The 144,179-nt window shown below is 36.2% G+C and overlaps 2 protein-coding genes across 4 annotated transcripts; one reads left to right on the forward strand and one right to left on the reverse strand.

The window, feature by feature from the left end:
* Window positions 1-12,181: 12,181 nt before the first annotated feature.
* EndoB (SH3 domain containing GRB2 like, endophilin-B) lies at window positions 12,182-80,409 on the reverse strand. 3 transcript variants are annotated; one of them, XM_081743425.1, is made up of 9 exons: window positions 80,235-80,409; window positions 65,381-65,522; window positions 61,478-61,606; window positions 59,612-59,774; window positions 54,113-54,176; window positions 44,679-44,714; window positions 43,763-43,953; window positions 35,610-35,766; window positions 12,182-19,545 (listed from the first exon to the last, which is right to left on the reverse strand). In XM_081743425.1, the coding sequence occupies exons 1-9, from the start codon at window positions 80,295-80,297 to the stop codon at window positions 19,438-19,440; spliced, it is 1,053 nt and encodes a 350-aa protein (XP_081599551.1). In that variant the 5' UTR covers window positions 80,298-80,409; the 3' UTR covers window positions 12,182-19,437. The 3 variants fall into 3 exon arrangements, with proteins under 3 accessions (XP_081599551.1, XP_081599552.1, XP_081599553.1); XM_081743426.1 differs by lacking the exon at window positions 44,679-44,714; XM_081743427.1 differs by lacking the exons at window positions 12,182-19,545; window positions 35,610-35,766 and adding an exon at window positions 35,773-36,460.
* Window positions 80,410-80,452: 43 nt separating this feature from the next.
* LOC145673659 (uncharacterized) lies at window positions 80,453-119,045 on the forward strand. The gene is made up of 3 exons (XM_081743424.1): window positions 80,453-80,594; window positions 105,811-106,012; window positions 117,329-119,045. Exons 1-3 carry the CDS (start codon window positions 80,571-80,573, stop codon window positions 118,171-118,173), a joined length of 1,071 nt encoding a protein of 356 aa, XP_081599550.1. The 5' UTR covers window positions 80,453-80,570; the 3' UTR covers window positions 118,174-119,045.
* The last annotated feature ends 25,134 nt before the right edge of the window (window positions 119,046-144,179 follow it).

Genomic DNA, 144,179 nt, shown 5'->3' on the forward strand with positions numbered 1-144,179 from the left:
CATAAGTATATTATTTAAATTAAATATTTCTTGTTGGAAACAGACTTCATGATGATGGTAGTTACATTTACTAAGATGACCTTCTATTTGAATACTACATTCATAAATTATGTTTAGGTTGCATTAGTTTAAGGCAACATGGACAATGCTAAAGCAAATGGTCGAATAAATCCGAGCACAAATTGCTTGATTGTTGCCAAATGCAAGAATTCAATTCTCGAATAGTAGTGAATATCTGTTTCATTTAGTAAGTTTAGTAAGTTTTGATATGACAACTAGTCTTGTTTTTGTCAGAAACAAGTTCCTTATCATTGAAGATAGAAACAAGTTTTTTTAAAAAAATGTTAAGAGATACAGAAGATAAATCAAGAAATAAAGATAAAAGAGCTAGTTACACTGGAATTGCAAACTGATACATTGAGATTGAAGCTCGATAGTGAATTCTATAAAAGGATTACCATCTTTCTTCTGCAGGTGTGTTTGTTTTATCTTTCACTAACATAATAGATTAATATTTAAAACAAAAAACAAAAAAAGACACAACGGGATTGTATTTTTAGTAAGTATTTAAGCTTTTCTGAGTGCAACTGGACTTTCCCTCCCCTTCGTTGTTCATGCTGGAGTAGCATGCTTAAAATCATGACTTTTAAGATTTGTTCTTTCTGGAGAAAGGGGGAGGCGGCAAATTATGCCATTGCAGGGCGACAAATTGCCTAGGGCCGGCCCTGTATATACAAGACATGAATATAGGATTACACAATTTGAAGTAATGCAGGGTGTTTCAAAATTAATATTAGGGTTTTGAAACTTCGTAGTATCTATTACAATTAACTTACAATTAGAAATATTATATCAAATGAAAGAGCAACTCAAACAGTTTTGTACACTCGCATGTACATGCATTGTTTCTTCTGTCTGCCGTTAGAAAGAGCAAGCAGCAAAGATGTAGACTAGAGACCAGAAAGTTTTCTGTGTTTTAATAAAGACTGAATCTGTATAGTGCAACGGTCTGTGTGAAGAATATTAAGGAGACGCTTGCAACTACGTCCTTATCGTTTGCAGTTGCTACAGGTCTAAAGCCTACAGACTACGGTTTACGTGTCAATTTCGCAAGTGAAATATTGCTGCATAACAATGAAGATTTCCTGGATCGTGTCGTCTTCAGTGATAAATCGACATTTCACCTAAGAGCTAATGTGAACACTCATAATGTTTGTATCTGGTTGTCAGCAAATTCTCAAGAAATGGTACACTTGAAACAAGACTGCCCTAAATTGAATGTGTTTTGTGCCATATGGCGGAAAGTTTATGGGCCTTTCTCGCCTATCGACTAGATGTGTGCCGTGTGACGAATGAATCTCACATGGAACACTTGTAGCAAAGACTGTTTGAGGTGCTCTTTTACTTGATGCATTGCTTATACGTAAAATGTAATAAGTACGTAAAATGTAATAAGTATTACGAAGACTTAAAACCTCAAAATTCATTTTGAAACACCCTGCATTTCTCACCAACAGTGTTGGAACGAAGATATAAAAAGGAGAGAAAATTTTCCTTATAAAGTTATTGTTTACAACAACGATATTATTATTAGTCGAGACTATAACTACAACAACACGAGTTAGTAAACAAAAAATGTTATCAAATGTATACTCGGTGGCCCAGGTGGCCAAAGTGGCCCACACGGGTGTGTCATTTGTTTAATCCGCTCCTGTGTGGACACTAATTAAGATATCGGGATATTATTCTTGCAAAATATGGTTGGACTATAGTTTATCATATTAATTTTTTTTCTTCTGGTGTCGAATTTCCTTCTCAAATTTTACTCCAGTCAAAAATTCGAAAAGCTTCTAATTTCGAATTTCCTTTACTTCTTTTTTCCCTGTAGCTTCCTTCGTTGTAGAAAGACCTCCTTAAGACTTGCCAGGTAGATACCTCGGATGGATACCTAACACTTGACATCAATTGGACGGGCCTGCGCGCAGTGTTGCCAATTAGAGAAATTAAAATTTTCCTAAATTTGGGAAAAAATTAGATTTTTTAAAATATAAATCCGTACCTATACGTCCGAGTGCAAGTCAACTTACGCCAATCGAAGATTTGTCCTTACTTAACAAACGCAAGTACAAATCGTTACAATGAGGTAATTAGGGAACGCACGCAAAATTCGTATTTAGGTTCTAACCCTTGATTTTTCTTGTTTTTCCCTACTTTTCTGTTTACCGTAATATATTTTTGGTAATTAGAAGTTTTGTTCCTTAAATATCGTCATAATACTTGTAGGATATATTAGTGGTGTACTAATGTTTAATTTAAGATAGTTTGCGTCTGTCTGGTAGCAGTGTTACTAGCTACAGAAAATTTTAATTCCAGATTTTAGGGGAAAATTTGGAAAAAAATATATGTTTTGTCTCTTATTATTTCCCTCATGTTGGCTATATCGGACCAAACGTACCAGTATCTGGAAGTCTCGTTTTTGCTCTACACAACGCACTATAGAAAGTTTCAATAGGATAATTAGGGGAAGTACAGTTGAGGTTTACAGTAGATCTTGTTCTCTTATCGGGAAGATAACTGATTTTTTTAAAGGTAGAATGAGATATTTTTTATTGACATGCTTACTTTATTAGATATCGTCACAATACTTGTGGGGTATATTAGAGGGGTACAAAAGCTTATTTTAAGATAGTTTGTGTGTGTTTGATAGTAGTGTTGCCAGCTACAGAAAATTTTAATTCCAAATTTTAGTGGCAAATTTTGGAAAAAAAATCCCTTTTTTATTTCTATTATTTCCTTCTTGCTGGCTACATTCGAACAAACGTACCAGTGTCTAACAGCTTCATCCTTAGCCTACACAGCGCACCATAAAAAGTTTCACTAGGATAATTAGGGAAAGTACAGTTGAGGTTTATAATAAACCACGTTCTGGAAATGGTAAGAAAATAGTGAATTTCTGAGGTTGAATGAGATTTTTTTTTTAAATTTCATGCTTACTTTGTTATATATCGCCATGATACTTATAGGATATATTCTTAGAGTACTAAGGTTTATTTTCAGATAGTTTTCGTTTGTCTGATGGCAGTGTTTCCAACCAAAACAATTAATTCCCGCTTTTAGGTGAAAAATTCGGAAAATTTCCCTTTTCCACTCTATTATTACCCTCTTATTGGCTACATTGAAACAAAAGTACCACTACCTGAAAGCTTCCTCTTTGCCCTACAGAACGTACCATAAAAAGTTTCAATAGGATAATTAGAGAATCTATAGCGCCGACATATTTGATTTTTGCTTCTGAGGCGTAAAAAGTGTTAAAATTTCATGTATATGACAGAATTTTTTCTTTCCCTCTTTGAATGGAAGCCAGCGACTTCAGGATTTCACTGTACCTTGTGAACACAGCAAAGATTTTTTTAGGTGACGTGAACCCATATAGCAGCAGTGGTACTAGATACAAAAAAAATGAAGTTCGGTTAGGGATTTTTTTTTGTAAATTTTCATCCCTACATTTCCCTCAATAATTTCCCACCCATTGGCAACACTGCAATGCAACTTACACAAAAAAAAAATAGCCACATCCATTTTCTAAAAAACAAGGCCTTAATCATATCAATCGAATGAATGGTTTTTGAGCAATAAGTCACTAACTGGAAATGTAGGAAAACGCCAAAAAGACCTGGGGCCGAAAGGAATAATCACACAATTTTGCTAGTATATAGGTACAAAGGAGCAAAAGATTTGTAAGTTACGAGGGCTTCGACTCAAGGTCCGTTGATTATCTCAATAATCTTCAACGTAAATCAATAAATAATAGTTGCCAGAAAGAAAACAGACATTTGAAAAAAAAAACATGAAAAAGAACGATGTTTTTTATTGAAAAAAAACTTCACAGAAAAAACCGTTTTTTTACAACACTAATCACACCACCGACCTTTAAGAGTATAGTAAAATAAAGTTTATCATTAACAAATGCAACCGGTTTAATTGCTGATATTACAAGAATCGAAATTAAAATGCTATTTGTGTGGTCATATACAGAATAAAATTACAGAAGTTTACAATTATTACAGCACGTAGTTTCTTATGTATTGAAATTTCATTTCTTATCGATAGTATAAAAATATTACAAATAGTTGTACTGTAAATTTCCATAACTGATCTCCAAGTGGATCTGTATGCCAACCAAAGTTTTGTCAAGTTTAACAAAAAAAAGTCCAAAATACGCGTTTTGAAGACAGCTGTTATTTTTTTAAAAAAAAAATCGGTTTTGGCTGTTGCAATGATCTGTCCAAGCAGATTGATAAAAAAAAATCAACATAGTATAACAAAAGCTGCTTCTCTTATAAGCAAAAAAAAAAAAAAAAAAAAAAAAAAACAGGTAAAGCTTGATGTGGTGAGTGTAGGGGGTTGCGCCGAATTCTACTTCGCCCCGGACGCTGAAATCTCTAGCTGCGGCTCTGAATACATGACTCTAAAAGAGTAAAGTTCTAGAACACTCCTCGCGTCTTCCAAGAGTCTAAATAATTAAAGTGCTGTTCTTAAAAGTTACTTCAAAAGATCCAAATAGGAGGATCCCGAACTAACATGGAAGTATATGAAGCTTTTCTCATACGTAGGAAGTATAACAGAGGCCGCAAATTAAAAGGGAAAACAGTTATCATCTTCGGTATGGATTGTAAGGAAACCAAACGCGCCTTTATTACAAAGTGACCAATAAACCTAAATAGTATTATGGCTAAAAAATACATAAAACGAGGAACAAATCAATCATTTCCGAGTTCGCGTGTAAACAGTACGTTATAATAAAATATTAAAATATAAGTTATCAGGATTCGCCCATCTAGAGTCATTTGTTTCCCGGTATAGTTCGAATTATGAATTTTCCACACAAAGTTCATGGCGTTATGCAATGCAACGTCACAGAATATATGTTCAACATAATCGTTTTAGAGTCCAACACACAGTAAGTAACGTGAGACGTAGGTAAAGTCTTACTGACACTTTTGAAAATGTATATTTGTATTTGATAAATAGTGCTGAATTGGGCAGAATTGTACCAACTTTTTCACAAAAGGGGCTGAAAATGCCAGCGTGGTACCAACGGGCCGATGAATGAGAAAAAGGGCTGAATTTGGTACAATTGTACCAAGTGTGGCAACAGTGAAGTAAGGACTTCAGCTTCCTCAGAGGAAGGTCATTGTGTGAAATGTCTTCGGAGGACCTGAAAAAATGGTGCGTGGATCTCGCTTTGAAATATCAAGACAATTTAAATGCTGTAGAATTATGTGTAGAAACTGCGAGTCTTAATGACCAGGCTGTTGTATTCTAGCCGGACCTCAGAGGTCCACCCCAAGGAACATACTCAACATGATTACCGAAAGTGGCCTTCAAAGTGTCTGTCCAAACGTCTCAGTGGCTCTTAGAATTTTTCTTATCTTTCATGCAGAGTGGCAACATGTGAAAGAAGTTTCAGCAAACTAAAACTCATTAAAACATACTTCTGTACATCCATGGGACAGGAAGGGCTCTTAGATTTGACATTAGTTATAGAAGCAAGGTAGCTCAATCAACATCTTATGAAAAAAATATTGAGGACTTGGCATAAAAGAAAGCCAGAAAACTATTTTTCTTACAAAACGAGAAGGGAATTATATAGAATACCGTTATTAATAGATACTATAAATAAAAGTACTTGTTCTCTATATTTATTGTTACATATAAATGGATGTGAAACGTGTGTAACTATCTAGCCTACCTTAAACTTACAGGAAAATGCAATACAGACACGCGAAAAGCCAAGATAGATATGAGAAAAGCAGGGGTAAAAGTGGATCTGAAAAGGTAGGGGGACGCTTGACGTCACACCCCCTTGTCTATCTTTACTCATCGTCCCCCTCACTTTTACTCCTGGAGAAAAGCCAAAATATACATGGGAAACTCCAATATTGCATGAGAAAAGCCAATATCACTTGCCGAAAGTGAATATACATAATTATCTACATACAGGTGAAAGGCCTGCACATAAAGTGAAGCCAAGCATACAACTGAAAAACCAATATACACAGGAGGAATCATCGTAAGTCAATGAAGAATTTCCTGAGCCAACAGAAGAGGAAGCTACAGGTTATCAAGTTAAGAGTCCATGTTTATGTAAAAATGTTTCTAAATATAAAGGTAACCAAGGAAGTTCTGTCGCTTTTTCACCAACCACTTTCGAACATCGATATGTCACCTAAGACGTACCTGGAAGATTAAAAATAGTCCCCATCAGCATCGATGACCTTCTGCCAACGTTCTGGAAGGTCATAGCTTCCATCGCGGTAGAACTTGGTGAGCCGTAAAGCGAAAAAGGTATCAAGTGTATTTTGCACCTCTACTAGGGATTTCAACTGGCGTCCTCTAAGGTGATTGTCCAAGGAATTGAACAGGTGATAATTAGACGGGCAATGTCCGGGGACGTAGTGTTTCCATCCAAGGCGTAGAATGGTGTCCCGAGCCATCCTAACCACGGGGGGCTTAGCGTTGTCCTGTAACAGAAGAATCCCCTTGCAATTCAGAAGTGCTAGCTCCAGAGTTTTGAGTTTTTCTTGAACATGGCTCAGCTGCTGACAGTACAAGTTGTACTGATGCTCTGACCAGTTGGTAGCAGTTCCCGATGCACGATACTGTGTGCAGTCCAAATACACAGCAGGACTTTCTTCTGGTGCAGTACTGGTTTCAGCTGTTTTGGAACCGGTTCATGAGATGCTAACCAATGATAACGGCCCCGTAGAGCTTCGTACAGGACCCACTACTCATCACATGTCAACACTCTGTCCCGAAATGACTTCTTCTTCAGATGATACAGCAAAGAAACACAGATGTTGCTCGTGTTGCCTTCTGGCCCGGAGTCAAATCATGTGGAACTCATCGACCCAACTTGTATTGCTTCCCAAGTTGATGGAGGTGCTGCCGAATGGTTTCTCCACTCACACTGAATTGTAGTCTCAGTTCCTCACATGTCTGGTCACTTAACCTCAATTGTTGCCTGAAGATCTTAATTTTGTACATGTGTTGCTCTTCAGGCAGGTGATGCGTCTTCGAGTGTTTCGTCACCGTCCTTAAACTTGTTGAACCATCGCTGCAATGTCCGCGTGGTCACGACACCCTCACCAAAGGCCTGACATATCTTCGCCCCGCTGCAGCGAGGTTCTACCCCAATTTGAACTCGTAAAGTATACACGCCCTTATGACACTATGTGGTAGAGACCTGCACGGGCCGAATTTTTCGGCCCGAGCCCAATCCAGCCCGAACGTACCTAGGCCCGGGCCCGAAAAGTTTTGGAGATTTTCGGCCCGGCCCGATAAGTTTTTCAAAATTCTTGGCCCAAGCCCGATAAATTTTAAAAGTTTTTGGCCCGACCCGAGCCCGATAATTTTTTTAAAAAATTAGCTCGAGCCCCAATCTTTCTCAAAATTTAGTACTAAATTTGACCTAACCCTCAGAAACATTTTCTCAACTTTGGTTCACAACCTGACGCTTGCCTCCCGAATGGTACCATTGCCTCCTAGAACTTTGCCTGTCATCGAGAGAACAAAAACTCCATTCCCTGTAACAAAAATCTAACTTCATTGATTTTTAGCATAAAGTGAAGATGGCAATATTGTTTAGCGACAGGCCAAACATTCCCACCCAATCTTTTTATATTTTGAGTTCAGTGAAGGTCAAGGTCAGAGCTCAATTTACCGCATAATGCCTGCAATCCTCTATAGTGAAAGTGGAGCAGCTAAGCAACACAAACTGTAAATAGCTATTGCATTCTTTGTAACATTTTCACGGACACACTTCTTCAACGTTTGGCTTTATTCCAATTATCGTTTAACGAAAGTCAATAATTATTAAAGAATTGCAATTGATCGGCCCCAGTCCGGCCCGACCTGAAGAGAAATCAGTGTCGGCCCGCCCAAGCCCGGCCCGGCCCAAAGAAATGACAGAGTCGGCCCGCCCAAGCAGGCCTCTACTATGTGGAGGTCCCATGTTCACTCTGTCCTTACGCAAGTTCACGGTGTAACTGAACTGTCACAGCCATGTAGTATGTTGGATATACTCACACCAACAACTGACCTTCCTCTTTTCTCCATTCGCATTCAACTCACAGTGTGAGGACCAATGGAACATAGACCTCCACAAAAAAGCAACAGAACTTGGTTACCTTTACAGCGTGTTTGAATTGTTATGTATTTTTTTTTTTATTACAACACTAATATTACTTTGGGTTAAAACAGGGATGCAAATAACCACTAGCCCACTCGCCCGAGGCGAGTGGTTCATCGGTGCGGACGAGTATCATATCGACGGTAAGTAAATGAATTTTATTGTAAGATGTGGGCTAGTAGCTTTTTTCATGGGCGAGTAAAATTTTATTTTTTATTTGCATCCCTAGGTTAAAATCTGAAGGACATTTCACAATAGGTCACAATACCTGTATATACCAAAGGTGCATCTTCTACAATTATGTATTTCTTACGAGGAAAATCTTGAGAATTTTGTTTCCAGTATAACAGAGTATTTTATTTTCGAAATAAATTAGCTTCAACAGAAGAACCAGTTTCAGAATTTAAGTTTTAAAAATATCATAAATATTTAATATAAATGAAACGTAAATATTGCATAATGTATCGGTTTGTGTTTCGATTAAACGATAAAATGACTTTTAATACTTCTCACTTTGTACCTTTTGGATACGCTTCGTAATTGGTTTCAAGCTCGTATGTGTACACAAATTTCAGTAAAAGTTATAAAAGGGGGAAAGATGACAAATAGTTTAAACTTTTTAAAATACATACTTTAACCTAAGATTTGTTCCAATTCCTAACATAAAGTACCGTACTTCGACTTGGTGGAAGGGGGCGCCAGAAAGAAATTCTTTGCCCCGGGCGCAATATTCCGTAGATCCGGCCCTGCCCATAACTATTGTTACATTTTGAGGCAATGATAGTTGTAAGTATTAATTTGAGAATATACAATAATATCGGGTGTAGATTGACTTTCCTTGCTTTATTAATCTGGGATAATTAAAAAAATAATTGCGTACAGATTGATATTATGCTCGCAAACTGAAGCACCCTGAAAATTATTACATGTTATCCTATTATAAAATATGCAATTATTTCACACGTAGTATTTCAAGAGTTATTTCTTACGGCAAGGGTTGTTTTCATGCGTGCAGGTTAATTTTACGAGGACTATCCCGTAAGATACAAATGTGCATCCAAACATATACGAAAGTACCCCACTAAAATCGAGAATGCTGTTTAACAGTGTCAGGGCAGGAACGTAGCGGGAAAGCGCGAGAGTACATCCGTCGGGAGCAGGCGCGTCATCGACGGAGGCTATAATGCAAGAAACATAAGAATAGTGCGACAAACCCTTGACGTATTCACTATGATTTGAACTCAACTATAGCCCTTGTAATGATTTGATACTGGTAACATTAAAACTTCTAAATATAATTGTTTCGACGTATGACAAGATGATCAGTGCTCAGTTGGCATACAGTGGTAAATCAGGTGGACCCATAAACAATGCATCCGAGGCAACAATACAGTCGTAGAGGGACAATGCAATCAGCACCTTTTAAGAAATATGGAACAACAGTTTCAGAAGATTGAGCGCTCGTAATCAGCGATTTTAGCTCTCGTAGATGAACTGTCCAAGGCAGACAGTGATCAAACTGAAAGCAAAGAAATAGGATGTAGACAACAAATAAACGCGTATGCCCTAGATAAAGATCTGGATGATATGCGTAGTTGCGTAAGGAACAAAAGTAAACAGTCCTGTGGATGAAGAAAGTAAGTCCAATGGTCGTCGACCAGCGTAAAAGCCTGCTCAGAGTGTAGTAATTGTCTAGCAACAATATGATCAGAAGACAACAATAAATAGCCAAGTCATCCACATACAACATTCTATGAACGGGAGCCAGTATGTCATAGCACCGTTGACCGCCACAGCAAAGAAAGACACTGGATATATTGCCTTTAGAATGAAGTTTTTGCCGAAGTACAGAAAACGTTATGTATCTGTCTCTCGTGGTTTGTACGCAATCCCCTCTTCAGCTACTATTTTCGCGTTCCTCAAGATCTCTTAATTTCTCATTCAGCATATTTGTACTTATATCGTTATTCCTCTCACTGAATACGAAGAGCTTTGACCTCAATTTTGCGAGGATCCTTAATATGTGTAAGACAAGCAACAATGAGTCTTGGAGAGTTGTGTTAATAACCTCTAAACGCTACTTAGTTTTCAATTAAACAACACATGGCGCCCGCGATGATGTGAAACCGAATTAATTCCATACTGTTATCATATTCTGCATGCATCTGTTTTGTAATTTTCATTGGTTCTTTTAGTTTCCGATGCTTGGCTACGTCGGTACCAGATTTCTATTGCCACATATTTCGAATAAGATGGTCATAATAGCATCAAGCTTCTACGAAGTAACCAAATCAAGCTTCTACGATTGATATTTTATCTCCCTCTTCTCGTAAATACCTGCAGTTGTTAAATGGCCGAGGTATCAAAACAACTGTGCTAAAATAACAAAATAATTTCCTACTCGTTTATTTCTTATATGACACACCTAGCTAACAATGCTGGGGATAAAAACATGAGATTAGCAGAAAAAAGTAAACTTTGTCAAAAGAAAGAGTAAATCATTCACTTGTACAGTCCGCAGAAAAAAATGCAACATGAGCATGTAACTTTATTGTGAAACTACGCTTAAGAGCGCAGGAAATCAACGTAACGTCTGCGTGGCAAGAATTACGCCAGAAAAAAATCGGCGTCCTCCCCTACACATTTACTTTGGAGCAAAAGACTTCGTCGTTTCACAATAAACTTACATGCTCATGTTGCAGGTTTTTTGCTGCGGACTGTACAATAAAACACATTTCTTTATTTCGAGGAGTTAAAAAAATATGTTACAATGAAAAGAAAGTACAAACACGCACTTAATTTTCAGCGTACATCCGCGTACTTCGTAAGTGTAAGGTGAAGGAATATACGATGAAGTATAAAAATGAGGTAGGTATACAGTGTGTATTCTCGTATACCCAACATTAGATCCCTGTATAAGAATTTCACAATTGCTGATGAGTCGACGGCTCTGCACAGCTACTTTTCAGTGGCTTGAGGACATGATAGTTACAAGCAAGTCGAAACTGTACGGTAGACGATTGACAAAGCGCTACAACACATATTGACATGCTTCACCAACTGAATCTGTACTGAGTGACAGCCACTCATTCACATACACATCCATCGATCATACAACGGTAGATTTCGGTTTCTGCTATCACAAATTAAGCAACTACGCGTCAGAGGCATTTGGATGAATCATTTATAAGACCTTACTTTTCCAATTTGCTTCGCCGCGTGCAAATAGCCATCAGAAGCTATCAGAAACTTCCTAATACATATAATCATTTGGCACGAACACAAAGCCTCGACATTTCAATGCAAGTCTCACCTTTATTTGGACCACCTTTATACATACAATGCTTATGCAAGTCCTGAAAATGCGCTTCCATCACTAAGGATCTTAAACTTTTGCTACCACTGTACGAAAGTATACATTAAAGTTGGAAATGAATACATTAACAAATTCAAAAACAAAATTTTAGTATTCAGCAGTAACTGTTATATGGTCTATGGAATAACTATTAATTAAACACGAGAGAATGGCCAGCTCTGTCAGAGGTGTGAAAGTATATGATGGGAACCACCCTATACTGTGAGGGTTAATTTTGCACGATGCTGTATGCATCCGCAATCTGCGCTGGATGAAGACCCGGTCATGGTTCAGAGCACACAGTAATCATGAATCCTGTCTTTTATAACCTCAGTGTTGTACAATGACTCAAGATATAAGATATATATATATATATATATATATATATATATATATATATATATATATATATATATACAAAAAAAAGAAAAAAAACTCATTCCTTATATTTCAATTATTATAGGCCTACACTTGTCCCGTTTCGTCGCCAAAAGATTTTTTTTTTTAAATCTGTGAAACGCTCACTGAGTAAAAAAATTGTTGGAAACTATTCTTCAAACACGAACAGTACAAACCATTACAACGGATCAAAAGATTGACAAGGATGCTAAGGAAACACACAAAAAAAAAAAAAATTGTGTACTACAGTGTGTATTGCCATTTGTTTTAATAGTGCAAAAACGTTGTTCACTAACACTTTATAAGACAATACATCATTAATCCAACAATAAAAACAACTTTATTACAGGAAATCATTCCGAAAGATAACATCATTGAGCGCAGGAAATAAATTTCTCCGATCTGCCTCAAGAGGACAATCATACATACATATTTATTTAAAAAAAAAAAGCCTAATTTAACTTTATCTTTCAAATTTATAACAACATAGCTCTTTTATTTTATATATGCACAGTCTTTTCTAAAGAACACCATTATGCACTTCCTTCCTTTCTCTCTCCTAAAAGTTTCACGTTATGCCTATAATTATAAAAATAATAATAAAAAAAACTAGGCAGTGTGAATGTATGAATTTGAAAGTTAGTAATAGGATTTTCTAGATAAGACTGTGCGTGCACTGAAAACTTGCATTTACATATACATGGAAAAAAAAAAAAAAAAAAAAATTTCTTTACTGAAATTCTTAACGAACACACACACACACACACACTCATGATGGAAAAAAAAACTTCAATTATGCAATATTTCAGAAATCCATTACCCAGAGTCAAACTATCATCATTAAAAAATAATAATAATAATAGTTGTTTAAAAAAGAAAGAGAAAAAAGTCCAATTATACACTTCTCCAAATACTGAAAATGCATGGAAATAAAAAGCACATATAACTTTTATTAAATCACAGTTCCTAAATTAACTTTATTCTAGCTTGTAAAGAAGCACGACTTGCAAATGACCTTTGTTAAATGGAAGTGTTGGGTAAACAGTTTGGACTCCATCACTCTTATGCCTTTTCAAACTCGAATTCATTATTTTATATATAACCAATGGCGTATTTACAATTTTTCTCGGGGGGAAGGGATTTGCTAACTTTATTCCTGGAAATGAGAAAATTCTACAAGATATTTAATTCACTTAAAATAGTAAATAAAATTTCGAGCCCCCCACCTTAAATACACCACTGTATATAACCTATATCGCATGTCAATATTCGGAAATTCAGAATGTTAGAAAACAAGGATTGTCCAATGGAAGTTGTGTTGAGGAAAATGAAACTATCCAAATCATTATTCTTTTACTGATTTTTAAAAAGCTTTATAATATCACGACATTGACTGTTTTCATCCAAATTAAAAATTCCATTAAGAAATACCAAGAATAAATTATTTCATGGTATAATCTCCTCAACCTTCTTAAATTTATGTCATTCCTTGTTTTCCCCCTACATTCTACAAATATTACATACTGAAATTGAACCAAAGGCTACTGCAATTCACGTGATTCACGGATTGAATTGTAGGTCACTGATTTCATATGTCTTCTTTTTAAACACTGCTTGAGCTGTTACTTTGAATATAATGATAACGGATGAGAACATGTAAAACAAATGCTCAAGATTTCTTTTGTTTAGAAATTCTCACATAACTGAAGATAGCAATATTCAAAAGTAGTTCGACACAAACATTGACATGCACTTTCCATTTACTTGGTAATATAACTGCTTGAGTTGTTATTGTGAATATAATTGATATCCTTCAGATTCTTGATTTTACTGAACTTGTAAACGAAAAATTCGAAAACTTAAAAAATTTCTTTACATGAAAAAGCTACATTGCACGAAAGTGGAACTTTCCTTGTGATAAACATATTTAAATAGATTTTATTGACCTATCCCGGAATAATGGCTTAATTTCTGTTCTATGTTCAAGAACAACTTATATTACTTAAGAATTATTAGAAAAAAAAAAAGTTTAGGTTTCTCCTTTAACCTTTGTTAATGCTGAAACTCCTACATTACTGATCTAGTGTTTCTCGTATTTAGACTCGTGGAATTTGAGTGCACGGTAACAAGTCCTGTCCTCTCGTTTCTCACTGAAACCTATCATACTCATTCTTCAACAGGTGACCATAGTGTGCAGAGTTCGAACTTGGTTATTTTAATTTATTCCTGCATTTATTTAGATATGGAATATTAGGATTCTTTATTTTTTAATACTGGCAAGCAATAAGGTCAAGTGGAACACAAACAAGCTGATAAGATAAGTCTACAGAATGAGTGATTATTTTTAAAATGATGCCGAGTAGAAAACTCCCAATCTCCAGCATTTCAAAATTGAACTGTGGATGCCTGTGATGTAAGTTTATGAACAACGGGAAAATTTGGGAGCAGGTTCCTCGTCAACCTCTTCTCCTCGACTCGGCCCTGATTACATATATCTTTTTTAAAAACATACGATATAAATACAATCAATTACGAACACACAATATATAAATTTGGAGCTCTTCCCACTGGTATAGTGGCTAGTGAGTGCGACTTTGATGCACGGGGTCTCGGGTTATTCCCGGTGCGAAAGCATTGGGAAATTTGAATGCATTACGGTGGTTGGGATTCTCTAATTTAAACTGTATACACATATCTCATATTGCCTCAGTACTGGAAAGGAACGCTGAACTTAAACGAATAAACATGAAGTTGAAAGAAGTATCTGCATTTTTATTTCATTTTCATATTATTGCAATAATTGAAAATAAGATTAAAACTACACTACTATGTTTTAAGTGCCTTGAGGACTTGAACCCCATTGTCCTCATGAATGCTGCGGTGTTCTGACATATAAGTCTATACACATGAAAGAAACTGCATTTCAGTTATGCAAATTCATATACAATACATAATGAAGAAGTAGATATGCAACAATGTACTTGAACTGTTCATTATAGACACCATTATCATATTTTTTTTTATAACTTTTTTGATTGAACACTCCAAATCTAACTAAGAATAATCACATAATTTATTTTTTTCTTTTCTCTTAGCTGAGATATGGACCTGATGCAGCTTCTATAATGTACTCAAAAACACCTTTAAAAAAAACACATGAAGTGAAGGCAGATAACAGCGATTTGTTCTTTGTTGCTTTGATATTACTATTTATAAATCTACAAGCTGAAGCTTTCTCATGCCGCAGCCTCTCATGTGGCAATATTGGTTCAAGTTCTCTCCGGTTAGCTGCACAGTGCTAGCAGATAATCTGCCATCCAGGGTGCTCCCAAATCTAAGTGTTAGAATATCTCTGTCATATTCCACGCGATTATTTCATCATCCTTGCAATAAACGGAAAAAAGCTGATATAGGAAGCACGAACCCAAAATTTAACTCCCACAGGCAAATTGTGGTAAAATAAGTTCACTCGTTGTAAAAGAAAATGTATTCCATTTTCTGATTTTTAAATGTTTCTGCATAAGGCAACGGGCTACATAAATATTTAGTATTAAAGAACATTTCTCGCACTTAACAAGAGTTAGGTTCTATAAACATTACTCTAAGCTTTTGTCTTTAGTGTGTATAGTTGTTACATTATGTTACATTTGGTAAACATATTTCATTTATCCGTACCTGAACTAAACAACTGGTGTTACCACACACCTTACTTTGCTCGTATTCTATAAATTTTATTTGAGACGTCTAGTGGGCTTTAAGCCTGCTTTGCATACACTTTGATTAAAATTTTCTTACGTGTATTCTAATCCCGTTAGGTGATTGTATTAGTTTCGGATCAGCTTCGGTTACGTAAAAATACAAATTCAAAAATTTATTTGTTACGAAATCAATAACTAGTAAATTTAGAAGCTTGCACATTATAAGAAATGTTTAATTTAAATGTAATTTAATATTGTAACCAAACTAAATTTACCTAAAGTAGAACGCAATAAATTCATATGAACGTCTATTAAACTGGCTGTTACTCCAAGGTATCGGACAAATTTGACTTGCAGTTTTTTTTTTTTTTTTTTAATTTGCGATGTGTTTTTTGTATTTTTTAGATTGTTTAGTGTGTTTTGCGATTTTATTCACGTACATTCTCAAATATGTCTCACTCTCTATACCCGGAACATTAAATTTGCAAGGTACAACTAATCGCATCTCTGATGACATAAATAACCTGGGCTTTAATATTACAGTATTAACATAATAATCATCGCAAGAAGTATGAACACATTTGTGTAATCTGGACAGTACTGAGAAGTATAAGAATAGATGAGATAAAGTAAACCAACAAGTATCCATATACAGACTACAGTCAAATTTGGACACTCGAACTTAAAATTAAATATGGAAAACAGGTTACGCCTGGTTGGTTAATTTGTAATTTATTGTCCCATTCAGCACACACACACACACACATGGATTCACAGCTTAACTTGGAATCCCAATCAATTAGCTCCCACTTGAAATCGAATCTGGGTTTAAAGCGCCAAAGGCATATTTCGAATTTGTCGGTGAGAAGAATGATTATTAACACAACACACGGTCACTCTATGAATATTGTGAACGGCTGAAGAAATGCTATTGTAAATAGTTTTTAACAATTTTCACAGTTGTTTTAACTTTTTCTTTATTATATGGTCTTTACAAGTTCATGAGTATACCTATTACTTTTAGCCACATATTTTAAAGCTATACAACATTCAAAATTCTTAATTCAGTTATTTATTTTGCGCATCCCATGAACATGGCGTACAGCAGGAGTAAATAGTCTTGAACAATTTTCTTAGCTTGCCTTCTTTATTATGCGGTTTTTACAATTTTACGCGTATCGTACCTTTTATTTTCCTTCACCGCATTTCTACTACTGCATAAACACACAGAGTGTTACTAAAATAAATACCAATAACCTCACTGCTAACAACAGATGTTAATTACTTAGAATGTACATTATTATGTCACATTAGAAAGACATGTAGATTGAAACCAGTAACTATGTTATTTTTCGTGCATGTTGTGGTACATTGTTAACAACAAAATTTTACAATCCAACAAAAACATTACCTCTGCATTCATATTTTAGTGGATTCATTAAGTTAAACAGTATGTATGGACTGATCACAAGATTGCTATATTATGATTTCTCTGAACATCAGTAACAATTTATGTCTGTAACACATTCCTGTAATACAGGAATACTTCTATAACATAGAAGATGTATATGCTTTGTACTCGACTCTTTTTCAATTACACACGCATACACAAACAATATTTATGTAAAAAGTTTCAATCACATAATAATATATTAATCATGCACAAAAAAGGAATATGTATATATACAATTCAATAATACGCCGCCTTGTGTGTTTCATAATTATAACTTCATTCCGCAAACTGATAATGATCTTTCATTATAAAATTGTAACAAATGCAATTCGTTGCTTACATATCTTGAGGCTTCACGAACTGCAAAATAACGAAACTTATTCAGTATTTCGATAATAATGAATACATATTTAATGGGTCTTTCAATAAATCGGCCCATTGACTCGTCTCTGCGTGAATTTATGGTACTTTTATATATACTGTATTTTCATTCAATATCTTACATATAACGAGTAATTTTAATTGCAATATTTGAACATATACACAATACACAGCACTCACAGTTACCTTTCTTTTTTTATACTCACTTTTAGTATGAACTCACTACGTTTTGAATTTTTGAATAAATTTTTGTAATATTGAATACATCGAAGTAATAAGTTAACATTTTCACACATGATTTTAAAAGTGTCTGTGGACAATATTTTAACCAATACATACAATTTCTTTCAACGTTTTCTCTCTCTCTACTGGCAATTCAGGATAAGGCCACCCATATATTTTACAGCTAAACAACAAATTCAAAAATCTCATTTCAATTATATATATATTCATGTATATGTATATAACAATAAATATATATTTCTTATCACATTATTCAGGGTTCCCACAGCAGTCGTGAATATTTGAACACAAGAGTTTCCAATAAATTTCATACTCTAAATCACTTTATTGATATCTCGACAAATTGTAATATATATATATGGAGAGTGATCAAAAAGTCATGCAACCCATGGCGCAAATATTATTTATTTATTTTTTCCAGGTAACAAGTGATAACCGAGGCAAGACATTTGTAGTACAATACTACACATTAGTACAGTGCATTACAGACTTTTTCTTATGCGGATACCAAAAATCAGCAGCTTACACAACTCATCCATGTACTTTGGAATGAATGCAACCCAACATTCAACGAACTAGGGACAATATTCCACGTGCAACGCTCCAGAGCGTGTTGCAGGGAAGATGATCTGCAGGGTGTGCATATGTGAAGCAATAAATGGTTGCCATTTTCTACATCTTTTGTAGTACCTCCATAAGGTGCGTCTTTTTGATCACTGCATATATCAACCTACTTCCATATACAGGAAACATAATGTAGAGTGCAACGAATGTACATTGAAAGGTAATGTACAGTGAACATTTCTCGCTTTAGATTCTTATTTCGTATATATATATTGCACACACACACACACACACACACACACACATATATATGAACATGGAATGAGGAAGGTCACAATTAATAGGGGTCAAAATAATATTTTCAGTTGTCGTTGTCTTTCTGATTTTAAAATTGTTCCAAAAGACAAGATAGAATAGTTATGCAAATGACACACTTTTTCAAAATTCTACTGTGAATTTTAGGAGAGACTAGAAAAGAAATACATAGAGAAGACAACTTTTCTTAATGAAAACACAACTAAACTAAGAAATTTATTTACTGCAATCAAGAAGTTGGACTTGTTACCTACTTTTTAGTTATTTTTTTTAGAGTCCTATCAACAGAAATAGTTTTATAATCTTTCAAAATATACAGTATCTTCAACCTTTTTTAAAATCAGTTTTTCTTTTATAACAACGGAGCCAATAGTGTAAGAGGTACACTCACTATAAAGAAAACTATGTCTTTAAATGGAAACGATACTGACCATCTCAAGTCGCTCGAGGATCACACTGTATAAATTCATTTAAAAAAGAAAAAAATATTGCTAGATTATCTTGCCTAATCCTTTCGACTTTGTATAGACAATTTCATAGTATACTCTTGTCTTTCACAAACTTAGGAACCCTGTTTTAACGATTTTTTTTATAGTGTCATACACACCATGCAACCACCCACACACGCTCTCACATATTACATACAACCTTCACAAAATACTAATAAATAAGCATTTGTATAATACTCAAGTCATTCATTGTACAGCTTATTGCTACATGTTTGTTAATGTATTGACTCTTCTCGCTCACCAGGAAAGGAATGATGGTTTCAAACAGAAGCTGCACGTATTTCTTTATATGGCATTATTTTCATTAACATGTCGAGAGTAGAGCAAATTCAGTGGAGAATTTCTAGAAATGCTTTCGGAACCTTTCCTTTCTGAGTTCCTCTTTCACCCATTACATAATCAGGCTCAAGATCTGAAAGTTCCTGAATCGTTATTACCTGTAAATGGAAAAGTGTGTTTAATGCTTTTATTACTAGAGCTCATAAAAACAAATCTGTTATTACGAGGTAGTATCAGTTACTTCCTATCATACTTTTTTAATATTAACAAGAAGCAAAATTGTTACCAGACACACAAAACTGTACAAGGAGATACGCAAAAATGGTCGAAAATAATGATCATTTTAGTCGGTAATATTTTTCTCTACCACTGTCTCTGTGTGTTTATATTTAGGAAAATAAGAACGCGTACACGAGACTCCTCTAATATACGTGAACTTTTTGTATATATATATATATATATATATATATATATATATATATATATATATATATATATATTTTATATATATATTTTTTCTTCAATGCTAATACCATCAAAAACTCTACACAAACCACACTACTACGATTCATCTTCGTGCCCAAACAGACAGCCTTTGATTTGGCTTATTCAAGATGTGCGACTTTTATGCGCGTGCAGGTAGTTCTAATTCCATAGTAAACTGTAAGTCCATGTTTCACTTTACTTATTTAAGATTATGTTTTATACGATAACATACACTTATCCATCATATTACTGGAAAGATTTTTGAAAATATATATGAAGTCTCTCCCCCCCTCCCTCGCTCAAAAAGAAAATATCTCTCAGTGTAGGCACAAGGAGTTAAGATCGAAAACAATATGATGATAGCTAACTATAGACTTTACTACATTTACAGACTGAAACTATGCACTATTACAACAGATCTATACACTACTGTAGATGCACTGTAGCTAGTTGGTTACTTGGGGGTAAGATGAGGACATAAGCTTCAAGGGTACTTGCTATACTAACGATACAGACCAACTGGATATAATGCCCCATCAAAGAAAGGCATACTTGGAACCTATGAACAAATAGTCACCTAAAGGAGCCCATATCTTAATTAGAAGATTAAGAAAGAAAGAGAAAACGTAGCAGCAGGAAATTCTTCATATTATACGAAGAAGTACCAGTAGAACAATGCTTTTAAAAATAAGCATCGAATTAATGATTACAATAATTCAATTGTGCAAAAAGCATTACTGCTAGATCTAAAACTGGAAATAACGATACAGATATGTACTCTAATAGCATAGCATATTATGATTAACAGAGCAGGGTTGTAAACGCATATTTTTGACACAATCTTAGCTCAACTCAAATTCAGTGTGTAAAAATGAGTTAACTCACTTTTACTATGCTATAGATTCAGAAGGGTTTGGCATACAAATGAAAATTTCAGGATAAAATATCTATATATTAATAGCGGTGTCTGTGAACAAAAGACTTCAGATCCAAATTGAAAGTGACTACGTTTGTGACTCTTAATCTCTTGAACCACCCAACCAAAGTCCATCAAATTTTCAACATAGATGACGTTCGTCCCTGGGATGGATTTTACCATTTTACTTTGGCGGAATAACGTAGGAGATGGGGAAGAGGGGGAGATATACAAAAATCAATAAATATAAAAATAAAAGTGATCATGTTAGTGAGTTAATAACTCTTGAACCACCCAATTGTTCTCAATTAAATTTTCAACATAGATGAAGTTCGAACCTAGAATTTTTTTAATTATTTCATTTTGATGGTAGAACTTAGGGGAGGGGAGAGGAGGATGATAAATATATGAAAATGAATAAAACAACTCTTGAACCACCCGACCGAACTCGATCAAACTTTCAACATACCTAGGAGAGGGGAGGGGAGATTAATACTCTGCTCCACAAAACTTAAACAACTCGAAGTAAATAGCAGAAAATAAAACGACACGATCACAGTACCAAGTATAATCAACAGAAAGATAGTACAGATGCACAATGCAACACAAATGAAGGACAATAATACATTTAAGATGTACAGCGTGGCCAGAAAGTTCAGAACCACGACACCTCGACATATAAAACTGGATTATGCGAGGACATAGGCAGTCAATATGACGGGTGACCATCACGAACAGATACACAGGTACGACATCAGGCCTTCATGCAGCAAATCAAAGTGTTGATCAAGTCTTGCAGCAGATGACGCTAATCCTCGAGGAGACCTATTCGCAATTCAGGAAGAGCGCGTGGTGGAAGATTGAGCTGTGCTATTCGCCACCTAACAATTGTAAGAGCATTCCGCACATGCTCGATAGGAATCAGGTGCGGCGAGTATGCAGGCTATGCAATGCGCGTGATGTCTTCCCTCTCCAGATACTCTGACACCAGATGTGCACGATATGGGCGGGGTTTGTCATCCATGAACAGGAAGTCCGAATCAAATGCTCAGCGGAAATTGTGCACATGTGTATGGAGAATTTAATCCCGATACCATTGTGTCGACAAAGTGCCATGTTCCACAATATCGAGGTCCGTTTTCCCATCCATCATGATCTCACCGCACACCATGACGGAACCAACGGCAAAGGATGGCCGTTCAGTAATGAAGTTTGGGTAATAGCGTGTTCCTGGCTCTTTCCATACTAGTGTCCGACCAGAGTAAAACAATAGACTGTATCGAGACTCATCGGAGAACATAACGCGCACCCACTGGTGTTCCTCCTCTGCAACATATTCCTGACAGCGCATGTGACGCGCACGTTTGTGCTCCCGTTTCGATTCCACACACAACACAGGCCTCCTGAGATACAGCTTTGCAATATTGAGCTGCCAATGCACAGTTTCACGACTAACACGTCCCGTCACCTGAAACAAACCATTTAACAGTTGAAACCATGACCCTTGACGGTCACGTCCGGTAGCAAATGTCAGAAACCGGTCATCGGGGCAGACGTCTCTCTCGAACGATCTCCTCCATGACGTCTACTGACTGTATGTCAATTTTGGAAGCGACTCCTCAGCCTTGACAAAATTTGTTCTCATTAAATTCCGGCGCCACGTCCGCCTGGGATCAGCCTAGTTCCCATCGCCCGATTATTCTTCCGCGGCCAACGTCACTCAAATGTTGTCTGCCACCTATTCCAAGGTGTCTACGCTTGATACTCCCCATAAAAACCACCAACTCACTGCTTGCAGCCTCGGACACAACTGGGCTGGCGTGAATGTTTCGTGGCAAAATTTGTTCACCGCAGTTGCAAGGTGCTATACACGTGCTATAGTGGGCCCTCACCTTGCCTTTGCGTATTTTTGTATGTACATGCCTCCTACCAATCTTAAATAAGCCCTACACATCACTTACTCCATGTTCTCTCGGGTTGCTTAGTTTTGCGGAGCAGTGTATATAAAAAATAAATAGAACTTAACTCTTGAACCACCCACCGATCTCGATCAAAATTTTCAACATATATGGCATTCGAGCATGGGATAATTTTTTATCATGCCGAGCCCCGTAACATGGGGAGGAGAGAGGGATATATAAAAACACCGAAAATAACTAATATCAAAGAGCGCTTTAGTAATAGTAAAAACTTAACATATTACTATTTTTCCTTAATTTAACCCAGTGAAATCGGGGTGCGTCTTAGATTCGAGGACATCTTAAATTCGAGTAATTATTGAGAAATTCTTAATTAAAGATATTATTAACGTGTTATGAAAACTACTTTGCTAGCCATAAATATTTTTAATTTTGTATCCTATTCAATCATCCAGACAACAATAGTGTCCCACGCTTGCGCAGGACGTGCGGGTTTGCTAGTAGCTATTATTTTACAAAGACAAAATAATGTCTAGGAAACTCACTAATACAAATGGCAAATCTGTAATTATAGTAATTCGGTAGAAATAACACAGATAATACACACGTGAAACTATACGAGCATTCATAAGAGAAGTTCATAAAGAGAACTTCACACATCTTATATCTACTCCAACACCTTACATGCACTTGTTAAAATATTGTAAGATTCTATGACTTTGAGCTCACCCCTGCACATTCTTCACCCTTCCAGTTCTAGTGATAGCCTCCCTAAACGTGCGTTATTTATTTAATGAAATTATTAGTATTTCAAACCTCTTCTTAAGAGCTCGAACAACAGCAAATATACAAATGGCCGATTACAATATTTTATGAAAATAACAACAGCCGGAATTGAGCGTGGCTTTACGCAAACATGTATTTCATGTTTAGCAAAAGGATTATTGTTTACATACCTAAGTTTTTTTTCTTTTTTTTTTCTTTTTTTTTTTTTTTTTAATAAACACATTATGCTAGGAGTCCATTAATACATCCTATTATCTCTCAATGGAGATTTAATGAATGAGTATTCTTCATTCACTAACGGACTAATTCGAAATTAATCGGGTCTACTACATATCCCATATAAATATATTTTTTTTATATTTACATGGAAGATTTTTCAACAATAGTTACAGCTATTTACCAAACAGATAGTGTACAGAATTTACTATTGTGCTATAGTTCATTTAGAGGTGTATTTTCGCTTGATCAAACTGACCACTAAATATATGGAAAATGTCACAATTATTCTGTTCGTTGACATGAAATCTGAACTCTCATCGCAATCCTCCTATACTAACGGCAGAGTGAAAACCAGTTAACTACGAGGGAATTCATAATTAACCTTGAGGGTAATTAATTACACATTCGAGGATATGTTTATATGGGATACGTTCTACTTCCTCATATTAATTCCACAATGAGTCATTCTTTAGAATAGTGATGGGCCATTTATAATGCACTAGAAGCCATCAGGACAGAACAACAACCATGCATGAGGGAATTTTCCGTGCTTCTTGACCTGATCCCCGTAAGGGACGGCACACTGACTAAGTCATACACTTTCTAAATCTTTGTTCTATTCTGTGTTGTTTCATGCATTTAGGCAATTAGGGCCTGAACTACGAATATTTGAGAGTAAATTTATGAAAAGAGGAGACAACCAAATCTTTTACACACCAGTTCTGCAAATGTTACTTGAGAATAACTATATGAAATCTTCCTTTCTTAAAGTCGGCAGTCCAGTACTAAAGGCCTTACCTTGCAAATTATTTTGGTAACAAAAAGTTACATAAAATAGTTTCATAGTTAAAACGTCGTCTCGATTCAAGTATATCGTCATGGTCAGTAGTTGCAATTTTAATTAGCGGACTTTATTTTTTAAAATGCCTATTTTCAATTTTGCACTTGAGCAAACTATTATGATTTTACTCATAATTCCACTTCCCTGCTATGAAGCAGCTAACAAGCATCAATAACTTCGGAGGGATGAACACAGACATGCAGAAGTTACATGTTGAGGATTATTGAAAGGAGCAAAAAGAGAAGAAAAATCAATTGAAAGCAGTTTCAAAACTTAGAACTTCACAATATGTACACGTCAGCGATCATACCGCGGATAACTGAATTTTGACACCTACGATGGGTTTGCACATATCGCTCGAATAGGGAATGTTGGGTTTTATGTATTTTAGTAACTTTTTGTTTAAGTTTGTTATATTAGTACATAAGACCTGGTAACACTGAAAAAGAGAGAAGTAAGTGTGTGTGTGTGTTCGATGGCGGTGTGCAAGGCCATGAGAGCGCACTTAAGGCGGCACTGAATTGTTTTGTGTAATGAAGCGAATGTATCATTTCAAATTACAATCCACATTTTTTATGTAATGACTTCTGTCATTTAGAACCTAAAACCAGAGCGAAACATGTTCCATATCGGGCCGGATCTCGTAAGTGGTGGTGTAGTGAAGAATGAACTCGCCCAGCCTTTGTCTGCAGAATGGCGGGAGAGTCATTATTTCTAATAACTGTGATTGTTTTAGTGACTGTGGTGTAGTTTGATTTTTTGTAGCGGTGAACACAAATACGTGGGTGTTTGTGTACAATTAAGTGTCACCATGGAGAAGTTACGTGCGACGAAAACAGTAATAAAACGCGGAATTACAAGGTTAAAGAACAAGGTTGGTGATAGGTCATTAAGCCAAGTAGCCATTCAGTGCCATACTGACAAAGCAAAAGAACTTACTGCTGAATGTAAAGAATTATTCGTAGAATTTGCAGTTATAGCTAAAGAAGAAGAGCTTGCAGCTTTGGAAAATGAGATCAGTGAAATGGTGGAGACTTTGGACCAAATTAGTGAAACGTTACTAGAGCGAAAGGCTAGTTCGCAACAGAATTCTCAAAATAATTCAGGTAGTTCACTCCCCCATTCTGAAGTGCGGTTACCCAAGTTGGACTTGCCCAAATTCAATGGTGTATTAAGAGAATGGACAACATTTAGAGATTTGTTTATAGCAGCAGTGCACAAAAACGCTAATTTAAGTAATGCGCAAAAACTACAGTATTTAAAATCATCGGTAGGTGATGAGGCTAACATATTAATTCAAGGTATTAGCATTTCAGATGATAATTATACCAATACTTGGGACGTTTTAATTCAACGTTGTGATAACAAACGTATGCTAGTGAATGACGCAATTGGACTGCTGCTGAGTCAAGAAAGGGTGGACAAAGAATCCAATGTGCAGTTACGGAAGTTACTCGATACAACAAATGAATGTGGGCGTGCTTTAAAGGTTTTAAAAATTCCAGTTGAAGCTTGGGATGCAATGTTAGTCTATATTGTGGTGGACAAGCTGGATTCCAAGACAAGAGAATCTTGGGAACTATCATTGGAAGGACAGGAGATGGCAACCTTCACTGAACTCTCAAATCATCTTGAGAAAAGATCCAGAGCATTACTAGCGCAAGAAGCAACTTCGTCTACCCCATCTTCCAAAGTGAAAGGGAATACAACAGGAAGACAGCAGTTTTCAGCAGTATCACAAGAAATCTACTAGTTCGTTTCATACTGAATCTGTGTTTAAGTGTTTTTTCTGTGGTGATGAACACGCGCTGGCTGTATGTGATATTTTGTAATGTTAGAGCCAACAGAGCGCCATAGTTTTGTTAAAAAAAAAGGCTTGTGTTTTGTTTGTTTTAGCGATCAGCACAAGATAGGGGATTGTGGTAGCAGGTCAAAGTGCAGAGTGTGCCATAACAAACATAATGTGTTATTGCACTTCGAGAAGGAAGGAAGGAGCGCAGGGACAAAACACAAACGAATTGAGATCTCATTACATGCATGAAAATCATCCCACGCAGGTGCTGCTTTCAACTGCGTTGGTAAAAGTAAAAAACAAAAATGGTGTCTTTCCAACATATCGTGCTTTAATAGATTCAGCAAGTGAATGTAGCTTCATAACTGAAAATTGTTGTCAGCAATTAGGCTTACGAAAAGAAAAGTGCAGTGTTGATATTTCTGGCATAACCAACACGCGTGTCTCGCGAGCCCATTCGGTTATTAATCTTGAGATTCAGTCTCGAGCAAATGAATCAGCTTATGTGTTCAGTACTAGTGCTATTGTAATCTGAAAGATCAGTGCGGATTTGCCTAAGATTTCATTGACAAACGTCAACCAATGGTCACACATAAAAGGTTTATTTTTAGCTGATCCTAATTTCCATATAAGTAAACAAGTTGATATTTTGTTGGGTGCGGAAATATTTCCTTTGTTAATTGGAAGTAACAAAAAAGTAGGGAAGGAAGGTCAACAAGGGCTATCGCAATTGAAACAAAGTTAGGGTATGTTGTGTGGAAAGTTAAGTTCAGAATGCAATTATGACAGGAAAGTAAGGTGTCATTTTGTATCTAATAATCTAGATCAGTGGTGTCCAATTATAATGAGCCTGAGGGCCATATCCGTCTTTACTAGTAAAGTGGAGGGCCGTAGCTAAATATTATTATTATTATTATTATTATTATTACGCTACAAAAGAAAATATAAAAAAGGTATTTGAAATATTACCTATTCAATCTGTGACAAATGAAGGTGACTAACAACGTTTACAAGGTCTAGGATATCTACATCCATTCCTATTGTTACGAGCCGCAGGAGATGTAAAACAGAAGAATCTATAAGGCAGTTTCTGAAGCGATTCTTCACAATTTCCATGGTAATAAATGCAGTTTTACACAAATAAGTAATATCAAACATTGACACTCCTTTCCGACCAAACTCACAGTCTTTAGGGAAAGCTGTTGCCGTGGATGCCCGCGCCCTTTCTGTTGTACAGAAGCGCTAAATGGATGCGTTATTTCGAAAGAAAAGTTGAAACATTAAACGGCTGAATAAATATAAATGAAAATACTATCAGTAATAAAAATCGTGAATCGTGAAAGCTTTGTGGGCGGTAGAAGACGGTTTGGCGGGCCGCCATTTGGACAGCGCTGATCTAGATCACTGAAGAGATTTTGGGAAATTGAAAATGTTCCTTCTCGTTATCATTTAACGAAAGATGAGAAAGCTTGCGAGTTTCAATTTGATAACACATATTATCGAAATTCAGAAGGCAGATACATAGTGAAACTGCCATTTGCAGAAAATAAAGATCAGTTAGGCACTTCAAAGGAAATAGCTGCTAATCGTTTGTTGTCGAATGAAAAAAGGTTAATGAAAAATGATATGTTGTACAAGAAATATACGGAATTTATGTATGAATATTTAGAATTAAGTCATATGGAACTTGTAGATAATTGTGAGAGTCCAGATCCTCCTAAAATTTGTTATCTGCCGCATCATGCTGTGTTTAAGGACAATAAAATCAAGAGTTGTTTTTGATGCTAGCGCTAAGACCAGTACATATCATTAAATGATACATAGGTATATCATTAAATGATACATTGTTAGTAGGTCCAAAGTTACAAGGAGATATAATTCCATTACTCATTAGATTTCGGGGTCACCAAGTAGCATTAAGTGCAGATATTGTAAAAATGTATACACAAATTCGTGTTGACGATAATGACGTTGACTTAATGCTACTTAACGTATTGTCTGGCGTAGTTCTACCAATGAAAAAATACAAGAGTATAGATTGTTGACTGTAACATATGGTACAGCATGTGCGCCATATCTAACTACAACATGTTTACAGCAATTGGCGAAAGATGAAGGTCATAAATATCCGTTTGCTTCAAATTTAGTATTACGAGATTTATTTGTAGATGATGTTCTGTCTGGAGCTGACAATGTTGCACAAGCCATAGAGTTAAAAGAGCAATTAATTAAATTGTTAAAAGAGGGTGGCTTTGAGTTAAGCAAATGGGCTTCTAACAGTAAGGATGTACTTGAATCAATGTCAAGACAAAGCGATGAAAGAAAAGTTTCTTTGACATTTGAAAGTGATGCAGTAAAGGTGCTGGGAATTCAGTGGTGTCCCAGTTCTGATTGTTTTTCATTTTGTGTAGTTAAGCCTAAGTGTAAGGATATATTAACAAAACCGATGTTACTGTCAATTATAGCTCAATTGGGATGGTTGTCTCCCATTACCGTAAGGGCTAAAATTCTTTTGCAAGAATTATGGATATTAAACCTAGATTGGGATGATGAATTACCAACAAAATGTAAGATTAATGTGGGAGCAATATTGTTCTGAATCAATTAAAATCAAACGTTGCTTGATGCAGCCAAATGCAGTGAAATTGCAATTGATCGGATATTCGAACGCAAGTGAAAAAGTTTACGCGGCAGTAGTGTATTTGCGTTCTGTGTATTCAGATGGTCATGTAGAATGCAATCTTGTAGTAAGAAAGACAAAGGTAGCGCCATGCAAGAAAATTACTTTACCTAGATTAGAACTTTGTGGTGCATTATTGTTAACTAGATTGATTAATGTAGTAAAGGAGTCATGTTTGTTCCCGGTGGATGATGTATTGGCTTTTACAGACTCCACAATAGCCGTCATGGCTGTCATCTCCACCTAGCAGGTGGCAGACTTTCGTAGCCAATCGAGTAGCAGAAATTCAGAAATCTCTTCCTATAAATAAGTGGTCTCACATCAACTGTCAATTAAATAGTGCAGATATTGCTTCCCGAGGGTTTGCAGTGAAACATTTAATAAATAAAGAATGTTGGTGGAATGGGCTCAAATTTCTGAAACAAACAGTGTTGCCAATCTGCAAAACACAAGTGTTTCATCCTGATGCTGTCTGTGAACAGAAAAGGTAAGTAGTAGTTATGCATTCTGTAATATGTACGGAAATCATAGAAAGATTTTCATCATTTTCTAGATTGCTAAGAGCAGTCGCTTGGTGTCTAAGGTTTATTCACAATTGTAAATAGGCAAGTAAGTTGAAGGGAACTTTGAGCAGTTGTGAATTACGTCAGGCCTTGATTGCCTTAGTAAAAGTAGTGCAAGCCTCAAGCTTTCAAACAGAAATTAGAAATTTAGAGAACAAAAAAGAACTCAGCAATAAAAGTAGATTATTGATTTTGAATCCTTTCTTAGATGAACACGGAGTTCTACGTGTAGGAGGTAGACTACGTAATGCTCAAATTTCAGAAGATCAAAAATTTCTAATGGTGCTTCCCAGTAAGCATCATTTTATTGAGTTGTTAGTACAGAATTTACAAACATTGCATGGAGGTGCAGAGCTGATATTAGCCAATTTACGTCAAAAGATTTTGGATTTTTCGAGGCAGAGATGTAAGACTTATAATAAAAGGTTGTGTAAAATGTCGTAGATTTGAAAGGAACAAGACTACACAGTTTTTGGGTAATTTGCCGTTGGCTAGAGTAACTCCTGGTAAGGTTTTTACTTATTGTGGAATTGATTATGCTGGATCCATGTTTGTTAAATCTAGTAAGCTTAGAGGCCAGCGAGCTTACAAATGTTACATTTACTCTTTATCTGTTTGACTACGAAAGCCATACATCTTGAGCTTGTAAATGATGCTAGTACTGAAACATTTCTTGCTGTTTTACGAAGATATGTACCGCGTGGAGGAAACCATTACATGTATATACTGACTGCGGTAGCAATTTTGGCGGAGCCAATGTAGAGTTAGAAAGATTATTGAAATTTATGATAAATGTACAACATAAGGAAAAGTTATCAGAATTTGTTAGTAGTCAAGGTATTGAATGGCATTTCAATCCTCCTACAGCTAGTCATTTTGGTGGACTGTGGGAAGCAAGTGTGAAATCAGTAAAATATCACTTAGAAAGTATTGTTGGTAGCGTAAAGTTAACATTCGAGGAGTTATATACAGTGTTAACTCAAATTGAGGCATGTTTGAACTCTAGGTCTTTGACTCCATTGTCTAGTTATCCTATTGATTTACACGTATTGACACTAGGTCATTTTTTGGTTGGGCAGGCAATATAAGCTGTACCCAGTGAAGATTGTACAGTAGATAGGATAAGTCTGATATCTAGGTGGAAACTTGTTCAAAGTTTAGTTCAAACATTCTGGAAACAGTGGCGATTGGAATATTTGTCAAGCAGAGACCTAAATGGTTGTTACAAAAAGAAAATTTAAAGGTTGGTAGCATGGTTTTGCTGAAGGACGATCATTTGCCACCGCAGCAATGGAAACTAGGTAGGATCACGAAGGTTCATATGGTTACAGATGGATTGGTACGTGTGGTAACTGTACGCACTGCACAAGGAGAATGTAAGAGACCTATTGTAAAAGTCTCGATCTTGCCTTTTGAACAGTTGAATGAATCGTAAATTGTAATTATAATATGTAAGTATATGTTGAAGTGACGACTTCAAGGCCGGGAGCATGTTGGGTTTTATCTATTTTAGTAACTTTTTATTTAAGTTTGTTATTTTAGTACATAAGACATGGTAACACTGAAAAAGAGAGAAGTGTGTGTGTGTTCGATGGCGGTCTGCAAGGCCATGAGAGCGGACTTGTAGTGGCACTGAATTGTTTTGTGTAAAATTGAAGCAAATGTGTAACATCATTTCAAATTACAGTCCACATTTTTATATAATGACTTCTGTCATTTAGAACCTAAAACCAGAGCGAAACAGGGAAAACTACCTACTACAGGGTGTCTACTAAAATATCAAAATGAAATTTAATGACTTTTTCGTGACCTTTTCTTTCCCAAACCATAAAATTTAGTTAACATTCTCAAGAGCGAATTTAGGTGAGAATTGGGCCTAATTTTCATGCATGCTTTGCTTGCGATTTGGTAGCGTCTAAAGCCGACCATAGACAATTTTGGCGGTGAATCTTGACGTTTTATAGAACAAAATTTTCCAGTCTATACTTATATTTGTACAGATGAAAAAATGGTGACCCAAAAGCTAAATTTCGTGGACTTTTTCATGACTTTCATGACTGATAGACACCATGTACTAACGTAGGTTCTCCTTTCGTCTTCCAAACAGCTACCCAATGTAGCAGAGCTGTAAAGAAACTTCGGTATTCGTCCTCTGGTATAGCCACAAGCTCCATACACTGCAGCCTTCAATGCCGAGAGAGAGGTGAAGGAGGATATTTCGAGACTGAATGTGGCGTTCCATAGTGGCACACACGTGCTCAATGAGGCTGATATCCTATAGGGTCTGGGAGTTTCCAATATGTTCCTGGAACCATTCCTGCGCAACACATGCACAAATGGCTAGGAGCATTATCATCTTGGCAGATAAAATTGCCACCGTGAAGAAGTGTAGAATAGTGGGATGTACCCTGTATGCCAGAAGATCGTGACACCAGACGCCAATCATCGTTCGCCTACAACTACAACGGAAGGACCTAGTTCTTACCATCATATCCCACACCATACACCAGACGAAATTGGTCTGCATTGTAGACAACAGACACTAGAGTTTCCTTCAAATACGCATATGCCTATTCTACGGAGTGGATTAAAATATTGTAATATGAGACCCGACTTCTATCATTCAATCAGCATGTTCGTTACAGGAGTCATTTGGGATTACTAAATCCAGGCGAGGAACGGGCGAAGCCGAAAGCTTCAACTGGAGTATTCCACACGTGCAAGTGTGTGACACACGGTCATAGAGGATATATTTTCGAGTTTACCACAATTGTATTGGCTAGTCAGCTGCTCCACTGTGCTTCGTCTGTAAGCTTGTAATAAAACTAACTAACTCTATGGCCTATGGAACCCGCAGTTTCAATAGCGAGTTCACAAAAGCTCTCCACTGACTTCTATCCTTGGCCAATTGGATCCAATTTCTACTTTGTATCCCTATCTCTGCAAGATCCATCTTAATATTGTCCTCCCATCTGCGCCTAGGTCTTCCTAATGGTCGTTTTCCGATTGGTCTTCCAGTCAAGACTTTGAAAGCGTTTCTACTTTCTTCCATTCTAGCTACATGACCTGCCCACCTAAGCCTCCTAGACTTGACGACCCTAACAATGTTGGGTAAACCGTATAAATTATGTAGTTCCTCGTTATGAAGTTTCCGCCATTCCCCATTCCCGTTCCTCTTGGATCCTAATATTTGTTCTCAAATACTTTCAGTCTATGTTCTTCCCTCAGAGTAAGCGACCATGTTTCACAACTATACAGAACAACAGGCATGATTATCGTTTTATATATTTTAAGCTTCAATTTCCTCGACAGAATTCGCGACGACAAGAGATTTTGATCCGAATAATACCGCGAATTCCCTGCTTCTAGTCGACATTTAATTTCTTCGTGAATATGATTTTTGTCTGTTAATATTAATCCTAAATATTTGAAAGTATCCACTTTATCAAAAGTATTATTTAATATTTTAACGCATTCATAATTTGCCGTATTACGGTCCCGACGCACTTCCATGTGTTTAGTTTTCTCTGCACTTACTTCTAAACCCATCCCTGCAAGCGTTTAATAAGATCTCTGCATTTCTTTCTATTGTTCTCCTATCATCTCCTATTAAATTTACATCATCAGCATATGTCATAACCTGGTGAATACCGTCCAACTCTAAGCTCTAGTTGCTATCTTTGATTTTAGTTATAGCGTATTCCAGCACAAAGTTAAATAATAATGCTGACAACGCATCTCCTTGTTTCAGGCCATTTTCGACGTGAAAGCTCGTGGACAAAAATTTTCTACCCGGACTTTACTTTAGGATTCATTTAAACATATATTAATTAATCTAATTAGCTTTCTCGGTATTCCAAGTTCTGTAAGAACGTTGTATAATGTTTCTCTCCAAACCGAGTCGTACGCCTTTCTAAAATCAATAAATAGTTGATGTACCGGGGTATTGTATTCCCACTTTTTTTCGAGTATTTGGCGAATGGTAAATATTTGGTCGATAGTTGATCGATTTCGTCTAAATCCGCACTGATAATCTCCAATAATTCCATCTGCGTATGGGGTCAATCTTGCTACTAGAATATTTGAAAGGATTTTATAGGATGTTGACAGAAGAGAGATGCCTCGATAATTGTTAGTCAGTTTTGTCGCCTTTCTTGTGAATTGGAACAATGATTGATTGTTTCCACTCTTGTGGCAATTCTTCCTTGTTCCAGATAAGGAGAATGAGGTTGTGTATCTTGTTCCACAATTTTTCGCTAAAATTAACTCAGCCGGAATTTCATCTACACCTGGAGATTTGTGTTTCTTTAATTTCTTTATAGCGGTTTCTACTTCTATTCGGTTGGGTTCTGTAATATATGGTTCTGAGGTGTGTATCTCCTTTTCTCCACGCACATTAGTTTTTGGCTGCGTGTTCAGCAAATCGTCAAAGAAATCTTTCCATCTATTTAAGATGCTATCCGTATCAGTGAGAACTGTTCCATCAGCTTTCTTTAATATATAAGAACGAGGTTGATATAGCCTTTGTTAAATTCGCTGATCCCCTTATACATGTCCGAATATTTTTGTTTTTACTATTATCTTTAAGTTCCTTAATTTTAGCTTTCAAAAAATCGCGTTTCTTTGTTCTAAAAGTTTTGGGAGTTTCCCGCCTGATATCTGCGAAATTTTGTGTAGTTATTTCATTCGGATTTTGCAGCCAGCGTAATTTTGCCTGTTTTCTCTTCTCTGCTAGTTTAATGCATTCCTGGTCGAACCATGGTTTATTCCTATGTATTTGTAAGCTTGTAATAGTATCTGAAAACAACGCTCTACCAACAATTACTTCGCGCCGTCCTCTGTAATTTTACTGACAGCTTGCCACTTTCCCTCGTTACCATCAGTTTTCATACTTTTACAACAGCTGCTCTCAAAAACTCCACTAATGCAGCCATTGCAACGTTGCGCGATCGACGCACCATCCCTTCGGAACCCCAAGATTTGATCTTCGTTAAACACAGGTAAATCTTTGCATTTCCCATTACGCGTGAACTCTACTAGGATCATAGCTATGCACTACCAGAGTGTGCACTGCACTATCACGAACTCAAATGACAAGTTTGAATCCACTATTCGGAGGAATAAATATGGAAAGGCTCTTAGAGACATCTGGGTAAGCCACGAAGGGAGGATAATAGAAAGTAGGATAAACGAAGATAAAACAGCTAATCTGACTCAACTGAAATGGCACAGAAGAATATGATATATTACAAAGCTAATATGGATCTCAGGTATCGTCAGGTTATTTCAGTAAATATCATTTTTCGTGTTTCACTCGCAGATCATTATTTACATATATAAAGGTAACCAAGAGTACCGTACCGTCATCATTGGTTAGCATCCCATTAACCGATTCCAAAACAGCCGAAACAAGCACTGCATCAAAAAAAGGTCGTCCTGTGTGTTTGGTAGACTGCTCAGGACATTGTGCATCGGGAACTGCTACCAGTTGCTCAGAGCATCAATGCAACTGTGCACTGTCAGCAATTGAGTCGTGTTCAAGAAAAACTCGGAGCCAGCACTTCTGAATCGCAAAGGAGTCCTTCTGTTGCAGGACAACGCTAAGCCCCACGTGGCTAAGATGACCCGGGACACCATTCTACGCCTTGGATGGGAAACTATTGCATTCGCCATACTCACCGGACACTGCACCGTCCGATTATCTCCTGTTCCATTCTTTGGACAATCACCTTAGAGGACGCCAGTTCAAATCCCTAATAGAGGAACAAAATGCACTTGATACCTTGTTCGCTTCACGGCCCAACAAGTTCTACCACGATAAAATCCATGGCCTTCCAGAACGTTGGCATAAGGTCGTCGATCCTGATTGAGACTATTTTTGATCTTCCTGGTACGTCTTAGGTGACATATCGATGTTCGAAGGTTGTGGATGAAAAAGCGACAGAACTTCCTTGGTTACCTTTATGTATGCTAATGTAGGAAATATAAAGCTCAATTAGGTATTAGTTCTTCACGCTTACCTCATCTGCCATAAGACTCAACTCTGTCAAATCTTTAGCATCATAATCATAGAGCACCCTCGCTCGTTGTTTGCCACTCTCGTTAACTTCAGTGCTGTCTGGAGTCTGGGGAAGAAGGTTCTGGTAGGGAGCACCGCCTGATGTTGCCAGCGATAAGCTATGAGGTAAAAAATGGGGACAGCTACTATGGGCCACAAAATCTTGTCTGAATTTTACTATATGTACTTTTTATTTTAAATATATTTTCTCTAACAAGAATATTATGTACTTTCTTTTTGAAGTTAAATATTATTTATTGTCAGTATCTCTTATCTCATACTATTAATTACAAAAGAACTTTCTTTTAGTAACTATTAAAACCTAGTTACATGAGGTAAATTTGCATTTTTTAAATTGTATTATAATAAGAACAATTTACAGTATATATTTATGTAACATACAAATTATAAACCTATAGCCTTCTTATATTTTAACAAGAAATACTCAGATCTTTTTCTAACAAACACTGTGAACCTGGACGAATGTTTCTATTATTTTCTAATACACATGTAATATATTTGTATTTATTTACTTCTGCTAAACTCAATGCTCTAAGAGCATACAGCTACTAAGTAACAGAATAATAACCTCGAAATTGGAAGACAGTAGGTGTTAAAGAGGGGGGAAAACTATGTTAACATTTACATATCTAAAGCAAAGATAATATTCGAAACTACGGAGTATTATCATGAAAGTTTTGGGAAGAAAATAATTAAGAAATGGAAAACTGGGATTCTACAGGAGTAGTTGCAGGACCAGAAAGATCTATGTCTTCACTGTTGACACGTAACACTGGGCCAGGTTTAATTTCACTGAAAAGTAACACAAGCAAATGTGTGAATTTGCAAGACAATTTTCATACAAAGAAACAAGTTACTGCAAACCTAAAAAGTTTTACTATGCATGCAGACAAATTAGTACTACCATTTGTTTTAAAAGATTATACCAATATGGTGACACAAGCAAGCAAGATCTCAATAGTAAAAACTTTCCAATAGTTAACAAAATAAAGGCATTCCACAACTAAAGTTTTTTTCTTTAAAAAAAAAAGGTAAATACATTGCTTCGCAGAAAGTTATAATGAACAGTGCAGACGAAAGTACGGAGCATGAAATAGGAATATATATATATTTATTGATGAACTAGCTGGAATTTTAAGTACGAAATACGTAAAATCTTATCTGGTCAATGAACGTACAAAACAAAAATCCAGATCTGTACATATAACTATTAAATCTTTGTCCGTAATCTTCCGAATTGTTTAAGTCTTACCGCTGAGACCACCAATACCGTTGTAAGGAAAAATCATATATTTGTTAAGTGAATAAAGAAAATGCTGTTTTTTTTCTTAACTTATTCTTACAGCCATGACGATGGTATCAATGATTGATAAGTTTGATAATTGGCAAGATAAAATCAGACAAATCTCAAGAAGCATACCGACAAGTATTGATTTAAAAGTCGTATACATTGGCAACTAACAGCGTCAACCTATAAAACTATATGAAAATGTATTAGATGTGGTACAATTCTCCAAAGGCTGCTTTCTTGTTGACCTACTGCATTAGCTCACCGTAGACATTATTCTCTACTATCAAACCACTTATTATCTATTACGTTGGTGCGAACGGAATGTCCAACTTGACGTCTAGTGACAAGCTCACCACAGCAACATAAAACACAGATATGGACTAAAATCATGTCTCCAAGGTACAAACTAAATACAGTCTAGTAAGCAGGCTGGGTACCCAGACAATCAGAACGCAGTGCATTGTTGAAAAGAGTGGTATGAAAGTGCGCCATTGGGAACTCACAGCTGCGTCGTCACCGGATACCCCTAACTAGTACGTTAATCCGGTTTCAGCAGTCCATCAGTATCGTGTGGGGCCACCTTCGCCGCAATCCTTTGAGGAAGACTTTCCACCAACTTGCGATAGGTTTCGACGGGAATCTTGCTCCATTCCTCTTGCAAAGCGACGAACAACTCGCTAGTTCTTTTTTTTTTTTTTTTTTTTCGCCATGGCCTGGTTCTCAAGCGACACTCCAACACGTCCCAAAGATGCTCAATAGAGTTGATATCAGGACTTTGGGCTGACCAATCAAGATTTTGCACACCCATATCCTCGAACCACGTGTTTATAACACCTGCAGTATGGCATGGAGCATTGTCCTGCTGAAACAGATATGGACCGAATTGTGCCCATAGTGTCGGTAGCACATAATTGTCCAGGACCGTTTGGTATGCATCGGCATTCATGTTTCCCGGTACTAAAACAAAAGGACCAAGACCATACCACGAGAAGCACGACCACACCATGATGCCACCTCCGCCGAATTTCACTGTGGGTACGAAACACTCTTGTAAACATCTTTCTCGGGCATACGCCACACCCACACACGACCATCGGACCGCCACATCTGGTAGCGCGATTCATCAATCCATAGGACGGATTTCCATTACTCAAGTGTTCAATGGCGGCATTCCCTGCACCACTGTAAACGACGGGTCGCATTGCGAGCTGTTATAAGTGGCTTGTGAACTGCAGCACGACCATGGAAACCAAGTGCGATGATCTCCTGTATGATCACTTGCAACACTACCGGAAGCCGATCGAAACTCCTGTGCCAACATCTGCAGCGACGCCTTCCGATTTTACTTCACCACACGTTTCAAGCTTCGACGGTCACGATCTGTTAAAAGTGTCGGTTTAGTTGGTCTGGGTTGGCATGTCATGATCCCCTCCCGCTTCCACTTCACGATAACATCGCTCACTGTCGATCGGGTATCTGAAATTTGTTGGAAACCTCACGGGTTGAATGCCTAAACCTGTGGGCTGCAATTATAATCCCTTTCCGCTTCTCCAAGTTCGCGTCGTCTGTCCATATTGGTTGCTGTAGCTAATGTGAGTATATTCTCCAGCGGCAACACCTTTTATAGCTAGCTTCACGTGCACAGACGATCCCAAGCACTTTTGGCGGGGTGTCCGGTGACGAATGGCCAGATAGTGTATGTTTTTATTTTCCACGTAAAATGATCTCTTCCGTTTTGTTAATAATAAAAGAATTTACAGTCCTGGACATTTTTTTACTCGATTTTGTTAGTGATATATGAATATATATTTCAATTAGAGGAACTGATTTCTCACATACTGTTAATTACGCAACTCAGTGAAGTAACTTAGTACTCGTACTCAAAGAGAGAAAATAGAAAAGGTCCTGTTTTTACGCCCTATCTCGCCGTCATCCAAATCTTATGATTAAGAATGATTTGGTTTTAGATCCTTAGCTTTCGTGTTCAATCGTCTCGAAGATATCGCAGTTTTGATCGATCAATTGTGATATACTGATGTCAAGAACGAAAGTTACTGTGAGCTAATAAAAGCAGAACTCCCACTGCTTGCGAATTTCGCTGTCATGCAAATATTTCTAAATATATACAAAAAGGATGGGCGATGCAGTCTTCATTAAAATACGGTTAAAAGGCAACGAAGATTTGTGTAACATACTTGGTTGTTAGATTTGAGTGTAGCACCATCTCTCCCAGTTCCGAAGCTATACGAGACTTTTTTTTTTTTTTTAAAGGGCTTAACGTGAAATCTAACCCACATGATCTCCCACTGGGAATTGTAACGTATTTATTTGGTTTATGATTGCAATTGTTTTTAATGAAAATGACCCAGTTTCCAACCAAAATATTAGTATCTGAAATCTCAATATCACATATCTACCGTCTTCCCCTCCCCCTCACTAAAAATCATAAAATCTGACACTATCTTTACGATCTGAAGTTGGAACATTATGCACAGTAAGCTACAAAAAAATTAAAAGTGCATTTTGACTAGGAATGGGGTATGTACGCACCATTCGCCGTTGGTTTGTCCAATTTCGTTTCTGTGACGCCGTATTGCAAAATAAGCCCGTGTTCAGGAACCTTCAGTAAAGTGTTCATGCAATTTGCAGACGATTTGAGCATACACCATTTGACCGACAATCAATCGGTCGAGTGAAAACTAGTGGCTGCCCAATGAGTTGATATCGGTTAACAAAAATTGTCGTCTGAAGGTGTGCAGGTCTCTCTTAGTGTAAGCAATAAGATTTCTGCATCGGATTGTTACATCTGATTAAATATGAAGCCCTCCTACGACAATCGTAAATAGTAATGACGGTGAGTATAGTGATCAACATCCAGAACAGTGTTCTAAACCACATCTTTCACCACAGGTGTTGCTGCTGTGATGGTAGGTATGGTTCATCATGTCCTGTTTCACCGAGGCAAAACCGTCACTGAAGTTCGTTATAGTCTGAACTTCATGAAATGGAGGCCAAACTTGTACGCAAGCATCCATCAATGGCAAACAGACATGGTGTTCTAGGTTGCATAACAAATCATGATCACATGTCGCTCTAAGGACGCTGCATCCACTCTGAGTTACAGTACGAAATCCTTCCTTATCTACCGTATTCTGCTGACGTCTCTCTTAGACTAACAAGTTTTCCGCCTTTCGATCACTTCTTGAGAAGAAAGATTTTCCTAGAACATTGGGCGGAGCAACGTGTGGTTAAGGATTTCAGACTTCTTTCGCAACGGAATCCAATCGTTCGCTGAGCGATGGCAAAAGCGTGTGGTTACAGACGGAGACTGTTTTGATTAACCATATACTGTAGTTTTCGTTTTTCAGGCTATGGGAAATGGCGCAGCTGGAGTGGACATTTCATTCGCACCAACGTAACATTTTCAAATACCTGTGCTATTTAACTATTTTAATGGAGTATGATAATTTAAGTTACGGTTCTTCTAAACAACAGAAATGATAAATTTCAAGTTATTTCTAAAGCCATAGTAGTTTTAATATTTAATTTACAAAAATACTTCAAATATATTAAATAAACTCATTGTGTAATAGCAGACATAGATACAATATTTTAATGTAACTTCTTTACAAAACGAAAATACTTTGATAAATAGCCAACGTTACAGGATTTTAAATTTAATTCTATTATTATTAGAATTTGACTGTCAAGGGTAGACGTTCAGAAGACAAATTTTTGAAGTGCTATAACAGAACTGTGGTACCTCGCACATGACAGTGAACTGCTGCAAATAATACCAGAAACTTTTATTTTCTAGTACATGCAGTACAGGGGTGAAAATGGGATGCTATTGAGATACACCATTCATATTGACACTTAACTACAAACCACTTGTTAATTTGCTTCCTCATAAATACACAAGATAAACATGTAACAACTTTACATGCGTGTTGTCTGGCCATTTTTATTTTTTTATTTCTTGAGAGAGAGAGTGTGTGTGTGTCTCATACTCCCCTTTGAAGTGTAGCCATGTCTTCATTTTTATATAGATACGCAACATAAATAATAAATTATTTTTCTTTTAATTCTCATAGAATACAGAATTTTTATTCAATTTCTATTCATTATTAAAATACTTAGAACACTGTAATTTTATGAATAATCTCTGAATTAAATAAAAAATATACTTTAACCTGACATAAATAAATACACTCGCAGGGTAACGCGATTGCTGATCACCGAACGAATGATAATGGTCGGTGCGTATGACGTAGGTAGTGATGTGAACATGCAGTACATGTAGCATCATGGAGCGCAACGTGGATGTGAGGAACCGACGAAGCTTACCCTAGGTCGCATAATTTGGAATTGGGAGTGTAACAGAAGTCACTCTACCATCGGTATTGTGTTAAGTGTATTGTTAGTAACTAGTAACAGAAATTATGGTTAAGTTCAAACAGAATGGAAAGACATGCGAGAACCGAAATCAGGTAAAACAAGACCAGCATCATGTCTGAAACGTGCTGTCGTCCGTAATGCAAATTTGCTAATACCTTGCAGCCTAGGTTGATGGATCAACATGAACTGTCCAACGATACTTGGACCGTACACGAATGTACCGCAACCTGTCGCGAAAAAGCCGCCTCTGGTTACAAAATCACAAATAACATTGAGATACTACTGGTCACCGCCATAAGCAAGCCACATGTTTGGAACCACATTACATTATTCGATGAAAGCCAATTTTACCAATTTCCAGACAGCTGTCCACAATGAGTGTGGAAATGGGGTGGAAGCAAACGACAGATGATCATTAATCACGATGTATATGTGTTTTGTTCTTTTTCTTCTCGAAGTGATGGGATATTTATAAATTTGTTTTCTAGCGAAATATACAGAAGCGGTCCTGAATTCCTGAAAATCATTAGTCTGAGTTATTACGAAGTACTAGACGTAAATCGAAGATAAAATTGGAACGAGCACTATTTTCTACGATTTGCCCTTAGGACTACGAAACAATAATGCCATACACTGTTGAAAAAGTCAACATATTTTTAAACTGAAGGATTTTATTATAGTTGATCGATTCTGATACGATTATTTTCTTATTTATTTAAAGCGAAGATAACGTCGAAACGTTTCCTTAAAGTTACAATAACTACAGTTTACAAGATAACCAAAGAAGTTCTTGCCGTCTAGAGCAGTGATAAACAAAAATACAGTTGACGGTGCGTACCTTTAGGTTTCGAAGTAATCTCCATTAACATCCAAAATCCTGAAGCTGCACAATACTCTGGTAATAAAACTCGGCGGTAGTGGATGCAAAAAAGTCCGTGAATGCGTTCCGCCTACTCCCTCATCCCCTCCCTGACACCTCCTCATCTGCGAAAGATTTCCAACGGAGGTTGTTGTCGAGAGAATAACAACCGCAACAAGTGCTAATATGTTGGCGCAAGGTCCGGTGAATATGGTGCATGGAAGTCTACCAGTCAAGTTGCTGAATAGTCTCCCGGGTCTTCTTTGTCACATGTGGCTTGGCACTGACGTGCAGGAACAGCACACCCCTCAAGATTCACCAATGCCGGCTCCTGCCGCAATGCACTATGCACCCTTTTAACTACTGAGAGTAGATGTTAGCAGTGATTGTCTAATCGGGTGGAAGAAGCTCGTAATGCACCACTTACCGATAATTCACCATACAGATACGAAAGCATGCTCTTATGTGGGTGCAGATAGTCTTGAAGTGAGGAACAGGGTCAAGTGGTAACAACCAATGTCTGATACGCTTGGGAGTATCATAGAGCACCTACTTTTCATCAACAGTGAGCAAGAATCAAAGATAGATGTGTTTAGGTGCCAAGTAAACAAACAGGTTGTCACTGGCTGTCGACAATGTGTGGGGTACCCACTTGCTTAACTTGTACAAATAACTTCCGTATCACATGCAGGTCCGTATCCTAATCTGACTGTTTCAGCGAAAACATGGAACCTTTCTGCAAGTTCATCACACGTTAGACCATTGTCGTCCTCGATGGCTGCTTTCAGAGCCTCGTCATCCAACCCATGTGGTGGTCCACTGCGAGGTTCATCCGAAAAGCTTACATCTCCCGAACGGAAAGCCTGTCGGTGTGTTCGTTCACGGCACTCTTCCCAAATGCCTGGCATACGCGGCGACTTGAAGCGACAGTTGACAAACCCATTTTAAAGTCATACAACAACATTCGATACTTCCATTTCTCTTCGATACTGGACGAGTTATGACTGCCGTATGTGGGAAATATGTCTGTATTCCTGACGGTCGTTGGTCAGACTACCTCCTGATCGCTTGGCAGATACATGCATCATTTCAATCTCTCTCTGTGAATGCATAATTAATGGGACGTCAAAAACGGCAAGTACTTTTTTGGTTACCTTTTATAAGCGGGTTCAAGAGATTTTTCCACCAGGTCTTGACACAGCAAGGACCATACACAAATATTTCAAGCGGTGTAAATTACTTTTCGGTAGATAGTGGATATACATGTATATTATTCTTTTATTGATAACTTCCTTAAAATGCATTTAATTTTTGTTTTAATATTTCTTTGTGGCAATATGAGACATGGGCCTGGTGCTTTAAAGCATTCGAAGAACTGGAGAAAACTAGGATCTCCTATGTCAATAAAAGAGTGTTAACCATTTTAGTCACGAAGAAGAGTCGTAAACTGACTTCACCTGAATTCAGTAAAGAGAGGGTGATACAAATTTGCATTCTGTACATCGAGATGGGAGAAAAACTTACCTACATAAGTAGTGACACATACCTTGAAAGTTCCCTCTGTAGATCCTGCATTATATGATGACACTGAGCATAGTATCGCACTTGGTTTTCCACATATTCATGTAAGCATCTCAAATGACTAGCATGGGAGCTGCTTATACCCTCTAATAATAATTTGGTAATTTCTGCTTGTCGATCGAATTCTGACTGGGCAACTCTCAGATCTCTTTCAGCCTAAAACGAAAATTACTATTGTTAAAAGATGCCAGTTAGCCATAACACTGAAAACTTTTTGAAAAGAAAAATCATAAAATTAATAATGAAGGTTAGGATTTTGATCACAAAGATCTGGCTCGGAAAAATTGTGTATATGTTAAGTGCATCAAGCATTGTCATTTTTATGTACAGGAACATTTTCATTATTTTTCACGTGTGAGTGATAAAACGTAATTTACTTTATCATTCCTTATACTGTAAGCCGCTTGAAGAACAATCTTATTTTAAAAAAATAAAAAATGAATACCTTCTGAGTTTATTAATTTAATTTAATACTGAATATAAAAATATCGTAATTTTAATCGAGGCAGTTCAATTTCAGACTTTGGGCTTAGAAGCTTGTTTCCAATACAAGTTACATGTTAAAGAAAGAAAAAAAAAACATACTCATTTTTCTATCTGACAAACTGACGATCAAAATCCGAACCTTTTCAATAATTTTGAACAGCACATGATATTAATTGATTAACTAGATATTACTACTAATTTCTTTCCACTACAATACTTTCAACTAGTAGCTCGCGATAGACTCTGAAAAGGCTTGCCACTACAAACTGAAACATTAGCACGCTTGTGTTTGAGTGATTACTTTCACTGAAAAGTCTGTGCGACCTGAAATAGTTTTCCATGCACTATAACATGCACTAAGACAAGAATACGACTGAACATCCACAAAATCATACCTGTTCAAGCAAAAGTTCAGGATTCACTCCCTCCTTCTGTTAAAGATAGCCATAAAATAAAGAAAACCTTTAAAATATCCCCTAGTCTTATTTCAAGTCCTAATTTCTCATTATATTTCAACATTAAGGAAGGTTAATTATAATTAATTAATATACATGGTGAACTCTTCAGATAAAACAACACAATCATTACAAATCTGTACATTACTTCTTCTAATTGTGGAAATACAAGTACACCTTATATCTTACAAATAGTTAAAAGTTAAAACGGTGCAAGGATATGTTAATAATTTTCAACATAACAAATGCAACAGGTCTGATACTCGTAATATTAGGTACATTCTAGGTAAAGCAACATGCTTAATGACTCAGTGAAGAAAAGACGACCCCAATCAGATCAGACATTATCTTTTTACAGGAACTGAGAAAAGTTTCTCTGAATTCGATCTCCCCATTAATGAATTCTTATACACTTTGTAAAGGTGATAATAAACTATATTTCATATACGATCAATGTCAGTTGAATACTCGATTTTAAAAGCTCCTTCTCTTAAAACGGACGTAATATGTAACCAAAGCAAGGAATAACACTATCCTTAATAATGAAAATGATTCTGAATTTTTACTCATCGAGTTATGTCATGACTTTGGCTTTACATGATGTTCTCTTCCTTGTGCAACATTATAAAACAAGTTTACAATCTCCCTGAATCTGACAAATAATTCAGTCACGTACACATATCTTTACATGGTGCCTCACCCCTACTGGAGGGGACCTTGATTCGATCCCAAGCAATATGAGATTGTGGTGAAAAGCATCGTGTCCGTGGGTTTTCTCGGAATTGTCTCATTTCCTCACATTCTCATTCCACCAATGACTTCAAAATCATTCCTTTCCCTAATCGTATGTCTTCTTTAGCCTAAAACAGATAAGCACGGGACTTAAGCAAAAATTTTATTTCACCTCACTGTTTTATTATTATTATTTTAAGAAAGATACTGCAGTAATAAATGATTTTCTAGTACTTCACTAATTTTCAAAGCTTCTTCTATACTGATCCCATCTGTGTTCCCACAAATCTGAGAAGTTAGGATGCGTGGTTCTGAGTTCGATTCCTGGTAGAAACAAAAATAATCAGTGTCGACCCATCATCGTAAAAGCTACTTGAAATAAACGCTTGTGAACTCAGGTCTATAAAGGCAGAATGACGAAGATGGATATGACTACGTATCACACAACTAAAATACTCTGTGGTAAGACTTAGTGAACTGTAACGCCCGTTATGCCCAATGGAAAAGTTTCAATGGCAATATGTTGAAAATGTCTAGTAAGAAGAATAAATGGTGGAAGTTTATTCAAACTATCAGCAGTTTCTTCCTTTGCAATTTTAATAATCAAATATCGTAGGACATTCCACAATTTTTTTCTCGTTCACTTTGTCTATATTAGAATTTGTATATTTGATTTTCACGGGGCTTTTTGATGCTGTGCCATAGTATGAAAATAACCATAATCTCCTCCACTTTCCCGTCATCGTGGTGGAGGACCAACGGACTACCTACAACAATCCGTCACGAAGTTGAGCGATGATCCCAGGTCCAATGTGCGAGGAGCCAGCATCCGAAGAACTAGGCGATGGGGTCGCCACATTTCCAACGCTGCAGATAAGCCATAAGAGAGACTTGTGCAGTTGGACAACGACACCCTGCGAGCATAGATTGGGGCAAATCGAGAACAAACTGTTGAAGAACTAGCCAACGATGCCACTCATTTGACCATTCATCATCATTTGCAAGACCTTGGGTACCCGTCGAAACTCGGGTAACAGGTATTCCAACGCTTGAAAGAAAACAAGCAGCGAGTGGATAATTGCAGTTCCTTGCTTACCCATGAGCCATATCTGGACAGAATGGTGACAGAGAATGAAAAATTGGCACTCTACAATAACATTACACGCAAACGTCAGTGGGTACTTAAAGGACGAGGGAGCGCAGGAATTGTGCCAAAACAGGACCTCCAACCTGCAAAATGTTATTGTTGAGTGTTCGGTGGGATACCCATGGAATAATCCATTTTGAGTTCTTGTCACGTAACCAGACAATCAATGTAGATGTTACTCAGCAGCTTAAACGCCTACGGACCGCATTGTTGGACAAATATCCTGGTCTGCTTCATCAAAAGGGTATGCTCATTCTCAGTGATAATGTGCGCCACGGCAAGATGGAGCTGTGCTACGATCGAGGAACGTGGCTGGGAGAACCCCCATTCCCTGGTAGAGTAATATGGAGTCTGATGGAAACTATTTTCCTGACTAACAGTAGTGTTCCAGGTAAGATATCATTCTTTTCCTCACGCTACGACATTGCTTATGGGATGGCCCTGTATTTGCGGCATTCGGATAAGATTTTTCAGATTGTTACGCAACACTGTAGAACACAGTAATTAAGGTTAGGTAATCGACATACGTAGTAAGTTGCATTGCCAAGAGACATTAATCCTACCTTCCTACCATCCCCAAAATGGAGCAATTTACTTTTATTTAACCAGCAAGAGGCACTTACTTCATTGATTATTTGACAGAAAAAACAACGTATTGTATTCTTTTTATATTTATTTATTTATTTATTATTATTATTGTACCTATTACTTTCATTTATTAAATTATATTAACACTTGTGATTAAGCAATAAAGAAAACTTTAGAAAAGGTTTTATAATTTGTCTCTTATACGCAGTAAAAGATTGTCATCTCAATAGTATTATCCTAAATAAAATGAACATTTTGGTCAGAGACTTTACTTCCTTTTATTATTATTATTCTTTTATTTACATGATCAATTAAAAGTACCATGGAGAAGAATACTGAGCTGATTAATAACAAACCACAAAAGAAATCTCTCAGAATAAAAAATTAAGATTTTTTTTAAAGTTCAATATTAATTGATTGTGTTTTGGTCCGTACATAACACGAATGTTATGAAGGACAGAACCTATTACACTAGTTAACAAAGGTTTTGTTACATAAAAGGAAATACCTGTTCTTAAAGGAACTTTTTGCGCTGAATTCGAATATGCACTCGGTTTTTCTCCATCACGTACGATTTTCCCGTAACAGAGGGATTTTCGGGAAAATCCCTCAAAAATTTCCCTTTTCGTTTATTTTACACCCCAAGATCTTGTCCCCTTGCATGTACTAACATAGAAATTATACCTAAGTATACTTTGATTCATATTTAACAAACCCTCCAAGTTTCGTAATAATCGCTTTATTCTTTCTAGAGAAATAAATATGTTTGTATGTATACTGTGTGTACTGTTTATTGCACCTTATAGTAATGCTTTCAGATCTCTTAAGTTGAGGTAAAACGTTTTGGTTTATTACCACAAACACATATATAAAATATAATACAATATAATTTACAAGTGTGACAATTTACAATAAACAATAATTTACAATAAACAATAATACAAATGTACCAAAAGGTCATGAAAAGACAATCAAAACTATCACAATATATGAAACTTCCATTGGGTTACAAAAACGTACACTACTTCCTTCTTTTGTAAGAAATGTTGCATTCTCTAACAAGACCCCAACAATAGTCCCCCATCATTGAAGGATCCCATCGTCCCTGGTACCTTTTCTCCATTGCCATTATATCTTGGTGGAATCTTTCCCCCTGTTCGTCGCTGAGAGCACCTAGGTTAGCAGGAAAGAAGCTGAGGTGGGAGTGCAAAAAGTGGATTTTTAAAGACATCCTACAACCCAACTCTTTGTATTTCTGTATCATGTCCTGTACGATTTCTGTGTAACTCTCAGCATTGTTATTGCCCAGAAAGTTGCGCACAACACACTTAAATGCTGTCCAGGCAGCTAGCTCAGCACTGTTTAACTTGCTGTCAAAGCTATCATCAAGCATTAATTTCCTAATTTGGGGACCAATAAACACTCCCGCTGAAATCTTAGCATCACTCAGGTTAGGGAACTTATCTCGCAAATACTTGAAACCTTCACCAGATGTGTCCATGGCTTTGACAAAGTTTTTCATAAGTCCTAACTTGATATGAAGTGGCGGTAGTAATATCTTATTAGGATCTACCAAAGGAGCATATTTGACGTTGCATTCTCCAGGTACGTAATTTACTCTAGGTTCCCATTCCTTCACTTCATAATGTTTGTCATCAGCTCGGCTATCCCATAAACATAAAAAACATTGGTACTTCGTGTAACCGCACTGCAGCCCTAATAAAATACCAACTACCTTGAGATCACAACATATTTGCCAACAATGGTCCTTGTAATTTATAAGATTTAGCAAAGTTGACATGGTGTCATAGGATTCCTTAATCTTCACTGAGTGCGCAAGTGGTATAGAAGGTTTTTTATTTCCATTATGTAAAAGGATAGCTTTAAGGCTGACCTTTGACGCGTCGATAAATAACCTCCATTCTTCTGGAACGTAAGGAATTCCTAGCTCCGCCATCAACCCATTTATATCCGTACATACGCACACATTATCTTGCATTGAGAAATAGCTTGAAAATTGAACATGCCTTTTCCTGTACACTGATATGTTCGTTTCTGCATCCAATAAGTTCCACTGCTGGAGCCTTGATCCCAGAAGTTCCGCCTCTTGTTTTGTCAGGTGCAAATCACGGACTAGGTCATTAAGTTCACATTGCCGGATGAAATGTGGCTCGCGAACACAGTCAGGGATGAACGTTGGATCCTTGGATGTACATGTTGATGTCGATGGTTCATCAAGGTCATGATCATCATCAGAGTCTTTTGGCCATATCACTTCCCAGTTGGTAGGGGGCTCAGGAAGTGGAAGTTCATCCCCGTGCGGAATAGGTCTAATTGCGGATTTAACGTTGGGATAACTTATTGTGTATTTGCTTTTTTTAGAATGTCCCTTAACTACTGTGAGACAAAAATAACAATCATCCAGATGGTTGGTGGGTTCTCTCCACACCATTGGTACAGCAAATTTCATGAACCTCCGTTTCCCTTTGGCCCATGCAAGTAAAGTGACGTAGCACGACGCACAAATTATGTTGGGTGCCCAAGTTTTGTCCTGATCTCCCACACGACATCCGAAATATATATAATATGCTAGTTTCACCGATGGCGTAATGGATCTACACTGTCCTTAAACTACAAACTGGCCACACACATAACAAAAACTATTTGGTGAGTTAACACACGAACGCCGTCCTCTTGACGCCATTGTACTGATCACAAACTAAACTTCTGGTCTTAGTTGGGTATAATGCCGTTAAGATCAAACATGAAAGCACTCTTAGCAGCAAAGACAACTTTGAAAGTGAAGTAGTGTTAAACCACACGTCAATATAAAAATGTACAAAACTCCCTCACCAGGTGTCAAGAACACAAGAAAGAAAGAAATGCGCGGGGGGAGGAGAGAAACGATACCGTAGTGGAAAATTCAGACTGCATTAGTTCATTGTTATCAACAATGAGTCTGTATTCCATTCTTTCTTTCTTTTGCATTCTGTTACATTTGATAACAAATATTGATAACCATTTCATGAACAAAACGAAAAAACTTGGAGAATTGTATATATATGTATTAAGATATACATATACTGTACGTTTAAAAAATATATACGTTGGAAGTACATTCTATTTTTATACACGTTTCTAATTTACAGAGAGCAATACAAGTGTGTTGTTGACTATTGTAAATATTCATTTTTATGTCTGTGTTTGTAGTAATAAAGCAAATCGTTTTTACCCCAACTCAGGAGATCTGAAAGCATTACTATCAGGTGCAATAAACAGTACACACAGTATACATACAAATATATTTATTTCTCTAGAAAGAACAAAGCGATTTTTACGAAACTTTTAGGGTTTATTAAATATAAATCAAGGTATACTTAGGTATAATTTCTATGATTCTATATGTAAGGGGACAGGAGCTAGGGGAATAAAATATCTGAAAAAGGGAAATTTTTGAGGGAATTTCCCGAAAATTCCTCTGTTACGGGAAAACTGTACGTGATGGAGAGAAACCGAGTGCATATTCGAATTCAGCGCAAAAAGTTCCTTTGAGATCAGGTGATTTTTCTCATGTAACAAACAAAAAGTTTAAATTTGTTAACTAGTGTTATTAAAATGGAATGAACTACAGAGGAAGACAGAGATAGGGGAATAATGACCAACGAAGGATAAATTTCTCATAAGATCAATGTTACACTTTTGGCCTGTCTATGTGTGTATGGTAGTCTTTACAAGGGACTTCAGTAGAAATTTCATGCACCGTGGTTCCCTAGTATCGTTCGCAAAGTTGTTCAGCCCTTAGAGATCAATCAGCCCCAGAACCAGTTGAGGCTTACCATCGTATGCAATTATTGCACCCGAGTGTTGTAAGGCAAGCTCTCCCTCTTCGAGAACATAGCACCAAGTTACTAAATCCCATGGTGTGACCACAGTCCAGTAAAGTCCAAACCAGAAACCCCGGAATAACCCAGGCAAGCTTGAAACTTGGCCCTGGCTATCTACTTGTCGTTCGACTAGCACCAAGAGATACCGCACAGACGCCCAACCAACCACCTCCCGGACCCAAGGGCACGTCTTACTCGCCCATTTGGGGTATATCTCAGGACGACCTCTTCTACTAAGGGTGACAGGGTCCCAACCCCTTCCTATCTCATTTTACGGAAGAGGTACATCGTACATTACCAGACAAATGGGTGATGTAATTCATCTGTACCAGACATATATATTCCCATTTGAAAGGCACCAATCGCTCATCCTCCGGTAGGTGCGGCCTGTCTTACTGTCTTCGTAAGACACAGTGATAGGGCACAACACACACACCTGGGCCCAATGGTGCGAGTCGTTGCTCTATTTAGGAGGCTGGTAGCCTCTTCTGACTCCTCGCCTCCTGCAGTAGACGTAGGGTATCTGAATCTGATGAGTACACGCAGAAGTGCAGCTGATGAGTACACGCGCCATCATGCAACAGGCCGTTCCCCATCACTATTTCGCTGCAAAAAGGATCAATACGAACCTCATGAACATTATATTCTGCTCAACAGAATAACCTACAAGGTGGGCAGAAATTTACTCCTTAGCTTTAAAATTGTGTATAACACGTAATTAATAATATACAATTTTACAACACATACAAATTATAACCGCATATTTTATTCACTTATCGTATGTCTTCTCTATGGACATGAACATTTTCTGAGGCCTTCCTCAGGAAATCAGTAGGTAATCTGGATATATCTTTAATTTGAAACAATTTCAAATAACATTCAACACTCATAGTATTAATTTCTTTTCTAACAAACAAACAAACAAACAAAAAAAATGCGTGAGTATATGAAGCTAGATGTCAGTGCGAAAACTCTCATGTTGGTACGAAGAGGAATATTGACACCAGGATAAATCAACATATAATAGACAAAAATATCAGCTTCTGCAGTTTCAAGTCTTTCCAAACACCTAGGGAGGTTTAATCAGACTATTACGGAAACTGAAATGGTTAGAAAAACTAGATCAAATATTGAAAGATATGAGTTTGAATCATATTATATAAGAACGAAGAAGTGCATGTTAAATTGGGATGAAGGTATCCTAGAGAAGAATTGGGACTGTATTATCAATAGTTTCATTAAAAACTTAAGTTGCATGAAGCTTGAACTTGCTTATTAGTCCACATTAGGCATACATTCAGGAACACGGTAGTGGAGCAATCGAACATAGGTTATATTGTGAGGTTTGGACAGTTTTAAAAAAAATACGTTTTGAGTTTATTTATTTTTAAAATATTTTTTAGATACCTTGGAGAGGTTGAAGTGCTCATTGGCCAACACATCATGATTTACGTTTTATTTAATGTTAGTTATGGACCAATAAATATGAAATTATGTGTACTCAACACTTCGTTTATTTGAAGCGCGCGAGAATAACAAGAGGACGACTCTCAAAATTATTTCGCTGTATTTAATAAAGGGTGTCCTAAAATTCACGCAAGATTTGAATTTCGGCCGGTTGTGCGGTAAGGTGTTGCTAACGAAAAAAAAAAAGAAAAGCGTGACAGCTGACAGTTCAGGGTTATTAAGAATGGAATGCTACAACAATGCGTTTTTATTATTGACCAATATTTTAAAAATAATGAAGGTCTGGCAGCTACAGTTCGCATTTTCCTACAAAACAGAATCAGAATAGTGATTTAACTTCAACTATTAAGAGATTAATTTAAAAATTTAGGGAGACTGGATCAATTTGTGATCTCCTCCAACAAGCCGTTGAACACAAAACATTGAAGCAGTTTGTGAGAGTTTTGCTGAGAGTCCAGAACATCAATTTGGTACCATGGTCAAGAACTGGACGCTTCGAAAAGCTCTCTACAGCGTATTCGCACAAAAGATTGGCATCTTCATGCTTTCGAAGATCAACTGACTCAAGAACTGAAACCTACTGACCACATACAGAGAAGAGAGTTCGTTGAAAGGATTTTGGAACAAGTGGATGCTGACTTTTCGGAAACAAAACATTCTTCAGCAATGAGGCTTATTTTCATCTTAATGGCTTTGTTAATCGACAAAATTGTCGCATTTGGATTCAGAAAATCCGCGAGTGATTGTTAAGAAACAAATGCATATACAACGTGTCACTGTTTGGTACGAATTTTGGGCTAGAGCTATCATTGGACGACCATCCATGCCTTAAGGAGGAAAATGAGCGCTGTTTCAATGAAATTCAGTCACATTATGCAAAACGGTCATGGAAAATATCAACGAAAGAGAGCATATGTGCGAGCAAAGCCGTGAAGACCATTTATCCGATATGCTATGCCATACATAACTCTACACTGTATACTTTATGAACCAATAAAAAATTTACAACTTTTAATTATAAACATGTTTTCTATCAAAATTACTTCTTACGTGAATTTTGGGACATCCATTATATTGACAGTAAAGGTTAAACTATTATTCAATTACGAAAAATGTGCCAGACGGTTTTTACTTAAGAATTAAATAGGTGAATATCAAAAACCACAAACAAAAACTGTCATAAGGGATTATCGTAAAGCTTTAAATAGGAAGAAGTGTGAGAAGAAAATATGAAAGAAATGAGCAGAAACTGAAGAATGGAAAGTATACACGGCCATAGTTGCTTCCTGATTTAGTACTCAGATTGGCGCCATATTTGCTTCCTGACTGAGGACTTGGAAGGCGTCATATTAGCTCCTTGAATACGGTGCTGAACCTGACTGTCGTCAGTTATGTTCTTATTTTTGGCACTTTTTTTTTTCTTTCTTTCTGTTTTAATTCTCACTATCCAGTGTTATCCCAGCGAAAGTACTTGTACTTTTATTTGTGTCCAGGTTTCCATTTGACATCTAGCATTTTTTTTTATTCATAAAACAAAAATAAAAAGAAGTACTTACATTTTGTTGTCCCTGCATACTCCTTGCCTTCCTTAAACGATTTTTACACGCATCTAAATCTAACCTGTAAACAAAGGAGAGAGGGGGAAATAAAGCAAACATTACTAATTATTATTTTGAAATGTCACTTGAAAGTTATCTATGTTCATAATTTATATACAAATACGAGGGGGAACCCAAAAGAAACCGGATTGAAAAGCGCCGCCATTCCTAGGCATAGTAGAGAGTTCTCCCGCTAGATGGGTCTAGTAGAGACCTTCCCAAATCAGTTTGCCAAGCGGCATCTGCGTAGGAGGTTAACGTTTGATCGTTTTATTGTTTTTCTCAACTGTTCTCGTTTCCTGCATGCGAAATCGTTATGGCAGATTCAATTTTGCTTCCTACTTGGAAAATTGGTGTTTCAACAGGCTTTCAAGAAGGATACTATGAACAGCACACAATTATTTCAGTGGTGAGATATGTGTTCAAGATCATGCTAGTTCTGGGTGCTCTTAATCATTTCGAAACGACGAAAACATCGAAAAAAATCTACCAAAAAATCAACAAGGATCGTAGTTTCATGATCGATGATATTTCAAAACAGACAGGAATGAGTTGGAGTTCGTGCCAGCGTGAGGTTTTGCAAATGAGACGTGATGTCGCTAAGTCTGTTTCTCGCCTGTTCACAGAGGATCAGAAACATTTGTCTGAATTTGAGCCAGGACTTGAAAAATCTGACAAAGTGATCCAAACTTTTTGATCAACGTGTTAACAGTTTCCGAGTATAATACAAAATCTAAAAGGAAAGCGTTTTGATGGTGTAGAAGCTGTAAAAAGAACTTCGCAGAGCGCACTCGACGATATAAGTTGAAAAGTTCCAGAGGTGCTTCAAACAGTGGGAAAGAAGATTGGAGAAATAAATCGAATTTAATGGAGAGTACTTTGAAGGAGACTGAAATAATTTTGTAAAAAAAAACTTAAATTATTTTCTTTAGAACAAAAATCCTGTTTATTTTGTCCCCCCCCCCTCCCCCTTGTATGTATCGAGATACGAAATTAAATCACACTCTTATTATTCCTTGGCAAGATTGTCATACTAAAATCCAGCAGAAAGATGATCAAAAAGTGACAAAATGAAAGGAATTATCTTTAAAGAATAACAGACCATACAATTTTAAATTCCTGTCCCTCAAAGAACATTCCTTAATATGTATACGGAAAAATTAAAAAATTGATGTTGCTGTTAAAAGCTTTCATTATATTCTACATTTTTGTAGTGGACCATATTTAATCCATATGGATGTTATGATAAAAAGGCCTTGTGTCCATCTTAAACACAAACTAAATACAACTTTCTTACAAGCTGTCTATAATCTTTATTATAAATTAACTAGAAATGTTACAGTTTCGGAAGTATATCACTTCCTTCTTCAGACTACTACTACAACTGAAATCATAAATAATATTACATCATTTGTTATCTCTACCAATTAGAAATCACTTTTCATTCAAATTCAATGTATTTGTCCATTGTTATGACAATTTTAAATTCTTAACAGACATAATACATTGTTAACAAATCTTTATATTTCTTTTAACATATATTAACTAAAATAAATACTAATTAACTACCTGAATATTGGAAAACACATAAATAAATTTAACCCTATATTGTTCTTATATTCTACCTTTCTTCTCTTTTCAAAATGTCCTCCCACTCTTCATTAATATTCAAACCACTATTCCAGTTCACAGCTTTATCGTAAACTTCTTTTATCCTCTTCGTTTCTTTCCACTTTCTAACTAGTTGTCTCCCTTCATATTTCAATATTTTCGCTCCTTCCCAGTTTACTTCGTGGCCTGTTTCATCGACGTGCTTGTAAATGGCATTAGTGTCTCTCTTCAATCTTACATCATCCTTATGTTGTTTTAAACGTTCTTGCATTCTCTTCTTGGTTTCCCCTACATACACCTTATCACACAACCCACACGGTACTTCATATATCACTCCTTTTTTACATAATTCCGCTGACGTTCTCATCTTTTTTTTTCTTGATGATATCTATTATCTTCATTCCTCCTTTCCTGTACGTCCTAATACCTTCTCTCTTAAGAATTCTTCTTATCTTCCCTGATACCACCCCTGCACTTTCAATACCATGCCATCTTTTCTTCTTGTCTTCTTCTTTCTCACTTTTCTTCCTTCTCTTTTTCTTGTCCTTTTCACTGTAACCATTCTCTTTCAGCTGTTCCCATAGTCTTTATATATATTTCTTCTTTGATCTTCCTTCATATTTATTATTCTGATCCTCTCTTCCATATTTCTATTGAAATTCAGTTTTGTTCCTTCATCAACATCACTTCTTTTATTGCAGTAAACTCCTGCTGCACATTCATTTTGGAACCACGATGTTATAAAATTTCCTTCCTTTATTCTTACTTTGATAAATTAAGAAGATTGCAGAAGCTCTCAGAGGAATCCAGGATAGCATAGGGTAGTTAATTCAGCAGAAGTGGAAGAATTGATAAAAGGTTTAGGAACCAGAAAAGAAAGGACTATTATGTTTAGCGTGGACGTAAAAAGTATGTTTCCCAGCATCAAGAGAGAAGAAGTTCTAAGAGTAGTGGACATGGTGATGAAGGACAGAAAAATTGAAAACTGGGATAAGGAGAAAATGAAAAAAGCTTTAAGGTTTGTGTGGGATAATAGTTTCTGCAAGATAAGTGACAGGATAGTGAAAATGAAAGATGGGTTGAGCATTGGATCATGTATAAGCCCAGTAATAGCAGATCTGGTAATGAATGAATGGGAGAGATATAAAACAGTGATGGAAAAAGGTGGTAATACATTACTATTGTTTTGTAGGTATGTGGATGATTGTTTTGGAGTATGGAAAGGAACTAGGAGGCAAATAGAAAAAATTATTGGAGAATTGAATGATGAAAGAAAAGATATTATGTTAGAGGAGGAAATAGAAAAAGAAGGTGTAATAAATTTCTTAGATATCAAAGTAATGAGAACAAAGGAAGGGAATTTTATAACATCGTGGTTCCAAAAAGAATGTGCAGCAGGAGTTTACTGCAATAAAAGAAGTGATGTTGATGAAGGAACAAAACTGAATTTCAATAGGAATATGGAAAAGAGGATCAGAATGATAAATATGAAGGAAGATCAAAAGAAGAAAGATATAGAAAGACTATGGGAACAGCTGAAAGAGAATTGTTACAGTGAAAAGGATAAGAAAAAGAGAAGGAAGAAAAGTGAGAAAGAAGAAGAGAAAGAAGAGAACAAGAAGAAAAAATGGCATGGTATTGAAAGTGCAGGGGTGATATCAGGGAAGATAAGAAGAATTCTTAAGAGAGAAGGTATTAAGACGTACAGGAAAGGAGGAATGAAGATAATAGATATCATAAAGAAAAAAGATGAGAACGTCAGCGGAATTATGTAAAAAAAAAAAAAAAAAAAAAAAAAAAAAAAAAAAAAAAATTGATATATGAAGTACCGTTTGGGATGTGTGATAAGGTGTATGTAGGGGAAACCAAGAAGAGAATGCAAGAACGTTTAAAACAACATAAAGATGATGTAAGATTGAAGAGAGACAGTAATGCCATTTATAAGCACGTCGATGAAACAGGCCACGACGTAAACTGGGAAGGAGCGAAAATATTGGAATATGAAGGGAGACAACTGGTTAGAAAGTGGAAAGAAACGAAGAGGATAAAAGAAGTTTACGATAAAGCTATGAACTGGGATAATGGTTTGAATATTAATGAAGAGTGGGAGGACATTTTGAAAAGAGAAGAAAAGTAGAATATAAGAACAATATAGGGTTAAATTTATTTATGTGTTTTTCAATATTCAGGTAGTTAATTAGTATTTATTTTAGTTAATATATGTTAAAAGAAATATAAAGATTTGTTAACAATGTATTATGTCTGTTAAGAATTTAAAATTTTCACAACAATGGACATATATATTGAATTTGAATGAAAAGTTATTCCTGATTGGTAGAGATAACAAATGATGTAATATTATTTGATTTCAGTTGTAGTAGTAGTCTGAAGAAGGAAGTGATATACTTCCGAAACTGTAACATTTCTAGTTAATTTATAATAAAGATTATAGACAGCCTTGTAAAAAAAAGTTAACATGATTTACAATATGGAAAAATACCATAGGGGTAAGACACTCCTAGCATCTCTAAGAGGAAGGAAGTCACAAGTAAAAATAACAGAAAATGACCGAAGATAAGGTGGATCACCACACGGATGTCAGTATATATTTTAGCCCATTTCCTTAACTATTGCGCAATGAAACGTTACATATTATAATTATTGTACTATAGGATAGAGTTACGTTTCAGCTACAATACAAGACACTGATTCATTTGGCTATGTCTTCTGATATAGGAAAAGGTAACAAATAAAAGAAAACGTTTGATTCATTTTAAAATGAGCACACAGAATGGCTCTTGCTGTTGGATCTTACTAGAAGTGCTCAGTTCTATGAAATGCTTATTTGTATGTGTAAAGTACTTTAGAGTAACGATCTTATTACGAAATAGTTATATTGTTTGACCGTTTTTCGTGTTATGTTTCACATGATATTTAAATATTTATTTACATTTAAGGAAATAGATTTTGAGAAGAAACTAGCGCAGAACGCCACAATGCGTTGTTGCCAAATTTGTACGTTTACTGTGGTAGTCACAATAAGAAAATTCCTGGATTCTAGCGATGCAGTTCGAGAAGCGGTATTTGCTGTGAACTGCAGTAAGGGTCGAAAACTAATTTCTCCAGTAAGTATCCAAGCAGAATTCCATGATTACTTCCTTTATTATCTGACATCAGTAAACACTTGACACTATCTGGCAACGCCGCACTATCCAAGCAGTATTTAGCGTAGTACCGAGAGCACCTAGTGATTCATCTTAATGCCGAATATTCATATCTTTCGAGCTCGGTGAGATGAATAATGACACTTCCAATGCCGATTAATCCATGGAAAGTGAAGCACCCTTAGGGCGGAGGCGGAAAGGGGCGACATGTAAAAATAAACGATATTTGTATCGAACACAGTCTTCGGTATTGCTGAGATGAATAGTAACTTTCCCGATGAAGTTGGAATTTAAGTCCAACTTCAGTTCCATCAGCATAGGAGTAAGAACGAGTGAAAATAAAAGGGAGAATTTCTGTAATTATTTTCGATACACTGAAATTGACCTTGTCTGTTGTTTGTGATTGCAGTAAAGGAAAATACCTAAAGCGTCTGACTGAATTTAGGAACATATTTAGTACATATCTCAAAAAGCTGTGTATTTATCATGTCACTTTCATTAAAGAACGATTCCTAAGGGATTACAGGAGTACAAAATGTATCCAAAAAATAAAGTACCTTAAGGAGGTTCGTACATTTTCCATAACTTATTTTCTCTGTGCGAAAAAACAGGCATTTCGGCTAGTGATCTTATTATTTTTACGCTATATTTTATTCTCGTTAAAATACCATGTCTTACTTGCCTTTTATTCTCTAAAAGCTTTCTCTCTTTGAGTATTGTCTTCATTTCCCCATCTAGGAACTTCCTAAGCGGCTGTACGTAACAATGAACTGCATTTCCAATAAACTCACGCTCTGCAGCGCCAAGCCTCTGTTCGCTTTGACCAACTTTAATCAACGCACTTCCTAGAAAAATATAGACGAAAAAGAAATATTTTTATGACTGATAAATTTCATCAAAACTCAAGGTTGATTTTTTCACACTTGTTCAATATCAGCACCTTAGCACCTACTATTCCACTACTGTCTTCAATTATTCCTAGAAATAGCGAGATAATTGAAAATCTGATGTAACTTACTTTTCAATCATCGAAGGAACACTAAATCTGTTTTACTACACATGTAAGAATTATGATTAATGTTGTAATGTTAATAAAACACATGAATAAATTTGCGATAATTAAATCTTATTATTTAGTACTCGCCGAAAAAACTTTAGTTTCCCACTCTGTAATGCGACCTCTAAGTTTTCATTAGTAAAAGCAGTAGAACATTAACCACTTTCATCTTCATATTATTAGAAAATGACGTCTCAAGTTTTTAAAACATGATTTTGAGGATTTCCAATTTTAAAACAACCATATCTTCTGCAAATATTGGGAATCCTATTTGTAACGACACTAAACATAAATTATGTAATTAAGAGGACTTGTAATTAATACTACTAAAACTGTTGCGAAAATGTTATAGGTGCACAGAAAGCAACAATGATTTTTAAAAAATCCCACAAATACGCCATTTTAAGCAGTATAGCAATCTCCAAAACGTTTTGTAATATTAAATTGCTGTAAACGTCATTACGATATTCACACTATTGGAAACTATGTTATTAAATGTGATTTAAGCAGCTTTTGGGAATAAAACTCTTTGAAAAAATCAAATTTTCAATCCCTTCCGATTTTATTCCTAGTTATTCGGAATACCTCATATCATGATCATAGTATTCGACAGTGAAGTACTTTGCATGTGCATTGCAACGTCCGTCTCACTTGCGTTACTACTGTTGCAGAGGCCTCCGAATTTTGGATATTTCTGATACTGTAACAGCCTTAGTGTTCAACACGTAAATTTGCAATATGTATAATAATCCTTATATGATATCGTTTGAGGGAAAAAAAAACAAACAATACAACTGTATGTTGGGTTGGCAACACTGTTAATCTGCAAAGTATGCCAATTTTCTCCTGTTGACATTTGCCTCATAGAAAATTTAAGTGTTTTCTGTATAATAGTTTAAAAGTTACGAGGACATTTCAAGAGAAACAGTCCATTCTGTATTAATTCGTAAAACTATTAAGAACAAGAAACCTGTTTCTCACAAAGCTTGAAGTGTACGATACTGGCTGAGTAAAACTTTTAACAGTACTAAAACTGAGTTAACGTCCTACGGAAACATACACATACGTCGCATCACAATTACAACATTCATCAATTAAGACCATAAAGTGAGCAATTTCTCGCGATAGGAAAAAGAGCAGGACAAATTATAAATATGGGAGATGACTATTTGTGTTAAGATATAATTAACGAGAGATTGTATGAAGTGAACGATCACATCTGCCGAACGCCTAATGAAATAACAGTATCAAATCAAAATGTTCCTAAAAGTACACGCTAAAGCCATCCATAAACCCAATTCTTTATCTCTGAAAATCTGACAACACATCCACTTCACAATGAAAACTTAAGAGATGAGATTAAAATAATCGAATCTATCTTTTACATAATCACCTCATATTCCGAAACTACTCCAATACTCCACCTCTTAATATTAATCCCAATATCATCTACAGTCTAAGATTTTTTTTTTTTTTTTAACAATAGCTTACCATAAGCTGTCCCGGGCCCAAATTCATTACCAGCATCTATCATATCCAAGCCCAAGTATTCTAAATTGCTTAGTCGATTTGGTCTTTTCTTCTCTATCTTTTCGAACAGAAAATCTTCAACCCGGTTTCCTGAAATAAGAACCAGAATGAATGTAATATATTTGATGCAGTACAAATTGTTAATTATTTTTATTTGAGCAGGACCGATACTGACTAAATATATATATAATATTATATTATACATACACACACACACACACATATTATATATATATATATATATATATATATATATATATATATATATATATATATATATATATATATATATATTATGCATAAAAATAACTAGAACGATTATCTCGGCCGAATTTGTTAATGGAATAAATTCGTTAATGTATTCTGGTATATTGTTTCGTTCCAGATATCTGAACTAGGAGCTACACAAATGACTTCTCAACTCCATGTTACACTAGTGTAAGCAGATCCAAACCTTTAATAATGTTGTAGCTGTGACTACTTGTGCATGGTGATTTTTTTTTTTGCTGGCTATTCTTGAACTACCTAAATTAATTTTGTAAAATTAAACTGTGAAATTGATGTACTTTTGGGGCATAAAATGAAATAGTACAAGTGTCATGCTATTTATATTTATTTCTTAACTTTAGTAATTATGTTATTTCATCTATGATCAAAGTTATTTTTGCTAAAATTAAGTAAAGGAACTCTGGTACTTGTGAAATATCTATCTATTAAAACGCTACAAATACTATAAAAACGCCTGAACTCCAACCTCTAACTTTGGATTCCAAACCTTTGACTTACGGTTATTTGTGATTTAACGTTTAACAAAGACAATATTTTAAAGAATGTGTACTTTAAATAAATTATTATTTAAATACATATTTTTTTATAAAGTTTATGTTTTAAAGCCTTTGTATTTTAATAAGCCTTCTCCAAAATAAATGCAAATGAACTGTGCTGCTATTTTTGGGGTTCACTTAAACTACATGTTTGTGGACGATTATATGTTTATGGCCAATCCTTTCGACAATGAGATCTCGTAAACTGCACGCTCTAGAAAGATGACGTTTTCACTGATCGATTGCAAATTTCATGTAAAATTGTCCAGTTCTAATTGAATATTTAAAAAACATGGCCACTATTTATTTATTACATTTTTACGGGTACACTGGAAGTGTTGAAATTAAAAAAAAAAAAAAAAAAAAAAAAAAAAAAAAAAAAAAAAAAAAAACTAAAGCATCACATTCCAACACCACATTGTTGTGTATAGGAGTTGTATGTGTCTCAGGCGTTTGTTTCATGGCCAAATAATAATGAAAAAGGAAGGATAACCATTTCTCCAATCTAAGATGAACCTTTATTTTTGGAGTGTTTTGCCCAATGAACACAATAAATAACTGACATTATAATTAATTGTGTATGTAATGTATTTGCTTATTACATACTGCGTGCAAGAAGTAAAAAAAACACTGGTCATACATGAATTAGAAACTCCAAAAGGAAGTAGGCTTAAATCTTGCAAGCGGTGCGAGATATTGAGAAAAATAATCGAAAAAAATTTCCCTTTATGATACCCATTGGCTTTTTTTTTTTTTTTTTTTTTAATCAATACGTCTTTCACTTGTCTATAAAAGGACATGTACAGATGTGAGGAATAACAAGGAGATTCATGCTCATATGTGAATGATGCGCTGTGTAGAGAGCGCAGGTTCAGCTAGTCTATATATTAAAATGCTAGGTTTATATGTTTGTCCGCAATCCTTTCGACAATGAAATCTCGAAAACCGCAAGTGCTAGAAACGTGCCGTTTTCACTGGTTGATTCCAAATTTTCTGTAGATTGACCAGTTCTCATTCAATTTTTCAAAAACCGTGTCGTTATTGTTCTATTCAACATTTCAGGGGCCGTTTTGAGCCCATAAGATTAACATTGTTGCAGGCAGAAAATACGGTGTTATGCAACCAATAGGGAAGTTACGTATGGCGGGTTGACGGTCGTTGCAGGCGCTTGACTTAAATCTGAATGGCAAAACCTGTTGCATACTGGCAACTTCAAAGGCCTTAAGAGACGTGATGAGGCGTACTCGGACGGATATGGATTTATTAGAAAAAAATATTTCCACTTGATATAGTATTACTTCTACAAATTTGCTACAAACTCACTCCAACATCTATACATAGCAACTTACTTCCTTTGTGAGTCTCCTATCCTTTACTTGTGTGAGTACGGAGACACGCACAGTGGGAAGGAGAGTCATGGTCATAACAGAACGTTGCGCTGAGTAGACAGTGCATCATTTCTATCAGTACTGATTGGTTGACTAGAGGTTAGTGAGACTATAAAAGACATGAACCTGCATAGAAAAGAACTTACTATGTATTCGTTGTTATTGTTTGTTAGGGCTCCATAATCTTCTATATTTTGGCGTGCGTTGGAGCCATGGACGAAAACATTCCTCTCGTGAGTTCTTTTTTATGTTTAAACACGAATCTTAAAGCATTACGGTAATTATACGTGGACTTACAGCTTAATGTAAGATCCTAACCATATGAGTTCCCACCAAGAATCAAATTCCCGAGCCAAAGAAGTGTACGCTAACCTTACAACCACGAGGGAGTCAGTATTAGTGGAGTAGGTATGTAATACTCTAACTTCTCAACTTGATTCCCTGCTTCTTGAAGTGTCTGGATAAGCTAGATATGAGGTTCATCGTCCTTTACGTCTGAAACATTTTCACTCTGGTGGAAATATTTCTCTTCGTCATTTCTTGTGCAAATCACTGGAGAAGCTAACTCACCCCTGTAATATCTTTGTAGTTCACAAGTAACTTTCAAAACTCGTGCTTAACTTCTTACTATTTCACTGTGAGCTCCAATCTCTACATTAAGATTGTTACCGGAGTTGTTGGAAATTTCCACGTAGATCTTTTCTAGTGTATCTGAATCAAAACTTCTTTTTTTTTTTTTTAAATCTAGATCAAATAACGTAAGTAAATGTTGTTGGAGATGTGTCTCTTTTGTCGAAATACTTGAAGCTCTTAAAAAGATTTTTTTCCAGGCAAGAAGAACGGTTTTGATGTATAACTTATATACTGGAAAAATCCGCATGGAAATTTTACAATAGTCCCAACAATAATCCTAAAATCGAGAAAAATGGATTTCTTTACTTCTTTGGCAAGGCACTCTGAAAAGCTAAGAAAAATGGCAAATTCGGAATAAACTTTGCGATGAAATTACCGACTAGTTTTGAAAATTCTTCATCAGTTTACAAAAATTATTGCAGTGATGAGTTAAGCTTCTTCAGAGATTTACGAAACTTCCAGCCAATTTTCTAAGTTCTATATAGGAATGCCCAAGAATATATATATATATATATATATATATATGTGTGTGTGTGTGTGTGTGTGTGCCCCTGTACTCCAAATAATTTGCCCACCCCCACCGCACAAACTTATGTCTCAAACAAGAACACAAGCTGTCATCGATACCAACCCATAGAAAGTGGAGTGCTGGTAGTGGGCTTATGATAGTAACAAGTAACAAACTTCTTGTTGTGTCTCTTTATATTAACCTCTAAATAAGTAAGTTTTAAGTTTTACTGAGATCGATTGGGATCGGATAGACGCCACCTTTGGATAAAATATAAAAACTCATAAATGATGTTTATCATGTATTCTTCCTACGCCTTTCAATTTATAATTATTATGGAAAAATAATGTATTAATTGTTATTTGGTGTCAACACAACAATTTGTACGCGAGATACAAAAAAGTTAATCAACTTAATTCCTTTGCAAATAAACAAAGCCATTCTCATTGCAACTCAGAGATGTGTAATTTTATTCGTGAAAAGCACACAAACAGACTAAGATAATACTCACCAGGATTTGGTGTTAAAACAGCTTCGGTGTTTCTTAGTATCTTCTCTGTCCATAATTTTGTTGTGTCTGACCTCTCAGCTAAATTTTCGAAATGAGCATCAAGTTCTGTTTTCTCTGAAGTGCCAAGCTTTTCTTCGGTGAACTATTGAAATAAATAAACGTAATTTTGCATAAATATACGGAAGAAATTCTTAACATTTATAAGTTAAAGCCAAAGATTCCTAAGAAAGACACAAGTCAAATATTCATTACAAATCCGAAACAGGAACTCGCCATGTCAGAAAGGAGCTGCGAAATTTATAACCCTGATATTATATTTATTTTACCAATATCTTCATTCATAAGTTCCATGTTGGTATACATTAAAAACCTTTTCATTACTCATTTTAGTAGCAGATATGTTACTTGAAATTATACACAAGAAGGACATTATTAACGCTACTACTTAATGCTACGACATTCTTTCACCGGAATTTAGGAGACATGGTACTGGTGTGGTATATCGTTTATCTTTGGTGCGAGGGATCCCTGGATCGATTCCAGGTCACGGGAGTTATGTCTGTGAGCATCCTCCGCGTCTCCAATTCCTTCTCAAGTTCTCACTCCGCTAATCACCTCATAATCATTCACATTCAATAATCACCTCTGTCTCCATTAGCCTACAGGGCATCGTGGGACGTGAAACAAAGGTTGATTTCGTTTCTCTTCAACGCACTTTATATTCTTTCATCTTCCAACCATTTCAATCGATCCTCTGAGATCATACTCAACGGGAGATCACGTGAGGTTTTCAAGATAAAATACCTTCTGGTATTGTACGAAGTCTGTCGAACTAAAATCTCAATAGTCAATTTCAAATACATTTCTTGTATTAGAAGAACCTTACCTGGTCTCCCGCTGAAGATGATCACAGAGCAGCGATTAAAATGACTGGAGAATCCAAACTGCGTACGACCGAAACTGAAACCGGCTAGGATCGAAAACAGGAATGGTCATATGATCGAATTAAAAAAAAATATATACATATATATTTTATAATCACAGAATATTAAGTAATAATATTTTTTTGAAGTTATATAGGGAAAAAACGGCGTAGGATCAAAACTGTATACGACCGAAGCTGCGTAGGATCCAAACTGCACAGAAACGAAACTGACAAATATAATCATACAGGGGTGTACCCAGAGAGTTTTCTTGGGGGACTTTGACTTATTCAGGAGGGCCGGAAAAGCTAACCGAAAGTCTTGTCTCAGCAGGGGCGTTGTTAAGGGGGAGCCTCCCCCAAAAGACACCAACTTCTGATAAAGTTGGCAAATGCCTTGTTCACAAGATTGTCGTTACGTTCAACTGACTTACTTGGCTTAACATTTTCTTAGTTACCTAGTTGCTGTGAATTATCACTTCTTTTATGGACTTGGCAGTTGGCACAGTTGAAGGTTCATGTAATTAGACCAGGTTTTTGCGAGGTGGGGCTTCGTCCCAAATTTACTAACTTCTGGTCAAATTGGAAAATTAAAATGCGTTGTTGTCAATCTTTACTTTAAAGACTGGGCCGCTACTTTCAATTGAGTTGAGTTGAGTTGATTTTGAGTTTAACGTCCCGTTCAGCAGCGAGGCTATATGAGACGTGGACCTACTGATTAACGTGGAATCCGAACCACATGAGCTCCCGCCGGGAATCGAACCCGGGCCTCCCACGCCAAAGGCGCATACGCTAACCGCTTAGCCACGGATGAGCTCTTACTTTCAATTGACTTACCTGACTTAGCATTTTCTTACTTACCCAGTTGCTGTGATTTTCAATATCTTTATGAACTTGGCAGTTGGCACAGTTGAATGTTTATGCAATTAGTCTAGTTTTAAGTAGGTGGAAATTTGTCGCTAGATACAAAATTTCCTCATCCTACGGCCTCGCATCTCATAAACCTACAAACATACCAAACTTCCTAGTTTTTATTCCGATTTCAATTACGGTACCTAAAATATGAGATTTTATACATCAAAAAAGTCTATTTAAATTACACAGTTGTCTTTTCTTTAAAGGTGCTAAAAATGGAAAATATTCACTTTCGGGAATTTTCTATATATAGTTCCAGGAAGCTACAAACTTTGCCAAATTTAATCGTTGTAGTCCTACTGGAAGTGCTCAATCATTTTTGCATTTTTGGGTGTAGAAAATGTTCCAAAAATACCTTGGGATGCTTTAAATTGAAATAACATGGAATGATTTTCAGTTCCCCATAAAACACAACTAAAATTTTAAACTGTTATTTTATTTATTTATTTATTGTAATTTTCATAGACAACCCTATCCAGACCCTACAACACCAAATTTTGATTGTTTTTTAAATTCTAATTTGTGGCCCCTGTGGCGTAGTCGCTAACGCTCGCGCCGAAGGCAAGAGCGGTGCCGGGTTCGATTCCCAGTAGGGCCACTAGGTCGAAAAGGTGTACAGCTTTTTCAGGCCAGCCATCCCGAGTGAGGTTTTTCCTGGGTTTTCTTCACTCACCAGGCAAATGCCGGGATGGTACCTCACATATAGGCCCCATTCCGCTTCCTTCCCCTCCTCATTCCTTCCTCGGATCACGGCCTTCTTAATCACAAGGCCATCGGGCTATATTCAGGTTCACCCTTGACGTCACAACGAGTAGGTACAAAGACGACAGATTCCTGCGAGGGTGAACGACACTTGTGTGGCTAGTTAACAGTGAGCGCGTCTTTTGAAAATGTATGTGGTGGTGTTATGTGAATTCTTATTTTAAGTGTTTATAATTTGAAGGCAAAAGTACATTTTACTTATTGCGTCTGAATTGTAAAGAAATAACGGAAACGGTCTGAAAGCTTCTGTTTCCAGTTGAAAACAATCTAAGACAAGAATGGCTCCATAATATATATATATATATATATATATATATATATATATATATATATATATATATATAAAACTTCATAGTCACCCAATCCAGTAAGGTAAGGCTGTATTTTTTTTCTCAAGATAGTTTATAACAATGATTCTTAAGACATAATCTAAAGGAATTGTTCATTTTTATTTATTTGTTAAGTCAGTTTTAAGAACGATATTAACTTACTTCTTTGCAGCATTATTCACATAAAAATAAGAACTTTCAGATTCTTTGTGTGCTTAAAATAGGTAGGATTTGAACAAATTGTCGTTTCAAATTCAATAATTTAGGAAGTAGCCTATGTATAGTAATATCGTATAGTCTTCAATGGAAGTAGGCAACAGTACGATGTATTGTCATATTCCTCAAATTCAATGATGATAACTATATTTAAGTACCAGATCAATAATTCAGTACTCTGAATCAGTACCATACGTATTTATAGTTTAATTATCGAATTTGCCTACTACGTCACTAGTGCCTACGGTTGTGAAAAAAAAAAAAAAAAAAGTATTTTGAAAAAGGATGGTAATTCATTTTATATTTATGTTTGGGCATTCACAATTGACAAAGAGCAGCAATATTTGTTTATCATACATTAATTGTAAAAAGAAGCAACAGTATCAAATATGAATACGGAGCCTGTATTTTCGTACGAACAAGCTTCAATAATTTATATGGTTAAGAGGGTCAGTCAGCTGAAATGTGATTATTTAGATGCTTCATTTGTAGAACGAATTCAAGATGAGAAATTCTGAGAGGACGGAAGAAATTTACTTCCACTTAATAGTTTTGGTTTAAATTCCACAGCTATTAGCAAGTTATTGGGAGGAAGATATTGAAATTTTCTACCTGAATATTTAGGTTGGTTTTAGTTAATATATGTTAAAAGAAATATATAGATTTGTTAACAATGTATTATGTCTGTTAAGAATTTAAAATTGTCACAACAATGGACATGTATATTGAATTTGAATGAAAAGTGATTCCTGATTGGTAGAGATAACAAATGATGTAATATTATTTATGATTTCAGTTGGAGCAGTAGTCTGAAGAAGGAAGTGATATACTTCCGAAACTGTAACATTTCTAGTTAATTTATAATAAAGATTATAGACAGCCTTGTAAGAAAGTTGTACAGTATTTAGTTTGTGAGTAAATATTTATTTCCCCGTATCTTACTCAAGGAGGAGTTAAACTTCAAAAACCCCCTTGCATATTACAGTGTGGAAAGACAAACACCTAGTGTTATTATCATGATCTGACAACTTTGTATACATAATTCTACATTTTTTTTTAGTAATTACAAATGTTCATATATGTGAGCTCTGTCAAAGCATTCCAATGGGAAGGGGTGTTTTATTATTATTATTAATCCTACATACAAAATTCGATTGTGGTGATTTGACACTCTCCGTGCTAATTGTTAAGTGTTGGTTACAGAATGTAGTTTTATTGACTTCTGCGATTTCAGTTATCTTCGCCCTACCTGTTGGTTCAGTGCATGTGGTGTGGGGTTCAAACTTCACCTTCAACTGTAGATCTACTGTCTTCGTCTCATAGACTCGGTGCTGAAAAGGTACGGTTTTGTTTGATTTGGTTTCGTCTCTCTCCCAGTTACATAACAAATTACAGAGGGCTGATCTCAAAACAGATTTGAAGATCTCTCAACAATTACCATTAAGCAACAAAATTTAGACGAGACGAGAAATAGTTGTTCGTAAATCGAAACAAGACGAGAGTCCTACAAAAATTGAGGAAGGTTTTCTACTTTCGTGGTCCACGAAGATGTATTATAACAACATTTAAATCATATTGATTATTGAAGTATATTATGTAATCATTTCCATATTTTCAAATGTTGATGAATATTCTTCCTTGTGTTCGTACAATCACTTTAATAATTTATGAATTTTTACTATGAATCGTGTAATATTAAAACAGAAATCTAAGACTTGAGTGAACCAGTGTTGCCCACGAGACTTGACCAAATATCTTGTATCGAAGATGAGACGAGAATTGTCATGTTTGTAGGCTCGTCTCTAATTTGAACACACACTTCTCGTCTCGTTTCCCAGAAACTTCTGTATTGTGGATAACATACTTTTGAGCTTCTCCAAGTATTGAATTTCTCAGTCACCTTTCATGTCACTCGTTAAATTGAGCTTATTTTTTAAATATAATTTCTTCCTAATCAGATTTTTTTTTTCGTCTCGCAAACGCGAGGACTATATCTTGCAATATGCCGAAAACATTTTCTTAAATGCAAATAGATAATAACAAGCAGAAGTAGTAAACGCGTTTGATCACCGTACCACCTGGCTGACGCGGAAAGCGGGTAATATATCATCATCACCGCCTCCATTAGCCTAGGATCACACTATTGTTAGTTTTTTTTTTTTTTTTTTTTTTTTTAAATGAAACTAATATCTTGCAAGCGCAAACCACATCTAAAAAGTCAAAGAAAGCAACATTTGCGTGAACGCTAGTAATATATTTAAATGTATTTCTAATTGCCAAATATGCTCTCGAGAAATTTTCATGCTTCGAGTTTGTTTCTCCTGTAGTTTTAAATGTTTCTAACCTATTTTTCTGTTGGAATTTCTATGTCAGAAATATAATATTTAAGAATAATATGTTTCTTATTACCATTATCCTCCTGATAATAGCAATCTAAATTTGATTGATCAAATTTGTACGCCTCTTTCCTTATATATAAATAAAAAAAAAAAAACATTCTGGTAAAACAATTTGCTTTTGGCTCACGTGTAGAGCTGCCCAACTCTGACCAACACACTGTGCTTGCTTGTCCCTACTTTGTGTGACGTCACTCGCTACGACGAAGGCCTTCTGTTATTTCGAAGGTCGTGCCCAGATTCTGTGTTCGCCGAGAGACGTCATTCCTCAAACGTGACGGGCCTAAGGTTGTTGATGCCGCTACCGCCATAAAACTGTATAAATATATAATATATAAAACTATATGAACTGACAGAAAATAACGCATACTTCTGGTTAACGTGGAAACTTCAGTTTGGCATGTTCGTTCATTTCCGGAAATGACCGACCGAAAAAAGTGCCAAAAGTGAATAATTTTAGTTTTTAGGTCTATTGGGGAGGAGAAAATTTTCACCATGTTATTCTTATGGATGTTGTTTGGACATAAAATCTTATGTTTTAGGTACCTAGAATTGGAATTCCGGGACTAACCCACAGGAAAATTCCGAAAAGTGAATATTTTGTGTTTTTAGGGATCTAATGGGAAGGAGAAAATATTCCCAGAGTTGTAGCCAAAGGGCGGGGGGGCATCGGGGCCAGCCCCCCCCCCAAATGGTTTCCTGGCCCCCCCAAATGACCAACTTTTAAAACATCATAGTAAAATTATCTCGCTTCATTCATTTAAAAGTAACGAAGTTTATTGACAATTAATAATTTATGGTAAAATAGTATGGAGAAATATTGTTTTTCCATACCGATCGAAAAATAGTATAGTATCTCTTCCTTATACCGATCGAAAAATAGGATACTTTTTTGTGACAGCAGATTACACAATTTACTGCGATTTATATTTGACAGTTTGAAGACAAACGTTTTAACAAGGTACTACTAATACAGCCATAAAACAAAGGTACTAAACTGATTTGTAAGTACAGTATATTTTTATATGCTTTAACAAGTGTTTTAAAAGACATAGAGGATGGAAAATTTGGTAAGAAACAATGCTTTTGTTCAATTTGGATTTCATTCGGTCTCTGTTTTATTTCTCCTCAGTGTAATAAAGAATTGTGTTCTTTAGGGTAACCGAGAAAAGTTTTGTTGCTTTTTCACCCACCACCTTCCAACATCGATATGTCACCTAACCTGGAAGATCAAAAATAGTCCCCATCAGCATCGACGACCTTCTAAAAACGTTCTGGAAGGCCATGGAATCCATCGCGGTAGAACTTGGTGGGCCGTGAAAGGAAGAAAGTATCAGGTGCATTTTGGACTTTTACTAGAGATTTGAACTGGCGTCCTCTAAGGTGATTGTCCAAAGAATAAAACAGGTGATAATCGGACGGTGCAATACCCTGGGAATATAGTGGTTGCAATATTGTTTCCCATCCAAGGCGGAAAATGGTGTCCTGAGTCATCCTAGCCACGTGGGACTTAGCGTTGTCGCGTAAACGAGGAGAAGTGATGGCTGCAATTCAGAAGTGATGGCTCCAGAGTTTTAAGTTTTTGTTGAGCACAGCTCAACTGCTGACACTACACAGTTGCATTGATACTCTGACCAGTTGGTAGCAGTTCCTGATGCACGATGCACCAAACACACAGAAGGACCTTCTTCTGGTACAGTGCTGGTTTCGGCTGTTTTGAAATCGGTTCATGGGATGCTAACCAATGATGACGGCCCCGTGAAGCTTCGTATAGGACACACTTTTTATCACATGTCAACGCCCTGTCCAGAAATGGCTCCGAAACAGTAAATAAACACAGGCGACTGCCGCGTTGCCTTCTGGCCCGGAGTCAAAATATGTGAGACCCATCGACCCAACTTGTAGTGCTTCACAAGTTCATGGATATGCAGCCGAATGGTTTCTCCACACACTGAATTGTAGTCCCAGTTCCTCTTTGTACATGTGTTGGTCTTCTGGCACGTGTTGTTTTCAGGTGTTTTGTCATCGTCCTTAAACTTGTTAAACCATCGCTGCAATGTCCGCGTCACCACTACACCCTCACCAAAGGTCTGGCATATCTTCTGTCCCGCTACAGCGGCGTTTCACCTCCATTTGAACTCGTTCAGCATACATGCTCTTATGACGCTCTGTGGATGTCCCATGTTCTCTCTGTCTTTACGCAAGTTCACGGTGTGTCTGAATTGCCACAACCAGGTATTATGTTGGATATACCCACACCAACAACTGACGTTCGCCTTATCTCCACTCGCATTCAACTCACGGTGTGAGGTCCAATTGAACACAGACCTCCACGAAAAGGGACAGAACTTTTTTGGTTACCTTTATAGTTATGCACAAAAGTATAGCGTTTGGTCCCAGGCAGTAGTTCTTGATTAAGCATAATAAAAACTATCTTGAATATAATTTATGGATAATAATAATAATAATAATAATAAGAAGAAGAAGAAGAAGAAGCAGAAGCTAAAATAGTGTTTTTAGTTTTCGAGATGGAAACAAAAATTTTCCTTTCTTTCAGGCCTCAAAAATACTAGCAGCAACACATTTTTTTTTTTTGGCTTTGTACATTATAGCTGGCTCCCCCTACACAAACCTGCTGGCTACACCCCTGAATATTCCCCACGTTATTCTTAATGGAGATGTTTTGGCCACCAAATTAATGGACACTTCGAGTAATAACTGGATAACTAAGAAAATGCTAAGTCAAGAAAGTCAATTGAACGTAACGACAGTCTTCTAAGTAATAATTACCAACTAGTTCAGAAGTTGTTAAATTTGGGACGAAGTCCCACCTAGCCAAAAACCTGGACTAATTAATTACATACTAATTAAATCAATTGTGCCAACTGCCAAGTCCGTAAAAGAATTGATAATTCACAACAACTGGATAACTAAGAAAATGCCAACTCGATCAGAAGTCGGTGACTTTGGGAGAGGACTCTCCCCCTTAGCAACGCCCCCGGTCGTATGCAGTGCATCGTACGTAGTTTGGATGCTACGCAGTGTGGATTCTACGCAGTTTCGGTCGTACTAAGTCCATGAATATAACCCTAATTGATAACTGCACAGGTTAAACAAATTAAAGAGATTTTTTTTTTTTTTTTTGAGCGCATGATTAAAACTTAAATTATTTCAGGGCAACGGCGTAGGATCCAAACAGGTTTTGAGCTGAATTTTTTGTTCCTACGCAGTTTGGATCCTACGCCGCATTCCCATAAATTAAACATCACTGACATAGTACGTCATAATGGTGAATATTGTTTGTAAGTATTTGAACAGACACTCGTAGAAATCTTCGACTTAGTTCTATAAAGAATTAATCTAACTACTGATGCTTGACCATCTTACAATTTCGAAAAAATTGTAGCTACAATAACTAACGAACATATTCTAAGTGAAATATCATGTTAAGATTTGTCTTCATTACAATTTAATTTTGTGAGCAAAATGCGAAACAGGTGAAAAGCATCCTACATAGCACAAGCTCTTTCATTTCCATAGCCCAGCATGAAAGCAAACAAATGCATATCCCTTGTACTGAAAAATTTCTTATTTCGATTTCTTTTCGCCCTCTTTCAAGGTTAACTTCCTCAGGAAAGATATTTTTTTTTTTAGTTTTACGTCCGACGGTTATACCATGTAGGCTGACGGATGATTAACGAAAGTGAATTATTATCAAAGGAACTGATACAATGAAAATGAGGGAGGTGACAGAACTCCGAGATAATCAACGAACACGATGATGTCCATCCCGAACTAGGAGATAAATAACTGTCAGCGTATATCCTGGAAATGTTATTGAAACTATCAGTTTATGTTTATATAGGTGTTTCCGTAACTTTGGGTAAAACTTGGAGGGATGATGGATAATGACGAATGAAGCAATTTGGGGTACGGGACAAGTCTCCAGAAATGCGTCGGCTCTTGAGTCATAGCCCGCCGAAAACTTGTCGCAATGGTACAAAAATACTCTTGTTGGAGAAATAACTGTCGGATCAAGGTGCAGTCAAAAGAATTACTGTAGATTCCATTTGTACAAAAATGAATGGGGAACAGTGAATGGTGAAGGTTAGTTAAAGGAAAATATTATATTCCCCTATCTTATACAAAATTACGATGAGAAAGCATACATTGTTATCACTGTAGGGTGACGTAGTGCAATTATGGCAGGTAAACGCAAACCGTAACTTTAACTGCTTATATTCTAAAATAGTATATTTTGTTTCAATTTTGCAAATACCACTTAATAATAATTCTATGTTACTTCTATATTATTTGAAGCTATTATGAAGAAAAATCTAAAATCCCTGTAAGAGAAATTTGATTTTTTTTTCGAACTCCCAAATGTCAGAACTGTCCCAATCCTGGGGGGTATGGCAATGTCTTCTAGCCTCTATTGTATATACATCGCTTAACTTTTGGACAATCATGTCATAGACCTGTTTTATCATTTAAAATGGTTTATTAAAGTGTGTGTGTGTATTTGTGTTTTTAATCTTTATTTATACAGAAGTTCTGAATAAAAACGGAATATAGTCCAAACGACTCTTGCATTTCTTTTATTCTACAGAAACATGTAATAACAGTTCAACACATTTACAGTCTCTGTATATATTGGAAAATGTAAATAACTATACTGTCGGCTATATTCAGACTTGCTCAAGGCACAACGTAACTAGCGACTTCTCACTCAAAATCTGAGCAGAGTTACCAAGGATTTTCTATTTTCATTACCCCTGACTTTTCCAGGTTTTTCAGGCTGTAGAGCACATTTTCCAGATTGACTTTCTTGAGTTCCTAGTTGTATTTAAAAAATACATATACAGAAAGACCCACCACACAACATCCAACCTCTGCCTTTCTGTGTATCTCACGATCCTGTCAAGTTATGAAGATGCAACTTTTTATATAAACTCCCATTAAACGTAAGTGGAACCTTACGTGCGGAACCCTATCCCAGCGTTACTGAGAAACTTCCATTCCAATCTATAATTTGGAAGCAATATTGCCTGTTGTTTCTGATCGCATCAAGGGGAAACGGTTAAGCACTTTAAAATGAATTTTTGAACACACCTACTGCCGTAAACTGGATTTATATATTACTTTCATTCACGGCCGCATCCTAGGAAAAGGGGGTAGAGGGAGTTCAAAATTCATGTAAAAAATACAGTATGCCCGCCAAGTTAGGGAGACGAAATTCGGTATATAAACTGTTCATTAAAACTAACTGGACATATGTTTCAACATTTTTGAAAATTTTCGTTTTAAGGGGGAGGCGGGTGATCCTTCATAATTCCTTTGTTCCTATTGAAAGCGATGTTGCCGGTTAATTGTGATTACATCACGGGAAAGCGGTTCAACAGTTTAAAATGAATTTTGAAAAATGGGTTATTATTTATTGTGTTACTTTGGTTAAAGGGCGCATCGAAATTCAAGTAGGGGGGGGGGGGAGTTCAAAATTTCAGTATCTCATGAGGATGTCAAAATAGGAAGATCAAATTCGGTGCATAAAATGGATTTTCTTCTGCACGCTTTTTCTTCATGGCTTTCTCATACCGTTTCCACGAAGCACGAATAGATATAAGGATTTTTCTATTTGTTTCCAACGCACAAGGTCCCTTAGAACATTTTAGAGAATCGTACACTAATTTCAATGCCACTATTGAATCTTCACAAAGGATTTCTTATGTTGCCTGAGAAAGACAAGGCATTAATTTCTGGAAATGAGCCTATGGACGAATTTCCCTAGTATTGCGCCAAGTGGACGCGATTGATTGATAGAACTGGAGTATAACGTCCTGTTCTGTAAAAAGGCTGCATAAAACTTGGACCTACACCTTCATGTAAGATTCGAACCACACGTGCTCCCAACAGGAATGGAACCTAAGTCTCCCGCATCGAGGTAAATACGCTGTGTGGACAGGGGAAAGGATACAATAATCGTTAGTTTCGACCCACGCCCACCACTACCTGCATGTGAGCCCACCAACTTCGAACTGCATTAAACCGGATAGTTCTAGGTCGCAGTGATCACAAACACAGGCTGTTGTTTGTTTTTCGCCCTAATGATCGTTCTTATGACATATTGTACGTCTGTACGCAATCGCCTGGACAAATGCCAAAAAAATAACGTTCCAGAACGTATTAGAGTACTATTCAAAGCAATGAAAATGACGTAAAGTAACTTTAATAACTGACCCCATATTCCTAATGTGCAGAGAAAGGAAAAACTTCTGAACATGTTTCCTATTGAGGCACTCGTGCAGATAAGTACCTGGGTGGATGAAATATGGGATTAGCACTTCATCCAAGCAACATGTAGCGACATTTCCTACAACCATTGTTAGGAGTGCAGCATGCACCAGTGGTCCTTTTTCCGTAAGTCTTTCTAGTGAAAAGTGAATTATATTTATCTAATTAATAAAAGAAAGGAGCACATTAAGAATAGTCCGTTAAAAAAAAAAAAAAAACTTTTTCATTCACTTCTTTGCTTTGAACGATTCTCTCAGATGTTCTAGACTATTACGTATTACCCGGGCATATGCCCTAGCGACTGCGTAAAGATTGATAATCTTGCGTGCAAATTGATCTGCTCTGAAAATCACTACGTGCTATCTTAGTACCGGACATACTATCGTATGCAATGCTCTATCACGAAAGTCATTCGCAGTGTCTCAGAAGCCGTTTTTCTTTGGGAGGGGGAGTAGGAGTTGATGGTCTGCCTGCTTTTCGACAAAAAAAAAAAAAAAAAAAAAAGGTTGGGTTAGGTTAAACCAGATATGAGTGAGTATACTCAATAAATGTTCCCTTCGTTGCTGCCTTCCACCAGTTGCACCTTTCACAACGTGACTTATCTTTAGATTGAAACGTAGGCCTATAATTTTCTCGACCAGTAATTTGTTGTTAGATTTATTAACCCATGACACTTACACAGTTTCAAAACATTTCCCTCATTATCACCGAAATGTTTCACAAACTATTACTGACAGCTCACATTCAGGGTAACGTCTCTGCACATTTGTAGACATGTTCACAACACAAATGTTTGTTCCTTTTCCACAATAAACTATGCAGTAACCTTGTTCTCCTAGTAGCTCCCTCCGCTTGCCAAGTTCCATGTTTACAACTATTTACTTGAAAAATAAAATAAACGTACCTTCCATATTATTAAGCTCACAAACGAGCAAATTATCCATTTCTTCCCGTTAACTTTTCAAAATTTTGCTACAAACGAACGACCTACTTTGGAATTCAATTCCAGAAATGGTAATCTGGGTGTAGATTCTCTTTACGACGACTTCCCCTTACAGGTATAAATGCACTTGTGCGGATATATGCCATAAAACGACTTTGTAAGAACAAACCAACTTGTGCCTGGTAGGCATTAAAAGTGAGAACAGATCAGGGCAGGGATGCAGCGGGTAGGCCTTGCAGCAGAGCACTCGCAGGCGCGTCAGGGACGGAAGGCAAGCACATGGGCGCTTGTAACGGCTTAACAATTTGAACTCTATACTTCTGAACAAAAAATGTTTCCTCCGTCGTGCACTCATTCATTTTAACCCTAATATAGTTCTTGTAATGGTTTAACACTTGTAACAGTAAACTTGAAACATGAAATACTGGTTTCGTACAATGTGAAAAATTCCTCAAACAGTGGATTTTAATATCCTACACAATCCTCTTCCATATGCATTCACTCATTTTACCCGTAAAATTACCATTTTCATGACGGACTATTCTTAATCAGTGCCAAAAAGAAAGTGAGACAATTCAAATCATATAGCCTAAGCTCTATATCACACATACTACATAATAAAAAACATAAGTCATTGAAAGACCTATATGTTACGTACTTGTCTGAGTGCCACTGTTGTCCTTTTTGAAGACTGTATAAGAATGTGGAAAATTCAATAGTAATAATAATAGACACAAACATTATTCAATAAACAGAAAAACCACAACATAGCTATGTTAGACGCGGAACATTCGAGGGCATTGCTCGAGAAAACGATTCTACCAAATTTTGACACACTTCTTACATTTTCAGGTTAGGTTAGAGCCTTGTATTTCTTTTAACACAGCATGCACTAAACAAGAAGCTCCATTACTACATGCAGATTGACTTTAGGAGGACTCAGTATAAATACAATGTGGACGTATGGCATAAAAACTACAGCGCATAAAATACGAAGCAACTTGTACTAGGTAACCAGCAAAAAGCACGAATGCCATCTATCCGAGTCAAGGCAGAAATGCAGCAGTGCGGCCGAGCGTCAGCGAAGGGATGCAACGGTAGGGATCAGGCGCATTAGTGACGGAGGGCATACGCATACACGAGGATAGTGGAAGACGACATTTACACATACAATACTTTCACTATTACTTAAAATTCATTTCAATATGCTGTGCACTGTCTGTAATTACTTATATTCACACTCTCATTCCTTCACGAAAAACGTTTCACTTCGTATTTTACCTATAAATGTTCTATTTGGTAGAACCGTCTGCTTGAGTGAACCCCATTCCAGAATCGGGACAGGTGGTAATTCTAACCAGCAATCACATAATGATTGTAAATAAAATATATCTTGCATGAAGTAAACAGTCCTTAGAACATTAGCGATTTCCACCATTATTAGGCATGCCCGCATTGTCCATTACCCACTGGGAAGTGTGGGGAGCCAGGGGGAACAGCGAAAGAAAGTACCTGATCAACTTAAGAGGTTTAATGAATTGAATGCGAGAGATGTAACTGAAACTAGCTGTCAACAACAAATATTGTCCAAGTATGTATACTATATTCTCTTACGACAGATTACAAATAATGAAGCTTCCATCACGTTATTTATACTTTATTGCTTTAGTCAGAGGTGCGCGACCTGCACAAAGAATTCACTCAGACATTAATTTTTCTAAACAATAGTTTCACCAGTAAAATGCTTAAGTTTTGTCGCTTACAATTCCAAAAGAGCGGTTTACTTAGACATCAAGCTTTAAGAAAAGTACTGCAATGCATACCTACCTAGGTATTAATTTTTTTAAAAAAATATACAGGAATATGTATTTTAAAATTAAAACTACCAAAGTATATTGTCCAAAACTGCAATGCAGTTCATTCTTATTGATTTTAAATGACACAAAAATGACAAACTACCCTACTATTTGTAATCGACATATTTTCATAAACTATGCAGGATACTAAAATTTACGAATTAATGTATAGAGCTTTAATTTTGAGATAAGTGACGGCTAAAAGTAAACATTTTAATACAGACCTGTACTGCACGACTAAGGAATGTTCCTGCATCACCAACTATCTTCTTTACGTTGAAATCCATCTTGTTTTGTTATTGATCTTTTTACCACTGGAGGGCTTTCTAATCACATTCACCATCGTTCCCTGACGTCATTCTAAGGCGGGGTATCTTGACCAAACATTGATTGGTCAAACTAGTAAGAAATCTGAAGTAGGAACTTCGCCGCGAAATTTGTTAGACACGTGAATTAGTTGTCCGTCATGCTATGCAAGTGAAGTCGTGAGTCATATTTGCAGCTTGTCACAACTTTTGACGTGGGTATTGGGGCAGGTTATTCGCGTTACGGTGATAGACATGTTCTCAAAGCTCAAACAGTGGGTAAGTGCTACTTATTTTTTTTAAATAATTTCTTTCTTTTTTAATGTGATAATCCAATATTTTTCGGAAGTAATTGTTTCAGTTTATTATTATGAATCACGTTGACCCTTCTAGGACTCAAGGAACTAGCTGTCCGATCCGTGTTTCATATATTTTCGCTACAGCAAGGGAATATTAAACTAAAATTGAACAATTATTACTTTCTTTTACGCAATAATGTATTGCCTCATACATTTACATCCTTTGTTAACGCGAGGCTGCTCAGGACAATAGTACGTTCTATGATCCCTAACGGAAATCGAACCCAGGACCTCGTATATAATTGTCGAAGTTCAAAACAATGTCTCCTCAATTTAAAGATGACCTGGTCCTTTACTCTCTAAATTTCCCCACTTCACTTGATATGATAAATATTATTCTTTTATTCTACTCATAACTTCCGGCTATGCCTATATTTTGATATTTTACTTTATAATTCTATTTTATTCCTTCGTTAGTATATAATCTTTGTTTTGGTGTTCAAGTATTGAGTTTGATTTTTAAATCAACAAAACCGATGGATGTAACCAGGCCAGTTCTTTATTAGCCCCTAAATTTGAGAGAAACACGAGTGCGGTGACACTCAACCTCTGTTTCGCGACACAAGTTTTGGAATTAAAAAATCCCGAAGAATTTAATAATTAGTTAAAATCGAGACAGACTGTAGGCCTACCAGTCAACACCTTCAGCGGTAGCAATAACACTCAGTGTTATAGTCATTATAAAAACTAATAGATTTCACTATTACAATATATATATATATTTACTATTATTATTATTTATAATAAAAATATCGAACAAGTATGTGATGTTCTGAACGTACAGAAAGTGTATCGTCAGTCAAAAAAGTTTGAAAACCACTGCACTAGGGGTACGTGCCCGACTTGATGTTAAATCACTGCTATTCACAAACAACCGCAGGTTTTGTTTATTCCAGAGGGGCCAGCACCCCGAAACACAAGCGAAATCGCGAATATACGCACTTTAATGCACATAATATTTATTTAAAGTAAAATAATCATCATTAATGCACATTCCATGAACTGCAGCAAATGTATTAAGTTCTATAAAGGATGACTAAGGAAATTGTTTTGACAGATATTTCTAAAAATCTAATCCCTTTCAAACTCCAGTGGGGCAATTGTCCCCCGTGCACGCGGCCATTCTGTTACTTATTATTTGTTTACTTTCAAATTGGCTAGCGGGACTATAATATTGAAGCATTAAGTTACCAATGGGAAAGAAGAAATTCAGCAGAGAATCTATTTATGGGTATAATCTCCACATTCGTCTGAAGAACTAGCTTTGTAGTTGATAAACACCGTGTGCGTGGGTTTTCTCGGGGTTCTCCCAGTGGTGCTATTCTAATCTTTTGACAACCGTCTCTCTCTTTCTCTCTCTCTCTTTCTCTCTGGAATCCAGGATGTTTCCTGTGTTTGAAGTTTCCCAGTGTCGATGATGCAAAGATTTCTCTTGCACGTAGATCAGATTTGATGTGGCTGCACATGTAAAGGAGCAAGGACACCTCGTTTGTAAACAAGCTTTCGACCATCTTCTTTGGATTTCAGTTTACCGTTTTTCAAATTATTCTTGTCCGAAATCAGTGCCAGAATGCGAATAAACTCTCTTTCTGTTGGAAAATTCAAATCTAAAGATTCGAAAAAAATTCAGTTTAAGATCAATATCAGACAAATTCGTTTTTAATATCTTATTTTGCTTGGATCATTCTGCCGCGGAAAATATTTCACGAAAAAGTTTCTTCTGTTTCACATGCGAAACCCCTTGGAAGAGTGAATGGGTAAGGATTCAAATCAAAAGTTTCAAACCTATTATCAAATAGCGATACGAGTGGGAACGTGAAAGCATTTTCAAGCGGTAGTTACCATCGCTAACAACTAACTCCAGAAAAGCGTGTACCGTAAATGCATTGCGACGATAGCTACAAAACAACTTTATTGTACTGTAATACGCGCAGGATTCGTCACCAGTCATACTGGTGTCGAGTAGCGTCTTCAAATCCCTTCTGCATTAGTTAATTTATACAAGCTGTATGTGCTCAATTTTCCAAAACAATATAAATATTTATTTATAAAAATGAACAGAACTTAATAAAATTATTTGTGTATAAGATTGCATATAAACCTGAGAATAAATATAAAGATTACAGAAGAAACATGTTACGTAACGAAGACGTTAGCCCCCCTCCTTCCTCGTGTCATACTTTGTAACGCAAGGCCAAACCCGCTCTCCTTTTTTGCCGCGTTACGTAATATGTGGACGACCCTTAGATACGTATCACATTCGTTATACTCATAGATGTATCCCGGAATTCATATTCAAATTTCTAAATGCCCTTACAAATTTGTCCATTGAATTGAAACAATTGAAAGTTGTTTTCACAAGAATACAAGCAAGTGGACAGAGTACAGAGGTGTTCTCACTAATTTCTTTGGCTTCTTTCTTTCACTCTTGACTAGATCATGCGCATGTATGCATGCTCGTGTTTATGTGTGTATAACAAAAGGCTCTGCGAACTTGAAATATTTTAACAACCGGTTCTAGCGAACCGGTTGAATAGCACCACTGGGTTCTCCCGTTTCCTCCCACTTTCTTCATTCCACCATTTCATTCATTTCTCATTATCGCAGTCTCTTTTAGCCTAACAGTCATCATCGTCGGGACGTAAAACTTAGATTTCATTTAATTTCGTCTGAAGAACTGAGGGGAGATCCATCAGTATGGACGAACTATTATTATTATTATTATTATTATTATTATTATTATTATTATTATTATTATTATTATTATAGTATTACAAGTTAGTTGTTGCTCCAAAGCCTTTGGCTCGCTGTAGGCTATAGGTTAAAATCGTGGTTAATTGAAAGTTCTATTTTTTTTCAACTTACTTGCAGTCACGTAAATGCCAATGCTCAACCTAAATATGGTAGTATGCTTCATGTTGGTGGTCTAAATACAATAAGTTAAGGTTTAAATTTTGCACTGTCCTAAAGGTAAAATTGTAACAACTACCTGTAGTTTTTATATTTTGTTCATGTTGCTTAGTTAATAAAAATATTGTGCTTACATGGAGTAAATACTTATAAAGCTAATAATTACAATATTATTTCCATCTTTTACGGCCATTGTCTTAATTAACAGCAAAACAGGTCCATGTTCAGCACCATTATGCATGTTGAAGTAAATGTAGGAAGATAGGAATGCCACCAAAGTATTGGAGCAATTAGTGTTAGTTATTAGAAATTAGCATCCCTCACGGACTGAAATAATTTTGTATTATAATGATACTAGTGCAATGTGGCCTGTAACTCTCTCTATCCATTCATGTATTTTGTGTGTCCAGTATGTTTACCGGCTTCGGATTCCCCAAAACACTCCATAACTTGACATAAATTCCTACTTTGTTAATAAAACTATGCTTATTTGAAATAGAAGTGATTAATGTGGCCTAAATTTGTTCTTAATTTCATTTGTACTCTTGCTTTCTTTATAAATACAATCTAGTTGTATCATGTTCTCTCAGAATGTAGGTGGCGGTAGTACTTAACAATTACTTACGGTCAGTCTTTTCCAGTGCCCTCGAGTTAGTCCCGTCTCATTTTACTTTCTTTCGCAGTAGTAAAAGGTTTTGACTAGGAGTATGACAGCGTAACCAAGGAGGTTCTAGTGCTCTAACCCTTACCTTAGTTCTCGTTCAGGTATTCTGAACGCTAACCCTTTTGACCTATATGTTGGATAGGCAATGACATTACTTAAACACAAAATTCGAGCGCGTATTTTTCTATAATTTGAAAATGCAGCAAATTGTTTTTTTTTTTCTTTTCCTTTTAAATTGTTCTTTTATGTTTGTGTGCTAAGCACCTCTAGAAATTCTGGAAGGCGCTTGAGTAACGAGACCCTTCCGAAGTCAGCGCTTTGGTTTCGATGCTTACTACCAAGGTATATAGAGTATTACGCTTACAACGAACTCGATGACTGTGATAGTACTTATGTACTGTATGTTTGATCCATTTCCCAGCAACTGGGAGATGTTCATTTGACCACTAGGATCCAACTATACAGTAAGATTAATGATGGCTTTTTATGCATACTTCGTTGAACGGAGAATTTCATTTTTGACGATTCCTGGTGAAAGAGCATAAATATTTGAACGCATTATAGTGGTTCGGACTTTATCTTAAAGTGTAGATCTGCGTCTCGTATAGCTTCAGTGCTGAAAAAGGGGGCTTCAACAGGAACGAATAGGGTCTATACAAAAGTATTTTGAAACTTCATTCTCTTTGCCTCTCAGTGACTGCTAGGAACCCTTCTTTGAGATTCGCTTTATTTATGTTTAAAATATTTATCTTTTGGATCTTTTCTGTATGCTTATGCTCTTTTCTTTATGAAAACTTTCGATATAATTGTGCGATCCGAAGCTGAAATTTTTGTTAGTGCTGCATCTTTATAAAAGGTACTACGTGCTTAACAAAAAGCACTAGCATTGTCTAGTGCAGTGGCGTACATAATTTCATCAAGGGGGTGTCAGCCCCCAGATTTTTAAGCGTATATTTGTTCATAATATCTCATTAAATAAGGTTAGAATCCGGAAAGCCACTTTGCGTACGCTACCATTTGTGGCAAAAGAAGCTTGTATTTTCAATACTTTAATACTTAAAATTTTGAACAAAATTTCGTGTAAGCTTACTTCAAGCAACTCGAATGTTAGAACAAAGTATCTCGGAAATCGCAAACTCACCATATCAACACACTTATCTTCAATCACTGTTGTCCTTATATGTACACACTTGTTCAGCCTCTCAAAAAAATATCGAATTTTGGAAGAAATTTTAGAACTATTCTCTTAGTGTCACAAGGGAAAATGAGAAATATAGAAATGATACCATGATTCAAAAAATCACTAACAAAGACTCGAAAAATGGATAAACATACTGGAATTGGAAAAACTGTACATGAAATTTTAATATGATACAGAGCCTTATTTCCTTATATGCTGATGGAATACCCATATCCATATTCTACAATGCATAACTTTTCATAATATATTCCCTCTTTCCACACGGACAATTACCGTGTTTTATTTTTACTTTAAATATCTTGATACGATGACCACAATATGCCAAAGGTCTGTTTAAATCTCAGTATTGAGCACTGCTATAAATGACAGTTGCTTGCTATATAACAGGCAAATTTGAGAGATAAAATTTAAAGTAACTATCATACAATTCATTTAGTGTCAATTGCAGTTACTTGAATGTACTTTAGTAAGGTAATGTGATGCTACAGTAGATCCACGTCTTATATAGCCTCGCTGCTGAACGGGACGTTAAACTCAAAATCAACTGAGGGGGTGAGCGCAACAGTGGTCTAATCCACATTTTTAAGAGAAAAATAAAGTTAAACACATGTTGGTTTTAGTACAATATATATACAGATGATGATCAGAAAAATGGAAACACCTGTAGTTGGCGACACGTCAGATGTATGGGTTGGCAGTGGTGTCGTGGCGCCCGTAGCGCCAGACCGCTAGTGGTGGTGTTAGGTCGGTCTCCATACTACGTTAGGTGCAGTAGAACAGCAGTGTCCAGTGGCTGCAGCAGACGGAGGTAGTGTAAAATGGGAGACCTCTATGATTTTCAAAGAGGGCAAATTGTTGGTGCGCGGTTATGTGGAGTGAGTGTGGCGGCAGTGGTTACTGTGTTAGGTGTGTCGCGTGGAACAGTGTCGAAGGTGATGACGGCCTACACAACACACGGGAAAACCACATCGGGGAGGCGGAAGAAAATCATGAATGACAGGTCACGCCGGGTATTAAAGCACATTGTCATGCAGAACCGTCGTGCCACTGCGGAACAAGTGAGAGAGGAATTTAATCAGCACCTCCCTCACCCTGTTTCGACAATCACAGTCCGCCGCAAATTGCATGACATGAACTTACGGAGTCGTGTTGCACGGGCCAAACCGCTCATCAGGGACCATAACGCTTTCGCACACCGCAAATGGTGCCGCGACCATGCAACTTGGACCGTTGAGGACTGGAAACCTATGATATGGTCGGATGAGTCATCCTTCACCCTATTCCCAACCACAGGCCGTGTTTGTGTGGAGAACGCCCAAAGAGGCTTAAGATCTGCAGTGTCTCCGCCCAACTGTGAAACATGGCGGCAGCTCGGTGATGCTGTGGGCCGCCATATCATGGTTTTCATTGGGTCCTGTGGTCACACTTAGCGGACCATCTGTATATGTATACAATATATGACACATTCAACCACTTGTGATTGCTTTTCCATTAAAAAAAAAAAAAAAAAGTGGGTTAGAGCACTGTTGCGCTCACCCCCTCAACTCAACTCATTAGGAAGTAATGGACGTGAAGACAAGAATAATACACTTTTTCAGGGCCCGGCGGAAAAGACAAAAGTGGGGACCTATCATGTTTCGTAATGTTGAATAATAATAATCTATACCCATCGATTTTTGAAGTTTTAGAAAGTTTTATTGGTTGATGTGAAGTCGGAATATTTAACTCAAAAACACAAGAATTCTCTCCTTCCTACCCACAGGCTTCCCTATAACAAAAGAAATATAAAATTATATAGCCTATTATGCAAAATCAGGTCTAGTCATAGAGATTAATATTTTGTAATCTCATGTTCAATGTTCATTATACTTACATGGTTTAATAGTGAATAATGCTATGCTATTTCCTTAATTCTTTCGTAATTTTATTTTAGACAGTTCGTTGCCTGCATGTTTTAGTAATCATCATTGAAAGTAACATTGCGGAAGTTTGATAATGACAGTCGACAAGAGTAAATTAACATCTTTCAAAGGCGTAACTCAAAAGTTGTTCCCTCATAGCGTTTTCATAAGATGATTTTCATCAAGATTAGCGTAATGTTGATGGTATGTAATTTAACTGGTCCATGTCGAGCACTGTGATTTTGTCTGATTTCTGTATGAAACAATTTTAAGGGAACTGTGTATCCTAGAGTGGGATAGCCCCTGGCGGCTGCCGGAAAGAACCTTAATAAACCAATAGATTGCAGCACGCTCCCTTATTTTCCCAATGTATCGTGTATATAGAACAATATTCAGAATAATTCAATCAAATTCAAGAAATCAGAGTTTAAACTTTACCCAAATACAAACTGAACCATTAATCATAGAATACCCCGTGCAGGTGTAGTTTTCAGGTAGTTTGTTTCTTGCGTTGTTGAAAGAATGTGTTCGGAACACATTTTTGTAGAGTAAAATTTAAGTGCTCTTAACAATGAATAACACAATTATTAAGAAGATTCTAATTATCCTGATTATTAAACTTCTCTTTGCACATAGTTTGTAATATTTATCAATAAGGCTTGAAGCAATAGCTCCCGGGATCTTGAATAATTACAAATTTTTTGTGCGTGATCCTTTCTTCTTGTTTTCATCAAAAACTTTCATCTTGCCAATGTTGCCAGTCAAGTTTGTTGCCGTGGAGTTCGAGGTTACTGAGCGGAGCGCTGTCACTCCGCTTGAAATAAGCGAAACGCAAAATCCGTGGCAACGATTGGTTCACAGTTGCTAATGGGAAGGCGTGTCCTCAGGGGCGAAACAAGGGCCGGGCAGCTGCCCGGGGCGCCACAGTTAGAGAGGCGTCAAAACGTGCCTCAAAAAGTAAATTTTATAAATGTGTTTTCTACTGTTTCGGTTTATATTCTTGTAAAGTAGCATCAATTGCATAATTTTCCATTCCACAATGGAAGAGGAGAGTTTTGTAGTACATGGGGGGGGGGGCTGTATCGACAAATAGTGATATGGCATGTAGAAGAAAAAGTGGAGGGGCAGTTGGTATTGTTTATAGCGGGCCTTGTTCTTTGTAAACTTTTCCAATGCAGTGTCTAGATGTTGTTGTTTCCCTATGTAAGTTCTTGCCAAATCATTCAAACAATTTGTGTAAATTATTCTAGATTTTAAGGTACTGGTTTTATGGAAGAAAAAGATATGGACGCTTTCTCATAAAGTTCCCTAAATTGAATTTGATATGGTTCCTTATCAAACTTACGAATGTAAGAGGATTTCTAATACTTGATAAAACCTATTATTAAGCTTTAGTCTTGTAAGAGTGTTTAGTTTTTGTACAAATTCATGTGATAAGTTTTATGAATGCTATGGACTTCCAATTACTAGGACCTATATAAAAAGGGTTGTTTATATTGCTGTGCGTAAAACACGTTCAACATATGTGAAATGTATTTATTGGTATTTCACGTTAATTGTTACATAGTCGGATATATATATAGTAAAATGATTCCTGATGTTAGATATACGCGTAACAAAACAATTTACAACATAGCATTGATCATGTCAGTCAGTGGCGTAGGGAAGGGGGGGGCCCGGAGGGGCCGGGCCCCCCCCCAAAGAGGTCCGACAATGTACTTTGGTACTTTGATGTTTGTAATTTTTTATATATTTTTATGTTTATATATTTCTTTGTTTGTAATTTTTCTATATGTGCCTGTAACAGCACTTGCCCCCCCCCCAAACACACATCCTGGCTACGCTACTGATGTCAGTATTAGTAATAGTATTCAATAAATGCTGTTCGATATTATTTATACGAGGGCTGTCAAAAAGTACTAGACGTTTTGCTCTATCGCGGCGGTGGGCGGGCCTCGAGTCAGCACCTTGGTATCAGAATGTTGCCACACTCAGTATGCATACATCTGTGATAGCGTGATGAATTTGACGCTCTTACTGTGTTTTCTGTGACGTGTTAGTGTTTGCTGCAATAGAAAATCCCGCCTTTTGTGAGGTGCGTTCTATGATTAGCTTTTTGACAAAAAAAAAAAAAAAAAAAAAAGAGCCAATTGAAATACATCGCCAACTATGTGAAGTATACGTATATGGAATATTGAGTGAAGGCCAAGTGAGGCAATACCACACAGGGCCAAGCGCACCCGAGAGCTCTTGGGTGGGAGGTATTCGATCACCCACAATACAGCCCGGATTTGGTGCTGAGCGACTACCACCCTTTTCCAGCGAGAAGACATGAATCGCTACACAACGCTTTGTTATTAACGCCGAACTGCATGCCGGTGTAAGCAAGTGGTTGAAATCGCAGACGGCAGATTTCTACTGCGACAGTATTGTAAAACGTGTGCCACGGTATAAGTGCCTTAATTTGCATGGTGATTATGTAGAAAAATAGCTTAAGAGTGTACCTTTCAAGTGCTAATAGGTTTGTTCATTCTATTATTTTATTTAAAAATGTTACTTTCTGGACAGCCCTCGTACATATCGGTAAAATATAACACAATGTAATTGATACCATATATTTATTTTTAAGTACTAAATATGCCTATACCATGTATTTGAGTATTAATTTTTCTATTTGAAAAATGGGTATACATTTCAAATTCACTGTAGTAAAATGTAAAATGTAAGCTAGGACTATGGGGGGCGCCAAAAAGCCACTTTGTCCAGGTGAAAATTTTGCCTTGGTCCGTCTCTGCGTGTCCTGTCACATATTGTCTCTTTAATTTGATTGAATTAGTACGTATTTTGATTATTATCGCCCCATACAATATATATGGGAAAGATAAGAACATGCTGCCATCTTTCGGTGATAGTCGAGCCTTTGCATTCTCCTTAAAATGAAGATGTAGAGAAAACTGGATGCATGGAAATTCCCCATGACCGTAATACTGAAAATTAAGGATAAGTAATGCTTTCGGTGAATTGAACACTTTCAACTATGTAGGATCGATAGATCAAATGTCGACTGAAAGCAGGAAGTTCGCATATTCAGATAACTTTTAAAGGGAAATTTCCAGAATGTTAGAAGAAAAGAAATTGTAATGATTTTTGTGACACAATTTCTGCAATATTTCAAGTTTCTTTTCTGTCGTAGATACAATACTGCCATAGTACTCTGCATGTTGTCTGTCCACTGAACGTTTAAGCAAATTCTATAAATATTTTCGAACCTATATTTACAATAAAGATATAACCAATATTCAAAAAAATATTCTGATCTAGGTGTCAGTTCTGAAAAGCAAGTCATAATAATACAAATATGAATTAATACATTGGCCCACGTGTTTTGGCCGTGAGTTATATAAAGACTCCAGACTCGAATTTTCGATCATCATGGGATCTAACACATGAGTTTCCGTGCTCTGGTTTAAAACCTTAATATTTTAACACAAACACGAAGAATATTTTAATACACAAGCGACAAAAATATTGTAGTCCTACTAAAAACATATACAGGATGTAACAACACCGACAACGTTCGGGAGGAGATTCCTGACACCAAAATAAGAAAAAGTATAGACCATCCTGGGTGCACAAATGCTCCCTTTCGGATTTATAGGCTCTCGAAAACATGAAAAAATGAACTTTAAAAGTCCATAGCTCCAAAACTATGGGACCTACCGTAGTAGGTTCAAGACTTCACTTAGGAACTAGTATGTGCCCTATCCAAGTTTCACAATCTTGTGGTACCGGTACTTTTGCAATAATTTCTAAAGAGGGAGTTTGGCTATGGGTATATAATTTGAAATACTCACCAACTACCTCCATAAACATTGTTGCGGAAGTACCACAGGATTGTGAAACATAGGTATTTGGATAGGGCACATACTAATTAGTTCCTAAGTAAAATCTTGAACTGACTACGGTAGGTCCCTTAGATTTGGAGCTATGGACTTTTAAATTCATTTTCATGTTTTCGAGAGCCTATAGCTCCGAAAGGAAGCATTTGCGCACCCAGGATGGTCTATACTTTTTGTCTTATTTTGGTGTCAGGAATCACCTCCCAAACGTTGTTGGTGGTGTTTTGAAACATCCTGTGTACTTGTGGTTCAGGTGTTATGTAGCACACGTAACGATACAATCGTATTGCAGAACTGAAGAGACTACTATTTACTGTTTGTATCAGGCAGTAAATTACAGATTAAGTAGCATATCCAACCATATTGGGAGAATCACAGTATACGGACACAGCACACAAAACTGTTTCCCATTTTTACTTCTATTTATTCAGTATTCGATGAGCTTCAAAATACAAAGTACCATTTTCGTGTTATTACTAGTCACATTAAAAAAACAAATCTAGACGAGACTAGATTTGTTTATACTTCTCGTCTCGCGGGCAACACTAGATATGTGATTACAATGGTAAATTAATTGTTCTTGCAATATTTTGTATCTGATATCAGGTCATATAGAAAGCCTTCATGGAAAATCATCACTGGAAGCCGCAAAGCCAAGGAATGATTTTGCGACGAAAAGAGTGGGTGGGTGTAAAGCCAGCTTTTACCGCCATTGTCGATGTGACTTTCCTATTCTAGAACGAAAGTGCCGTCTGCTCTTGGAATGCTGCTGAGTCCCACGCTATCTTGTCTTTTCCACGACGACCAATATTTAAACAGAATAGATTGTTTCCACTTTTGATTACAAAGAGGACTTTGAGCACAGATTGGACCTATTCTTATGGCACTAAATTCATTAAGTATTTTCTCACAGTAGATTGCCGTTTTTCGTCCATGGAGATTGTTGAAGCTGAAAGTTGTAACGGATTTCAACCACTTCCGGGTAGCGTCGTAACTTGGAACTTCTATCGAGGGAAGCAGTAGTATGTGGGCTCCCTAGAAAAATTTCAAAATAATCTTGCCCCTCCTAGAATTTATCATAAATATTTTTATTAGACTTCTAAACTATGCTCATGAATGTCTCAGAAGTTTTATAGGACGGCTTTGTCTTCGAGTTGCAGGTTTTTTTGTAATCAATTCAGCGTGCCAAGAAGAATAGGTTCAATCTTCTCCATTAGCCCTTTATTCAAACCGGGAGAGGTTCAAATTAGCTATTGCTGGTTTCATGTTTGTCATAGAACGAAAACCGTAACAGATAACGAGAAGTGTGTTTTTGTAAACTATTCAGTCTCTCAAGACAACATATGACTATGCGCAATACTCTACTAAGACCGAAAGTAGTTCAGATTTAGTATTCCAGTTTCAATACTGATTTCCGTAGAGCAAAACTGGTAAAATATATTAAGCTGTTTTTGCAATCGATTCAATGACCCAAGAATAGGTATAGTCTTTTCAGGTGAAGCTCTATTCAAACCGGAAACGGTTAAGATTAAGTTTTTCTGATTTCTACGTTTATCGCCATACAACAAAAATGAGGGACAAATATTTTCCTGCAATCGATTCACTATCTCAAAAGAACATATCATTCACAACACGCAATACTCTACCAAAACCCGTTGGGGGGCGCGGTGGCTCAGTGATAGAGCGTTCACCTCCGGTGTTTGAGGTCCCTGGTTCGATCCCAGCTCGCGCCGTGTGGACTTTGTGGTGGACAAACGCTGTGCTCCTGGGTTTTCTCGGGGTTCTCCCGTTTCTTCCCACTTTTTTTATTCCACCATTTCATTAATTTATCATAATCAGTCTCCTTTAGCCTAACCGGCATAATCGTCGGACGTAAAACTTAGATTTCATTTTTTCTACCAAAACCGGAAGTAGTTGATATTTACTACATCCGGTTTCAATTATGGTTTTCATAGAGTGAAAACTAAGATATCGAGAGAGACTTTTCTCGAATCTATTCCGCGTCCCAAGAATAGATTAATCTCCTCTATTAACCCTGTACTCAAATCGAAATTGGTTCAAATTAAGAACATTGGTTTCAATCTTTTATGCCATAGAACATAAACATAGTATAAGAGAGCGATTAATGGCTTCTTGATATAGATTCAGCGTCCAAGAAACAGATTCTATCTTTGATCTTAGTACTCTATTGCAACCAGTAGTTATAACTGGTCCGCCCCCCCCCCCAAAAAAAAACCTCACCAACTCAACATACATTTCTGCACTTTTTCAATAAAACTATATTTAACAGGGAAATAATTGAGGTACCATAAAAATTTGATCATCATCTGTACTCCTCTTATAAAAACAATCTAGTCCTATCATTTTTTCTGTAAATATAGATGGAACTGTTTTCCAAATACTTAGTCTTTTCGGGTGCAGAATAATACCCATTCAATACTACATAGGATTTAGAATTTTTACATTTCTGGGCTATCGGGATTTATAGCTATGTTAGCCCTTACGTATGAGGGATGACTCCCTTCGGCGAGCACACTATCCGAGGAAAGGGAAGGAAGAAAGGTTTGGGAAAGGAAGGAAGCGGCCTGGGACCTATAAGTACCACCCCGTTATTTGCCTTGGTGTGAATGAGCAAAACCTTACTCAGGATGTCTGCTCTGGAAGAGCTTATACTTTTTCGACCGAGTGCCCCCACCGAATACTACATATACGTAGCGGCTTGTAGTATTGGACCATCCCAAAGCTTAGATCTCTCCCAACAAAAATTTCTGGATGCGCGCCTGTGGTGAGTCCAATCCGTGCTTCACTAGTTACATTAAAGGGACAATATTTGACTCAGCCTAGTCTTGAGGAATATATATATTATTTCTGGGACCCTAATAGTAGTTATTCTATTTAAATAGACCCTCATCAGATTTTAGTTTCATTTTTGTAATGAACCTATTCATGCTTCATTTATACTTTCGTATCGTATTATATGGAGTAAGAAACTTCAATCTTGATGTGGCTGCTCCCTACAAGTTACCTCCCTGTTTCAGAGTTCGATAAAGAGATTAGAACTTAGATGGAATCTATTATTGTATCGCTAAGTATGTAGTTATTGCATACATTGAAAGCTATTTTTCGCCGTTCTTGCACTTCCGGTTGCAATAGTACAAGAGCAGAGATGGAACATTTGCTGAGACTACTTTATTCATATCGAAAGAGTTTCTCGCTCTTTTCGTTTGAGCTGATGTGTGTCAAGATACGAACGGACGGACGTAGCTGATCTGTAAAATTTCAAAATATAACTTTCTGTAAGTGTGGGGAGTAATACTCTATACAGTTTGATCGTACTCCCAACCCTAGTCTTTGAATTACCGTTATTTTAGTTCAACGGATACACATAGTTGTTTATCAAGGTTAAACAGTAATAGTAGAAATAAAATTTATTTAGTATTCCTTATAAGCAATTTCCAATTTCTTTGACACATTCAAGATTAACTCTACTTCCTTGGCTTTCTACATTACCAAATTTTATTGCTCTGAGTTTTCTATTTGTAACTCAGATTTTCTCGAATGAAAGAATAATTCGTAATTTATTATTATAATTATTAATAATACCCAAGAATATACTAGAATGAATAAGACCCAGACTAAATAATAGCTTTACTTGATTGTTTGTGTGTATCTACTGAGTCATAAGATTTTTTGATACGGTGCCATTCTGAATAGAATGAGTAAGCAGCGTGTCATCATAAAGGAGGGGAGGAAAGTGAGTCAAATTGCTTCTGGACGTTGTTCAGTTGATTTTCTGTGTTTGTTATAGATTAAGAGAAAGGATTGCTACATGTTATGATTTGTTTCATGCTTTTCTGCATTACGTCATTCCAATCAACTCAAAAATAGGGTGTACTTTTATTCTTTTTAAGTCTTTGAATTTCACGAATGCAATGATTTTAAATTAGTAGGTATACTTTTAAACACCGAATGATTCAGTGGCGCACCTACGCGGTCCGGACCCCTTACAAAAAAAAAAAAAAATTGTTTAACAGGGAAATGATTGAGTAGCATAAACATTTGATTTTACACTTTATCTGTACTTTCTCTTTTAAAAACAACTTAGTTGTCATTTTTCCCCCCCTGAAAACATAGAAGTGTTTTACAATTACTGATCGGGTACAGAATAATACCAGCTGAAACCCATTCAATAATACTATATAGACGTATTGGCTTGTAGTATTTAACTCCCCAACAAAAATTTCTGGGTGCGCACCTGAAATGCTCCTATAGGGCAGTGATGATTTCAGATTTCCCTTGGGTCAAAAGGGTGAAGATTCAATACACAAGAGTGAAAATAGAATTGCAAGAAAATTCTGGTAACTCATGTTGAGCACGATCACAGATATTCCCCGTGCGGAATTTCGTAGTTCCGGGGGGGGGTATTCCTAGGCCATTCCCTGAATTCAGTGTAATATCTAGCTTATCGCAAATCCACTGGAACGATCTAGAATGGCTTTGAGATGGCAACATTGACGCATCTGGAAAATAGGCGATCGTGAAAGACTGGATTCCCTGTGCTGGACTTATCATACCACTAAATGAGTAGAGACTAGGCCTACTTAATGTAGTTTTCATATAATATGACCCATAGTTTTCGAGTTTTAGGGTAGTAAATGATCTCTTCTGTCAAGCTATCGTTCGTTGCGCTCAAAAGTAATCTTCTTCTTCCTTTAACTAAGGAACTTGGAATATTTGAGTTGTCACATTTATTTATTTATTTATTTATTTATTTATTTTATATATAGTTTTGATGTTTCTCAGTTAAACATTTCGTGTCACACGCATACAGACTAGTGCACACTTCCTGATGAAGGTATTTAAAAGATGATTTGGCTTTAATTACACCCAAGCAGGGATGTAATGGAACATATATGGGAGTATACGGGCTATACTCATCTAATATTTTTATAGTGTAGCGTATTCGCCTCAAATTTGACAGAATCGGCGCGGCGTATGTACGGATGCTGAAAATGGTTGAACGTGGACCTACAAAAATTCTAGCATTTAATCACTGCACTCAAGGTATAGCTGAATTACATTGAACTACTACGCCCAATTCCGTATTTGTATATTGTGCGCTTCTGTGCTCTAAATAATATGCAGCCCCCGCACAAAATTTATCACCTCCAAAAAACGACCAATATTAGAGTTTAATTCATAGTTTTTGGAGTCGCTGACATGAATAGTGACAGTTTTAATGCAATTCAACTTCAGTCATACTCCGCTTCTCAGTGAGGGGGGGGGGGAGGCGAGAGTTTAAAAGTAATCGAAAACGACAGATATTGTTGAATGCATAGCTTTCGATTTCGCTGAGTTTAGTAGTATGTTTTCATGATGTTCAAGTTCATCCTCATCCCTTAAGGTGGGGGTGGAGACGATTACTTCTTAAAAATAATCAGATAAGCTAACTAATTAGTTAACCACTGTAATTACAGCCAATTGAACACGATATTTTCTCGCGCTTGCGCGGGTCTCTGCGGGTTGCTAGTTTTAAATATTACATTATCGTGAATGTTTTAAAAATTCCAAAATGTTTCCGCCCCCTAAATTCTGCCGTCCTGTGCTTGAGCACAGAATAGTACCTATCTAAATACAGGCCTGACTACACCTGATGTTACTCGATAGTTCTATTCACAAAATATTAACCCAGTTGAAACTATTAAGAGTATTAGAAACATTGGTAAACCCCAACTGTTCTCAAGTAAGAGAATACCGGAGAAGGAATTGTTGCTAGATCTGATGTTTAATGATGATTTCGATAATGAGTTTTCTTTTACCTAACAAACTAAAAATAACTTCAGTATATTTCTCTTCGCACTATAATTGTGGCATATGTAACAAATCTTTAAAAAATATATAGTATGATTGATTGAATGCCATAGGGCAGGTAGTATAGAGTTAGAAATTCACTTTTATAGGCTTTACATGAAGAAAACTAATTTATTACAACAATATATAACCAAGTGCATATAAGATAAACCATTACCAAAAGAGCTTATTAAATGAATGATATTTACAAGATAATTGAAGGGTTCACATTCTCGTCTTACATGTCAGGACTGTCTATGTGTATTTTTCACCAGAGTCACTAACAGAGCTCTATGCGAGCGTACTTACAGTGTCTTTACGTCCATTGCCATCAGTAACAGAACAACTCCTTCCCAATGTCACTTTTCTACGAAGCAAGAGTGGTAACTAGGAGGTTGATAGATTCTTCTGCACACCTAGACTGAATTGTCTACGGTTTTTATAATACTTTCATTTCACGGAACTGGAATTGTTTTTGTTTTCACTTTTCTAAATTCGTCCGCGTTACCTACAAACGTGCTGTTAGTTCTATTTAAAAATGTTTTCACTCTGCTATATTGTTCTAGAAACTTAGAGTTGATCCGTTAACTGTGTACTTCTATATTATTATTTTTAAACCTCAAAATGAGGAATGTCTTAATCCTCGGCTCAAAAAAATGTCTGTCATCTGTTCTTATGAACTAGTGACTTTTAAACCTCAAAATAAAACACTAAAGGGTGTGAACACATGGGATGAAAAAAAAAAAAACACTGACATGCGAAGAAGGTCCATGTGAAAATGCAGAAGGCTGCAAACTGGAATGCCGTGGAGAAGTGCTGGTTGCATATCGTACCGGAGCACTAGGAGCAGGGCTGGCTGCGTCGCTCTGAAGCTAGAAGTCTCTGGAGACAGGGCTGTGTGGATCTCTCAGGAACAGGAATTCTCTGGAGACATTGCTGGCTGCATTTCTCAGGAACAAGACTGTTTGCATCTCTCAGGAACAGGAAATCTCTGGAGACATTGCTGGCTGCATTTCTCAGGAACAGGGCTGTTTGTATCTCTCAGGAACAGGAAATCTCTGGAGACATTGCTGGCTGCATCCCTCTGGGTTCTGGAAATGGCTGTCCCAGGGCGGGTGGAGCACGGGTCCAGGAAGTAGGACGTGAATGAAAGGAACTCAGAAAAAGGACGTGGATCAAAAAAATGAAAGTACGCCTGTGTACGAGTATCTCTGTTAGGTTGTAGGCAAGGCTGTTTATAATCAAATTTCAGTATATGAAAGGAAGAAAAAAAATGGAAAGAAAAGTGAAAACAAAAACAATTCCAGTTCCATGAAATGAAAGTATTATAAAAACCGTAGACAATTCAGTCTAGGTGTGCAGAAGAATCTATCAACCTCCTAGTTACCACTCTTGCTTCGTAGAAAAGTGACATTGGGAAGGAGTTGTTCTGTTACTGATGGCAATGGACGTAAAGACACTGTAAGTACGCTCGCATAGAGCTCTGTTAGTGACTCTGGTGAAAAATACACATAGACAGTCCTGACATGTAAGACGAGAATGTGAACCCTTCAATTATCTTGTAAATATCATTCATTTAATAAGCTCTTTTGGTAATGGTTTATCTTATATGCACTTGGTTATATATTGTTGTAATAAATTAGTTTTCTTCATGTAAAGCCTATAAAAGTGAATTTCTAACTCTCTACTACCTGCCCTATGGCATTCAATCAATCATATTATTTTTTAAAGATTTGTTATGGCTCCCCCCGAGGAATTTAAGCTCTCGTTGTCAAGACTGTCTTGTGTACATTTCACATACTTGTAAGGCAAGACTTTTATTTTCATATTTCATTATACTTATATTTTCTGTTATGATATGCCTATAACTCGTAGACAAGCATCTTTCATACCTCTCACCATGAATTCCACTTCAGACAACAATATCAATAATACTTCTGGTACAGTTTCTATCATTCCCGACATATATGATCCAAGTACGCACCCATCCGCGGAATTATTCTTAAAGAATTTTCTCAAAATCGCATTAGTGAATAATTGGTCAGACTCAAAATGTGTGCAGATTTTTGAGAAATCCTTAGTTGGACCCGCCCATTTCTGGTTTTCCACCCAGAACCTCTCATCCCAACCTTGGGCAACCATCCAATCAAAATTCTTACGTCAGTTTGGTCAAGATCAGGTCCCCCGTTCCCGTATTCACCAATACCGCTCACGCGTTCAGCTCCCCAACGAACCTCTCTCTCATTATGTCTTTTCCAAAAAGCATTTAGCAGACCAAGCTTATACCCACCTAGACTTTCAGGAATTTTTGTTAGAATGTGTTTCTAATATGTTACCTGAATATATTCGTTGGTTCGGGACACGCTCAATTCCTGACTATTCTACCCTCCTAGATGAAGTAACCTTACTGGAACGGACCAACCACCTTGTTCACAAACGGGAAAACGAAACAAAGACACATTCCACAACCGCGACCGATACCACAGCGCAGGCTATTTCCGAACTAACAGATCAAATATCTCAACTCCGTCTCCATGTTAATACTCTTTCAAATTCCCAATCCGCTTCTGTCCATTTTGCTCCCTCCCGTTCCCGTTCTCCAAGTCCTCATAACCGCTTCTACTCCTCCAAACCATCCCGACCTTCCTCCCCGCACCCAACTCACTCACCTTCCTCTTCCTTCCTCCCACATTCCCATTCCACCAATTCTCTCACAACCTATCAACACCATTCTTCGCCGACTCCTCCACCTTTTAATTCCGCTGCTTCCACCTCTACCTCATGTGCACCTTGCACTACGCACTCCGCTCCCCTCCCACATTCCCATCCCACCAATTCTCTCACAACCTCCTATCAACACTGCTCTTCACCGACTCCTCCACATTTTCATTCCACTGCTTCCACCTCTACCTCATGTGCAGCTTGCGCTATGCACTCCATTTCCCCCCCACATTCCCATACCACCAATCCCAGTACACCCTCCTGCACTAACTGTATCACACAGCAACATCAATGTTGCCAACACGTTTCTTTTCTACGAAGCAAGAGTGGTAACTAGGAGGTTGATAGATTCTTCTGCACACCTAGACTGAATTGTCTACGGTTTTTATAATACTTTCATTTCACGGAACTGGAATTGTTTTTGTTTTCACTTTTCTAAATTCGTCCGCGTTACCTACAAACGTGCTGTTAGTTCTATTTAAAAATGTTTTCACTCTGCTATATTGTTCTAGAAACTTAGAGTTGATCCGTTAACTGTGTACTTCTATATTATTATTTTTAAACCTCAAAATGAGGAATGTCTTATATGAAAGATTTCTCCTATGGCTGTCATATGTTCAGAATAAGAGGTTATGGGTTAGTACTCAGGCCATTAGAAATGTGTAAATGATGAATTAACTTTTCTTTCGAGAATGTTGGGTTCATAGATGCTTTTCAAGAAGGGTGATTCACCAAAACTCCTTAATATAATTATATTGTCTGTTCATTATTTATATATACAGGGTGAGCCATTTTAATTAATCCACGGAAATATCTGAAAAATGATAAAACATAGAAGAAATGTTTCAAGTACACGTTATATATTGCTAAGGGGGAAAACCAATTCCGCCAAAAGTACCCCTCCCCGCCCCCCTAAATGGGGGTAACGGGGGGTAACTTTGAAGTGTCAAATGGGAACATGGGTCGAGTAATACCTCGTTCGAAAGGTCTTGGAAAACTAAGTAACGCTGTACCAAAAGATGTTTCATATTGTGCACCAGTTTCAAAATGGCCGCCATGGTATGGTTCGGAAACTCCAGTACCCGTAGTATGAAAACCATGGAAGGTAAATGAATGGAACAAAATTGAAATACGTAAATATCATAGGGCATATCGAATGATGTAATCCCTGTGATCCCAGTGGCCTCCCTGAAGGGGTCTTGTGGGCTAACTTCAAAATTTCAATGTCCGTCTGGACAATGGTTCGGGCGTACGCTTGACCTACCCAATGCTGTTTGGAAGGCAGACTTCATGCATAGAGATTTGGTGCACTAAGTTAACGCGGATGGCCACAGTTACATTTTGATTAACTATTAGCATTCACGTCATATTGTGAGCTTGAGGGACGAAACGGTGTGTACGTATACCCCCGAAATGCTTTCTGAATAACCAGCACGCATTGCATAAAAGTTTCTCTTTTTTTAGTCACTACAGCGTCATCCTTACAAGCAAATGTTTCAACCACACCATACCTATTTGTAAGGTTAGCCTTAATTTACGAATTAAAGTAGAGTTCTCGTTTGAACTTTCACTTTACTTTCCATCCCACTCACATACAGAGCGCAGGGAGAGATTATTTTGCAGGACTTGGATTTCTCTCTATACATTATGGCAATTTCACTCTAATATTTTTATCTCTGTTGTATTATTCTCGAGCCTTGGAACGCCTCCGTGGTTTTCCTATTTAATTTTCGTTATTTTCAGTTATGTCTAACCGTATTCATACTATGGGCACTAGACGTTTTCTTAGACACAGTCTTTGCGATCATTTTGAAAACTGTCTCATGTCGAAAATTTTCTTACAGAAGCTGTTTGATATTCATTTGTCTATGTAACGTGATGTTACTCGCTTCAAGCTGCTATTTGAAATTTTCAAGTTGGCCCCGGATACCTTTCAGTTGGCCCTTGGAGTCACCCCAACAACACCTCTCGATGTGCCTTACGTCAGTTAGCTACTCCAGTTTTTCTTTTGTTGATTTATCTCCAATCGCTTTCATACTACGGGTACTAAACCTTTTCTCTGACACGGATACTATGTTTCGGCGGCCTTTTGAGAACACTGCCATTTCACATCAATCGTTTTCTCCTGCAATATGTTAGATTTTGTAAGATTTATCGAACGAGATACCACTCGACTCATGTTACTATTTGAAATTTTGAAGTTAGCCCCCAAGACCCCTTTAGGAAGACCACTGGGATCACAGGGACCACACCGTTCGATATGCCCTATGATATTTATGTATTTCAATTTTGTTCCATTCATTTACCCTCCATGGTTTTCACACTACGGGTACTGGAGTTTCCGAACCATATTATGGCGGCCATTTTGAAACCGGTGCACAATATGGAACATCTTTTAGTACAGCGTTACTTAGTTTTCCAAGACCTTTCGAACGAGGTATTACTCGACCCATGTTCCCATTTGACATTTCAAAGTTACCCCCCGTTACCCCCATTTAGGGGGGGCGGGGAGGGGTACTTTTGGCGGAATTGGTTTTCCCCCTTAGCAATATATAGCGTGTACTTGAAACATTTCTTCTATGTTTTATCATTTTTCAGATATTTCCGTGGATTAATTAAAATGGCCCACCCTGTATATATATATATATATATATATATATATATATATATATATATGTATGTATGTATATATATATATATGTATGTATATATATATGTATATATATATATATATATATATATATATATATGTATGTATATATATATATATATATGTATGTATATATATGTATGTATATATATATATGTATGTATATATATATATATATATATATATATATATATATATAGTGTGTGTGTGTGTCCGTCCTGGAGACAAGCTAGGAAACTATTCGTTGATGTAGGTGACATTCAAACCGAAAGTGGTAAAATAAACAAACCATTTCCAGTTTTAATGTTGATCACTAGATGTACGTTTTTTCGCAATGCGCGATAAAACGAAATCCATCAGAATTAAGTAATTTTCAGTTGCTTGACGTTTTATGATATGCGTATTTTTATTGGTTTCCGTTGCGAAATCGGCAGTTTTGCGCGAAATTTCTAACAATACACGATATAACGCGACATTTTAAAAAATCGTTTTCATTACTTTAGAAACATTAGTTTTCCGCTGACGGAACGGTAGAACATGGCATGAACTGTGCATTTTGGGTGATTAGGACACGACTATACGGAACATGTTGCCCGTTAGCTATCACCATCGCAGTTGGATGGGGAGTTCCGAAGTGATGATTGATTCAACTTTGTTGTAAATGCACTTACATGTGTGTGGCTTCCAACAAGCAATGCCCATTGTGAGATTTTTTTTTTCCAAGTATGGACTGATAAGTGACATGTAGCATGCTTATTATTTAATGCTTAAAAGCATCTTGTGCCTATGTATTTTCAGAAGACAGCAAAACTTTCCTACTCACAGTTAGTTGAGTTACTGATTTTCCTCAGTTTGATTTGAAAAAGTATAATTTTTTATAAATGAAATTGACATTGTCAAGTGAAATATTCAGTGAATTTTGTTTTTAGATAGTTAATGGTTTATTTTTATAGTGATCTGTGAATAAAAGGAGCAATTGTAAAAATGTCGGAGAATTCTTTTACACAGAGCTACAAAAGGCGAAATTTTATTTGAAAAATGCGACAAAACGCGAAATGTGAAAAACGAAACGCGAAATCTTCAAATTCTTAGTGCGAAAAACTCGTGCCCCTATTGATCAACAACGGACTAGATAGCGAGGAGCAATTTGCTGCAATCGATTAAGTGTGTCTTTGAAGCATAATAAATACTTTATCTCCGTTCTGAACTCTCTACTAAAGACGGAAGTGATAAAAAAAATCCACTACAACTTCCGGTTTCGTTGTTGATCTACATAAAGCAAAAATAACAGATAGTGAGAAGCTGTTTCTTAATCTATTTACCTTTCTAAAAGTAGGCCTATCATTTTCTATTAACCGTCTATTCAAACCGGAAGGGACATAACCCAACCACTTGCTATTTTAGCGTTGATCATTACAGAATAAAACTGTATTAACGAGCGAGAAGCTGTATTCTGGAATCAATTAAGCATCCGAAGAATATATTCCATCTCCACTCTGTCTAGTAAAACCGAATGCGATTTAAATCTACCACCAAATCCGGTTTCAATATTTAGAATATTACATCATACAAACCAAACTTCTTCACGTGGTCTACATGTAACATTGCTACTTGTTATTAAAATGTAAGCTTTGTCTCTTTGAAATGAAATCATGAACAAGGTTTTTTTTTTTTTTTTTCTCCAGAAAATGTTGCCCTGGAGAAAAATCAAAATGTGAAGCTGTTGTACTCGAACTAGAGGTCTGCACAGGCTCTGGCCGTAAATTTTTAAATATACAGTACAACCATATTTCTCGGGCCTAACTTTGTAAATATCCGGTACAACGATGTTTATTGGACCGTTCTTTCGAGAGAACTTTTAAAGCACAACTACAAAATTAAACCTCTACTTGCTGTAAATAAAGATAAAATTTTGCGCTAATTATTACATTTCTGTAATTCGGGCTCATTTATCACACGAACTCGGGCCTAAAAACTAAAACATATTTCGGACTCTGATCGGGACTCACATTATAAATTCACGGGCCGGGCCGGACCCGGTTTAAAAATTCCGGCCCGTGCAGACCTCTAACTGGAACTCAATTTGCTAGAAAGCATGCTAGTCACAAAAGACAGACAGTGCAATTGAATATGTCTTAGCTTGCGAGAGGGGGAGAACGGCCAAGTGAGTAGAGGGAAGCCTTCCTGAAGTACGTCACTGATAATTGACACAAGCATCATGACATGCACTTACATCATTTGTGTGGAAGGGGTTAAGAATAAATAGGTATTCCTTACAACTTACTATTCTAAGGTATTTCTTACTTTTGACTACATGAAATAATGCTATTCAATATTTTGTGTGATACACTATGTAAACTAACAAACATTGCCTTAGCGCCAGATGGTCGATAACTGTCTGTTTGAACATTAATTCGTTGATTTGTTTGAAGTTTACTTAATAGTTCATAAAGTTAACAAGTTAATGTTCTTTCTCGTCATATAACAAATTATGGATATCATAAATTTGTACTATTGACAATTTTTAAAAGACAATTAAATTTCGTAATTCCAGTATTGATAGAACATACACTTGCTAAATGTCCATAAAACATTAACTAGTTGCATTGTATGCCTTGTGAAGGCATGTGAACATATACTGATTCTGTATGGGGTAGTATGTAGTCTTCGTACCTCATTCTATTTTAATCTCTTTCGTTTTACGTCCCTTGATTATGATCAGCAGGTATACACCACCAAATATCGAATCTGGAACAATAAACAGCAAAGATGGACACTAGTCACTCGAGGCAGGATCGCCAATATATTTCTTGGTCCCGCAAATATTCTGTGAGGGCTCTCAAACTTTCTCTGATCATAATGAAGAAAACAAGTGCATTCCTTTTATGAATCTCCTTATATTTTCGGTGTTGCCTCCTCTTATGGGGAACCCTATTTGGTGAATTTTCTATTCTCGTAATTTCAACGCTTCTTAAAATTTTCCAATTGATATTCGGAAAACCTGCCTTTGCCTGGTGCGGTGGGGTTGAGGGTAAACTCGCTGATGGAAAAATATACTATTTCGCACACTAAAACTGAAGATTCACTTACTATGAAAATTGATTGGAAAAACTTAAATAAGTTTCTAAATCAGAATGTTGATCTAATGAAATCGTTAGGCCATCTATTTTACAGCCTCTAAATAGCTTTCCCCTAAGTCCGGGTTTATATCGCTTTCTTGCATGTAATATTTACTCGCTTTAGAGCATAGGATTAAAGAGAAGCCAGAAAAAAAGTTTCCTATTGTGACTTAATAGGAAAACTTATAATGTAGATGTTAATTTCAATTATCGTTTTTCAGGGCCAACGGCTATCGTGGTTTCAGAGACCTTCTCGAGTTCGATTGGGACGTCATCGATCCAGTTGGGCTGTGATTGATGTGGAGGACGAGCATCATGACACTCATAACTTGCTGCATGATACGAATGGTGATGATGATTGTCATAAATCAGAACAAGTGAAGTCACGAACCAACTCTCTCCAGGAAAACCAACCAATAGAAGGTAGTATGTTATGTGGTACTTTCAAAGTAAGAACTTCCAAAAGCATATCCTAAAATCAATGATTTAAAAAATGTTTTAAGAAATACAGCAAAAGTTGATGGTTTTGTTTGTTTATTTAGCTATCATTTGATCACATCATACAGTACATAGTACTACACAGGGTGAATCAGTCTTTGAGCATCCTTTTATTATGCATCCTGATAGAAAATGTGAAATATGTTAATGGAAGGTGTAGTGGAGAGTCAACACCTTGTAGAGTGCGTGGCGTCCATGATTGCCATCTTGAATGCAAGTTTGAAATTTCAAATTGGAAAGGGACGAGTCGCATATTACTACCGACGTCAACTCAGGAATCCAAATGTGTAATTGTTTTTTTCATATCTTATATGGTTTGTACGTTGTGAACACTGAAAATTTGAAAAGTTTCATTATTACTGACTGTAACTCTTATTTTTGCAAGTGATCTAAGATGCCTTCGATCAGACGAAGGAACAAGTCATCCTAATGTCAGCGAAATTCAGCTCGAGAGACATTACAGAAGACTATAGCAAACGGCATCCAGGCAGTCATCCAGTATCTCATAGCACGATCACGTACGTGATCGCAGAAGTTCCTAGAAACTTGATCTGTGGAATGTAGGCCACCAATGACTGTCTTAGCATCGTTTACGAAGAGTCTCAAAAGTTGTACTCGTCGTGTCACTGGAAGTTGTCGTGTCACTCGTCGTGTCATCAGACGTTCCTCCATTATCCAGATGTTGCATCCTTATAAACAGCACATGCAACAAACTAAATGAGGATGATCCAGATCGATGAGCAGGTCTGCACATAGATTACAATCCAACACGAATGGGATTCCTGATTTACATGTTACATATTGTTCAGCGACTGGGTCTATTTTTATGGAATGAGAAAGTCAGTCGCCATAATTGTCGGCATTCTTGCGACAATAGTCCAAACTGAGTTGATTATGCAGGAACATACGTCTGCAAAGGCAACGACAAAGTACCCCACATCATTGGTTCATTATTCATAGACATTATCTTAATGGCGCAACACACATGATGCTCTTCCAGGAAGATGTTTCCTTGCCTTTTGAACCCAAACCGCTACTTTCCTTATTTCCAATACAATTACCCCCTCCCCATACATGGCGTAGGTGTGCATCAATGATTCGTTGCATAGCTCCCAGAGAAATGGATTGGTCGCCGAGGTCCTGTGGAATGACCACCTAACTTCATACTGTTTGGTTTCTGTGGGGTCATGTGCAGCAGGTGGTTTGTGCTAAGAAAAAACATAAGGCACCTTCAGAAACTCATTCGGCACACGTGTGACCACATTTCACCAGACATTTTCCTGAGTGTGCAGTTTGAGTGAACACTGCGAATACAGTTGAGCAATAGATGGGATGACCACAAGAACATGTACTGTAGTGTCTCATTAGTAGGTGATTTTCGAACTTTCGATATTCATAACATGCAAACCATAAAAGATGTAACTGAAACAATTACACCTTTAGACTCCTAACCTCAGACGGGTGTCACTTAACGTGCAACATGCCCCGATTTTATCTGAAACTTCGAACTTGCATTTAAGATGACAGCCATAAGCGCCATGTCTTCAAGTTGTGACCCCCCTCTCCCATTAACAGATTTCACATTTTCCTCGCAAGTTTCAAAATAAGTATCGAAAGACGTTTCACTCATCCTGTATTAACCTAAAATCAGAAGCGGTTCGCAACTATTCTCTCGCTTGCATGACCACACCAGCATTTTATGTATGACCAATTCCATTTCAAATCGTCCAGGCAAACCACAATTAGTCCCCACCATAGTCTCAGATTTCATTTATTTTTTGTATATGGGATCTACATGCAATATTATTAGACCCATATTTTTTCTTTTTGCTGAAAAAAAATTTTCCTTCGATAGACAGCCTTCCAAAATGGCTGCCCTCTTCTCGGATTGCTCGAAAAACTGAAAAACATGTCAAATTAAAAGTTTTGTTGTAGAGAAACTAATGTACTTAGTAACATAATCGCAATAGCAGGAAGAGTATAAAGTTGTATGTTTCGTTGGAGGGTAAAAATTCGTCTATTGGTCCAATAGGAATCGCGCAATTCACTCGCAATGTTGCCAACTTTGATGAAATTTTTGCTAACTTCAAAACATTTTTTTTTCTGTCCTCACGAGCAATATCAACCATCTGCTTGTAGCATCAAAATCTACTCCATAAGGTCTCTTGAAAATGTAAAGGACATACGTTTCTGATTATTACATCCCACGTTATAGCATGATGAAAAGCTGAAAATTTCATTAACACGCCATGTTTGGACGCCATTTTCTCAAAAACCCCACCTTTTAAAAATCTGAATTTTTTACATGTATTGGAAAAGTACCTAAGTATTTAATATCCGTTAACCGTTCATGCGGCTGAAGCCCCTAACATTCGCAATTAATTATTGAAATTTCGATTTTTGTACTTGCAATGTAAATATTTCCTATGGGCATTTAGGTCCTATACACAAGGCGATTTGAAAGGGAGTATGAAAATTTTGAGAGATGAATCCTGATATCAAATCCAGTAAAAAAGTTCCTATAAACATGAGTCGAATTCCGCTTAGTTTTCGAGTTACAGGGTTTCCAACTCAGGACCAAAAATCGGCTCGCGACAATGGAAAATAAAATATATATTTCGCGTTAAATCAGAAACTGTGTGCTAAAGTTATGATGAAGTTCAGAAAGTTGATTTGTATCAATATGAAAATTTTTACGTGCGTTGCAATTCGGTTGGCAGTGTTGCCAACTTGGTAGAACTATTATTTCTTTCCAAATGACACTACGTGGATTTTATTTGATATTTGGTATTCATTAATGATTGCAAACATCACATGAAGCACAATTTTCCCAACATCACCACAGTTTTCGAAAACTTACATGTATTTCATTAAAAGGTTTATCTCATGCGTTATTGATAGTTTGTGAGATTCGGTGTCGTGAACATCGTCCTAGTGTTCTCTGGAACCATGAAAATTGTTTACACTGGTAGCATGACATTCTAGTGCACTAGTTAAGTGTTTGTGTGAATAACAATGGGGAAGTCCTATTAGAGTAAGGACCGTATTAAATGTGTTATTTATGCTAAAAGCCGTAAGAGGATTGTGCACAGAAGGAGTTCTAGACAAAAAAAAAAAAAAAATATATCTTGCGGTAAAATATATGGACTGCGTACAGCGTGTCAGCCCAAACGTACTATTAGGGGAGGATGATTATTTGTGTCCTGTACAGAAGGCGATTTGAAAGCCAGTATGAAAAATTCTGAGAGGTGAATCCTTCACTGCAGTCTAGGTTTCACTGATAACGGCCGTTTTAATGGGGACACATTCATGTTTAGCATGTTAACTGTCTGGTTAATGGTTTCAAAATCTACATTCAGAGGAACAAATTCTTTATCTTGCTGGTGCATAATTTTATATTTACATCTCTTTCGTGGTCACCAATATCTCACACACATTCACGTTGTTCACGGTAAATATTCAAAGCACCCTTTACACAAATATTCATCCTCTCCTAATACTACGTTTTGGCAGACGCGCTGTACACAATACATATATTTTACCACAAAATTAAATGTTTGTCAAGAATTCTTTCTATACACAATTATCTTATGCCTTTTAGAATCAACACATTTAATATGGTCCTTACTGTAATAGGACTTCCTCATTGTTATTCACACAAACACTGTAACTCGTGCACTACAATGTCATGCTACCAGTAAAAACAATTTTCATGGTTCCAGAGATCACTAGGACGATGTTCACGACACCAAACCTCGTAATAAACTGTTTCGTGGTTTCAGCAGAACTTCTTGAACAAGTTCGAACTTGATGCGTGGAGTTATGAGAGGTTTTGCAATAATAAAGAATATTTTTTCTTCTTTTTATTATTATTATTATGATTATTACAACTTACACAAACGTAGTTTTTATTCGACATTTTGGTTTTACTAATGATGACAAACATCGAGTGAAATTCACACTTAATGTTGCAAACTATCAATAATGCACAAGATAAACCTTTTAATGAAACCCATGTAAGTTATCGAAAACTGTGGTGATGTGGGAAAATTGTGCTTTATGTGATGTTTGCAGTCATTAATGAATACCAAATATCAAATAAAATCCACGTAGTGTCATTTGGAAAGAAATAAAAGTTTTACCAAGTTGGCAACACTGCCAACCGAATTGCAACGCACGTAAAAATTTTCATATTGATACAAATCAACTTTCTGAACTTCATCATAACTTTAGCACATAGCTCTGATTAAACACGAAATATATATTTTATTTTCCACTGTCGCGAGCCGATTTTTGGCCCCGAGTTGGAAACCCTGTAACTCGAAAACGAAGCGGAATTCGACTCATGTTTATAGGAACTTTTCTACTGGATTTGATGTCAGGATTCATCTCTCAAAATTTTCATACTCCCTTTCAAATCGCCTTGTGTATAGGACCTAAATGCCCATAGGAAATATTTACATTGCAAGTACAAAAATCGAAATTTCAATAATTAATTGCGAATGTTAGGGGCTTCAGCCGCATGAACGGTTAACGGATATTAAATACTTAGATACTTTTCCAATACATGTAAAAAATTCAGATTTTTAAAAGGTGGGGTTTTTGAGAAAATGGCGTCCAAACATGGCGTGTTAATGAAATTTTCAGCTTTTCATCATGCTATAACGTGGGATGTAATAATCAGAAACGTAAGTCCTTTACATTTTCAAGAGACCTTATGGAGTAGATTTCGATGCTACAAGCAGATGGTTGATATTGCTCGTGAGGACAGAAAAAAAATGTTTTGAAGTTAGCAAAAATTTCATCAAAGTTGGCAACATTGCGAGTGAATTGCGCGATTCCTATTGGACCAATAGACGAATTTTTACCCTCCAACGAAACATACAACTTTATACTCTTCCTGCTATTGCGATTATGTTACTAAGTACACTCGTTTCTCTACAATAAAATTTTTAATTTGATGTTTTTCAATTTTTCGAGCAATTGGAGAGGAGGGCGGCCATTTTGGAAGGCTGTATATCGAAGAAAAAATTTTTTTCAGCAAAAAGAAAAAATATGGGTCTAATAATTTTGTATGTAGTTTCTTATTTTAAAAAATAAGTTAAATCTGAGATAGTCATGTGGACCACCCTGGACGATTTGAAATGGAATCACTCGTATTACTTTGAGAATGTAGAAATATAAAATGTCCGAAGAAAAAATACACATCGTAATTTTCGACACGCACTCTTCGTTCTTCATACTGTTGCAGTTGCATTTTCTGTTAAGATCGAGCACTGATAGCTTTAGGTGTATGAGGAAAGTCAATTCATTTCAATGGAAGCTAGTCACATACAGGCCCATATCCAAGGGAGATCTAGGGGCTGGGCCTTCCTAATTTTTTACTGCCCCCCTAAAAGTTTCACGGTAGGCTTGCAAATGAACTATAATATAGTTTGATCGCCCCTCCTCCTCTACACTTTTGGACTGGCTACCGGCCTGGTCACATATACTAACTTCTGCAACCGCTCCTCCACATGTGCGGTTGTATTGTATTGGACAAGAGTCATGGTCCTGTCAGGTTTTCTGCAATCGATGTTTCCAAGTGTAGACGGGAATTTATCAAGCTGGAAATTTTGTATCAGAGCAAAAAGCGAAGTATTATATCAGAGTGCCTTTGTGAGAATAATTCACAATCTATTCGCACCTCACGTTGGGAGTGTCGTGAGAAGGTTAAGTTTTTCCAGCGTGCGTCACAGATAAATATTGTGATATATTTATAAATCTCAGATGGAGAACACCTTTACGGCCTCTGTTTTTGAATCAATTGGTGGGAAACTTCGGGGTAGCTAGGGAAAATTCAAAGATGCTAATGCAGTGCAAGGTTGAGGGTCTTATTTTGTATTGGTTTGCTTCAACACAAAGCAAATCTGAGTTTTAGTTTAAGATAATGGGCATTTTGAGTATTTTGCATCAGTGTTCGAGGTGGGGGAAAAAGCAGAGGCGGTATGTTTTATGATGATTTTGGCTCAATATACCGGCTATTAAAATATTGTCTTGATATATTTTATATCAAACACCAGATACGGTATGTCCTCATTACCAAGGAACCAGAGGCAGTATGGCATACCACCGCATACAGTCTCACTTCGACCACTGTTTTGCATATTTTAAATATTACATTGCCCTCCGCAAATTTTGCGAAGAAAGTATTATTTGTGTGCGTTTATTTAAAAGATTGTGTAAGTTATACTTTACATTTATTGTTCACATTGAAGTTTGTGGAACGAGGCGATAAGAGTAGTGTTCACCTCAAACTCATGTATTTTTTATCGTTTAACATTCAAACAGAAAGTTAAACATTAAAAATGTCAGGTCGGTCATAGACTTGATTCAAACTAGTAAGTGTAAAGGGGGAAAGTTACAAGATGAATATTTCCGTGGATTATGACTTAATTTCTGGGTGAGATCGTTAGTTACAGATCGTTAGTTCTTCTTTGTTTATTTTTCTAAAAGAAATTCACTTGGACTAATGAGATTTTGATGGCTCAAGTCATTAAAAAAAAAGTTGAAACACATTCAAAAGTTCACTTGAATGCGGCATTAGTTAAATGTTTTAGGATAATACTATCGTACAACTTGACGGTTGTGCTTGTATGTCAATGGAAGACTCTATGCTTTTAGCTAACGTTGCGTGTTGCAGATGTGCCCTATGTGAAGAATAGTTTTGAACTGTTCTGCAAATGACGCCCCCGGAAAAAAAATCTGATTTTGTTGTATCAAAAATATCTCAGCCACGTTTATACAGTACGTAATTTCTTGAATTTTCAGACTTAACGGAGAAAGAAGCAAATATATAATGAAAAGAAATTGGAACCCTGACTGCTTCTTCCTTCAACAAGTCATTTCCTGGATTGTTAGCACAGAAATGTGAGGTACAACTTCGCTACGTCCAGAGCTGTTAACGTGGCTAATAATGAAGAGGCAGTGTGCAGCAAATGGTGCTTTTCATGAAGGAAGAGAGTTGCGCCTCCCCATACCCAGCTCAGCCTGAGTTCGCTATTCACTGCTCAGTTTATCAGCACTGGCAGCTTGAACAAAACCAAGCTGTCAATAATAAATTATATGTACTGAAATCTGAAGTTGTCTGAACAAGCTCAGGAGTTGTCTTAACCAACTCGATTTGTCATCTGCATTATGTATATGCATTAGGTCAAAAATTCAGATATAGCCTATGGCATAGATGTTCATTTTACTTCGACCTCACTCACCCTCGCCCTCGCAGTAGCAGTTGTCCCTTCGCCCTCGTTCACCCTCACTCTCGCGAATGGAATTGTCCATCACCCTCGCGGCCAAAACTTGTCCTCGCCCTCGCGCACCCTCGCCATCGAAGCTCGTCCTCGCGCACCCTCGCCCTCGCTGCCGAAACTTGTCCTCGCCCTCTTCGTCGAAGCTTTTTCTCACCCTCGCGCACCCTCGCCATCGAAGCTTGTCCTCGCCCTCGCGCACCCTCACCCTCGCTGTCGAAGCTTCTTCTCGCCCTTTTCGTCGAAGCTTTTCCTCGCCCTCGCGCACCCTCACCCTCGCCATCGAAGCTTGTCCTCGCCCTCGCGCACCCTCGCCCTCGCGATAGGAGTTGTCCATTATCCTCACTCGCCCTCGCCCTCATATCATTGAGGGCGAGGGTAATTGAGGGTAAGGAGGCCTCGAGAGGGCCTCCTTCGTGAGGATCAGAGCATCAATTATTCAACCTATTTGTTGAATTATTTCCTTATCGTCAGTGGCGGATCCAGGGGAGGCGATCGCTCCCCCCCAGAAGAGGAAACTTCTTTATTTTATATATACAAATAAAACGCATTCCAGAGTTTGGAGCTCTTAAAAGTAGCTCTAAGTAGCAGTATTACAACCCACCACCCCCACCAGAAGTCCGTCCTGGATCCGCCCTTGCTTAACATACGTCCTGAAGAAAGGAAACTAAACATATCATCGTATAACTTACTGTGGAACACCTAAAATGTAACAACTGTTACAATGGAGATCTCGGTCGATAGTGACGTTTACATCATTTATCAACAGTATCCAATGCCTTTACTTCAAATGTTCCTTGAACTACGATGCAAGCATAAGTATTCAGCCACACAAGGGCGGCTCTCATGAGGGTGAGGGTGAAATCAAGGTTTGATGAATGGCGGTAGAGTGACTGCCGCGGACTATCTGTCAGAATTTGACAGTCAACACGTTGGCCATCCCTGATGTCTGTAGCGTAACTGAGGAATTTGAACAAATTCAAAGGGAAAGATCTAAAGAGCTTAATTTTGAAACTCCGTCAGCAAACAAATAAAATACTTCAGAACACTATTGTTGAATTATCACTCGGAAATATATACCCACTCTAACCTATAACATGAATGACCTCATTGATTTGAATGTGAATCTAAGTTAATTGGTATTTTAAAATATAAACTGAAATGTGTCAATGTGCTTGTAAGGTTAGTTTCGATGCTCAAATATTAATATTCACCACTAATAGAGATACATTTGTCCTACCTTAACAATGTTAAAATTTTAATTTTTTTTTCAATAATTGCCATAAATATGAAACTTTGTCTTAAGAAACTACCCTAGGGGCCAATTTGTGCACTTTATCACTTTGGTCTTGATTCATTTTTGGCAGCTATCATTGTTGGAAAGTTTATTTTCAGTAATTCCCCCAATTATGAAATTATCTCTTTCAAACGTTGTCTCAAGGATTCCTTACACTACAAATACGTAAAGGCAAATGAAAAATGAAATCTTTAGTTTAAGATCCCACGATTATGCAAGCTAAATGCTAAAGGAGACAGAAGTGAATGATGAAAGAAATAGTTGAATGAGAATGTGGTAGGAAACTGGAGAATCCCCAGAAAACCCACGAACACGATGTCCTCCACCACGAACTTACTTGAACGGGAATCGAACATGCGACCCTTCGAACAAAGGTAATTTCTCTATCGCTGAGCCACCGTTCCTCCCTAAATGGCACGCTTAGAGTTTAGCGCCTCCAGGGGCCTTGGAAAGATTATCGAGCCTAAAATGATTTAGCACTGACTTTTATAAATCCACCAATTCAACAATTAATAATGACGTGCAAACTTTAAGATTGTAGTAATGAAAGAAAAGATGAAATCTTTAGTTTAGCGCCCCAGAGTCATGTAACTGCTAAAGGAGATGGATGAAATTGCAAGTGAATGATGATGAAAGAAATGGTGGAACGGGAAAGTAAGAGAACAAACCTTTATTTTCTTTAGCACAAATAATTAAATGTGTAGATTAATTGATTTCCAGAAATTTTATTATAATTAGCAATTAAAAACTGAAAGGGCGATCACAAACTTTTCTTGCCCAGGACCTCGCAACAATTTGTTACACGCTGCCATACATCATTAAAACAGGAGTAGAGTGACTGAATTATTTTGCTCTGTGGTTGAAAAGTAATAATGCAAAACAGACAATTATTGACTTGAAGAGATAGGATAATTTAAAAATTCTGACTGGGGAATAAAATCTTCATTTTTACGTCCTACGATTATCGCAGTCTTGTAGCCAACCTGGAACGAAAGAGATTCAGCCCACTGAAGATTCATTGCGAATATCATTTCAATGTAAATTTCGAACAAAGATCTAAGCTTACCTTCATGCTTACGTTACGTCAAACAACTAACATATAAGGTGGAAATTATTCAACTTTTTTCATAAGATGTAATCCAGCTGACTAATTAAAATTTTATAAGCTTTATATGTTATATGTTGATTGATTAAATGTTGCATCTGATAATGTGTAGTCATTACTGCTTGTTGCATAGTATTAGCGTGTGTAATGGTTGTATGGGGGAGAGGAGTATTTAAACGCTAATATTCTAAAGTGAAATATTTACATAAAAAATAGGATAATTAAACATTTTCAATATCTCCCTCTTAGATTTCGACTCTGGTTATAGGTCGATTACCGGTGATTACTGAAAGTTAATGATATTGACATATACAAAGGAAGTTAGTATAGTGTCTAGCAAGCATGTCTGCTTTGCAGCAAGTCTCAGGTTCGATTCCCTTGAGTGAAGTTTGAACGCATTATGGTGGTTCGGATCCTACCATAAACTATAGATTCACGTACCATTTAGCATCGGCATCGGTGATGAATTATAAATGGACATTAACTCTAATACGTCAGAATACAGACAGATCGACTGATTCCCAGATATTCATAAGTAAAACAGGAAATTACGTTAGTAGAGTGCTATTTTTTTTAAATATAGATCATGAACGGTTTGAAATTATGTTTATTCTGTTGTGTGAGAACGTTTCTCTATAGTTAGAATTGAGGACATCTTCGAAAGTTCCCCTTCGGGAGGATGAAAACTAAGTCATGAAATTATATGTGTAAACCTGAATGCAGTTTTACCCACTTATCTCAATAGTAGTCTATGTAAATGTAGGGTCACTTGACAGGTCCAAATGTAAGGTCACTTGACCAAAGGCTTAGATAATGTCCCCACAACTTCCACGATGCGGGGCCACCAACTCCAGGGATGTAAAATATATAGAAAATGTTTAGAAAGTAGAGGCGAATAACTAGGGGCTGCAGCGGGCAGGGGCTGTGTTGCAATAATAGACTATCAAAAACTTCCTGCTCAAGTCCTAAAATTTCACACGGCGTACACCATAGCATAGATGTTCATTTTACTTCGACCTCATTCACCCTCGCCCTCGCAGTAGCAGTTGACTCTCGCCCTCGTTCACCCTCACCCTCACCCTCTTCATCGAAGCTTTTCCTCGCGCACCCTCACCCTCGCCATCGAAACTTGTCCTCGCCGTCGCGCACCCTTGCCCTCGCGGCCAAAACTTGTCCTCGCCCTCGCGTCACTGTGGGCGAGGGAACTTGAGGGTGAGGATGCCCTCGAGAGGGCCACCCTCGCGAGGGTGAACATCTCTGGCCTATGGTATACTTCTATCAAGATATCAATAGTTTCATTTTTATTTGTTTGATATTACATAAATTAAAAATAATTTCTAAATATTGTAGGACGATCCAACATTAATATTTCATGACCTGAATCCATTATTATTATTATTATTATTATTATTATTATTATTATTATTATTATTATTATTATTATTGCATTTTTCAGTTAGTTTTGAAGTTTGAACATAGCTGTCTTTCAAAACTATAGTTTGTAATATATTACTATAGTACTGTTAATGCCAGTTTTCTATTTTTCGTTACAGAGGCTGAACTTCGGAGCCAGGATTCAAACTTCATTTCAGTAGAGACAGAATTAATGAAGATTAAAGAATGTGCTAGTGATTGTTTTTGTGAAAATTGTAAAGAATTGAACTCTATTGTGGACTGTGTTATATGCAGTGAACTACTGCAAGGTCGCGTGATAGTATCCTGTAAAGTGTGTGGTAATATGATGTGTATCACATGTTCAGAAAGAATGAGGTTTTGTCCCTTCTGCAGATGTGGTGGTTCGCGAGAGCGTAATTTGACTATGGAACGATTCTTATCTGTCTTAAGTTTACCATGTCGTAATGCACGATGGGGTTGTAAAGAACGTCTTCGGCAAGCGGAACGCGTGGACCACGAAAAGTTTTGTGAATCAGCGCCTGTTAATTGTCTTCTTTCTCGCCTATGTTATTGGCAAGGACATCGTAATGCTGTAGCTAGTCATTTGGAGTCAAAGCATACTTTACAGCCAGTAGATGGATCCACTGTCACACTGTGTATTTCCGACTTTCGAAGGAGAGTTGAAGTTAGTGACAGAAAGTGGAAAAAATATGCTGTATCTCTTGGTTGTTACTCAGCATTGTTTGTAGTTAAGATATATTTTTATCAAAGAAAATTGAGGGTTATGTTCCATTCTGTAAGTGACAAAGTTAGGGATACAAGACAGTTTGGTGCGTGGATTGAAATGAAGAACAATGTTCGCGTGTTGAAGGGCATTTTGCCCACAGGAAATGACGTGGCAACTGTAGCGCCTGAGATAGAACTTGCGTGCAGTAATTTGATTTCGTTGTGTAATAAGCAAGGAGAACTAGAAATTTCAATTACAATGCGACCAATTCTATAGAAATACAGTGTACTAACAATACAGTATACTGTTTGAGAAACACAGTATACTAACAAATCAAATTCGTTGCAATATTTAAAATAACTTAAGCAGACACCAATGCGATTTCAGTATATTTTTATCAATCTTTTATAGACAACTTTAATGCTTTCTTTAACTTAGACGTTAATTTATAAGAATTCATTGTTCATTCTCAGGAAACTGGAACTAAGTTCTCACCTTAAAGTGTTCAATCGTTTCTTGGTTTCATTTTTTCGTTGTCGGTGAGTGCAATACTGAACTTTTGTACACAATGTGATTATGACTTGTTCCATTAGTTTATGTAATTCATGCCGAATTCGCACAATATGCCTACGTCGTGATTGTCCGTTAAGACTGTTGATAATGGAATCAAGTCTTATTAAAGCTTAGGTCGAACAATTAACATTATTTGATGCGGTTAACTATTGCGTTAGCTTAGAAAAAATCTTGTAAAATATAATGCGTAAGCGTGATATGAATTGAATTCATAAATGTTCTAAAGTCGGGTAACAGTTATAGCCTACATAGTCCAAAATCTTATCCAATATAGGTTGGCGTAATAGGCAAATAAATGTTAAAAAAACAGACTGGTGGTTAAGCTATTTAAATGATTGGTGAGGTTTAAAAAAATAGATTCAAAATGGTAGAATACTGGTATAAAAGCAGTTGATAGAAATATCTCCACGAAGTGTTCCTGTACGTGTACCCGTATGTAAGAATAGAACTGTGTGCTACAGTGCATATTTTGTATTTTTGTAAATTTTTATCAGGCTGTGATACCATTGCTGGGAGTATTTTGTAAAAATGTTTATACAGAGAGCACTTAAGCAATAAAATATTTTTTCAGTTTATTAAGTCGTTTTCTAGATGTCTTGCCCACTTCGATATTTAACATCTTAATTAAAAAAAATAATAATAACTCCTCTGTTTGTTGGTCTGTGTATCACTCTAATTCCGAGTAATGGTCTTAATAGATGTTGCCTATGCGATCGCCTACTACTCAATGATTTAAATTAACACAATGTTGTGTATAAAGAAATCCTTGAGTAACTGCTTAAATATAGCGTGATTGGTGGGAAACTAAAAATGTAGAGTTTTAAATAAAGTTAGATTCATAGTTAGTTTTTAAAAAAATAGCTGAACCTGCGCTCTCTACACACGCATCATTCACATATGAGCATAATTCTCCTCATTCCTCACAAAATAAGTACATATCCCTTTACAGACACAAGTGAAAGAAGTCTTGATTTTTAAAAAAATCGGCAAGGGGTATCATAAAGGGGAGATTTTTTCGATTATTTTTTCTCAATATCTCGCACCGTTTGCAAGATTTGAGCCTACTTGCGGTTGGAGTTTCTAATTCATGTATGACCAGTGTTTTCTTTCTTCTTGCATGCAGTTTGTAATAAGCAAATACATTACATATACAATTAATTATAATGTCAGTTATATATGGTGTTCATTGGGCAAAACACTCAAAAAATAAAGATTTATCTTAAGACTCGAGAAATGGTTATCCTTCCTTTTTCACTATTATTTGGCCATGGAACAAACGCCTGAGACATACAACCCCAATATACAACATTGTGGTGTTAGAATGTATAACACACAGGATATGATCTTTTTTTTTTTTAAATTTCAACGCTTCCAGCGTACCCTTAAAATGTAATAAAGAAATAATGGCCATGTTTTTTAAAAAAATATTCAATTAGAACTGAACAATCTACGCAAAATTTCCAATCGATCAGTGAAAACGTCATCTTTCTAAAACCTGTAGTTTCCGAGATCTCATTGTCGAAAGGAAGCCCACAAACATATAATCAGTTTAAAAGAACTCGGAAGGTGGAAGCACAACTCACATGCATTGATTTTAGAGAAGGCTTATTAAGATACAAAGGCTTTGAACAATAATTTAATATCATAAACTTTATGAAAAGGATATAGTTAACTAATTTAGACTAAAGTACAAATACTTAAAATGTTTGTGTTAAACGTGAAATCACACATAACCGTAAATGAAAGATTTGAAAGCTAAAGTTATAGGTTGGAGCTCAGGCGCTTTTAATTGCTATTGTAGCATTTTAATAGATAGATGAATTTATTTGCTTTGGTTTGTTCCGAGCTAAAGGTAGAACTGAAAATAAATTAAGAACAGATAAGGAAGATATGGCATTACTATATTTCATATGGGCTGGGCAGTCATGCCATCCCCGTTGGTCTAATATCTAGCGTGTGCGTTTTTGGTGTATGTGAGTAGTACTGGCTGGCGTACAGGAGCGTTTTCCCGATTGAAATGGCAGAACTGGTCACGCAGTATGACGTCACAAGGTCATGTGACTTGGGAGGGCTATAAATTGTAGGTATTTATCTCTTCTGAAAGTGTCGGAAGCCCCAACTCATTTCCTTGAATGAGTAAAATATTGCTGAAAATTTAGTATTTTTTAACGCTGTTTTCTATGACAGGTGTTAATGGTTCAGAGAAGTACCTCTCTCTCATACCTATTGAGAGCTAGGTACGTACCCTTGTGGTTCCCATTAATGGATGGGGTGGGTGCTTATGGTCTTATGCTTACGTATGGGTGTTTTTGGTTATATAGATGGTATCCTACTCTTTAATTGCTATTGAAGGCGGTTACATATTTTTGAAGATTCCTTTGAATAGATGTGGAGTGGGCCACCCTTGTACCCCTCATATTTTAAGGTGGTGCTTATGCTCACGTATGTGTTTATAGTCTTATGGATTGGGTACCTCACTCTTTATGGCTGTTGAGGATCAGATACGTATCCCTGTGGTTCGTTTTTCCTTTCAATGAGTGTAGGGAGATACTATATCTTAAACCGCGTATATCTCTCAAATCGCTTTAGTTATCTCTTAAAGTACTTTTATCTCCTAAACCGGCTTCCTTACCTTTCAAACCTCTTTATATCTTTAAGCCAATTTATTATCTCAAATCGCTTTTTTTTTTAATAAACAGTTTCTCTCTTAAGCAGCTTTTAATTTCTTAAACCACTTTTGCTATCTCTTAATCTGCTTTTATCTCTTAAATCGCTTTCGTTATATCTTAGTTTTGTTATCTTTTACAACTTTTTTTAATCTCTTAAACCGCTTTTATCATATCTTAAACCGATTTTGCAAGCTCTTAAATTTGTTTCCTTATAGCTTTGAACCGCTACTTTCAAATCTGTCAAAACCGCTTTTGCTATCTCTCAAATAGCTTTTATCTTTTTAACTGCTTTTGCTCTCTTAAACAGCTTTTGTTATCTCTCAAACAGCTTTTTTTTATATTTTAACAGCTTTTGTTTTTTAAAAGCTGCTTTTAACTCTTAAACGGCTTTTATATCTCAAACCGCATCCATTATCTTTCAAGCTAGGGTGACCAGATTCTGACACCCAGAAAGTGGGACATAAGTATAATACAGAGTTTGTTCACCCTACGTTTGGCCGATTTCGTTCCTTCCCCCTCCCGGGAAGAATGGACTTACCCGACCTGGATCGTGGCATCCTGCAGTGTTGTGCAGTGGCTTCCTGGGAACGGAGTTGTTTTTCCGCGCGGACGACAATAACGCACAGAACAGGACCATTGTTGTCAGTGTTGTGTTAAATTTGTTTCCAAGTGTGTGGGTTTCCGCTCTGTGACCAAAATGCCACCCACACTAAGCCGGTTTTGGGAAAGCTTTGTTGCGGCTCTTTATGACGCCCACTTTAGAATTTGTCAATAGAAAACAATGCAAGAAGAATGGTTACAACATCAGTTTAAGTGGAATAAAAAATACTAAAAAGTACAAGGGCAACGAAGCTCCACCATTTGGATCACCAACGAAGTTGCCTAGGAAGCGGGAATGCACCAAAGCCACCTCCACCATGCAGAGGAAACTTCGCAAAATGGCAATGCAAGAAAATTTGCCAACACAAAGGTGTATGGCTAATAGTTTTGTTGTGTCTTTGGGGACTGTGAGCCGGACATTACAACATCAACTCAAGCTGGAAAGTCACGAAAGCTCCCGGCCATCTTCTCGCGGATGCCCACCAAAAGGAACGCAAGTGTAACACCTGGAAGCTGTACGAACGGTATCTGGCAAAACAAAGGTGGATGTACGTCGTAACGCTCGATGAAGCATGGATTTACCTTTCCGACTGCGGCAAACCGAGAGCCATCATGTACCGAGAGAAAGGTGCTAAGAACTTCAGAAGGTGGGTCCGTGTCTGTAAAGAATCCTTCCCAAAAGGGTTCATGGTCATTACTAGCTACTGTTACCGAGGTAAACTGAAGATTCGTAGGGTGGCGATGAACTGCAAAATAAATTCGCAGTATTTTCAGGAGCAGATCATGCGGCCGATCTACGAGCATGAGATTCCAACAATGTACGGAAATGACGCCAATCTGGTGCGCATTCACATGAACAAGGCCTCATCACATACCTCACGATCGTCCCTCGCATTCTACAGGGAGATGGAGGAGGCAAGTGGTATACATATATCTTTCAATGAGGTACCTGTTAAATCTCCAGATGCAAGTCCTATGGACTATTGTGGATTTGAATTGCTAAAGCGGGCTTTGGGAGAACAGCGTGTGACAACTGTGGAAGGACTTTGGAAAGCTGTGCAAAGGGAATGGGACAAGATTCCCCTCCCAGCTCATCAGGGAAGCCTATTACAGTGGAAATTACGCTGTCGGGCTATTGTTAGGAACCAAGGGAAACACATCGAACACTTACGGACCTGGCGCCACGGATTCTTTTAAATTTTTAGGTAAGTCGAAATTGACCAAATGTAGACTGAACAACCTCTGTAATCCTTTAATCGTTGTTCAGAGAGCGAAACAACTTAGGAGGATGCAACTAGCTCACGTGTGTTCCTAAAGCTATACTTCATCTATATTTTATCCAAAACGGAGCTACCTTATAACATTTATGTAATATTAGTCGGACAAACACCGATGATTGATTTATTTTTAGTGTTCGACCAGGTCCGGATTTAATGTTTTGCCGCCCCTAGGCCCAAAAGCGTTTGGCGCTCCCCCTGTCGATGAACAAAATTTTAACAACAAAATAATCATATAGAAAAAACTTATTTCATAAATATCTTCGTTTTTGTACAAATTTTAATGCATTTTCACTTTGTATCCTGTAAAGAAAGATTTGAATCGTTACAAATTCATTTTTTAAGTAAATTTACAGAGAATGATTAATTTGAGTTTTACAATACGAGCTAGTTCAATAATACAAGAAATTCGTTTCGAATTTTCGACTGTACGTAATAGTTTTAATATTGAAACTACCGAGAGTGTCTCTAAAATGACAAGAATAACTGTTTGGACTGTTGAAATTTATCTAGATAGAGATTGATAAGGTGGCAGATGTCAAGGGTTACATGCGAAAGAACTTAGGGAAGGGGGCGAAGCGCATCATACGGAGCGCACCGGCCTCTATGCAAAATGTCTACTGCAAGTATAAGGTTAAAATTTCACTTCACTTTGACCAATGATTCAACCCATAGATTTGCAAAATCAATTATTTCTTGGAGAGCTTCATCTTTACTTATTATTATTATTATTATTATTATTATTATTATTATTATTATTATTATTATTATTATTATTATTATTATTATTATTATTATTATTATTGAACTTTGACTTTTTGGGGGGCCGCTGTGGCTCAGTGGTAGAGCGTTCACCTCTGGTGCGTAGGGACCCGGGTTCGATCCCTGCCAAGTGGACTTTGTGGTAGACAAACATCGTGTGGGTCGATTTACATCCATTATTTCATCATCGTATCCTTTGCCCTAACCGGCGTAACCGTAGGACGTTAAACTCAAAGATTTTATTTAGAATGAAGGGTTACGAGAGATTACAACTATTTTTAGTTGCCTAACCAGATTCCAAAACCTACTTCTCGCTAGTTCTTACCTTTTTTGCAATATGTATTGAATCTGCAAGTTGTAATGTACTTCTATCATTTCCGATTTCGGTGGAAAGATAAGGATGGTAACTAAGAGTATTCTTGGGATGTTTAATTAATTGCAAAAAAAAAAAAAAAAAAAAAACTAAAAACGCTTATCTCTATTATAGCTTTTACTTTATAGTGATCAACGTTAGAACCGGACGTGGTTGATTTCTGCCATTTTCAGTTTGAATAGAAGATTAAGAGTGAATGTGAAAACTTTTGTTAGAAAACTAAATCGATTCTTTTTTTTTTTTTTTAAAAAAAACTGACTATCTTATATATATATATATATATATATATATATATATATATATATATATATATATATATATATATATATATATATATATATATATAGTTTTTGATCTATGTAGATCAATACTGAGACTGGAAGTTGTAGTAAATTCATGTCACTTCCGATTTTAGTACATTGTTAAAGATGGAGATGAAAGGTCTTCTTGGGATGCTGGATCAATTGCAAGAAACCGTCTCGCTATATGTTACTGTCTTTGCTCCATAGTAATCAATGTTAAAACGAAAATGGCTAATTTCTACCTCTACCCATGCGTAAATCATCTACATTAACGAACTTTTCGAAATAATTATTTTAGCTATCGATCCCAGGGAACGGAATTCAATAATTCACTTGCCTTTAGTAGTTCGCGTGTGAAGCAAAACTAATATTACAATATTGTACAGGCGTACGAACTAATATTACAATATTGTAAATCCCACTTGGGTGATCCTGATAAATCGACGTGTGTTTGTCATATTTGTTGTATTAGGTAGTAATCTTGTGGAACAGAGAACGTTGAAGTATTGAAAGTCTATGCCGTGTTATAAGAATAGTTTTCGTTGTGTTGAGAAAGTGGTATCGGTATACCTTGATATTGAAAACAAGAAAACATCGAAAACAATCCACATACTGAAAACTATCGAAAAATCCCGCCATTTCAAACTATCGATCGATACATCCAAATATCGCAAGTCCTACACACGACCCTGTGCACCAAACGTGCGCGTACTAGCCAATAGGCTAGCGGGAGGAGTTGTGCCCAAACTTATGAAATCGGCGCTCAAGAGTTCGGAACTCATGCTCACTCGACCTCAACCTCACGAAGTGAGCGTGAGGTTGACTGAGTGTGATGGTAGACTGATGTGATCGTGAGGTTGAGTGAACGTGAGGCCAGACTGGTGATGTGAGCGTGAGGTCGAGTGAGTGAGGTCAGACTAATGATATGAGCGTGAGGTTGAAATGAGTTTTTGAGGTTAGGTCAAAATGGTCACCTCTGCTCCTATCTGTTAAGCTGCTTTTGTTATCTGTGAAACCTCTTTTGTTCTTTGTTAAACCGTTTTTATTATCTCTCAAACTGTTTTTGTTATGTTTTGAACTGCCTTTGTTAAATCTTAAACCGCCTTTCCTCCTTCTTGAACCGCTTTTAATATCTCTCAATTCACTTTTGCTATCTCTTCGACCGGTTTTATTATCTCTAAATTCTCTTCGGTCATCTCTTAAACTGCTTTTCTTATTTCTTAAACCGCTTTTATTATTTCTTAAACCGTTGTTATTATCTCTTAAACAGCTTTTCTTGTCTCTTTCACTGCTCATGTTATGTTTTAAAACGCTTTTCTTTTATCTTAAACCGAACCGCTTTTTTTATCTCTTAAACAGTTTTCATGATCTCTTCAACCGCTTTTATTATCTCTAAAACTTCTTTTGTTTTTTCTTAAACAGCTTTATTATCGCTTAACAGGTTTTGCTATTTCTTGAACAGCTTTTAATATATCTCAAATGATTTTTCTATCTTTCCAACCTCTTTTATTATTTCTTAATTCTCTTTTGTTCTCTTAAGCCACATTTGTTATTTTTAAGCCGCTTTTATTATGTCTTAAACCACTTTTATTATCTAATAAACCGCTCTTTCTATCTTTCAAATCGCATTTATTATCTCTTAAACAACTTTTGTGATTTTCAAACCGCTTTCATGAACCGCGGTTACCCTAGCAGACATCTGCTACGTTAAATACAAGATGTTAACAGGGTTGCCAGCAACATACGAAATTTAATACCATACAGTGCTCTACTAATTATTCGATATGCACAAATCAATTAAAAACAAAAATGGCATACTTCAATATTATAAATGTATCAACTAAGCTGCGAGATGTACAACAATGGACAAAATATAAAATGAAGATTAAGCATCACAATGAAAAAGTAATTTTGAAAACAAGAGCGAAACCAGAAATGACCGCTCAAGAATTATAGCAATAATTATCCAATATTCATCTACATGAATACCACTATAATATTAACCCACTTAGAATGTAAAGACGTCATCATGAAAAAGCAAAAATACGAGGTGTTCTTAAAAGTAATTATATGCTCCAAGGTTCAGCTGATTTTCCATTTAAAACCCACCAAACAGAAATGACCTGATAACCAATCCAAATCTAACTTATATAGTAAGAGTCTACCTAGATTCTTGTATAGTTGAAAAACGCTTAGAATCTAGGGACGGTACAACAAAAGACCGAAAATACGAGGTGTTTTAAAAAATAATTTTGTACTTTTAAGTACAGCTTTTATACCAATTAAGGCATAAAAACCGGAAGTGACCTTATAAAAAAAGAAATCCAAGTTATGCAGTAATGATCTACATCGATAACACTATAATTTATAAACACCTAGAATCTAGGGACGGTACAACAAAAACCCGAAAATACCAGGTGTTTTCAAAAATAATTTTGTACATTTAAGTTGAACTTTCTTACCAATTAAGGCACAAAAACCGGAAGTGACCTTATAGAAATCGAAATCCAAATTATGCAGTAATAATCTACATCGATACCACTATAATTTATACACACCTAGAATCTAGGGATGGTACTACAAAAACCGAAAATACCAGGTGTTTTCAAAAATAATTTTGTACTTTTAAGTTCAGCTCCCATACCAAAAAAAGCACAAAAGCCGGAAGTGACCTTTTAAAAATCGAAATCCAAATTATGCAGTAATAATCTACATCGATGCCACTATAATTTATATCCACCTAGAATCTAGGGACGGTAAAACAAAAGACCGAATATACGAGTTCTTTTAAAAAATAATTTTGTACTTTTAAGTTTAGCTCCCTTACAAATTAAGGCACAGAAACCGAAAGTGACCTTACAAAAATCGAAATTCAAGTAATGGAATAATGATCTACATCGATACCACTATAATTTATACCCACTTAGAATCTAGAGACGGTACAACAAAAGACTGAAAATACGAGTTCTTTTAAAAAATAATTTTGTACTTTTAAGTTCAGCTCCCTTACCAATTAAGGCACAAAAACCGGAAGTGACCTTATAAAGATCGAAATCCAAATTATGCAGTAATAATCTACATCGATAAAACTATAATTTATACCCACTTAGAATCTAGGGACGATACAACAAAAGACCGAAAATACGAGTTCTTTTAAAAGATAATTTTGTACTTTTAAGTTCAGCTCCCTTACCAATTAAAGCACAAAAACCGGAAATGACCTTATAGAAATAGAAATTCAAGTTATGGAATAATGATCTACATCGATACCACTATAATTTATACCCACTTAGAATCTAGGGACGGTACAACAAAAGACTGAAAATACGAGTTCTTTTAAAAAATAATTTTGTACTTTTAAGTTCAGCTCCCTTACCAATTAAGGCACAAAAACCGGAAGTGACCTTATAAAGATCGAAATCCAAATTATGCAGTAATAATCTACATCGATAAAACTATAAGTTATACCCACTTAGAATCTAGGGACGATACAACAAAAGACCGAAAATACGAGTTCTTTTAAAAAATAATATTGTACTTTTAAGTTCAGCTCCCTTACCAATTAAAGCACAAAAACCGGATGTGACCTTATAGAAATCGAAATCCAAGTTATGGAATAATAATCTACATCGATACCACTATAATTTATACCCACCTAGAATCTAGGGACGGTACAACAAAAGACCGAAAATACGAGGTGTTTTCAAAAATAATTTTATACATTTAAATTCAGCTAACATACCAATTAAGGTACAAAAACCGGAAGTGACCTTACAAAAATTTAAATTCAAGTAATGGAATAATGATCTACGTCGATGCCACTATAATTTATACCCACCTAGAATCTAGGGACGGTACAAGAAAAGACCGAAAATACGAGTTCTTTTAAAAAATAATTTTGTACTTTTAAGTTCAGCTCCCTTACCAATTAAAGCACAAAAACCGGAAGTGACCTTATAGAAATCGAAATCCAAGTTATGGAATAATGATCTACATCGATACCACTATAATTTATACCCACCTAGAATCTAGGGACGGTACTACGAAAACCGAAAATACCAGGTGTTTTCAAAAATAACTTTTTACTTTTAAGTTCAGCTCCCATACCAATAAAAGCACAAAAGCCGGAAGTGACCTTATAAAAATCGAAATCCAAATTATGCAGTAATAATCTACATCGATACCACTATAATTTATATCCACCTAGAATCTAGGGACGGTAAAACAAAAGACCGAAAATACGAGTTCTTTTAAAAAATAATTTTGTACTTTTAAGTTCAACTCCCTTACAAATTAAGGCACATAAACCGAAAGTGACCTTACAAAAATTTAAATTCAAGTAATGGAATAATGATCTACATCGATGCCACTATAATTTATACCCACCTAGAATCTAGGGACGGTACAACAAAAGACCGAAAATACGAGTTCTTTTAAAAAATAATTTTGTACTTTTAAGTTCAGCTCCCTTACCAATTAAAGCACAAAAACCGAAAGTGACCTTACAAAAATTGAAATTCAAGTAATGGAATAATGATCTACATCGATACCACTATAATTTATACCCACTTAGAATCTAGGGACGGTACAACAAAAGACTGAAAATACGAGTTCTTTTAAAAAATAATTTTGTACTTTTAAGTTCAGCTCCCTTACCAATTAAAGCACAAAAACCGGAAGTGACCTTATAGAAATCGAAATCCAAGTTATGGAATAATAATCTTCATCGATACCACTATATTTTATACCCATCTAGAATCTAGGGACGGTACAACAAAAGACCGTAAATATGAGGTGTTTTCAAAAATAATTTTATACTTTCAAATTCAGCTAACATACCAATTAAGGCACAAAAACCGGAAGTGACCTTACAAAAATTTAAATTCAAGTAATGGAATAATGATCTACGTCGATGCCACTATAATTTATACCCACCTAGAATCTAGGGACGGTACAAGAAAAGGACCGAAAATACGAGTTCTTTTAAAAAATAATTTTGTACTTTTAAGTTCAACTTTCATACCAATTAAGGCACGAAAACCGGAAGTGACCTTATAGAAATCGATATCCAAATTATGCAGTAATAATCTACATCGATACCACTATAATTTATACCCACCTAGAATCTAGGGACGGTACAACAAAAGACCGCAAATACCAGGTGTTTTCAAAAATAATTTTGTACTTTTATGTTGAACTTTCATACCAATTAAGGCACAAAAACCGGAAGTGACCTTATAGAAATCGAAATCCAAATTTTGCAGTAATAATCTACATCGATGCCACTATAATTTATACCCACCTAGAATCTAGGGACGGTACGAATAAAGACCGAAAATACAAGGTCTTTTGAAAAATAATTTTGTACTTTTAAGTTGAACTTTCATACCAATTAAGTCACAAAAACCGGAAGTGACCTTATAGAAATCGAAATCCAAATTATGCAGTAATAATCTACATCGATGCCACTATAATTTATACCCACCTAGAATCTAGGGACGGTACAACAAAAGACCGAAAATACGAGTTCTTTTAAAAAATAATTTTGTACTTTTAAGTTCAGCTCCCTTACCAATTAAGGCACAAAAACCGGAAGTGACCTTATAAAGATCGAAATCCAAATTATGCAGTAATAATCTACATCGATAAAACTATAATTTATACCCACTTAGAATCTAGGGAAGATACAACAAAAGACCGAAAATACGAGTTCTTTTAAAAAATAATTTTGTACTTTTAAGTTCAGCTCCATTACCAATTAAAGCACAAAAACCATAAGTGACCTTATAGAAATCGAAATCCAAGTTATGGAATAATGATCTACATCGATACCACTATAATTTATACCCACTTAGAATCTAGGGACGGTACAACAAAAGACTGAAAATACGAGTTCTTTTAAAAAATAATTTTGTACTTTTAAATTCAGCTCCCTTACCAATTAAGGCACAAAAACCGGAAGTGACCTTACAAAAATTTAAATTCAAGTAATGGAATAATGATCTACGTCGATGCCACTATAATTTATACCCACCTAGAGTTTAGGTACGGTACAAGAAAAGACCGAAAATACGAGTTCTTTTAAAAAATAATTTTGTACTTTTAAGTTTAGCTCCCTTACAAATTAAGGCACAAAAACCGGAAGTGACCTTACAAAAATTTAAATTCAAGTAATGGAATAATGATCTACGTCGATGCCACTATAATTTATACCCACCTAGAATCTAGGGACGGTACAAATAAAGACCGAAAATACTAGGTGTGTTCAAAAATAATTTTGTACTTTTAAGTACAGCTTTTATACCAATTAACGCTAAAAAACCTTGAAGTGACCTTATAAAAATCGAAATCCAAGTTATGCAATAATGATCTACATCGATGCCACTATAATTTATACCCACCTAGAATCTAGGGACGGTACAACAAAAGACCGAAAATACGAGGTGTTTTCAAAAATAATTTTGTACTTTAAAGATGAACTTTTATGCCAATTAAGTCACAAAAACCGAAAGTGACCTTATAGAAATCGAAATCCAAATTATGCAGTAATAATCTGCATCGATCCCACTATAATTTATACCGACCTAGAATCTAGGGACGGTACAACAAAAGACCGAAAATACGAGGCGTTTTCAAAAATAATTTTGTACATTTTAGTTCAACTTTCATACCAATTAAGGCACAAAAACCGGCATTGACCTTATAAAAATCGAAATCCAAGTTATGCAGTAATAATCTACATCGATCTTACTATAATTTATAGCCACCTACAATCTAGGGACGGTACTACAAACGACCGAAAATTCGAGGTGTTTTTTTTTAAATATATACTTTTAGGTGCAGCACCCATATAATTTAAAACCCAAAAACCGCAAGTGATCTTATAGATACCTAAATCTAAATTATACAGTTGTAATCTACCTAGATTCCTATATAATTGGCACCCACTTAGATTATAGGGACGGGTACTACAAAAGACCGAAAATACGAGGTGTTTTTCTAAATATATATATATATATATATATATATATATATATATATATATATATATATATATATATATATATATATATACTTTTATGTCTACCACCCTATCATTAGTAACCCAAAAGCGGAAAGTGGCCTTATAGAAATCCGAATCTAAGTCATACAGTAATAATCTACGTATATTCTTATATAAATGACACCCACTTAGAATCTAGGGACGGTACTATAAAAGACCGCAAATTCGAGGTGGTTTTTCTTCAAAAAAAAATATTTACTTTTAAGTGAAGCGCCCATGTCATTTAAAACCCAAAAACCGGACTTTGACCTTATGGAAATCTAAATCTAAATTATACAGCAATAATCTACCTAGATTCTTATAGTATAATTGGCAACAACTTAGAATCTAGGGAAGGTACTACGAAAGACCGAAAATACGAAGTGTTTTTTTAAAATAAAGGTTATAGATTTGGGCCGAGCTAACATACCATTTAAAACCCAAAAATTTTAAGTGACATTATGGAAATCAAAATCCAACTTATACAGTAATGATCTATATAGATCCCACTATAATTAGTACCCACTATAATTAGTACCCACTATAATTAGTACCCACTATAATTAGTTTCCACTTATAATCTAAGGACGATATTACAAGAGACTGAAAATAGGAGGGGATTCAGAAATAATTGTATGCTTTTAGGTCCAGCTCTCATATAATCTAAAACACAAAAACCGGAAGTGACTTTATAGAAATCGAAATCTAAATTATGCAGTAATAATCTGCCTACTTTGAAATTAACACCCATTAAGAATCTAGGGACGGTACTACAAAAGACCGAAAATATGAGGTGTTTTAAAAAGTATTTTTTTAAGGTCCAGCTCCCATACCAATTAAGACATAAAAGATCGGAAGTGACCTTATAGAAATCCAAGTCCAAGTTATACAATAAATATCTACATCGATCCCAATATTATTCGTACTTACTTAATATCTAGAGACGGTACTACAAAAGATTGAAATTACGTGGTGTTTTAAGAAGTAATTTTATACCTCTAAGTCCACCTGCCATAACAATTAAGACACAAAAATGTCTCTTACCATCTCAGACTTATAAACCGGAAGTGGCCTTACAAAAATTGAAATTCAGATTTTACAATAATAATCTAGATAAATACCAGTCTAATTTACACTTGCTTAGAATGTAGGGATATCATTACAAGAGTATAAAAATCCCAGGCGTTTTTAAAAATAATTTTATATATTCAGTTTCAACTCGTTTATGGTTTAAGACATTTAAACCAGAAGTGACCTTACATGAATCATAATACAAATTATCCAGCATTAATCATTATGAAGCCCACTCTAATTGAAACACACTTAGAATGTACAGATATCATTACGAAAGATCAAAAATTCAAGTTATTTTTAAAAATATTTCTTTACATTCAGTTTAAACTCATTTATCATTTAAGACATAAACCGGAAGTGATCTTATATGAATCCTGATCCAAAGTATACAATATGAATCTTCATCAATCCCACTCTAATTGATATCCACTTAGAATGTATGAACGTAATTACAAAAATATACGAGGCGTTGTTAAAAGTAATCGAAGGACCTTCTACGATAACAAGGTAAGTCGAGTTACCTTGATTCCTAGTAAAATAAATAAATAAATAAATAAGGCGTGTGGATTTACCTTCCTTTTCCGTCTTCTCTAGTGCATATACGAAGTGTCTGTTGTGAGAAAAACAATTTATTTGCATTTTGCACGTTGTACTTTAAGTTTATAAGCTTTCTAATTCAAAACCTTAATTTCATTTACCTTGTTATTGCAGAGGGCCCTTCAATCTTATACACTCAGTTTCGACTTATTTACCATTTAATACATATAAACCGGAAGTAACCTTACTTGAATCGTAATACAAATTATCCAATATTAATCCTCATGAAGCCCACTTTAATCGACACCCACTTAAAATGTAGGTACGTCATTACAAACGGACAAAAATAAGACGCATTATTAAAAATAATTTTATACATTTAGTTTGAACTCGTTAATTATTCAAGACCTATAAAGCGGAAGTGACCTTATATGAATCTTAAGCAAAAGTATACAATATGAGTCCTCATAAAACCCAAAATTAAGCCCATTAGAATGTATGGACGTCATTACAAAAGGACAAAAATTATTTTATTTTAATTTTTTATTTATTTATTTACTTTTTATGTAATATTCAGTTTCAACTAATTTGATTAACCCTTTTAGGATTTTTTTTAAACTTTTGTTACCATGGCGTAGTATCGTCTTTGGTCACTTATTTAGGTTCTATAACAAGTATTTACGCCGTTTTTTTATTGATCAAATGATGGATGCACCACAAAATACCCAAGATGCGTTTTGAAACCGGTTGGTCAACTTGGCGGCGTCAAGTGGGAGCGAAAAATTTTGACGCCTTTAGTTTCCAAGATATCAGATTAAAACTTTGCATACGGATTGAGTGTACCATTGGGTATTTCTCTATTTTTCTTTGGAGATCCCTTCCCGAAACTGGAGCCGGGTCTGAAGGGCGCAAGTGTTGAAAGGAGTTTTTTTTTTTTTTTTTTTTTTTTTAAAGGAAATTTACAGTTTTTCACGATTTTCCCGTTTAATTATACGATACGGACATGTGATTGTTATCGTAGGAAAGGGCTTGTTGTACTCAAGAAAATGATGTTTGAGCCATGATTGTAGGCCTAATAGTAATGACGCAGTAAATTTTTACTATATATATATATATATATATATATATATATATATATATATATATATATATATATATATATATATATGTAGTGGCGGATCCAAGGGGGCTATAGTCCCTCCTTCACGCTCAGGTATACACTGGATAAAATGGGCTTCAATCCTGCTTTACACTGGATAAAGCGGTAACCTATGGTTTAACCCTCCCTTTATCATATCCTGGATCCGCCACTATATATATATATATATATATATATATATATATATATATATATATATATATATATATATACAGGGCCTAAATTCAGACTTTCAACAATTTTTCCAACCTATGTTTTCAAATACCAGATAAATATTTTGCACACGTGTTATGTATATACATAAGAACGTAATATTACTTACAAAAAAAAAAAAAAAAAAACAGATCCCTACGGCAAAGATTTTGGTGGGATTTTCAAAAAATATTCCGGCTTTTTCCCGATTTTTCCAGTTCAGGTGTATAATACGGACACATGAGTGGTACCGTTGAAAAATGCTTGTTATACTAAAGAAAATGGCGTTTTTGGCCACGTGCTCATCTTGACCTGGTTAGTCTTGAACCTGCATTTTCCCATAAGACATTCGTTACTTACTACTCTGTATGTTGGTCACTTGTCTGTCTTGGAAATTGGCTGCATTGAAGCAATGTTTACCCTATGATGATAATGATAAATTTACCTGCATATCTTGGCCACGCAAAATACCGTTTTATTTTTCGTATTCCCATATGAGAGGCAGATGTTCTGTATTTGTGAATGGAGACAAGGAAGCATAGATTCCCACATTTGTTCTTGGCGGTCAATGGTCAGAACACTACCCTGATAAAGGGGTTGGGAAGGAAGATGTGAACAAGAAAAGGCACGAACAGGAATACAGGAAGCGGTTTGCATATTTCTGTTCCCTGTATCTTTTGGTAAAACCAATAGCTATATCGGCTCCTTTCATCAATGAGGGGCTTTAGTAATTCCGGAAAATTCTCAAGGTTAAAGTTAACCATCTCAATTGTCAACTATTGGCACATGACGGCTTGTTGAAAGACAGCAGAGGTTTTGATATATGAATTCCCTTAAGATTTATTCAAAACATATTTTGCTCCTAGGGAAACTCTTACAGCTCATTAACAAGAGGTAGTTAAGTACCAAAGTAGAATGTGGATACGTGCCAAAAAAATAAAATAAAATAAAATAAAATAAAATAAAATAAAATAAAATAAAATAAAATAAAAAAGAAAGAAAAAAGACCGTATTTTGCAATAAGAAAAAAACAGTAACAACTGAAAAAAGTCATATAAGCTGCATATAATTTTTTCGATGTATTGTATAATTTTGCTTTTCTTGTTTTCAATCTGAATAACTCAGTTTGCTACAATATGAATTTCAATAAAGTGCGTACGTAAGGTTCTCTTTTATGGTTGCTCGTGTTATTGAGGTTTTCAGTCCGAATAATTCAGTATACCAGAATAAATTTCAGGAAGAGAAAAAGGTATGTAGGGGAGAGTGGATAAAATTATCCCCTTAAGACAATCCAGATCTTAGCTCTAATGAACTATATTGTAGTAATTGTGTCGGTAGCATAAGGTATTATCTCAGGTTTCTAACATGCAATTTTGAACATTGTCAATAAATATCTTCGATATTATTTTGACACAAATTTCAACCTTTTGATAAAGGATCATTTTGCTTTAGGGTGGGTAAAATGATCCCTCCATTGAAAATAATAGAAAAGTATTGTAAACTTAAAAAAAAAAGATATTATTTTTTAAAACTGGAGTACAGGGTGTAGTAATACTTGTTAAAGCATGTTAGTAATAATAGTATTTTTAGTTTGTTAAGGTAGGCTAATATATTGTTCAATATAGAAAACATATTTTTGAATACTTAGTTCTGTAATGCTTTTTTGGGAATCAGCTTTCTTGTAGTCTAAGTAGCAGAACACATGTCACATACAAAGAAATCTGCATCTTCATCAACATCAACACACTGATAGTGGGCCCATTCTTGGAACTGCTGACACATTATCCAACCGTCACCTCCAGCAGGCTTTGAATATAAGTCATGATAATAGATACACTCGATATCTGTCATGGATTCGTCGTCAAAAGCAGACGATATTTCTTTTATGCGCCTTGCAACTTCATTTTAGAAATCATTGCCTTCTTTTTATATTCCTTTAATTTTGGAACAACAGCTTCCAAAACAGTAGGAATAGAAAGGTTTGATGGGTTCTGATGGACATCACTTATAGTAGGCCTATCTCCAAAGATTTCATTATCGTGCTAATCAGGATTAACTTGAGTGAAATAAACAAAAATGGCAAAATGATCCCTAAGAAAATGGAATAATCCTAAGGTAAAGTGATCCTGGAATTATTTTGCCTGTTCATATGGCTTCTATTAAATACGTTCTTGTGTGTCAAAACATGGAGACTTCCACCTGCATTGCTAAATGTATAGAGTTAAGCACTGACTTTCAACAAATAGTCTCTGATTTATATTCTAATTCATGCGTTAGTACAAATAAAGTTAAAAAAAATAGCACTTACCTTATAGACAATGTTATGGAAATGTTTTGTTTTTTTCGTCTGGAAGACAACAAAACGTTTCTCACCCATAGAGAACAGATAAACAAGGACACCTTATTATGTGTGACGTAGCAACTACGCGATACGACAGGTAGCGCCACCAGTTTCCGCTGTAGGGGTAGGGGATAATTTTATCTGCAGAGATAATTTTGCCCACCTCTCCCCTACATATATTAAACATACTGCAGTAATTCTTTCTGGTACTGTATATTGTTATGTTTACTCTATATGAATTACTTAACAGTAGCTGTCCTGCCATTGCTCATTGAAATTCTATAATCAAGTAATGCTAGAAATCCTATTCCAAAAATACAACAATCACACTTATTTTCTGTAAATTGGAAACATGTCTACTTTTTGGAAACATGTAAGTTGCCTACTTTTCAATGGAACTGATGGTGGACAACATAGACAGGTTTCACTGTACATAAGTATTGTAGCGTTTTAGAAATTAATAATAAAGAAAAGAATTAACAAAGTACATAGGCTACCACATACAAAACAATATTATGAATGATGATATGCAAAACATTTTATGAAATAGCGTAGGTCTTATGAAAAATAATATTGTATAGTTTATGTTACATTCATGTAAAGTTAGCTTTTAAATAATAAGAGTTGAAACTGAATGTATAATATTATTATAACAGTTCCTAGCATTTTTGTAATTTTGTATTGACGTCCCTACATTGTAAGTGGGTGTCAAATATAGTGGGAACTACATAGATTATTACTATAACTTGGATTTCGATTTGCATAAGGTCACTTCCAGTATATATGTATTAAATCTTAAAGAAGCTGAACCTTAAAGTATAAAATTATTTTTAATAACGCCTTGCATTTTTGGCCTTTCGTGGTTGCGTCACTAGATTCCAAGTGGGTGTCAATTACAATGGGATCTATATAGATTATCACTCCATAACTTGAATTTCAATTTTTATAAGGTCACTTCCGGTTTTTGTGCCTTAATTGGTATGGGAGCTGAACTTAAAAGTACAAAATTATTTTTTAAAAGAACTCGTATTTTCCGTCTTTTGTTGTACCGTACCTAGATTCTAGGTGGGTATAAATTATAGTGGTATCGATGTAGATCATTATTCCATAACTTGGATTTAGATTTCTATAAGGTCACTTCCGGTTTTTGTGCCTTAATTGGTATGGCAGCTGAACTTAAAAGAACAAAATCATTTTTGAAAACACCTCGTATTTTCGGTCTTTTGTTGTACCGTCCCTAGATTCTAGATGGGTATAAATTATAGTGGTATCGATGTAGATCATTATTCCATAACTTCAATTTCAATTTTTGTAAGGTCACTTCCGGTTTTTGTGCCTTAATTGGTATGGGAGCGGAACTTAAAAGTACAAAATTATTTTTTAAAAGAACTCGTATTTTCGGTCTTTTGTTGTACCGTCCTTAGATTCTAGATGGGTATAAATTATAGTGCTATCCATGTAGATTATTACTGCATAATTTGGATTTCGATTTTTATAAGGTCACTTCCGGTTTTTGTGCGTTAATTGGTATGAAAGTTGAACTTAAAGTACAAAATTATTTTTTAAAACACCTCGTATTTTCGGTCTTTTGTTGTACCGTCCCTAGATTCTAGATGGGTATAAATTATAGTGCTATCGATGTAGATTATTACTGCATAATTTGGATTTCGATTTTTATAAGGTCACTTCCGGTTTTTGTGCGTTAATTGGTATGAAAGTTGAACTTAAAATACAAAATTATTTTTTAAAACACCTCGTATTTTCGGTCTTTTGTTCTACCGCCCCTAGATTCTAGATGGGTATAAATTATAGTGGTATCGATATAGATCATTACTGCATAACTTGGATTTCGATTTCTATAAGGTCACTTCCGGTTTTTGTGCTTTAATTGGTAAGGGAGCTGAACTTAAAAGTACAAAATTATTTTTTAAAAGAACTCGTATTTTCGGTCTTTTGTTGTACCGTCCCTAGATTCTAGGTGGGTATAAATTATAGTGGTATCGATGTAGATTATTATTGCATAACTTGGATTTCGATTTCTATAAGGTCACTTCCGGTTTTTGTGCCTTAATTGGTAAGGGAGCTGAACTTAAAAGTACAAAATTATTTTTTAAAAGAACTCGTATTTTCAGTCTTTTGTTGTACCGTCCCTTGATTCTAAGTGGATATAAATTATAGTGATATCGATGTAGATCATTATTCCATAACTTGGATTTCGATTTCCATAAGGTCACTTCCGGTTTTTATGCCTTAATTGGTATAAAAGCTGTACTTAAAAATACAAAATTATTTTTTAAAACAAATGGTATTTTCGGTCTTTTGTTGTACCGTCCCTAGATTCTAGGTGGGTATAAATTATAGTGGCATCGATGTAGATCATTATTCCATTACTTGAATTTCAATTTTTGTAAGGTCACTTTCGGTTTTTGTGCCTTAATTGGTATGTTAGCTGAATTTAAAAGTACAAAATTATTTTTGAAAACACCTGGTATTTTCGGGTTTTTGTTGTACCGTTCCTAGATTCTAAGTGGGTATAAATTATAGTGGTATCGATGTAGATCATTATTCCATTACTTGAATTTCAATTTTTGTAAGGTCACTTCCGGTTTTTGTGCCTTAATTGGTATGGGAGCTGAATTTAAAAGTATAAAATTATTTTTGAAAACACCTGGTATTTTCGGGTTTTTGTTGTACCGTCCCTAGATTCTAGGTGTTTATAAATTATAGTGTTATCGATGTAGATCATTACTGCATAACTTGGATTTCTTTTTTTATAAGGTCACTTCCGGTTTTTATGCCTTAATTGGTATAAAAGCTGTACTTAAAAATACAAAATTATTTTTGAAAACACCTGGTATTTTCGGTCTTTTGTTGTACCGTCCCTAGATTCTAGGTGGGTATAAATTATAGTGGTATCGATGTAGATCATTATTCCATAACTTGGATTTGGATTTCTATAAGGTCACTTCCGGTTTTTGTGCCTTAATTGGTAAGGGAGCTGAACTTAAAAGTACAAAATTATTTTTTAAAAGAACTCGTATTTTCGGTCTTTTGTTGTACCGTCCCTAGATTCTAAGCGGTTTTCAACTATACAAGAATCTAGGTAGACTCTTACTATATAATTTAGATTTGGATTGGTTATCAGGTCATTTCTGTTTGGTGGGTTTTAAATGGAAAATCAGCTGAACCTTAAAGCATATAATTACTTTTAAGAACACCTCGTATTTTTGGTTTTTCATGATGACGTCTTTACATTCTAAGTGGGTTAATATTATAGTGGTATTCATGTAGATGAATATTGGATAATTATTGCTATAATTCTTGAGCGGTCATTTCTGGTTTCGCTCTTGTTTTCAAAATTACTTTTTCATTGTGATGCTTAATCTTCATTTTATATTTTGTCCATTGTTGTACATCTCGCAGCTTAGTTGATACATTTATACTATTGAAGTATGCCATTTTTGTTTTTAATTGATTTGTGCATATCGAATAATTAGTAGAACACTGTATGGTATTAAATTTCGTATGTTGCTGGCAACCCTGTTAACATCTTGTATTTAACGTAGCAGATGTCTGCTAGGGTAACCGGGGTCTTTCATGATCTCTTCAACTGCTTTTGTTCTTTGTTCAAGTGCTTTTTTTATATCTTGAACCACTTTTCGTATCTCTTGAATCACTTTTGTTATTTGTCAAACTGCTTTTGTTATGTCTTAAACAGCGTTGTTCACTGTCTAACTGCTTTTGCTATTTATTGAACAGTTTTCAAAATCTCTCAAACCACTTTTCCTTTCTCTCAAATAGCTCTTATTATCTCTTTAACCGCTTTTGTTTTCTTAAAGTGCTTTTGCTTATAACTCTATCAACAAGGAACATTTTATTTAGCCCTCGTATATATGGAGAAAATTCTTGGAATTAAAACTTTACCAGTCGCAATTCTCGGAAGTGGCAAGGGAACTTAAGTGTGTATATATGTACTTGGGATAAGATTAAAAGCTGTGTTATTTACTCCCCAAACAGCGCAACCGGCTTTAAGCTGATTCAACGCCTCTCGTCTCACTATATTTAACCAGGAATTCGCGTGTGTGGTTCCCGAACCTCCCACACATGACTTGAGGAATAAAGTGTGAATCTATTTGATTAAATGTGCGTATTATTTATTAATGATCAACATCCAATATAGTATTGTATACAGTTATATTAATCATATTATAAACAGTGTTAAAACCCCTTTATTAGTGTCTATGCGAATTGTACTTTCTGGAAAACATGACATTAACGGTCGAGTGTTGATTTGTGACGCGAGCGGTCGACAGGTGAGCGCAGCGCTCACTTACAATATAATCGTTGCTATAGCTGCTTATGACTTTATATGGGATTTATTTTGCACACATTTCTATATGTTGACATTTTGTGATTCATTATTATTATTATTATTATTATTATTATTATTATTATTATTAAAATAAAATAGAAAATAAAATTATTATGGGTTTGTATAAAACCATTTCTTATTATATCTATTTTTATTTTCAAAGTTTTTTTTTATGAAATCAATTTCTGTTATCCCATAAACTATACAATTAGTTGATTATCATTGTCTTATAAAATTACATTTTTATTATCATTATCACGTGAGAATTACATATTCTAAAAATATTTACATAAATATAGCGAGTTTTCAATATATGCCCTTCATGTTTTCATACCATTCATATTTTGAGTTGAAAATTTCTAATCAAATTAAATATATAAATATCTTAGTGTAAACACTTTATTTATGTCTCTTGTTACATACGGTAGATATTTGAATAAAAAAATGTTGTTCTACTCCATGTCTCACCACTGTCTTGATGTCACCCATAACACTTCTAGCTGTTACTGACAGTGTGTTTCCCATAGATTAACACTTCATAGGCAGTATATCGTACCGTTTTTTTTTCTTTCTTTTTTTCGCAAGCTGTAGCTGAATCTGCTCCTTGTTGTTGTTCATGATCTCAGAAAAATCACTTACGCCGTCGGTCGACAGGTGAGCGTAGTACTCACAAATGACGCATTGTCACATTTATAGGGCCAGTGCTACTCCAAGATAAGAGAATGAAAAGGTTACACTTGACTCTCACACACAAGACACATCAAGAGATAGCTAGACAGCGCCTCAACTTTGTGACCCCACTATGGTGGCTTTGAAACGAAAACATAAACCAAGGTGAGCGCTGCGCTCACCTATCGACCGTTCCCGGGTTAATTTTATTTTTCTTTGCGAGCTTATGCTCGCTGGAAAGAGTAAATTAAATACTAATGCAAACGTGTGTACGTTAACGCAATTAATATGTAAGGTAAGGATATATTGTGTTTACATGTGAAATTTCATATGTTTTCTCTGTTATACTACTAGGTGCAATGCAGTGAAAGCGGACATCACCCTTAAAAAAATAAACATTAGGTGCTTCATTTAACTTTACGTGAGCCTAGTAGCTTCCCTCCCCGAGATCGTATGAGACTTATGAAGTAGTAAGCCCGAGGCTGTATGAGGCTTTTCATGAGGGTGGCTCAATTTCACGTTAAGTTATACATCTCGAACTCTTGCCATGATGATGGGCATCCAGTGTTGGAAGTCATCCAAAGTAATTTGTAAATAAGTGAAAAAGGGTAGCCATATATTGTTCACCCCTGGTTCGGATCCCAGATTTTCACACTTCAATTTTTTGGTTAACCTTTGATCTTTGGTGGATGACATCTAGCACGGGACGCACCATACGTCGTATGCTATCTTTGGAACCGCTTTTATTATCTCTTTAACCTCTTTTGTTATCTCTTCAACCGCTTTTTTTTATCTCATACTCCTTTTAGTATCTCGTAAACCGCTTTTGCTATACTTAAACTGCTTTTATTATCTCTTAAACCGCTTTTGCTATCTCCTAAACCGTTTTCTTATATTCTAATGGCTCTAGCAATTTTAAAATGTTTTTATTATCTCTTAAACCGCTTTTGTAACGTCCTTAACCGCTATATTGCGTCTCAAACCGCTTAAAGCGCTTCTATCTGTTAAACCACTTTTGTTATTTTTTAAACTGCTTTCATTATGTCTTAAACCGCTTTTATTCTCTCTTAAACACCTGTCATTATTTCTTCGACCGCTTTCCTTATATCTTAAACTACTTTTGTTATCTCTCAAACCGCTTTTGTTATTTCTTAAACCGCTTTTAATATCTCTCAAAGCACTTTGGTATCTCTCCGACCGTTTTTATTATTTTTAAATTCTCTTTTTGTTATCTCTTGAACTCCTCTTGTTACTTTTTAAACCGGTTTTATTATCGCTTAAGAGCTTTTGGTATTTCTTGAACCGCTTTTAATATCTCTCAAATCACTTTTTCACGTCTTCAACCGCTTTTATTATCTTTAATTCTCTTTTGTTCTCATAAGCTGCTTTTGTTATTTCTTAAACCGCTTTTATTATCTCCTTAACAGCTTCTGTTATTTCCGGCAACTCTTGCTATATCTTAAGCTGCTTTTTTTATCTACTAAACCGCTCTATCTTTCAAGCCGCTTTTATTATCTCTTAAACCACTTTTGTTATGTTTTAAACAGCTTTCGTTATCTCTTCAACCGATTTTGTTATCTCTTGAACCACATTTCGTATCTCTTTAACCGCTTTTGTTGTCTCTAAAACCGTTTTTGTTTGTTTAGTCTTAAACAGCTTTGTTTACTCTTAAACCGCTTTTGCTATTTCTTGAACAGCTTTTAAAATCTCTCAAACCGCTGTTTCTACCTCTTAAATAGCTTTTATTATCTCTTGAACCGCTTTTGCTATCTTTGAAACTGATTTTATTATGTCTTAAACCGCTTTTGTTATCTCTTATACTGCTTTTAGTATCTCGTAAGCCGCCTTTGTTATGACTTAAACCGCTTTTGGTATCTCTTAAACCAATAATCTAATTTTCTAACGGCTCTAGCAATTTTAAACTGATTTTATTATCTCTTCAGATGCATTTTTTAAATTTCTTTAACAGTTTTTGTTATCTCTCAAATCCCTTTTATTTTCTCTTAAAAGGCTTTTGTTACCTCTTAAACAGCTTTTGCTATCTCTCAAACCTGTTTCAAAGTGCTACTACTATCGTTCACACCGCTTATATCATATCCTAAATCACTTTTGTTATATCTTAAAACACTTTTGTAATGTCCTTGACCGCTTTTTCTATCTGTCTAACCGGTTTTATTATCTCTCAAACTGCTTTTGTTATCGCTTATACGGCTTCTATCTGTTAAACTGCTTTTGTTATCTGTTAGACCGCTTTCGTTATACCTTAAACAACTTTTGTTATGTTTTAAACCCTTTTGTTAGATCTTAAACCGATTTCACTATTTCTTGAACCGTTTTTAA

This window comes from Thermobia domestica, chromosome 2 (assembly GCF_964235325.1).
Source record: "Thermobia domestica chromosome 2, izTheDome1.hap1.1, whole genome shotgun sequence".
Taxonomy (NCBI): domain Eukaryota; kingdom Metazoa; phylum Arthropoda; class Insecta; order Zygentoma; family Lepismatidae; genus Thermobia; species Thermobia domestica.

What these genes read in the sequence shown, in the direction of transcription:
- EndoB (XM_081743425.1), bottom strand. Translation starts at nt 80,297, where the DNA reads ATGGATTTCAACGTAAAGAAGATAGTTGGTGATGCAGGAACATTCCTT. An exon ending in TGGGCCCGGGACAGCTTATG is followed by an intron (nt 59,775 to 61,477) that starts GTAAGCTATTGT and finishes ATATTTTTCTAG; the next exon opens with GAAGTGCGTTGATTAAAGTT. An exon ending in CTGAACTTTTGCTTGAACAG is followed by an intron (nt 43,954 to 44,678) that starts GTATGATTTTGT and finishes TTTTCGTTTTAG; the next exon opens with GCTGAAAGAGATCTGAGAGT.
- LOC145673659 (XM_081743424.1), top strand. Translation starts at nt 80,571, where the DNA reads ATGTTCTCAAAGCTCAAACAGTGG. An exon ending in TCTCAAAGCTCAAACAGTGG is followed by an intron (nt 80,595 to 105,810) that starts GTAAGTGCTACT and finishes ATCGTTTTTCAG; the next exon opens with GGCCAACGGCTATCGTGGTT. An exon ending in GGAAAACCAACCAATAGAAG is followed by an intron (nt 106,013 to 117,328) that starts GTAGTATGTTAT and finishes TTTTCGTTACAG; the next exon opens with AGGCTGAACTTCGGAGCCAG.